Source organism: Xenopus laevis, chromosome 4L (assembly GCF_017654675.1).
Source record: "Xenopus laevis strain J_2021 chromosome 4L, Xenopus_laevis_v10.1, whole genome shotgun sequence".
NCBI classification, from domain to species: domain Eukaryota; kingdom Metazoa; phylum Chordata; class Amphibia; order Anura; family Pipidae; genus Xenopus; species Xenopus laevis.
In genome coordinates, this window is record NC_054377.1 from 149,698,285 (window position 1) to 149,820,180 (window position 121,896).

Consider the following 121,896-nt stretch of genomic DNA (forward strand, 5'->3'; position numbering starts at 1 on the left):
CTCACTGCTAGTTACAGTGTCTTTTCAGCCATCAGGCAAGGTGAGTACAACACTTCAGTGGAGCAGCGCAACGGAGCTCATGGGCATCATCTTCTGGCTCCTCAGTATTCTTCCTTAAAGGGGTTATTCACCTTTAAACAAACTATTAGTATGATGTACAGAGTGATTCTGAGACAATTTGCAATTGGTTTTCATTTTTTATTATTTGCATTTGTTGAGTTATTTAGCCGGCTGGTTGCTAGGGTCCAAATTACCCTAGCAACCTTGCATTGGTTTGAATAAGAAGAACAGGAGAGGCCTGAATAGAAAGATGGTTACTAAAAAGTAACAATAACAATACATTTGTAGCCTTACAGAGAATTTGCTTTCTTGATGGGGTCAGTGACCCCGTGTTTGAAAGCTCAGAAGAAAAAGGCAAATAATTGAAAAAAAGAAATAATCAAGATTGATTGAAAAGCTGCTTAGAATTCTATAACAATTTTATAACATACTAAAAGTTAACTTGAACCACCCCTTTAAGTGAATGGCGTGTTGGCGCATGCGCAGTTGGAGCAGTCTTCCAGTTCGTAGCAACTGCGCATTTGTGCCGTGAATTACCGAAGGGAAGGAAGAGGACCCGAAGATTACCAAAGATCCGAAAGATGGCGCCCATGAGCTCCGCTGCACTTACTCTGCACCGATATGTGAGTACTTTGTTAGGGGCACTTTCAGGGGTAATCAACTATCGGGGGGGAGGGGAACAGGGAAGGGGAACAATCTAGGGTAGTTTAGTTCTCCTTTAAGGCACATTTTATCAGTATTTATTTAACCTGCCTTTACAGGTACAGGATTTGCTATCCGTAATCCCGTTATCTAGAAAGCTCCGAATTACAGGAAAGTCATCTCCCATAGACTCCATTTTAATCAAATAATTAAAATTTATTTATGATGCATTCCTTTTTCTATGTAATAATAAAACAGTAGCTTGTACTTGACCACAACTAAGATACGATGAATCCTTCATTGAGGCAAAACAATCCTATTGGGTTTAATTATTGTTTAAATGATTTCTTGGTAGCCCACTGGGGCTGCCACATCAGGGGCCTGCAAACCCCCCAGGTGACCCGCCGGCCCAAGCCGAAATCCAAATTACAGAAAGATCCTTTATCCAGAAAACCACATGTCCAGAGCAGTCTGGATAACCTGTATGTTTTTGGGAGAAACTAAAGTACATAGAGAAAACCCACAGAGAGAACATAAAACATTTCTCAAATCTCAGGTCAGACTCTAACTCAAGAATTTAGCATTGCAAGGCAGCAGTTTATCTACCACACAGCCCAAAACAGAAACACTAGATAAAAGTTCTCGGTTTATATTGACATGAAATACTACTCCTAAGAGCTGTGAGCAAGAAGGTGCACTTTCCTTTAAGTGGAGACAGAGGGAGACAGATAATGAAATGGGAACATCGATGACTCACCTGTTTTTGTCACAGAAATGCGTTTTACTTGTCCGACGAGATTCCGCGCTGAAACTTCTCCCTGTAATAAATCAATTGTCATGAAAGAGACAACAAACACGAAGGGTTCAGCTCCAAATATGAGAAATACTACAGCTAGTAACTGCTTCTAAATAACAACATTTAGGGGCAGATTTATCAAGGGTCAAGTGAATTCAAGGTAATTTTCGAAAGTAAAAAAAAATTCGAAATTCGAAGTAATTTTTTGGATACTTCGACCATCGAATAGGATACTACGACTTAGAATTTACTTCGAATTAGATTTGAAGTAAAATAGTTCAAATATTCGATGATCGAAGTACTGTCTCTTTAAAAAAACTTCGACTTCAATAGTTCGCCAAATTAAACCTGCCGAAGTGCTATGTTAGCCTATGGGGACCTTCTAATGCATTTTTCTAAGTTTTTTGTAGTCGATGTAAAATCGTTCGATCAATCGCTGAAATCGTTCGAATCATTCTATTCGAACGATTTTAATTTGACCGCAAAGTGGTCAAATTCGGTAAAAAAAACTTTGACTTCGATATTTGAAGTCGAGATATAGCCATTCGATGGTTGAATTTCGAAGTATATTTCACTTCGAAATTCGACCTTTGATAAATCTGCCCCTTAACTTTACAGTTTTACATTCAAAACGTATCCGGTTTTGGTCATAATGCTAGAGAATATTTCGTGATAATGTGCAAAAAGTTCGAATTTCAAAGTAATTTATTGATTACTTCGACCATCGAATAGGATACTACGACTTCGATTTGAAGTAAAAATTGTTCGACTATTCGACCACTCGATAATCGAAGTACTGTCTCTTTAAAAAAACTTAGACTTCAATACTTCGCCAACTTAAACCTGCCGAAGTGCTATGTTAGCCTATGGGGACCTTCCAAAGCAATTTTCTAAGTTTTTTATATTCAAAGGAAAATCGTACGATCTTACGATAAAATCGTTCGAATCGTACGATTCGAAGTACGATCAGAGTATGATCGTACTACGATCGTACGATGAATAAAATCCTCCGACTTCGAATGTCGGAGGATTCTATTTGATGGTCGAATTTCGAAGTATATTCCTCCACGAAATTCGACCCTTGATAAATCTGCCCCTAAGTGTATATAACAGGCTAGGGGAAGCAATATTTTTGTGTACACTTGGTTTTCTGCCATGCTTCCCTGAAACAGCTAACCAGGAACTGATATAGAATTGCTTGCCCAAGGCTGCGTATATATATATATATATATATATATATATATATATATATATATATATATATATATATATATATATTATACTAACATAAAGATACTTTTATATCAATCAATACCAATATATTTTTACTGTTACAACCTGTACTTTTACATAAGAACAGTATGCATATTAGATTAAATTTCCATTTTAACATTTAGTTTGAGGTCATAGAGGCAGAGTAACTTCTGGGAGGAACAGTTTGTATCAGAGCCAAGAAACAAATTATTTATCATGTCAGGGCAAGCGGTGTTTCTCCTTCTAGAAGTTCTTTCAAAGTTTGCAAATACTTTCGGTCCCCAATGCCCATTCTTTTGCCATTAATATTCCATCGGTTCATGTTCAGCTGATGAGAAAGTTTTTGATTATCCATAAGTGATACACAGCCGCTAACATTTGTACTGTGACTTTCACACAAACCCGAATGCAATTTCCTTTTGAACTACTGGATTTTAATCTGAAACAGATTTAACTCCCACCCACCCCAGGATCTGGAAAAGCCAACTTTAATTACAAACTTTCTCAACGATTTGTTTCCCATCGGGCCCACACCTTGTAAAATTATATGTTAGTAGCAGCCATTAGCAAGTTCAAACGAGAAAAGCACCAGTTCATGCAGTGACAAAAATACACACACAACAATATACAGTGAGTTTGTGCTTAGATTTTGTTACTTTGTAACCTTAAAGGGATCCTGTCATCGGAAAACATGTTTTTTTCAAAATTCATTCTGCACTGAAATCCATTTCTCAAAAGAGCAAACAGATTTTTTTTTATATTCAATTTTGAAATCTGAAATGGGGCTAGACATTTTGTCAATTTCCCAGCTGCCCCTGGTCATGTGACTTGTGCCTGCACTCTAGGAGAGAAATGCTTTCTGGCAGGCTGCTGTTTTTCCTTCTCAATGTAACTGAATGTGTCTCAGTGAGACATGGGTTTTTACTATTGAGTGTTGTTCTTAGATCTACCAGGCAGCTGTTATCTTGTGTTAGGGAGCTGCTAACTGGTTACCTTCCCATTGTTCTTTTGTTAGGCTGCTGTGGGGGAAAAGGGAGGGGGTGATATCACTCCAACTTGCAGTACAGCAGTAAAGAGTGATTGAAGTTTATCAGAGCACAAGTCACATGACTTGGGGCAGCTGGGAAATTGACAATATGTCTAGCCCCATGTCAGATTTCAAAATTGAATATAAAAAAATCTGTTTGCTCTTTGAGAAATGGATTTCAGTGCAGAATTCTGCTGGAGCAGCACTATTAACTGATTCATTTTGAGAAAAATGTTTTTTCCATGACAGTATCCCTTTAACCATTTTCTTTATTGCATTTTCTATTCCATGCAGATGTATAGTAGGAGACTCTAATAAATTCGAATACACTTGAAATTCACTTGGGATGTTATTTAACAAAAAACATCCCAAACCGACTCAAAGACTCAAATAAAATTTTCTCCGAAAAAAACCCACGAATGTCAGGAAGGCTATTAACATTTTCAAATGGGTCACTGGACCTCTTCCATTGATTTAAGGTGGCCATACACGGGCCGATAAAAGCTGCCGACAGACCAAGTCGGAAGCTTATTGGCCCCGTGTATGGGGCCCCCCAGCCGCATCTGTTTGTTGATGCGGTCTCGCGATCCGACCGCCAGTTCCCAATCGTTAGGATCCGATCGTTGGGCCCTAGGGCCCACGATCGGATCAGCCCGATATTGCCCACCTCAGGGTGGGCATATCGGAGAGAGATGTCGCCAAACGAGCGGATCTCTCCGTGTATGGCCACCTTTATACATGAATTCTGCATGGTTTTAGGTGGTGAATAATAATAAATTCGATTTATTCCGGGGGTAAAGGTTTGATAAATCCCAAATTTATAATTCGGAATTATTCCCAATTAGAATTTGTGAGTTTTGACCAAAGAAACTATTTGAAAATTCAAATTTACTATTCAACCCTTGATAAATCTGTTGATATCTGTTTGAAAAAGGACATGTCAAATCCAATACATTTGTATAAATCTCAGATTTATTAGGAATTGTGAAAGGGAAAGCACACTTTGGTTGTAACATATATTTTCTTTTTTTTCTTTAACTAGCTTATCCAATACACAGAACATTGGATGTTTCTATTTATTCATGTAGAACCAAGCTTTGATCCTGTTTCCATTAGACCTCTGTTTCCTAAGCATGTGGCTGAACTACAAATCCCAGCATTCTTCCACACAATAATCAAAGGTTTAAGCATGATGGGATTTGTTCAACAAAGTCTGGAGACCCCAGTTTAAAAGACAGGGCTTTACACTGTACTGTATGAGGGAATAGTTATCACTTGGTTTTGTTTCAATGACCATCTCCCCTTAATGAAAATATATGCCACAAAAAGAAACATTTCACTGATGGCCGTACATTCCTAAAAAGTGGTGAGATGGGGTCAGTGTAGCTTCAGGAAGAGGTTGTGTAACTCTCAGTTCTGTAGTGTACATGACTATTGCGAGGAATAAAAAGATTCACTTAAACACAACAACATTCATTATTCCAGAACCCCTTTGGGTGTAAATTAGGAATCTTTATTATTATTAGCAAGGATACAGCATGTGGTTAAAGAATTCACTTCTGTAGCTCTTGGCCGCTGGCAACGATTACTTGGTTTTTCCTTTTGGTTTAACAGAGGTGGGAGCCCAAGGAGAGAAGCAGAGGAGTGATTCCATCCAGCCTGCCAGGTCTCAGTGTAAATGTTCTGCTGGCTTGGTACTCACTGTTTGGAGAAAGTGTTTCATCATCGACAGAGCCAGCCTGTAGCTCAGGTGACTTTCTCCATTCCACCAGCAGAGAAAAAAGTGGGGTCCTGGAGATGAAAATTAACAACCAATGATAAGCTGTAGGTTGGACAGCCATGATATAACTAAAAAAATATCTAATTGTTACATAATGAAGTCGTTTGCACATGAATAGGAAACTGGTTACAGGATCGGGTACAGAGGGTGGTTGTTAATGGGACATTCTCTACTTGGAGTAAGGTTCTCAGTGGGGTCCCTCAGGGCTCGGTATTGGGGCCACTTTTATTTAACTTGTTCATTAATGACTTAGGGGAGGGTGTTGTAAGTAATGTATCAGTGTTTGCAGATGACACAAAATTATCCAGCCCAATTAATTCCATCCAGGATGTGGCACTTGCAACAGGATCTTGACAAACTGGCAATCTGGGCAGCTAAGTGGCAAATGAGATTCAATCTTCTCCCACGCGCGTCTTCTTCCTGCTTTGAACGGCGTTTTGGCGCATGCGCAGTAGGAGCATTTCGCCTGCACGGATCTATTGCGCATGCGCCAAAAGTCACAACGTTTTCGTGACTTTTGGCGCATGCGCAGTAGATCCGTACCGGTAAATGTTCCTACTGCGTATGCGCCAGAAGACGCCGGTCAAAGCAGGAAGAAGACGCGCGTGGGAGAAGATGGCGACTGTGAACTCCGTGGACAGGACCTGCACAGAGGGGTGAGTAAAAAGTTAGGGGCATTTGCCCAGGGGGACAGGTAGGCCAGGGGGGAGGAGGGGGGGCAACACAGGGGAGGGGTATTGCGCCCAGGGGGTTTCCATCTCCTTTAAGGGTAGAATAGATCAATTTAGCAATGTTTTGGGGCCCTAAATTGAATTTGTAGGTTATCATAGAAAATAGAAAGAATCAGTGCAGCTTTTTAGGAGATTCCAAATGAATCTAATGGAGAGCCACAGAGAGCCTCCAGTGAAACAGCAATGCCTAAAGTCTTAAAGGGGTTGTTCGTCTTTGAGTTAACTGTTAGTATGATGTAGACTGCGAAATAAGCTGGCGCTATATAAATAAATGTTAATAATAATAATAATAATGTTCTGAGATAATTTGCAATTGGTTTTCATCTATTATTATTTGTGTTTTTTGAGCTATTTAGTTTATTAAGCAGCTCTCGAGTTTGCAATTTCAGCAATCTAGTTGCTAGGATCCAAATTCCCCTAGCAACCATGCATTGATTTGAATAAGAGACTGGCGTATGAATGGGAGAGGCCTGAATAGAAAGATGAGTAAGAAAAAATAGTAATAACAATACATTTGTAGCCTTACAAAGCATTTGGTTTTGGATGGGGTCAGTGACCCCCATTTAAAAGTTGGAAAGAGCGAGAAGGCAAATAATTTAAAAAAACTATAAAAAATGAAGACCAAATGAAAAGTTGCTTCAAATTTTCCATTCTATAACATACTAAAAGGTAACTTAAAGGTGAACCAGCCCTTTCATGACACGTTCAGAGACTATTTAGTTTAAATAAAATTAGCTAAGGGCTCTATTTACTTTTACTTTGGTTGTGCCAGTAATTGTGCCTGTTTGCCACGCAGTCACTGTGCACCCAGGATTGCAGGTGATTGCTGTTTAAATGAATAGAGAGTGATTCATGTTTTTGTCCTGCTCCAGAGCTATTAATCACCTGCTGTGACATAATACCCTGAATTGCAACACTATATAGCCCAAAGTGTCTGAACACTATCATTACATTACTTCTGTGGCAACACTCACTGCTAAGCTCCAAACTGTCTCAGCACAGGAACTATACACAGGGATCAGATGAAAACAAACCTAACATCACCGTGTGCAATGCCAAGCAACAGCTGGAGAGGTGTACAGGTCACCCCGCTGAATCCAGAATTTGTAAAGCTGGCCGAATCCACCAAAAAATTTTTTTCCTGAATCTGATCCCTAATTTGCATATGTAAATTAGCACAATCCAAAGGTTAAATTGCAGCACGTGAAAAATTGTCACCTCCAGTTGTCGTGTAGTCTGTTGTCATGTGATATTCACAGATCAGATCTAGTTTGTCCAGGACTAAAGAGTTGGTTGTATTCGGATTCTTGCAAAAAAAAAAAAAAAAAAAAAGACATGGTGGAAACTACTATGGATTTCATCATCTGATGGGAAAGTTTGGGTTTGGCAGATGCCAGGAGAACCCTACCTGCCTGAACGCATAATCCCAACGGTTAACTTTGGTAGAGGAGGAATAAAGGGTTGGGTCTGTTTTCCTAGTTTGAACTGGGGCCACTGGTTCCATTGAAAGCAAACCTAAAAGGAAAAGTATAATTACCCCAAAACGTTGCATACCGCCATAAAACTTTAGCAAGGGCTCCCCCTGCCAGCATTTACCTGTGTGCCTGTGATTTTCGTTTCTCCCAAGGGTGCCAAAATAGACCCAACCCTTTATTTCTCCTCTACCAAAGTTAACCGTTGGCATTATGCATTCAGGCAGGTAGTGTCCTTCTGGCAACTGCACCTAGCTGGGCTACTACTGTAGGAGCACAGTCTTCCTTTTCTTGATGGATCTTTTCTATTTCCTGGTCTGTATGCGCATGCATAGTACAATGAAAGGCTAAATTTGGAAGGAAAAAAAAAAGCTTATCATATGCACCTGTCCCTGGGTCGCAGAGAAGAAGTTGAAGATCATGACAAGTTGTTCCTGCAAATATACCCCTGGTTGGTGCCGTTTTCAGCAAACAAGAGCACCAGTAAGCAGTTATATTCATTGGGAAGTGCTTAACATTTGGCACCTCCCAATGATTATACCTTTCCTTCTCCTTTCAAGGAAAGCCTTTCTGACATGACTTATAGTACTAATAAAGGATGTGGAACTGTCCCTACTTCTTTATATAAAGTCCCTCCCTGGCTTACACTCACTTGTTACAGTATGCCGTCTTGAACCTGAATGATGTCTTCAATATGGCCGACAAGTGTCTGATTGGAGATGCGCTGCCGCGACCCTCCTCCTTGAACCCCACACTACGTTGGGTACCTGTTCTTTCAGTCGGGTCTGGGAGAGGGAAGATCAGGAAACAGCGTGGGCAGCAGTACAGGCAGCGAATGGGTGCAGGTCTCAGTCACTGGGGCCCATCGGGTTTTTACCCGGTGTCCCGCTGGCCCAGTCCGACCCTGTGGCCGACGAGCATTGTCTGCACATGCACCAAGATAATCTATCCCCTTCACTCTAAATCACTGTCTCTTGTGTGCTAATTATAAGTAATGTACATGTAATAATACAGCACACTCATGGAGAGTTCATCTTGCATCCTGCTCCTAATCCCAAAGCGATCTTCTGGCATGTGCCACCATACTGAAAGGATCTAATGCGCATCAACTTGGTCTTTCTCAGAGGACGCCGGATTATGGGTTTGGGTAATTCACAAAGAGAAGTCTCTTTTTTTTCCAGTGTACTGCTGCAGGCAAAGGACTGAGTGTGCAGTGGATTAGGCAGCTGTACTTAAGGTATTAAGTTAATGCTTTTATTAGAAGAATATACAGTAGTATCTTCCATACACTTTCCTTGTCCTTTAAGCATTGCTTTCAAGAATCATGGAAATAGCCCCAGCCCATTATTCCTCTTTCACCAAGGTTTAATGTTGGCAGTATGAATTCAATCAGGTGAATTCAATCCTGGCATCTGCCCGACCCAAACTGTTTCATCAGACTGCCAGATGGAGAAATAGCATTTATTTTTGCCCAAATTTCCACTCCTGACAATTCCGTGCTTTAGACTTTGTGGAACAGTTTGGGGAAGGACCTTTCCCAGGCCCAGATTTGTGGCAAGGCCACAACGGCCTGGGCCGAGGGCATCAAGACGGTAAGAGTGGCATGCTGCACAGCCGCACTCTAAGACGAGCTAATTGCCAGCGTTTTGGTGCGCGCTTTTGCAGGGAATTGCGCATGAAATTGACGGGCATAGACATTAGAGATGTGCTGGCCGACCCGAGGCCCGCGGGTTGGAGCCGACCCCTGGACAAAATGCGCGGGTCGAGCTCTTCTCCTGCTCTCCCCCCCACGACCTAGTACTGCCAGCTTCTGGCGCCGGGATTTATAGACTTCCGCCTGCCCCGCCCCTTTTGTGATGTCACTGCGGGTCTATAAATAAAGGGGAGCAGCGGGCCCGGGGGTTGGATGCGGGTAAGGAGCGAGCCGGTTAGGGTCGGGTTCGGATCGAGAAATTCTCGACCCGCACATCACTAATAGACATATCTCCCAACTGTCCCGTTTTTCACGGGACAGTCACGATTTTGACAGCTCAGCCCACAGTCGCAGATTGTTACTGAAATGTCCAGATTTTCTCTTTTATCTCCTGCACTGACACCAGAAAATACAAAGTTTCTAAAACTTCATCTGCTTTTTGGCAGAAAGCTGAGAACACTCAGCTCCTGAACTTAGATACATTTGTAACAATTTAAGATAAGCAAAGATACAATTGTAACTAAGATAAGCAGGTCTCTTGGCAGAACTGAGACTTTCAGCTTAAAGGAGAAGGAAACCCTGAAGAAAAAAAAAACCCTGTACCCCCACAACACTCTCAGTCCTACCTACTTACTTTCATTCATTTATTTATTTACCTCACAAAAGTAAATGAGAGAAGGAAGAACACTCGCAGTCCTACCTACTTACTTTCATTCATTTATTTACCTCACAAAAGTAAATGAGAGAAGGAAGAACACTCTCAGTCCTACTTACTTACCCTCATTCATTTATTTACCTCACAAAAGTAAATGAGAGAAGGAAGAACACTCTCAGTCCTACCTACTTACTTTCATTCATTTATTTACCTCACAAAAGTAAATGAGAGAAGGACGAACACCCTCAGCTCTAAGAAACCGCTCATATAAACCCCGCCCACTTACACGTCATTCTATTTGGGCTCACCCCACGGTATAAGTGAAGCAGTGAACTATAACAACACAATCCACAAATACATCTTCTCCGCATAAAGTCCACTTTGGGGATAGAGTGGTTTAATAAACACAGAGTAATATGAAGTCTCTCATGTAAAATGTAAGCGGACTTGCAGCCTGTAACCGATTTCATTGGGCGTCACCACACGGCACAGAAGCAACAAGCCAGGGGAGATGTTGTGAATGGGTTGCCCCAGGTGACCGGCACTCCCGGCGGAAGCGGGCGGAACCATCTCATAAACACCCCTCCCGCTAGGAATAAGGAGGTTTCTTTGACAGTTTAGAATGGGCGAGATAAAACGCTAGAAAGCTGCGGCAGCTGATTGGCTTTCACCGACGCCAGTCGAGTTCTGTCTCCTCCCCGTGCATGACGCTGTTGGCCGGCTGGTGTAGTGCTCTGCGGGGAGGTCGCTTGAATAGAGCATGGCGGCGCAGGAGGAAGGGGAGTGCGCCGGGGCCGTCATACACTAACGCCTTGGCCAGCTCGCTGTGACACCGGGGACTGCTGTTTGCGGACACCTCGGAAAGACCGCACCTCGCTTACACCGGATTAATTGCTTTGTTCTTCTGTAACCGCCGCTACCTGAGTGACTGACGGCCGGGCCCCGGTACTCTTGTGTCGGACACATCCCGGGGCCCCTCGGACTAAACCCTGTGATATTCAGGTGTCCGTTTGTTCTGGAGGATGAGAACCACTTGTGTATGTGATACCGGCGTCTCCCCGGGCTTCACTAACCGGCTATCCCAATAACCGGCTCTCCCAATAACCGGCTCCCCACCTGTCAGAGTTGCCAGTTCTGCTCACCTCTCTGCCCTCACTCTGACCACTTCCGCTTCCTTCTCCCACTCAAGCTTGGCCATCCCCGGGTCCTATCCACTCCCTGATCATTACACGAGTCTCCCCCAGTGTGTGAGTAACTGGCCCAGCCTGGGCTCCTCTAAATCACTGGCACCTTTACATCACTTCCGGCTGCTCAGCCGAGCTCTACAAGCAACTCCTTTGCACCAAGGCCTGGCCCCTTCCAAATTAGAGTTACTGCTTCTCCTCCCCAAGTTACACTTCTACCCGCCCCTCTCAATCCTAATTCTGGGTAATCTGTTTTATAGCCCTTCAGTGTTTGCCCAATCCTGTGAGACCCTTTAATCCCTAACTCCCTTTACTTACCTGCCTTAGCACCCAGGTCCCAATTATACACCCCCGGTGACACACACAAGTAAACTTTCCTTAACCCCCTCCCCAATCCGCGGTACCTCTCTCCTAGTTACAGAGAAACCTATTCTACCTGTGCAGCCACTGTGATAACCTGCACCTGCTTTCTGGCACCGCTGGGCCTTTCCTACTGAAATCTGCTCCTCTTCCTTTCTGCACAATCTCTGCCTCTCCAATTGCAACTGGCCCCTGTGATCCCGACCTCAACGTTTTGAAGCAACTCCAGTGTCTGCTGTTCCCAGTTGATCCTGACATCCTACATTAGTTCCATACTCAGAGCACTGTATAACTGTTGTTGGCAGTGTCGAGTCCTTGGAGGGGGGTTTGGACTTGCCATTTGCTTGGCACAGAGTGGTAGAGAATCCCAAGCAGACTGGCACTATTTGACTCTGGCAGAAAACAAGCTAACCTTTGGATTGTGCATGACTTGGAACCAGGCTGTTTTACATCTGGCATACTTGTTTTATCTGTGCAGTTCCTGATGATGGATTAAAAATAAATTGGAGGGCAGACTAAACCCCAAGGTGTTGCAAGTGCTAGTGGAGGCAGTCTTGCATGGGACCAGTATGGAGCATTGGCCGGAGAACTGGAAGGATTGTTTACAGACTGGCCCGCACTCCTTTTAGCCATAGTGTGTTATGACTAGGTGATACTGCTCCACAAAAATCTGGTGATCACAGGGCTGCCTGGACCAGGGAGTAGATATCCTTTGTTCCTGATTAGATTGACCCACTACCCAAGCTGTCTCAGATGCCTTCAGCCTTGGCAATCTTCACCTGCCGCCCCAACTCCCACCCTTTCCAAGAGCGCCATGTCTACTTGGACGAGCCCGTCAAGATTGGCCGCTCCGTGGCTCGCTGTCGCCCAGCACAGAACAATGCAACCTTTGACTGCAAGGTGCTGTCAAGAAACCATGCGCTTGTCTGGTTTGACCACAAGACTGGCAAGGTAATACTCGTTAGACTGAGCATGACTTTTACCTATTTTCTATGATCCCAAGGACAGAGAGTTGGGCAGCCTTTATGCCCGGCTTGTTCCAGCTGCAGGGCTGCTCTTCCCCTTCCTTGGTGTCTTACATGTAGTGATGAACAAAATCAATGTGGTTTCAGAGGGGGCAACAAGGCTTGTATTGCAAAGAATATTATTTTTTAGAAACAGATAAATACTTACTTTTGTTTATCCCTTACATATCAAGCTGACACTGTACAAAACCCAGTTTGCACCTATAGACTCACATGTGATTTCTGGGATTAAACCATGATAGTGTCAGTTATGTTGGGGAAAACATTTTGCCACTCACACTGACTTGCTCTGGGTTTCCTTATTTCTTACAAACCTGTGAAACAGGAATACAAGCCCATGCGCACCTCTCGGAGGCGTTCTTTGTGGCATCTGTTTTGCTTGTGGGTTTGTTTTTTGGTAAACACCCTTTAACCAACATATAAACTAGTGTTTGATCTGCCACAGTTTGGCCACTGGCTTCCTCAATGTTCCCTCTTGTCTCCATATGGCAAAGCCAAGTTGTATTCTCTCTGCTGTGTTCAATATGAAGGGCTAGGGATCTCCACTGGAATAAACGGTCTTGTGATGTAAGTGGGTTTGTTTATATCTGTTACAGATGGAACCACAGGCCCTTGCTATGAGTCACTATATGGCTCTTTCCCAGGCTCACGTTTTGATGCAATTTCTGTAGAGCGGCTGCTGCTGCTATTTGGATAAGAAGAACATGATGGGATTGACTGTGGGAGATACCCTTGAATTAAGGGGTAATCTAGGCTGATATTGCTACCCCTATTGAATAGCAGGACAGACTTTAAAGGCAAATGGTCATAAACATTCTTAATGCTCATAAAAACAAGAAACAGAAAACTACAAATATTTGGTGGTGTAGTGCATACAGATGTGTTGTTTTCTGCTCCTTTACGTTGTGTTTATGTGTATGAATACATGTCTTTTTTATCAAATGACGGGATCAAATGACAAATTGCAAATAGCAATGTGTTTGCATATTTCATAAATCAGCCATAGGGAGGTGTGGAGCCGCTTGCTGTGAAAGATCTGCAACTCCCAGCATGCCAAAGCCTGAGAGCCAAGTGACATTAAAGATAAATTTCTTTTTCTTTCAAATGGATTACATTTTTCTCAGGGCTCAGAATTGCACTGTTTTTGTTAATGATTAACTCTGCCCTCTCCCTGTGGTATGACCAGGCAGTTCTCTAGTTTGGGTCTTTGCTACTGGTGGGACTTGTAACAAGTAGGGGGCATAAATACCCAGATTTGGCATGGCTGTTTTATTTAAATCTTTTGCTGTCCCCCTGAGGGCATATGGCATAGTGAGTCAAAGCTGGTCTCTGTAAACTTAATCCATTCTCAGCTACTGGATGGGGCCCTGGCAGGAGATTTGCCCTCATGTTTGTGCCAGTTACTCACACTAATGGGTCAGTGTTATTTGGCCACCCTTGTGAATAACCAAATGGCACAACATGCAGTTGTTTAGCCTGTAGACCGAGAGCATTATCGTTAGCCTATGTATGGCAAATTTAACTCTTTTCCTTTTCGGTAGCAATGCTCTGAGACTGGCACATTGTCTAACAAAACTGTTTTGACTTAAAAACATAACCTGGAAATATGGATTCCTCATTACTGGCAGGCTTATAACCCCCTTACTAAAATTGTTAAGGTAATAACCAAGTGAACATTTTAGAGAGGTGCAGTTGAATTTAAAGATTTGCATAATTATGGAAAGACACTTTCACCTGTTTAGGGTTTGCTTCAGAAACACTTCTATAGTTCATATAAACAATCTGCTGTGTAGCCATGGGGACAGCCATTCAAGCACAGGATACACAGTAGATAACAGATAAGTACTACTATAGTTTATATAAACAAGCTGCTGTGTAGCCATGGGGGCAGCCATTCAAGCACAGGATACACAGTAGATAACAGATAAGTACTACTATAGTTCATATAAACAAGCTGCTGTGTAGCCATGGGGGCAGCCATTCAAGCACAGGATACACAGTAGATAACGGATAAGTACTACTATAGTTTATATAAACAAGCTGCTGTGTAGCAATGGTGGAAATTGTAAAAAGGCTATATGGCACAGGTTAAATTGTGGATAACAGATAACGCCATTATGTTCTACAGAGCTTATCTGCTGTGTAACCTGAGCCTTTTCTCCTTTGAATGACTGCCCCCATTGCTACACAGCAGCTTATTCATATAAACAATAATAGTATTTTTGCAGCAAACACAACAGTTTTACCAGTGCAGGGCAACTCTGCATTATATTTTTATTACTTTAAAACAATGACATTTTTTGATGTTACTGTTCCTTTAAACCGGGGCATTCATTTTCCTTTGGTGCTTAAATCATAGCAAGGGTTGCCGTATACTTGGCATGTATCACAGTACTGATTTCTACTCCCACCTTCAATATGCCCCCTTGTTGCAACTAACAGGACCAATGCTGGGAGCACAGACACCAGAGGAGGTAGGTATGTAGAAGCTCAGAGCTTAAAGGGATTGCTCACCTTTAATTGCCTTTTACTGTGATATGCAGAGTGATATTATGAGACAATCTGCATTTATTTTTCATTTGTTATTGAGTTATTTAGCTTTTTATTCAGCAGCTCTATTCATCAATTTCAGCCATCTGGTTGCTAGGATCCAAATTCCCCTATCAGCCATGCACTGATTTGAATAAGAGACTGGAATATGAATAGGAGAGGCCTGAATAGAAAGATGAATAATAAAAAGTAGATAGATGGGGTCAGTGACCCCCATTTGAAAACTGTAAAGAGTCAGAAGAAAAAGGCAAATAATGCTGAAAATATTAAAAAATAAAGGTCAATTGAAAAGTTGCTTAGAATTAGCCATCCTGTAACATATTAAAAGTTAACTTAAAGGCTCACCACCCCTTTAAGTTGCTTTATATGGAGACTCATCCAGTGGCCCTATGCAAAGACATGAGTTTCACCAATGCAGTATTGTGCACGTGTGTATAAAATACATGGGTTTAATAACAGGCACACCACAGTGTTCTTTGGATTCGGCACATTTCAGCCTATGCTTGTTACTTGCCGTGCTGCCAAAGAAGAAACCGCTAAAGATAATTATTAATGGCTTAATGCCATGTGCGTAACTGTATAATTTTTAACTTAAAACCCATTCGGATTGCCGCAGTGTTTTCTGTGCAATGTGCCATGAAACTGTGTTTAAGATTCACGGTGGGTGGCAGCTGAAATCCACCTCTTCTACGTCTCAGCAGATCGTTGTGATTTGTAGTCGCGCTGCTCATATTATTGCGTGTAGAAAAAGCGTAGAGATGATGACTAGTGTCCGCTTCTACCCCTACTGTTATGCTTGTCACGTCTGATGGATTGTGTGTTATTCACATGGAATCCACCGAGTAGGGTGCAATGAAACAGCCGGCAAACCCTCCAGATTCTGTGCGACTGGAACTCCCAGCATTAAAGTCCTATAGGAGCTCTAGTGCAGAAAACTGTGTCTTCAGCCTCAATATAATCCTTTAGTTACACAGTGCCAATACATTTACATCTCACTTTACAGATCTATGTTCATCCGTTACACCTGTACTGCCCCAGTGGAGCTTACAATCTAAGCACGCATGTCAAACTGGGGATTTTGTGACCCTGCCCATAATTTCAGTTGAATTTTGCCCCCCTCCCAAACTTTGAAAGTGGTTTATGTGAGACTTTTTATTTTCTTTAGAAATTATTAATTCTAACATAGTTTTTATGCTTCTGTAATTTGGTTAAAGGAGAACCAAACCTTTTTTATTAAAATCCCCTACCCTACATAGACTCCCCCCCCCAGCCTAGGTGTTACCCTGGGTAAATGCCCCCACGCCTTTACTTACCCCTCGTTGCAGATTTAGGTCATCGGCTTTCATGGGCGCCATCTTTTTCTCTTCTGTAATCTTTGGGTCTTCCGGTGCTTATGCGATTTCTGTGGATTTTAATAAAAAGGGTTTGGTTCTCCTTTAAAACAGCACACGTTAGAGCAACCTAAAATATAATTTTGGAGATTAATTTAAATGCAGTCAATAAGGAATAACATTTTAGATTTCCCTTTTATATACTGTAGCTTAGTTTCATTGCTATCCTTTTAAAGGTTGGTTCACTTTTAGTATGTCATAGAATGGCTAATTCTAAGCAACTTTTCAGTTGTCCTTCATTTTTTCTTTTTTTTATCATTTCGGGTTTATTTGTCTTGTTCTTCCGACTCTTTCCAGCTTTCAAATGGGGGTCACTTACCCCATCTAAAAAGAAATGCTCTGTAAGGCTTAGAAATGCACTATTTTGGATTTGGCCGAACCCCGGAATCCTCCGTGATAGATTTGTCAATTACCGAACCGAATCCTAATTTGAATATGCAAATTAGGGGTGGGAAGATGAAAACATTTTTTACTTCCTTTTTTTTTAATGACCACAAGTCACCTGATTTCCCTCCTGTTCTACTTTGCATATGTAAATTAGGATTCCGATTTGGTTCGGCCTGGCAGAAGGATTCAACCGAATCTGAATCCTGCTAAAAAAGGCAAAATCCTAGCCGAATCCTGGATTCGGTGCATCCCTAGTGAGGCTACACATTAATTGTTATTGCTGCTTTTTATTACTCCTCTTTCTATTCAGGCCTCTCCTATCCATGGTCTAGTCTCTTATTTTAATCAGTGCATGGTTGCTAGGGTAATTTGGACCCTAGCAACCACACTGCTGAAATTGCAAACTGGAGAGCTGCTGAATAAAAAGCTAAATAACTCAAAAACCACAAATAAGAAAAAATGAAAACCAATCGCAAATTGTCTCAGGATATCACTCTCGATATTATTAACATGTATTCTTAAAGCGCCAACATATTTCGCAGCGTTGATCATGCTTAAAGTTAGTTTAAAGGTAAACAAATCTTTTAAATTGCTCTGTCCCTTATTTGGTTTACCAACTTAGTTTGACCCTCCTTGTCATCTTATATGGAGTTTTATTGCCCTCATTATTCTGCCCCTATAGCCACCTCCACTCTCTTGAGCAATATATGTCCAATTACATGTATGTGTCACGCAGCTTTCTATACTGGCTTCTGTTTGGGCTTCTCTTTCCAGCGAGTATTGTATTTACTATTGTAGCTGGACAGGAGGAGTTAACATAGAAATATAATTGAACCTGCTAATGTTTAATGTGACAAGCCATGCATAGGCTTAGCTCGGGGCCCAACAGTTACTGAACTATAACAACCCGCATCGCAGACAGCCATCTTTTAGGAACCCGTCTAATCCATTATGCAGAAAAAAGGCTGACTTGGCGTGTATTCGGGATCAGTGTATTTACTGCACTTCAGAAAGCTGGGCCTAAAGAAATCCGAACAAAAGACTTGTCTCATTCTGGGGGGGAGCAGCCATCTGTCACCCAGGACTAGGGGGAGAGCAGCGAGGAGATTTGCAGCAGACCCTGTCCTTAAAGGACTCCCAAAGCTGAATTAGGTACTTAATGTTGCTCTTGTGTCGTCACAATGTTATTTATGTGTAAAGTGGAAATCTGCTTTTTCTCTAAGGTCTGGAATCTCCTTGTTTAGTCTGCCTGTTACTATAGCTCACATTTGTGTCTTTTAAATGGACTCGGGGGCTGCCCATTATACACACACGTTCTTAGCCATCTGCCTGCGTCTGAGACAATGAGGGGCTACCCCAGGGGGGAAGGGGGTGCCAGTTCCTATATCATTTCGGCTCCTTGTTCTCTTCTTACAATGAAGTTTGTCCGTTTTATGTCAAACACAGGATCTTACCATAAAGTGCCCTGGTGTCACATTTATAACCAAAGAGGATAAGGCGGACCTTTCCACTCGGAACTGAATTCCAAATCCGATGGATTGGTTCACCTTTAAATTAATATGATGTAGAGAATGAAATTCTGAGACAATTTGCAATTGGTTTTCATTGTTTAATATTTGTGGTTTTGAGATCTAGCTTTTTATTCTGCAGTTTCGCCAATCTGGTTGCTAGGGTCCAAATTCACCCAGCAACCATGCACTGATTTGACTTAGAGATTGGAATATGAATAGGAGAGGCCTGAATAGAAAGACGAGTAAACAAAAATAAATGTGTAGCCTTAGAGTATTTGTTTTAGATGGGGTCAGTGACCCCCAGTTGAAAACTGGAAAGAGTCAAAAGAAGAAAAAGGGTTCTTACTGCTGAATAATATTAGGATATCAGGTGTCTAAACTGCAATGTTTTATCCCCATCAGTACATTATGGTACCTATTATCTGTAAATCTAATATCCAGAAAGATTTTATATCCTATTGTCTTATTTAACCCAGCAAGACACTTTAACTATGGAACAGATAACTTTAGAATCTTATGTATGTATGTATGTTTATATGAATGTATGTATGTTTATATGCATGTATGTTTGTATGGATGTATGTAGCTCCTTTACACCCAGCACCACCCGTCCTCCTGGTTTCATTAGCACCCACACATCACTAGTAAGGAGCCGTTCCAATGCATTAGGAGAGGGGATTAGCACCTTAGATGATTTATGAAGGATGAAGTGGAAGAATTCCACATGCACCAAATGACTTTCAAATGAATCTGACCGCAGAGAATCCTGTGCTTAAACTCTAATTAAAGGGCTCGCTCACGGTCACTCCTGTGTTATTTCCAGCTATAAAGCTACTTTGCAGAAGGTAACATGTTGCTCACCTTGTTTGGTGCTAAAATCACAATTGCTGTGATCACAAGTGGCACAGGTTTTAATGTTGGTGCCTATCTGATGCATCCAAAGGGATTTTCTAATTTGGGGAAAGCTCTTGAGCTCTTTAAACATTTTTAAATACCCCACAAATACAGAGTTAAGGGCCTGAAACTGCCCAAATAGACCATCACTGAAATGACTTGACAGGCCTCTCTATACTCTGGCACAAGCATTTTGGCAGGTGATTTCACTAATAGTCTGATGGGGGCCTGTTCCCAAATAATACATTTCTGGGCTTACTTATAAAAACAACGATGGTAATGGACGACGATGGGACAAGAACCACATCAACTAGCCAATGCGGTCCTCGATCAAACCTGCCCGATCAATATATATATATATTTTTTTTTTGCCAGAAATCGATCGGGAAGGCCTGTCTAAATGCCATATACACTGGCAGATAAGCTGCCACATTGGTCATGATTTTAATAATGTTTTTATTTCTAAATTACACTGCAAATAATTCACTCTACAATATAAAATGTCATTTCTGAACCAGCAAGTGTATTTAGTTGTAATATTGGTGTGTAGGTGCATCTCAGGTCATTTTGCCTGGTCATTTGCTTTCAGAAAGAGCCAGCACTTTAGGATGGAACTGCTTTCTGGCAGGCTGTTGTTTCTCCTACTCAATGTAACTGAATGTGTCTCAGTGGGACCTGGATTTTACTATTGAGTGCTGTTCTTAGATCTACCAGGCAGCTGTTATCTTGTGTTAGGGAGCTGCTATCTGGTTACCTTCCCATTGTTCTGTTATTAGGCTGCTGGGGGGTGATATCACTCCACCTTGAAGAGAGACTGAAGTTTATCATAGCAAAAGTCACATGACTGGGGCACGCTGGGAAACTGACAATGTCTAGCCCCATGTCAGATTTAAATATAAAAAAAAATATTTTTGCTCTTTTGAGAAATGGATTGCAGTGCAGAAGTCTGCTGGAGCAGCACTATTAACTGATTAACTATTTGGCCAGCATGAGTATGTCCTCCACATAGTACCATTGGCATGTGTTATTTGGATAACACCTTTATAAGAATAAAGCATTTGGTTAGGTGTTTAAAGGAGAATTCAACCCCTTATTAAAAAAAAAACCCTACCCTCCTACATAGACCTTCCCCCCCCCGTCTAGCTGCTACCCCGCGTAAATGCCCCTAACTGTTTACTTACCCCTTAGTGCAGATTCAGGGCATCGGAGTTCATGTCAGCCATCTGGAGGGGGGTACGTTTTTTTTTTTTTTTAATAAGGGGTTGAATTCGCCTTTAAATACTTTGATTCCAAGTACTTCAGTATATTGTATTTTTGACACTGGTGACAATGGTATCTTTGTATGTAAGAGAGCACAAATATGTGGCGTTAGCATTACTTGGAATTTCTGCTGGCTTGTAGCCATGGGACCAGGGAGAAGTGTCCCAACCTGCCCCACACCCCATCTAACAATGTTACGCCACCCCCACTTGTGGCTTTCCATTGGTTGTAATCTGGCTACTAGTTTCACTATTCTCCTTTTAACCCTTAAAGTGATAGTGAACTACTTTCTTTCTCTATTCACCCTACTTTACTCCTTGTACCTACTCTAAATAGGTAAGTGTTACATTATTATATCAGCCTTACTCCTATCACTGTGATTGATAGTGATCTTTTTAATACATGGATGAGCTGGAATGGTCTTAACAGATCTTTTTAGGATTTTGGGGTTCCCAAGGATCACAGCTGGTTTGTTTAGACACAAATTCTGATCTTCTGATGGCTCCTGTTGGTGTGGGTTTGGTTATTGGCCAACCAGCAATTGTGTACCTGTCCCCCTTGAATTTACTATGTAATACGCACATTAGCGTTGAAATGAGATTCATATCAATTGAGTTATCTCCCCAGTGTTTACCCATCATTGGGGGTGCCATTATGAATGTGTTTTTACCTGTACAGGTATGGGACCTGTTATCCAGAATGCTCAGGACCTGGGATTTTCCGGATAATGGATTTTTCCGTAATTTTGGATCTTTGTACCTTAAAGGACCCCATACACGAGCCAATAAAAACTGCTGACACACTGAGTCGGCAGCTTATTGGCCTGTGTGTGGCCATCCGACGGGCTTCCCCGATCTATATGTGGCCGAAAGTTTGCCAGATCTCGATAAGGCAGGTTAAAAAATCCTGTTGAATCGTGGCCGCATCTGTGTGTGTATATGCGGTCCTGCAATTTGACCGGCCGTATCGGATCCACTGTGATCGGATCAGCCCGATATCGCCCACTTCAATGTTGGCATATCCGACCTCGCCAAACGAGCGGAGCTCTGCGTCTATGGCCACTTTAAGTCTACTAGAAAATCATTTAAACATGAAATAATCCCAATAGGCTGGTTTTGCTTCCAATAAGGATTAATTATATCTTAGTTGGGATCAAGTACAAGCTACTGTTTTATTATTACACAGAAAAAGGAAATTATTTAAAATTTTGGATAAAATGGAGTCTATGGGAGACATTTCCATAATTCTGAGCTTTCTGGTTTCCAGATAACGGATCCCATACCTCTTCTTTTTATTTCCTTCCAAGCTGCTTCTGTATTGAGTTAGTGGTTTCTGGAAGGAAAACAAATGAGAAGCAGGTCCAATCCATTTTCTAGACTAAATTCTATGTATAAGTGAGGGAGTTTCCATGTGTAACAAGTTTCTTGGGTTTAAATAGGCGACTAAGCCACTCATTTTGCTTCAGAATTAGGGATGCACCAAAACCATGATTTGCTGTTTTTCATCAGCATTCCCATTTGGCTGAATCAACCTGCTTGGCCAAACTCAATCCTTAAAACCATGTGATGTTTGATTAATTGAACAAGAATATTGTGTTTTTTTTTTCTGTTCGCACATTTCATTGTAACCCTTCACTGCATATGCAAGTTAAAGTGGACCCGTCACCCAGACACAAAAATCTGTATAATAAAAGTCCTTTTCAAATTAAACATGAAATCCAATTTCTATTTTTTATTAAAGCATTCATAGCTGTTGTAAGCTCATTTAAAAATCTCAGCTGTCAATCAAATATTGTCTGCCCCTCCTCTATGCCAATGGCATAGATGCGGGGCAGACAATTACTTTCACTTTCCATTCAGCACTTCCTACATGTCACTGCTCTCCACACATTCCCCCATTCTCTTTACCGTTTATTTGTGTAGCCAGGGCATGGGGATGGGCATCAGGTCCCCCATTCTGGTGCACAAACAAGATTCTGAGATGGATGATGCAAGACGTTCCTTAATAACAGTGTCCACAAAATGGCTCCTGCCTGTTTGTTATAATTATGAATTCCCAGACTGATGGAAACAAGATTCAAATAATATATGTAGTGTAATTAAAGTTCATTTTGCTTGACTAATGTGATAAAATAGGATTCTGAATAATTTTTTTGGGTGACGGGTCCCCTTTAAGGTTTGAATTCAGATCAGGATTTGGCTGACTCTTTCTTGAAAAAGAAACTCTACACAAAGTAGCTGCATTTAGGGCTGCTAGATAATCCCTTTAAGGATTTAAGCAGATCTGCATTTTAGCAGTGATTTTGATTTTCACTGCACAGCACGTTCTGCTGTCCGTTACTGAGCTTAGGGATCATGCAGCCCTGTAACATTTACGTGACAACTCATTTTCTGCTGGATAATTAGCGACAAACCCTAAGCTTAGCTTTTCCACAGCAGCTCAGAGCCCACTGAGCATGTGCAGTGCCACTGACACCAGTGTCAGACTGGGCCGGCGGGACACCGGGAAAAAACCCGGTGGGCCCCACCGCCGACCCAGATCCGCAATTTTTAAAGTTGCTTCCTGCTGCGCCTCTTGTCAAACTAGGTGCACCGGCGCATAAGCGCACACTGGGCGGCGGGGAGTGGTGTGCTCACGCAGTGGCGTGCACACTATCGGCGTTGCAGCAGTGGGGTCCGGAGGGGGGCCCTGGACAGCAGCCCTGGGCCCCCCAGTCCAACCCTGACTGACACTCTTAACAAAATCCAAGATGGGAAACTCCTGCAAAAATTTTGAAGGCCTGAATCATTACTACTACTATAGAAATGCTGAACCTTTAGGCTGGCTCAATAAATTCAATATATAAAGTTTCCTTTAAGGTTGCAATAAACTGTCTGATCCCAGTCTGAATGAACAAATGATAGAAACACGGCTACTCATACGGCATACAATACCGTTTCATTACGTATACATAGTGTAGCCGCATTTCTACTACGACCCAAATGAATCGGATCAGCAGGAAGCAATTATTCATCTTTATTTCCTTATCTACTGGTGCACTTGCTGACATTGCCAAATTAATATTTTTAACCTGATCAATGGACCAACTGATATCCGTATAACAAATTCATCTTTCAGAATTATCTCCCTACTGTACACATTCCAAATATCGGTTTTTCTGTACATTTCTATTGGCGCCAATATTATCAGCTTAAAGGAGAAACAAAACCCTTATTAAAAAAAAAAAAACCTACCCCACATAGACCCCCTCCCCAGGTCTAGCTGTTACCCCGTCAAATGCCCCTAACTTTTTACTTACCCACCGGTGCAGATTCAGGGATTGGAGTTCACGGACGCCATCTTCTGGGTCTTTGTGTCTTCTTCCTGCGGTGTCATTCTCCGATTACTCGAGACCCGGAAGATGGCTGCTGTGAACTCCAATCACTGAATCTGCACCGGTGGGTAAGTAAAAAGTTAGGGGCATTTGCCCGGGGGGCAGCTAGGCTAGGGGGAGGAGGGGTCTATGTGGGGTGGGGGGGTAGGGTTTTCCCCGATCCATATAGATCTTGATCGGGCAGTTTAAAAAATCCCTTCGGATCGCGGGCACATCTGTTCGTTTATGCGAACCGACCGCCCGTATCGGATGCATTATGAGCCGATCGTTGGGCCCTAGGGCCCACGATCGGATCAACCTAATATCACCCACCTCAATGCAGGCATATCAGGGAGAGATCCGCTTGTTTGGCAACATTGTGGATCTGTACGTTTATGGCCACCTTAACAAATAAACCATTGAAAATATACACTTGCAAGATAAATACAATTATAATAATTGAAATGATTAATTATTTCTGGAATTTAGAGGATTTTTTTACAATAGGTGCAGTTGCCCTTTCTCAAGTTATCTATTTTGATCTAAATGCTGGGAATATTTGCATGAAATGATCCTTAATAGTTTAATTAACGTTGTTCTCTGATTACGTAATCCTACGTGTTCCCATAAAAGGCCACTCTCTGTAGAACTGTTTTAATGCTCGTTTTTCTCTATTAAGAGATGTTTATGAGCTGTGGTTCCTGTTCTCCGATGTTGCACAAATATATTATATAATATATATATAATATAGGAATGTTTTATGGACTTTGTGCACCTGAGCTGATAATGGTGCAGTGGATTTAGTACAGATTTGTCCTGCTATGCTTACTGTAGATTTTCCGTACTACACATTAATTATAAATATTCCATTGCAGTCACCCAAGCCTGTCTAACAACATTCTCTGCTTCTGTCCTTAACACTTGCCCTGTGTTGTGAAATGGGATATTCCCGTGCGACTCTTGTTTCACTGCTGCTTCTTACAAATCCCAGACCCAAATCCGTCTTTCTCAGCTGTGCCTTTTTGTACACTGGCGGCTGTCATTAAAAGAGAGTTCTTTGCATTTAGCCTAGTAATTAGTCATGATCATTAGGTGGAAGTCTGTTAAACTTGTTTTTACTACAGGTTACATTCAATTGTACATGGCTGTTTGGCATGAAATAACATACAGGAGCCCCCTGTTAGTACAGAATCATTTTCTTACTGGTATTGGACCTATTATCCAGAATGCTGGGGTTTTCCTGATAATGAATCTTTCCATAATTTGGATCTTCACTAGAAAATCATGTAAACATTAAATAAACCTGTATAGGATTGTTTTGCCTCCAATAAGGATTAATTATATCTTAGTTGGGAACAAAGTACAGGTATGGGACCTGTTATCCAGAATGATCAGGACATGGGGTATTTTGTATAACGGATCTTTGGGATGGTTTTCCGGATAACTGATCCAATACCTGTGCCTTGTCAGTGTTACCCATTCCGTGAGACTGGAGGGCTCTGTCCCTTGAATGAGGTCAGAAGATTGAGTGTATTTATTGAATAAAGTACCCCCTGTTGAATAATATAAGGATATTATAAGTCACCAGGGCATTCCATGACCACATAAAAGCACTCGGCCAAAGGGGATAATTTATTTATAATATACAAGTTTCAGGGAGTCGTGTGACAGAAATGACATCACTAAACACCGATTATTAGAATATAATACACACAAGCCATGAATATCTTGTAAATTATATCCTTATAAACGGTGAGTTCTGATGTCATCAGTTATGTCATTTCTGTCACATAACTCACTGAAACGTACTCACTTTATTTATAATAAATAAAGGTCACCCGGTTCCATGACCTGTATAAGGCCTTTGGCCTCATACTTTTATATGGTCATGAAACTCCTCGGTAACTTATATCCTTATATTTTACAAGAGGGGGTACTTTATTCATGATATAATTTATGATTTTGATTTATGATGATATTCATGGCTCTTGTGTATTATATATGGATTAAAGGGGAGATAAATGTTTATTATAAGGCCGCTGTGAGTCCTGTTGAGGTCCGTGCCACACAGATGATAATTTACCCAGTAAGTCCAATTGCATAAGGGGCAAAGCAACACTGAGTTCAGCACTGAGTTGTGGCTGCTAGGGCACCTGCACTCCATGTAGGGTATATACCTGCTGGTGGGTTTCACCACTTCCTAACAAATATCAATAAAGGCTAAAGTTGGCCTAGACTCACCGATGACATGAAACTAATTTTGGTATAATATTCGGTTTGTCTATGGTGAGAGATGAACTGTTATCGGCAGAAGACTTGGGTGAGTGTTTATTTTTTATTACAGGTTGGATTCTCTTTTAAGCATCCAGTCCTGATGTGCCTATATATCCACAGGTCACTCTCCTGCTTGAACCATACCAGTAGTGATGTGCGGGTCAGGAAAAACCCCAACCTGCACCCAACCTTAACCCACAAGACCTTAACCTGTAAAATGTTGCCCTATTAGGAACCACAAACAACCATTACACACATTGGAGGTCATTTATCAACACTGGGCAAATCATTCATTGTTCTACTTGCAGCTTGCTTAAAAAAGCTAATCACTGATTGGTTGCTATAGGTAACTGCCCTTGGCCAAATCTGCCCAGTGTTGATAAACGAGCCCCATTATCTTGTTCTGTACATCCTTCTGGTTCCAAAACATGGAATCTTCAGCAGCCTTGGCGCAGTGGACTTCCCCAGTCTGACCATCACCCAACCATAACCCACAATGCTTGGCCAAATTTCAACCCAAACCCACCAACTGGTGGTCAACCCTAGAGTCACTGTGGGTTTCGGGTGAACCCGCACATCACTACTTCCCAGCTCTCAAGGCACTGAGTAGTCCTGCAGTGAGGCACTTAGGGGGTTATTTATCAAAGTCCGAATTTATCTCAATATTTTCTGCTGCAAACTTTGTTTAAATCCGCTCTGGTTTTTTGCGCTTATTTGTTATTACATTTTCCCGAAAATTTGCTTTGTGGGGAAAAAAAAAAAAATCTATTTTTTTCGGATTTTTTCACCCGGAAACCAGCGCACATCAAAAAATCATTGGGACTTCTCCCATTGACTTATATGCAACCTCGACAGGTCTGATATGCCGAATTTTCAGATTCTGACCTTTCCCATCCTCGGGGTTAAATAAATTCCGAAAAATTTGTAATTTTAGGGAATGCTGTTTGTTATACCTATTTTTTTTTTTAATCCAAATGGACTTTTTCTGGAAACAAAATGTTCGTTATACCATAAACCCACCTTTTCCACGAAGTTTTCAGCTGCCTTCGCTCAGCTCCCTAGGGATTGTGGGTGCGCACAAGTATAACTGCCTGTCATTAATAGATATTTATATCCTTCCTTCCTCCATCCTTCTTGCAGAGATTTGGGTTCAATCTCCTTGAAATATTTGCATCACAAAATCCAAATAATTTTAAAACTTCACACATGGCTTCTGGTTAGGGGCCAGCAGATTGTAAGTAGGTCGAGTGCAATGTTGGAAAAAAACACTCTTTATTTGGGAACATTTAGGAATACAGTAAAACAAAAGAACATTTAATAGTAGGGTGTTATAGACAAATATACAGCAATGGAGCATTTATCTTCTTTAAAGGAGGAGTAATATGGCACATTTCCATCAGGATTATATGCAATTTCAAAACTTATTGGGGTTCTTCCCCTTTGTTATTATTATGATTGTTATTATTATGTATTTTTAGAGCACCAACATATTGCTCAGAGCTGATTACTGTTCACCTTTGCAGTTGTTTTTTTTTTCATTATTTGTGGTTGTTATTTAGCTTTTTATTCAGCACCTCTCCAGTTTGCAATTTCAGCAATCTGGTTTCTATGGTCCAAACTCTCCTAGCAACCATGTACTGATTTTAGTAAGAGACTGGAATATGAATAGGAGAGGCCTGAATAGAAAGATGAGTAATAAAAATTAACAATACATTTGTAGCCTTACAGAACATTTGTTTTTTAGATGAGGTCAGTGACCCCCCCTTTGAAAACGGGAAAGTAGAAGGCAAATAATTAAAAAAAATATATATAAATAAATAGAATTAGCTATTCTATAACAATTTAAAAGTTAAAGGAAAACTATACCCCCAGAATGAATACTTGAGCAACAGATAGTTTATATCATATTAAGTGGCATATTAATTATTCTCAACAAACTGGAATATATATTTAAGTAAATATTGCCCTTTTACATCTCTTGCCTTGAACCCCCATTTTGTGATGGTCCGTGTGCTGCCTCAGAGATCACCTGACCAGAAATACTGCAGCTCTGGAACAGGAAGAAGCGTGGAAGCAAACGACACAACTCTGTCTGTTAATTGGCTCATGTGACCTAACATGTATGGGGTGTTTGTGTGCACCGTGTCACTAATTGAAAACTGTTTTTCTCCCATAGTGAAAGAAAATATAATGCTAACCAACATTACCACATACAGTCATATAAAAAAGTTTGGGAACCCCTTCTTAATTTTTTGGAGTTTTGTTTATCACTGGCTGAGCTTTCAAAGTAGCAACTTCCTTTTAATATATAACATGACCCTAAACACATTCCAAGTGTGTTTAGGGTCATTGTCTTGTTGGAATATCCGACCCCTGCAGCGGAACTTCAACTTTGTGACTGATGCTTGAACATTATCCTGAAGAATTTGATATTAGGTTGAATTCATTCGACCCTGGACTTGAACAAGGGCCCCAGTAGTCCCTGAACTAGCCACACAGCCCCTGAACTAGCCACACAGCCCCACAGCATGATGGGACCTCCACCAAATGTGACAGTCGGTAGCAGGTGTTTTTCTTGGAATGTGGTGTTCTTTTTCCACCATGCAAAGCGCTTTTTGTTATGACCAAATAACTCCATTTTTGTCTCATCAGTTCCAAAATGACTGTGACTGTGTCTAAATGAGCTTTTCCATACAACAAGCGACTGTGTTTGTGTGAGTGCAGAAAGGGCTTCTTTCTCATCCCCCTGCCATACACATGTTCTTTGTGCAAATTGTGCTGAATTGTAGAACGATGTACAGATACACCTGCATCTGCAGCAAGATGTTCTTGCAGGTCTTTGGAGATGATCTTTGGGTTGTCTGTAACATTCTCACAATCCTCCGCATATGTCGCTCCTGTATTTTTCTTGGCCTGTCAAGACCTGGGTTTTACAGCAACTGTGCCTGTGGCCTTCCATTTCCTGATTACATTCCTTACAGTAGAAACTGACAGTTTAAACCTCTGAGATAGCTTCTTGTAGCCTTCCCCTAAACCCTGATACTGAACAATCTTTGTTTTCAGATCTTTTGAGAGTTGCTTTGAGGATCCCATGCTGTCACTCTTCAGAGGAGAGTCAGACAGAAGCACAACTTGCAATTGGTCACCAATACCTCTTCTCATGATTGGACACACCTGCCTATGAAGTTCAAGGCTTAATGAGCTGATCCAACCAATTTGGTGTTGCCAGTAATCAGTATTGAGCAGTTACATGCATTCAAATTACCCACATTTTTGCATAGCCAGTTTTCACATTTGATTTAATTTCATACAAATGAATACTGCTTCACTAAAAAATCTTTGTTCAGAAAACACCCCAGTACTCAAATGTTCCTGGGAAATGAAAGACATACCACTTATCCTTTTTGTTGAAAGTGGATTCAATTATTATGCAGGCTGAGAGGGGTTCCCAAACTTTTTCATATGACTGTACATTATTTTAAGTGGTTTTAAAGTTGTTTCTAAATGTAATTTCGTTGGAAAACATCTGTTGGCACTGTAACAGAAGTCTGTTTTCCTCCAGGATTATTAATGAGCTAGCTTCTGCTACATTTTTTTAAATACTGCTTTCAATTGCAATTACGTTGGGCTGTTTCTTGTCCTTCATGAAACTGGTGCTGTTGGACTATGTTCAGACACACAGAGACAATATTGGGGGAGCAGAAATGCTTGAGTGTATTTTTACATCAAAATCCAATCTGTTTGTCTGCAGATAGATAGGAGCAGGCTGAGCAGATCAGTTGTTCCATACAGGCCAAGAAACAACCTTGTGAGATTGTAGCTTAAAGGGGAAGTAAAGTCTAAAATAGAATAAGGCTAGAAATGCTGTATTTTGTATACTAAACATAAACATGAACTTACTGCACCACAAGCCTAATCAAACAAATGATTTATGCTTTCAAAGTTGGCCACAGGGGTCACCATCTTGTAACTTTGTTAAACATCTTTGCAAGACCAAGACTGTGCACATGCTCAGTGTGGTCTGGGCTGCTTCGGGATCGTCATAAATGATCAAAACAGCACAAGTCAAATAATATCTGCCAGAAGCCGATACAGCAAGACTGATTAATAATCAGAATATACAGACTGCACTGGCTCCTGTGTTGTCATGTAATCTAATGTGGATTTTATAGTTTTTCTATAGTTTAATACAAACTTTCTCCAACTCTGCAGAACCAGTGGCTGCAGCAAAATAATCCTCCAAATAGAATCCCAGTTTATCTGTTTAAATCTGGCTCCATGATCTTTGTCCCTGCAGCTGGAGTTGGAAACAGTAAAGGCGATGTAAAGGCAAAAATAAAATCCAATACAAATCTCTACACAGTTGCCGATTGCTCTACAGGGAAACAAACAAAGCTGCTTGAGTTCTGCATGGCTGGGAAGTAAGGCGGGGGCTCCCCCTGCTGTTCATAAGTATGATTGTTTCCCTGCAGAGCAGTTAGGGACCGTCTGACAATTCCTATCCACAGCAGTAAATGAAGGGAGAATGTCACTGCATACAGTCTGGTTTCCTATAAAAACGGTACATATTTTTTAATTAAAGTATATTGGAGATAGGTTTCTTTTTCTTTAAAGAAAGTAAACATGGGATTTTATTTATTTGCCTTTACACGCCCTTCAATTGCAGTTAAAATCAGTATTTAAAACAATGTAGCAGAAGTTAGCTGATAAATAGCTAAAACCACATGTCGATTGGGCAAGTTTAGAGAACTGAATCAGTGGCCTGTATCCCCATCATTATGATCCAATTGCTTGGCCCTAGGGGGGGGGCACCTTAAGGTGGGCATATCTGTAAAGATTGCTAAATAAATTGACCTTTCCATGTATGGGAAGCGTTCTATATAATTGCCTTGTGGAGGACTGTAAATGTATAAGGTAGAGTCATTTTGCCATTGATTATTCTGAATACAATTCAGTGGTTAGGAAGTTTGCCCTAGAAAAATAAGGTTAGCGTCTTCTTTTCTTTTGGTTCTTGTAGTTTAATGAGGCATTATGTGCACTGACCTGTGCTAGGCCATATTCCGTTAGTGGTGAGCTCTAGCTGGGTTCAAACAAAGCCTAAGTTGCCCTTTAAATCCTCAGAGCAGATGTCTGAAAACCCAGCACCCTCGTTTTCTGATCACTCCATTTGGTGAGAACTTCAAGATTTGATATTTTGGCAGATGGTTTGTGCTTCTCTGGCCCCTGTGCTGTGGTCTCTCCTTTCTGTGTGACCTTTGTGATCTTGTATCTCCTCTTCTTTTATCATAATACTCAACATAAAAACGTGTCTTCAGTATTTTCCCACATAAAAGCCAGCAAGAAGCAAAATGCTGTAATTATTATCCTGCTAGAAACAATAGGGGCCAAGATCCCTCATATAATGGGGTTGTTCACCTTTATATGAGAACTATACCCCCAAACAATGTAGGTCTGTATAAAAAGTTTTTATTGCATAAAACTAGGGATGCACCGAATCCAGGATTCGGTTTAGGATTCGGCCAGGATTCTGCCTTTTTCAGCAGGATTCAAATTCAGACGAATCCTTCTGCCCGGCCGAATGGAATCCGAACCCTAATTTGCATATGCAAATTAGGGGTGGGAAAATCACGTGCCTTTTTGTCACAAAACAAGGAAGTAAAAAATGTTTTCACCTTCCCAACCCTAATTTGCATATGCAAATTAGGGTTTTGTTCGGTATTCGGCCAAATCTTTCACAAAGGATTTGGGGGTTCGGCCGAATCCAAAATAGTGGATTTGGTGCATCCCTACATAAAACAGTTTGTGTAAAAACCGGCTTCATGTAAATAAACCATTTTCATAATAATATACTTTTCTAGTAGTATGTGCCATTGGGTAATCATAAATAGAAAATTGGCATTTAAAAAAATAAGGGCCGCCCCCTGGGATCGTACGATTTACAGTGCACACAAACATACCAACAAACCATACTTCTTAGGTCACATGAGCCAATTAACAGAAAGAGTTGTGTCTTTTGCTTCCACACTACTTCCTGTTCCAGTTAGAGCTGCAGTATTTCTGGTGAGGTGATCTCTGAGACAGCACACAGACCATCATGAAATGGGGGTTCAAGGCAAGAGATGTAAAAGGGCAAGATTTACTTAAATAAATATTCCAGTTTGATAAGATTCTTTAATATGCCACTTAATATGATGTAAACTATCTGTTGCTTAAGTGTTCATTTTGGGGGTATAGTTTTCTTTTAAGTTAACTTTAAGTATGTTATAGAATGATTAGCTCAAAGAAACTTTTCAATTGGTTTATTTAATTTTTATAGTTTTTAAATTATTTGCCTTCTTCTTCTGACTCTTTCCAGTTTTCAAACGGGTGTAACTGACCCCATCTAAAAAACAAATGCTCTGTAAGGCTACACATTTATTGTTATTGATACTTTTTATTACTCTTCTTTCAATTCAGGCCTCTCCTATTCCAGTCTCTTATTCAAATGCATGGTTGTTATGGTAATCTGGACCCTAGCAACCAGATTGCTGAAATTGCAAACTGGAGAGCTGCTGAATAAAAAGCTAAAAAACTCAAAAACCACAAATAATAAAAAAATTAAAACCAATTGCAAATTGTCTCAGAATATCCCTCTCTACATCATACTAGCAGTTAATTTAAAGGAGAACATTCGCCTTAAAAAAAAATGTGTTCCTGCATATATTACGCTTGTATTTACCGAGATAACCCCCAATCACAATGGGGTTATGTCCTGCTGGATATTTGTTGCGTGACCTTTTAGCCTGTAAGCAATGGAATCTAACACAAATCTGAAATTAGAATCTCTTAACACTTTCATAACGTTTAAGGAAAACGAAACAAGGTGGGAATGATTATCCATTCACCTTTTCTTAATTCTACACCAATACATAAGAATGCAAACAATGTTTTTCATAATGACTCTAATTCTATGCAGCCTTTCATTATACGTTTGTTCACTTTTTCAGTTCAGTTGTTTTCAGATCGATTCCCAGAAATAGACTATTTTGCAATTACTTTACATTATTTATTTTTTTTACTGTTTTTCCAAAATCTAAGTTTAAAGTTTGTGTCTCTGACGTTTATCTGGCAGCTCAGTAATTCAGGCGCAGACTCTGAACTGTTACAATTTTACAACATTGAGTTGATCAGCAGCATCTCTGGAGTATTAGTAACTATTGTATCAAGTCTAACAGCTGCCTGTAATGAAACCCAGAGATTCTGCTCAGCAGGGACAAAGATAAGAAATGTATCAACTAAATGTATCCATTTAGAACAGTTTACAGGGTCGGCGACCCCCCTTCCCAGAGCTGATTTAGATGGTGAAAAATGACACTTTACACTTCAATATTAGAAAAACAGTGACACATAGAAAATGGAAAGTAATTGGAAAAAGTCGCTATTTGTGTTGATCTATCGGAAAACAACTAGTTGTGTGAAGGTGAACAACCCCTTTAATGAAAAGTTGGATTTCAAAGTGATTTTTGAGTATATTCACTATTGAAAGCAGCATTTGTTTATCGCTTCGTGTTCTTTGGTTCTGAAGGATACAATGTAGCAGAAGCTAGAGTCCTGCAGCGGGTCGGGTACCCTTGGGTTACCCATAAAAACCTTGGGTACCCTGCGGGTTGCATGTAGAAGTTCCAGGTGTGGGTATAGACGCTGGTCGGCGGGTTTGCGGGTTGGGCCGCGGGTCTTCTCAATATCGATATTTACTCCTTTTTTCTGGTCACGTCTACTTCCAATGATGTCACTTCCCGTTTACAATGACATCACTTCCTGATTCTTGATGGTCAGCGGGTTGCGGGTCCGGGTTGCAGATAAGGTACTTAAGGGTCGGGTAGCGGGTCCAAGCGGGTAAGAATGCAGGTCCGGGTTGCGGATTGCAGGTTGCAAGTACGGGTCGGGTTTGGGTCCCAAAAAATGGACCCGCGCAGGATCGGGTACCCTTGGGTTACCCGCAGTTGCAGGAAGAGGTTTCGGGAGCGGGTATAGACGCGGTCACCAGTTCTCCAGGTTTGTGGGTCTTCTCAATAGCGAGTTTTACTCCTTTTTTTCTGATCACGCCTACTTCTAATGATGTCACTTCCAGTTTACATTTTCCGCACTCCTGCCCTGTTTCAGATGAGCAGAAAAGAAAGTGTTTATTTTACTTGTGATATTATGGTGACTTACTCTGAACTTTTTATTTCCTCTGTTAGATCGTTTTGTTATCATGGAAACCGCACGGTTGCCAAACAAATGACATTAATCACATTTATTTTATTGGACTTGTTTTATCAACCCTTTTAATGTTAATTATAAGCAGATTTCTGTAGGTTTGTGTTTCATCTGTCAATCTAAGGGGATCTATCTGTTTTTGTAGCTGATTTTTTTTTTCTGATCACGCCTACTTCTAATGATGGCACTTCCGGTTTACGACGACTTGCGGGTCGTGTCTGGTAGCGAGTCCAATCGGTTAAGTATGCGGGTTGCGGGTCCGGTTTAAGAAATTGGTTCCGCGCAGGATTCTAGCAGAAGCCACATCTCCTCCAGGACTATTAGCCTGCTGGTTCCTGCTTAAAGGGGAACTAGTATGAAAATTTAATATAACCTTCATCATACTGAAATAGGAAACATTCTATATACAATCAATTAAATAAGCCTTGTTTCTGAAATAGCTCATCTTCACTATCTCTCTCAGTAGCGGTTTCTCTTCATTCTGTCTTCATGCAGCAGTTGGGTGTCAGATATTCACTGACAGTTAGATCCAATATATCTTATAGGGGGGCTTATTTTGCCTAGAAGATGTATTGGAGCTCACTCTATTAAAATCAACAGACATCATGTCTCTCTACATGCAGAATTTGTGCAAAAGCAGTTTTGTTTGTACTGGAATCAGTTATTTGAATGAGCTCTAATACAGGAAAGGATCCCCCTGCAAGATATATTGAATTATTTTCATCTGACCCCCAACTGCTGCATGAAGAGAGAATGAAGAGAAACAGATGCTGAAAGAGGGATAGTGAACATAAACTTGATTATTTTATAAATGATGCAGAATATTTTATTGATTGTATTTACAAAGTTTCAGTATAATGAAGCTTATATTAAATTTAGATTTTTTTTGATAGTTCACCTTTAATATCAGGAGTTCCAGGAGTTAAAACCAGTAAAATAGTGATTATTAACAGCCAGACAGATCCCCAGGCATTTTGGGTGGGAATTATCTTTGATTTAATGACAAACAAAATTGCTTTATGCCCTCAGTATGATCCTTTACATTTGAGTAGAACAGACAGAACTTGCTGTATCCCCCCCCAATAAAACGCTTTAGCCTCCCATACTCCCTTAAAGGAGAAGGAAAGGTTAAAAATAAGAAAGCCTTATCAGAAAGGTCCATCTAAATATACCAGTAAAACCCCCAAAGTAATGCTGCTTTGAGTCCCCTCTCAAAAGAAACACTCAATTTCTTTCCTTCTATTGTGTACTCATGGGCTTCTGTATCAGACTTCCTGCCTTCAGCTTAAACCTCATTGCCCTGGGCGTGAGCATGCTCAGTTTGCTCCTCTTTCCCCCCCCCCTCCCATTTTCTGCTGTAATCTGAGCCCAGAGCAGGGAGAGACTCGGGCAGGAAGTGATGTCACACCATGTTAATACTGCAGCTCCTATCCTAAACAAACAGAGAGTTACTACAGCTTTTTACTCAGGTATGGTAAAACATTCTACAGAATAAATATAGTGTTATAGCTTGTACTATTGCAGCTAATCTATTGGCAATAAAATGCCTCCGTAGCTTTCCTTCTCCTTTAACCAACAGACGGGATCAGCATTTGGAAAGGGGGGGACACTCCTGCCCTGTTTCAGATGAGCAGAAAAGAAAGTGTTTATTTATTTTACTTGTGATATTATGTTCTCTGAACTTCTTTTATTTCCTGTGTTAGATCGTTTTGTTATCGTGGAAACCGCACGGTTTGTTGACTCAACAACCGACATTAATCACATTTATTTTATTGGACTCATTTTATCAACCCTTTTAATGTTAAGTATAAGCAGATTTCTATAGGTTTATATTTCATCTGTCAGTCTAAGGGGATCTATCTGTTTTGTAGCTGATTAAAACAAAAGTTATGGTAGTTGCAAAATAGTTTTTTGTGTTTAAAGGCCTCTCCTTCCTTCAGTGTTGTACATAATACAGGACTATGTGTTTGGAATATGAGTCTGGTCAGTTAATGTATAGAAGAATGTTACTTTTGGTTACCCTGTATAGGGTACATTTCACTCCAGGCCTGGTAGTTCCAGTACTGCTGCATTTTAAAGGAGAACTAAACCCTTAAACATGAATATCACTAAAATGGCCTATTTTATATAGTGAACTTATTGCAGGAGGCTAAAGTTTCAGCCTGTCAATAGCAGCAATGATCCAGGACTTCAAACTTGTCACAGGGGGTCATCATCTTGGAAAGTGTCTGTGACACTCACATGCTCAGTGGGCTCTGATTGGCTGTTGAGAAGCTAAGCTTAGGGCTCGTCACTAATTATCCAGCAGAAAATGAGCTTCCCTGGCTGTAATATAAGCTGATGCTACAGGTTTGCTGATTATTCAATTCTGATGCTAATTGCACTGGTTTCTGTGCTGCCATGTAGTAATTATGTGTATTAATTACTAATCAGCCTTATATTGTGACATTTCTATTCTATGTGTACTGTATATTGTGAGTGGGTCCCTAAGCTCAGTAAGTGACAGCAGCACAGAGCATGTGCAGTGAATCAGCAGAAAAGAAGATGGGGAGCTACTGGGGCATCTTTGGAGACACAGATCTTTACTGCTAAAGGGCTGTGGTTGCCTTTGGCTGGTACAGAAGCACAAAACATCATGTACAACATTTCTAGCTTCTTCTTTAGTTAGGCTTTAGTTCTCCTTTAAAGGAGTGCTGATACCCACCTGAGTGCTCTTTATTTTGGCTGGTGAAAGGAGGAGGCGCTGCTTGCCCAGGGCCTCCATGAAAGAGGATAAAGCTGGCCATATACGCACAGATCCTATCGTACGAATCGAGGATTCGTACAAATTTCAGATCGTGTGTGGAGAGTGCGGACATTTTTCGTTCGGTGGAGATCGGTCGTTTGGTCGATCGGACAGGTTTGATTTTGACCCGACCGATCCCGCCGGAGCCCATTGCGCATCGTAATCGGATCGTTCGGCCGAACGTTCAGATTACCCCCGATATAGCCATGCTCATTAATGGCATATCATGGAGAGATCCGCTCGTTTGGCCATGTCACCAAATGAGCGGATCTTTGCGTCTATGGCCACCTTAAGTTCTGTGAAGGGATCTCATGTTTGTGTGCATAGTTGAGACTAAGGGGTACTTTATTTATTATAATACACAAGTTTCAATGAGTCATGTGACAAAACTGACATCACTAATCACTGTTTATAAGGATATAACTTAAAAAAAAGATATTCATGGCTTTTGTGTATTAAAATCAGATTTAAGAGCTTCTATGAAGGAGGATATGGCAGAAGCATTTCGGGTTTCTAAGAACAATATTTAAGTTAATGTTGGATTGTATTTAGCAGCTATTCTACAGTTATACGCCAGATTCAATTCATACATATATATATATATATATATATATATATATATATATATATATATATATATGACATATATAACAGATAAAACACCATTGTATACTACAGAGCGTATCTGTTATCTACTGTGTATCCTGTGCTTAAATGGCTGCCCCCATGGCTACACAGCAGCTTGTTTATATAAACTATAGTAGTCTTTCTGTTATCTACTGTGTATCCTGTGCTTGAATGGCTGTCCCCATGGCTACACAGCAGCTTGTTTATATAAACTATAGTAGTACTTATCTGTTATCTACTGTGTATCCTGTGCTTGAATGGCTGCCCCCATGACTACACAGCAGCTTGTTTATATAAACTATAGTAGTACTTATCTGTTATCTACTGTGTATCCTGTGCTTGAATGGCTGCCCCCATGGCTACACAGCAGCTTGTTTATATAAACTATAGTAGTACTTATCTGTTATCTACTGTGTATCCTGTGCTTGAATGGCTGCCCCCATGGCTACTCAGCAGCTTGTTTATATAAACTATAGTAGTACTTATCTGTTATCTACTGTGTATCCTGTGCTTGAATGGCTGCCCCCATGGCTACACAGCAGCTTGTTTATATAAACTATAGTAGTACTTATCTGTTATCTACTGTGTATCCTGTGCTTGAATGGCTGCCCCCATGGCTACACAGCAGCTTGTTTATATAAACTATAGTAGTACTTATCTGTTATCTACTGTGTATCCTGTGCTTGAATGGCTGCCCCCATGGCTACACAGCAGCTTGTTTATATAAACTATAGTAGTACTTATCTGTTATCTACTGTGTATCCTGGTTTTTTTTTCTGGATAATGGATCTTTCTGTAATTTGGATCTTCATACCTTAAATCTAATAAAAAATCATATAAACATTAAATAAAGCCAATAGGCTGGTTTTGCCTCCAATAAGGATTAATTATATCTTTGTTGGGATCAAGTACAAGCGACTGTTTTATTATTACACAGAAAAAGGAAATCATTTTTAAAAGTTTGGATTATTTGAATAAAATAAATTCTGTGCGAGACGGCCTTTCCATAATCCAGAGCTTTCTGGATAATGGGTTTCCGGATAACGGATCCCATACCTGTACTACTTCCCCAGCTGAGGAGTTTCTGCAGATATTGTGGATTGGGCTTGGGAAGAATCAATATGATGCCAGTGCAACTGGTCAGACGGTTAGTTCTGTGAGAACTGGTTAAACTGAAGCTGGTTGATGTGATGAGGTTGAATGTTGATATATTTGTCTCTGTAGAGTCAGATTTTTGGCTGCTGGTTCCATGGCCCAACCCCAGGTCCTGAGCATTCCAGATAAGGGGTCCCATACCCGTACAGGGGAGGCGTTTACACTCGTGTGTATGATCATCAGCTCTTCTTCTTCTAGCGTTTTCATTTGGTTCTTTACAATGGAGAACAATGGAAGTAGAACTTCACCTGCTGTCAAGTAATGCAGTTCAGATGCTTGTCCTTGGGAGACAACTGGAAAATGAGCGATACAAGTGAATTTCCAGGAATTCTGGTTATTATTAGAATGAGTAGTCATTTACGTCAGCGCATTCATTTGTTTTTGCTTTAAGATGTGAGATGTGTGAGGATGCACCGAATTCAGGATTCGGTTTGGGATTCGGCCTTTTTCAGGCTGAATCCTTCAGCCCAGCCAAATCAAATCCTAATATGCATATGCAAATTAGGGGCGGGGAGGTAAATCGCGTGACTTTTTGTCACAAAACAAGTAATAAAATGTTTTCCCCTTCCCACCCCTAATTTGCATATGCGGTTTGGTAATCGGCTGAATCTTTCACAAAGGATTCGGCCGAATCCAAAATAGTGGATTCGGTGCATCCCTACTTTAAAGATACAGTGGAAGGTTATTTATATTGGTACTTTTTATGCCTTTGTTTCAAAATTTCCTTTGTCACTAGAAAACCACAAGTTGTGTAAGTGGCTTGTGTCGGTTGTACAGTTGGGTTTATCTATCCACAGATAATCGACCGTAAAAGAGAAAACTTCTCCCTTTTTATGTTTCAAAGATCAGCGTCCAGTGTACATTCCAATGATCATTTAATAGGGGAAACTAGGGATGCACAGACTCCAGGATCGGCCTTTTTCAGCAAGATACGGATTCGGCCGAATCCTTCTTCCCGGCTGAACCGAACCGGAATCCTAATTTGCATATGCAAATTAGGGGTGGGGAGGTAAATCGTGTGACTATGTCCCACATCCCACCCCTAATTTGCATATGCAAATTAGGATTTGGGTTCGGTGTTCGGCCAAAGGATTTGGGGGTTCGGCCAAATCTAAAATAGTGGATTCGGTGCATCCATAGGGGAAAAGTTAATTTTCTGCCATTTACTGTATTTACAGGCAGTCCCTGGGTTACATACGAATAGCGTCTGTAGGTTTGTTCTGAAGTTGAATTTGTATGTAATTTACTTTAGCAACAATAGCAAAGATCTGATTGGTTGCTATGGGGAGTATCGTTAGTGATTGTCTCCAATGTTAATAAATACGCCCCTTATTATGCCTTATGTAATAAAGACAGATCCAATTTGCAGACAGTTACAGTTAAGTTGTTAGCACCAAGACCAAGAGAGATATTGTGTACTATAAATACTGTAACTGGCAATTTATATTGGCAAAACATGTTTAGGTATGGGATCTATTATCCGGAAACCCATTATCCAGAAAGCTCTGGATTACGGGGCGGCTGTCTTCCATAGAGCCAATTTTTAAGCAAATAATTATTTTTTATAAGAATTATTTTATTCCATGGTAATAATAAGAGAACCTTGTATTTGATACCCACTAAGCTGCAAAAATGGGACAGTTATGGTCACCGCTCAGTTTTAATCTATTAGTTAATTGTGACCATAAAGTTCATACAAAGTCAAGAGGTTCTCCCTGCGCTCACTCATTATCAGCAGACTAAGTATTACTAAACTGCATGAATCCTTATTCCTGGCTACAATCCTGTTGGGGTTACAAAGGCTGCCTCTGTTTGCTGGTAGATGTATGGTATCCTTTATTGGGAAACCTGTTATCCAGAAAGCTCCAATTTGAATCAAGACTCCTTTTTTAGCCAAATAATTTATATTTTTAAGAAGGATTTCCTGTTTTTTGTGTGATAATAAAACAGTAGCTTGTACTTGATCCCAACTAAGATATAATTAATCCTTATTGGAAGCAAATTATTTAGCTTTTTATTCAGCATCTCTCCAGTTTGCGAATTTCAGCAAAAAGGTTGCTAGGGTTCTAATTACCCTGGTAACCATGCATTTATTTGATTAGGAGAGACTTGAATAAAAAGATGAGTAATAACAAGTAGCAATTACAATACATGCGTAGCCTTACAGAGCATTTGTTTTTAGATGGGGTCAGTGACCCCCATTTGAAAGTTGGAAGGATTAATTAGAAGTTAACTTAAGGGTAAGGGCACAAGCGAAGATTCAGGGATATTTATAAATTGTCTCGTCTTCGGGCGACTAATCTACCCTAGAATTTAAATTCCCGTTGTGATTGCAGGCAGAGTGCTTCGTTTTCCGAAGTTGGCGCACAAGGAAACTTCAGGCGTCCGGAAAACGAAGCGCTCGGAGTGCCATTCCGCCGACGATTTAGATTCTAGTCAGCAGGAAGGCATTTCGGGGGGGGGGGGGTTTAGTCGCCCGAAGAAGAGCCGATTTGTCGCCGGGCAACTTACCCTCCCCGAATCTTCGCGTATGTCTCTGCCCTAAAGGTGAACCAGACCTTAGCCTGTGTCCGAACTAGGGATGCACCGAATCCAATTTTTGGGATTCGGCTGAATCCTTCGTAAAAGATTCAGCCGAATACTGAATCGAATCAGAACCCTTATTTGCATATGCAAATTAGGGTCTGGAAAGGAACAAGTGGAAAAAATATTTTACTTCCTTATTTTGTGACAAGAAGCCTAATCCTGCTGGAAAAGGCCGAATCCTGGATTCGGTGCATCCCTAGTCCGAATCTGTTCGGGTGTGTTTAGACTCCAGGCATTGTCACTGTTTTATATTTGTGGCACATAGGGTTGCCACCCGGTCGGTATTTTACCGGCACATGCCAGGGCCAGGGCCAGTATTACAAATTTACCGGCAATGTAGCTGCCGGTAATTTGTAATACCATTTACAAAATCCCTTGCCCACCAGTGAAAACATTTTCTTACTTCAGTCGATGTGTCGCCCCTTTTGCGGCACTACCCCGTGCCCTGCCCCTTTTTGCGTCACAGTCCGCCCCTTTTTGCGTCAGAGTCCGCCCCTTTAGTTCCCGCCCCCACCACTGGCCGCAATTTTTTTTTTTATTTTTAAAGGTAGCAACCAGATGTACTGCCAAACAGAGTCTCCTGTAGGCTGCCAGTCCACATAGGGGCTAACAATAGCCAATCACAGCCCTTATTTGGCACCACCCAGGAACATTTTTCATGCTTGTGTTGCTCCCCAACTCTTTTTAAATCTGAATGTTGCTTACAGGTGAAAAAGGTTGGGAACCCCTGATATAGAGGTACAAAGCTTCTCTAACTAGTGGTTGGGGCTCACTTGTCTTTTAAAAAGATCTTGTTTTAATCCCTAGTGTTGAGCCAGAATCTTTGAGACTTGAGCCAATTTGTTTGTAGCCCACTCCTTGTGTGGCCCCCAGGGAACATGTTTATGAGAAGTTCACACTGGAGCACGGCACTTTGTAAGTGGCACCTAACCCAAACATATGTCTGTACTCTATGGGGACTGCCTGTTATTCTTGGACATGTCTTAAGTCTAAGCCATTTTGGGAGGCGATGCCACAGGCCTTCGGAACGGTTCTGTGTGTTCTCAGATTTTTTTATTTCACATCCCCTGAGCCCCCTGCTGATATACTTCATAGTATTCTAGAGAAACCATAGATGATATTAACCTTAAAGGACATTTAAATTAGTTAAAACAGAACCCAAGTTAACAACAACAAAGTACTGCAGGCCATAGGTCTGAACAAATACAGTAATACAAGTATGGGACCTGTTATCCAGAATGTCCAGGATCTGCAGTGTTCCAGATAAGGGATCTTTCTGTAGCTCTTCATACCTGAAGTCTACTAGAAAGTCACATAAATATTAAATAAACCCAATAGGCTGGTTTTTGCTTCCAGTAAGAATTAATTATATCTTAGTTGGGATCAAGTACAAGTTACTGTTTTATGATTACAGTGAAAAGGGAAATAATTTAATTTTTTTTTTTGATTATTTGGATATATTGGAGTCAATGGGAAACGACCTTTCTATAATTCAGAGCTTTCCAGATATCTGGATAATTGAACCCATACCTGTCAAACATTTCTGTTTCAGAAAGACATTCACTATTTTACAAAACAGATTGTAAACAATTAGAAAAAAATTATAAATCAAAGTGAAAATAAGAAACTGGTTTGTTCACCTTTAAATTAACATTTAGTATGATGTAAAGAGGGATATTCTGAGACAATTTGCAATTGGTTTTCATTTTTTATTAGTTGTTTTTTTTTATTATTTCGCTTTTTATTCAGCAGCTGCTGAGGAGACGTTTGCAATTCCGTCAGTCTGGTTGCTAGGGTCCAAATTCCCCTAGCAACCATGCACTGATTTGAATAGGAGACTGGAATATAAATAGGAGAGGCCTGAATAGAAAGATGAGGAATAAAAAGTAGCAATAACAATACATTTGTAGCCTTACAGAACATTTGTTTTAGATGGGGTCAATGACCCCCATTTGAAAGCTGGAAAGAGTCAGAAGAAGGCAACTCAAAAACGATTAAAAACAAAAGGGGCCAATTGAAATGTTGCTCAGTTAGCCATTTTATAATATCCTAAATGTTAATGTGTAGGTGAACCACCACTTTATGTGCTGCAGTAGTTTTAGAACTTTTTGCAAATCACACTGTATCTATATCCAACAAACTTGAATGAAAAGACTTGTATAGAATTATGTTTTTAAAAAATGATTTGTATTATTTTAGCTTTGCCATAATTCCAGCAGGTCTCTGCACTCATTTCTGTGTCAGATTGGGGAGGCACATAGGTGTACCCTTCCCGCCCCCTGATTGGGTGTCATTCAGATGCGCCAGTTAGAGAGCGACTGCCTGCACCTTCAGATCTTAAATCTGCAATGAGGAGCCGAGTACAAATTGCCCCGGGGTAATTTTAATTAGGGAAGCACCAAATCCAGGATTTGGTTCGGGATTCAGCCTTTTTCAGCAGGATTCGGCCGAATCCTTCTATGCTGCTGAACCGAGCCCTAATTTGCATATGCAAATTAGGGTCAGGGAGGAGAATCACGTGATTTTTTGTTACTAAACAAGGAAGTAAAAAATGGTTTCCCTTCCCACCCCTAATTTACATAGGCAAATTCGGTTTGGTATTAGGCCGAATTGTTTGAAAAGGAATCGGGGGTTTTGTCCGAATCCAAAATAGTGGATTCGGTGCATCCCTAATTGCAGTGTCCACTTTTGAGTCCTTTACAGGATTTCTTGCAGCTACAATTGTAAAGTTTTATTTAGCCTTTGTGCATAAAGCTCCCACCCTGCTGTGAAATGATTTTACAGCTAATCCCTTGAGTTTATTGTGAATGAATCCCCAGTTTTACACAACATTTCCCTGGCACACACACACACACACACTGTATTATACTATATCTCATGGACTCTGTCCCATCCCGGGCTCCCAGTCTCCACTCAATGAGTCTAATTAATGCTGAGAAGTCATTGTGCATTCCTATCACATGCCTTAGTGTCAATTCCAGCGCAGGAGCCAATGAACCTTTCACTGGGTAATAGGAAACGGCACTTGTGTCCTGACTGATTGATCTCTGTGTGCGTGCGCCTGCCTGGGGTCTGCTTTATTGCCCAAAAAACACTGAACTTAGGTTAAACTCACCCAAACAATAAATAAAAAATACATTTGCCTTTTGGCAGAAGCTCCAATACTATACAACTTTTCCATATACAATAATCATGTTAATATAATTACTTTCCCTTACTAGTCCCTCCATTGCTTGTTCTCTGTATATGTACCATTGTACTTTGTAGCCATACTGGGACCTCCTCCAGTCAAAACTACAATTCCCACAATGCCCTGTGAACACAAGTATCACTAGTGTAATATAATTTACAGTAAGAGTAAATTATCCTTTATAAGGATATTAGACGTCACTGAGGGGTTGTTCTGTGACCATATAAAGGCACAAGGCTGCAGGCTGAGTTATACAGGGAACTCTGAGTATCACTCATGTATTATAAGGGATAATGTACCCCCTACTGTAAATGATAAGGATATTAGAAGTCACTGAGGGGTTGTTCTGTGACCATATAAAGGCACAAGGCTGCAGGCTGAGTTATACAGGGAACTCTGAGTATCACTCATGTATTATAAGGGATAATGTACCCCCTACTGTAAATGATAAGGATATTAGACGTCACTGAGGGGTTGTTCTGTGACCATATAAAGGCACAAGGCTACAGGCTGAGTTATACAGGGAACTCTGAGTATCACTCATGTATTATAAGGGATAATGTACCCCCTACTGTAAATGATAAGGATATTAGAAGTCACTGAGGGGTTGTTCTGTGACCATATAAAGGCACAAGGCTGCAGGCTGAGTTATACAGGGAACTCTGAGTATCACTCATGTATTATAAGGGATAATGTACCCCCTACTGTAAATGATAAGGATATTAGAAGTCACTGAGGGTTTGTTCTGTGACCATATAATGGCACAAGGCTGCAGGCTGATTTATATCCGTGAAAGATCTCTATTTTTTATTGTTTGTAATTTCAAAAATATGTATTTTGTTTTTCCTTGAAATTCATTTGCTATATATTTACCTTTGTAGAAACAACATATTTTGTAGTTCTCCTGCATCATTTTAGTCTTACACCACTTGGTGGACTGTTTTTCAGATTTAATAGATGTGATCCCCATTCACTACACCCAGTTCTTAGCCTGAACCCCCACCCAGTGCTTTGAGAACCAGAGAATTAAACAAATACTGGCTTCAAAGATTCAACATCTGCTCAAACACAACATCCAGTTGTTCTAAGTAGTGTAGAAAAGTAGTTTTCTTTCATTTTAAATGTTTTCTGCATTCAAGTCTCTGTTAGTCCTGTGACAGTCTGTTTCCTTCCTGGGAAAAACAGCAATTGTGTCACGCTTTATGGCAGAGATTCTGATGTGCCGGGGTCATGGCAAAGCAACTTCTGGAATAATGTCCGGCATATTCCTGCTAACTTAATGACGGGTTTTCTTTGTTGTTAGTCGCACGTGGCAGAATTCTGGGAGATTGTTTTGCACAATGGCTTCCTTAGCTTTAATTAATTAGTCTTTGCTGGAATATTTAATAACTGCACCCAGAATGACTCCGGGATTGAGGCCATCAGGCTAAAGCACATTAGGAGTCGTGAGTCATTGAAATAGAACTCTAATACTGGCCCAGCCCGAGCACTGGCCTAAATATATCTTTGGCCTAACTCCCAAGTTGATTCAGTCCCATGTATAACATGATAACATTCAGAATTAGTGCCGCCATATATACGTAGTAACCTCAATATTTATTTTTATCAAGTCACAGTGGCAAGATATGGATTAAAAACCAAGGTGAGATACTTAAAGGGGTGGTTCACCTTTAAGTTAACTTTTAGTACATTATAGAATGGCTAATTCTAAGCAACTTTTTAACTTGTCGTCATATATTTATTAATTTTTTTAAATTTTTTTTATAGTTTTTCAATTCCGACACTTTCCAGCTTTCAAATAGGGGTCACTGACCCCATCTAAAAAACAAATGCTCTGTAATAGTGATTTCCCCACAGCCACCCAACCTTCCACCACCCACGCCCGCCCGAGCACGACTTCCGGGTTCCAATTATAGACCTGCGCTGACCCACCGATGATGTCACAAAAGGGGTGGGCGGGGCAGCGTCCATAAATGAAGAAGCCGGCATTTGACGGTGGCGACAGGGAGATCAGGAGAAGAGCTCAACCCGCAGAGAAGAGTGCGAGGTCGGCCCAAACCCACCCGACCCATGTGTCCCGCGGGTATCGGCCGGCCTGCACATCACTGCTCTGTAAGGCTACAAATGTATTGTTATTGTTACTTTTTATTCCTCATCTTTCTAATCAGGCCTCTCCTATTCATATTCCAGTCTCTTCAAATCTTCAAATCAGTGCATGGTTGCTACAGTAATTAAAATCCTAGCAACCAGATTGGTGAAACTGCAAACTGTAGAGCTGCTGAATAAAAAGCTAAATAACTCAAACTACAATTAAGTTTAAGTTTGCAGTTGCAAACTCTCCCAGGACATCGCTCTACATCATCATAAAAGTTGTGTTTCACCTTGGTTTTTAATCCATGTCATTTAAAGGGGCACTGTGACTTCTTAAAACGAAATATATTGGGGTTAAAGGGGTAGTATTCCTTTACAAAACATTTTTCTTATGTTGTAATGAAGATAATGGCTTATTTCAATTGTTTCTATTTGTTCTAAAATGAAGGTTTTATAAAGGGATTTGGCAAGGCCAGATATGGCGTTTTTACGTTGCGTTTTTAAAAAAAGCTCTGTCGGGTGTAAATACGCCACTGAAACCACACTTGGCCGTCAACATGCGTTTTTTCATGCGTTTTTCTGCGCATAGATTTCTTTTCCCAGCATGCACCTCTCATTGTTCTCGTTCCCCATAATTCCGCTGGCTGGAAATAGAAAATAGAAAAGCGATTTAGAAATGGAAAACTATTCACATGCAAAATGGAGCAGGAATGATTGTCAATACGCAACGTAATTACATCACTAGCCGTAAAAACGTATATATGCGTCATTTATCTTGCGAGAATTTGGATGCCATATTTAAAATACATAAAGTGTGGTTTCAAACATGCAGATCCCATAGAGTCTTATCGATTTGGTAGTTTCGTGACGTATTCGCGTTTCTGCTAAAAAAACGCCAATACTGTCGTCCCGTGACGGATTTCGTCTTGCAAGCGCCCTGTGAGAATTGCCATAGTACGTTTCCATTAGTTCCAGTGGTAGTGCAGTTAATGCGCATTTACGCCGGACGGGGCTTTTTTAAAAACACAACGTAATAACGCCACGTTTGGCCTTGCCCTTAATATAGTTAAGGCAGAATCTGCAAAATCTCAGCCACAAATGTATCTGGTCACACTGGGTTTGCTTAAAGGGGTTGTTCAAATTTGAGATAACTTTTAGTATGATCTAGAGAGAGATATTCTGAGACAATTGGCTTTCATTTTTTATTATTGAAGGTTTTTAAGTTATTTAGCTTTTTATTCAGCGGCTCTTCAAGTTGAATTTTAATCTGGTAACTAGGGCCCAAATTCCCCTAGCAACCATGCACTGATTTGAATAAGAGACTGGAATATGAATAGGAGAGGCTTGAATAGAAGATTCAGTAATAAAAAGTAGCAATAACAATACATGTGTAGCCTTACAGAGCATTTGTTTTTTTTAGAAGGGGGACAGCGAAGCCCATTTAAAAGCTGCAAAGAATCAGAAGAAAAAGACAAATAACTAAAACTATAAAAAATTAATAATGAAAACCAATTGAAAAGTTGCTTAGAATTGGCCGTTATATAACATACTAAAAGTTACCTTAAAGGTGAACCACCCCTTTAACTCACAGGCTGCTGAGTTTCAAAAGAAATAGTACATGGCCACTCTGATTCAGACTTCTAAACAGAAATAACAGAAGCAATAATCTCTACATATAGTAAAGTATTCCCTCAAGTTTACTTTTTGGAAAATGATCGTTACTTGTAAATGGGTCGTTTTCACTCTTATTTGGAATTTCCTTTTATTCCATCTCCCTCCCAACCTTGTGATGGAAAGTAAATATAATATGTGTCATTCACAGCGAGCACCTCTATGTCTGAGCTATGAAAGCAGGAAGACTCTATATTTCCATTCTGTGGTAACCCTTGTGTACTGACACTTCTGAGTATTTGCTGAGCTACAACTGAACCTCATTTGCCCAAAGAAAAACAAATTCACTGATTTTCAGGCTTGAAAGTGTTAGTACTGTGTTTGTAATCAGGAATCTCCTTAGCTCATAACAAGGTTACAGATATATAGAAACATTGGGGTAACAGTCACCCTGCTATAGTTCCAGGGGTACCCAGGGTACAAATAAACACTCACCCCAAATCTCCCCCTAACTGACCTTCAGACTGGGCCCCCTTAGCTCATAACAAGGTTACAGATATATAGAAACATTGGGGTGTCACCCTGCTATAGTTCCAGGGGTACCCAGGGTACAAATAAACACCCCCCAAATCTCCCCCTAACTGGCCTTCAGACTGGGCCCCTTAGCTCATAACAAGGTTACAGATATATAGAAACATTGGGGTGTCACCCTGCTATAGTTCCAGGGGTACCCAGGGTACAAATAAGCACTCACCCCAAATCTCCCCCTAACTGACCTTCAGACTGGGCCCCTTAGCTCATAACAAGGTTACAGATATATAGAAACATTGGGGTGTCACCCTGCTATAGTTCCAGGGGTACCCAGGGTACAGATAAGCACTCACCCCAAATCTCCCCCTAACTGACCTTCAGACTGGGCCCCCTTAGCTCATAACAAGGTTACAGATATATAGAAACATTGGGGTGTCACCCTGCTATAGTTCCAGGGGTACCCAGGGTACAAATAAGCACTCACCCCAAATCTCCCCCTAACTGGCCTTCAGACTGGGCTCCCTTAGCTCATAACAAGGTTACAGATATATAGAAACATTGGGGTAACAGTCACCCTGCTATAGTTCCAGGGGTACCCAGGGTACAAATAACACTCACCCCAAATCTCCCCCTAACTGGCCTTCAGACTGGGCCCCTTAGCTCATAACAAGGTTACAGATATATAGAAACATTGGGGTGTCACCCTGCTATAGTTCCAGGGGTACCCAGGGTACAAATAAACACTCACCCCAAATCTCCCCCTAACTCGCCTTCAGGCTGGGCCCCCTTAGCTCATAACAAGGTTACAGATATATAGAAACATTGGGGTGTCACCCTGCTATAGTTCCAGGGGTACCCAGGGTACAAATAAACACTCACCCCAAATCTCCCCCTAACTCGCCTTCAGGCTGGGCCCCCTTAGCTCATAACAAGGTTACAGATATATAGAAACATTGGGGTGTCACCCTGCTATAGTTCCAGGGGTACCCAGGGTACAAATAAGCACTCACCCCAAATCATAATCATTTATTTATATAGCGCTGTCAAGATACGCAGTGCTTTCTCGTCCTAACTGTCTTTCAAGCTGGGCTGTAAAGTTATAAAGTTATGTCAGGCTATGGTGTAATTTGCAGATGTAAATAGATTCTTATGTGAATTTGTCTATAATCACAATGAGTTTAACTTTCTAATCCCCCAAGGAATATTCCCAGTCCATGTTGGGATAATGTAAAACATGTATGTAGAGAGACACAGGCAGGTACATGTCTGTAACAATAGCTTCATACAATAAACATGAATGAGGCTACACGCGTGACTGCAGTGCTGAGCAGCTATTCGCCCGTATCAGAGCCGTTCCCACATCAAGTGCCCGTTAATATTAATGACGGGATTTGTTTAGATGTCAGATCTAATGGACTGTTTGTTATGAAAGGAATTACAATTAAACAAGATGCTGCAGCTCCAGATGAAAGAATATGTAGACATGGGGAACTGAGCATGCATACAACTAGATAGTTTATTGGGGGTTACTCATTCCCCTCTTTCAGATACACATGCAGGATCTATTCTATGTGCAGGATCTATTCTATGTGCAGGATCTATTCTATGTGCAGGATCTATTCTATGTGCAGGGTCTATTTTATGTGCAGGATCTATTTTATGTGCCGGATCTATTTTATGTGCCGGATCTATTTTATGTGCAGGATCTATTCTATATGCACCAGTACATATACCAGTCCCAAGGCCAAAATAGGTTGTGGAGCGCTGCTCTATATGATGTTTAACATTTAGGTTTTGTAAGAAAAGAGCTGATTGGTTGCTTTGACAGAACTGGAACAAACTTTAGTGTCTGTGATTTTACATTCCCCTCTTAATCCTATTTAATTAAAGGGGTTGCCCATCTTTAAATTAACTTTTAGTATGACTTAGAGACTTTATTTGTGGGGGTTTTTTTTAAATTGTTTTTATTAGTTTCCAAAGCATATTATACATTTCTTGGACATTTTGTATGTCCAATTAATGGTGCGTAATAATTGTTGATGTCAAAATAACATGTATTTAGTAATGAAAGTGAAGGATAGAAAAAGGAAGAAAGTTAAATATAACTAAAGAAACATAACATTACTTTTGAGTTTTTTATTCAGCAGCTCTCCAGTTTGCAGTTTTTCTGGTTGCTGGGGTCCAAATTACCCTAGCAACCATGAATTTTTTTAAATAAGAGACTGGAATATGAATAGGAGAGGCCTGAATAGAAAGATGAGTAATAAAAAGTAGCAATAACAATACATTTGTAGCCTTAATGAGCATTCATTTTTTAGATGGGGGTCAGTGACCCCCATTTAAAATCTGGAAAGAGTCCGAAGAAGATGAAGGCAAATAATTCAAATACTATAAAAAAGAAAAGAAAAAATGAAGGTAAAGTCTTGCCAACTTTTCAATTGGCCATTCTATAACACACTTAAAGGTGAACCACCCCTTTAATTCCGAAGCTGCAATTGGAAGCTAAACTCTGGTTCCTTCCCAAATTTTAGAATGAGTATGAATATTAGGGTTTGCTGAAGACTTGATGCAGATTTACCCTGCAGACAGAGCAGTTGTGTATAACAATATGTAATGCACAGAACAAGCCAATGGCTCACCTGTATGTATATACTGGGACTGTTCCCCTTCTCACCAGCCATTTTGTTTCCATTTACAGTTCTACCTTCAAGACACTAAGAGTAGTAACGGTACCTTCATAAACAGCCAGAGGCTGAGCCGAGGTTCTGAAGAAAGTCCACCATGTGAGATCCTTTCAGGGGACATCATTCAGTTTGGGGTAGACGTAACAGAAAACACCAGGAAAGGTAAGTCATGGGGTAAGGTTGGTCGGCATAATGATTGGTTCCCCTCGTATAGATTTTGTTTTGGGAGAGGGTACCCTCTTTGTTAGTGACCCTAATCTGAGAGCAGTTAAATTCATGCATATATGTAGACAGGCAACATTCTTTGCAATAACACAATATGGCACCTCCCTCCCATATGTATAAATACAAATATACAGAGAAGGAATGTTCTGGGCACACAATAAGCTATACCCTCATACTGTACTGTCTAAGGGAATCAATATGGCACCTCCTCCTCCCATATGTATAAATACAAATATACAGAGAAGGAATGTTCTGGGCACACAATAAGCTATACCCTCATACTGTACTGTCTAAGGGAATCAATATGGCACCTCCTCCTCCCATATGTATAAATACAAATATACAGAGAAGGAATGTTCTGGGCACACAATAAGCTATACCCTCATACTGTACTGTCTAAGGGAATCAATATGGCACCTCCTCCTCCCATATGTATAAATACAAATATACAGAGAAGGAATGTTCTGGGCACACAATAAGCTATACCCTCATACTGTACTGTCTAAGGGAATCAATATGGCACCTCCTCCTCCCATATGTATAAATACAAATATACAGAGAAGGAATGTTCTGGGCACACAATAAGCTATACCCTCATACTGTACTGTCTAAGGGAATCAATATGGCACCTCCTCCTCCCATATGTATAAATACAAATATACAGAGAAGGAATGATCTGGGCACACAATAAGCTATACCCTCATACTGTACTGTCCAAGGGAATCAATATGGCACCTCCTCCTCCCATATGTATAAATACAAATATACAGAGAAGGAATGTTCTGGGCACACAATAAGCTATACCCTCATACTGTACTGTCTAAGGGAATCAATATGGCACCTCCTCCTCCCATATGTATAAATACAAATATACAGAGAAGGAATGTTCTGGGCACACAATAAGCTATACCCTCATACTGTACTGTCTAAGGGAATCAATATGGCACCTCCCTCCTCCCATATGTATAAATACAAATATACAGAGAAGGAATGTTCTGGGCACACAATAAGCTATACCCTCATACTGTACTTTCTAATGGAATCAATATGGCACCTCCTCCCATATGTATAAATACAAATATACAGAGAAGGTATTTTCTGGGCACACAATAAGCTATACCCTCATACTGTACTGTCTAAGGGAATCAATATGGCACCTCCTCCTCCCATATGTATAAATACGAATATACAGAGAAGGAATGTTCTGGGCACACAATAAGCTATACCCTCATACTGTACTGTCTAAGGGAATCAATATGGCACCTCCCTCCTCCCATATGTATAAATACAAATATACAGAGAAGGAATGTTCTGGGCACACAATAAGCTATACCCTCATACTGTACTTTCTAATGGAATCAATATGGCACCTCCTCCCATATGTATAAATACAAATATACAGAGAAGGTATTTTCTGGGCACACAATAAGCTATACCTTCATACTGTACTGTCTAAGGGAATCAATATGGCACCTCCTCCTCCCATATGTATAAATACGAATATACAGAGAAGGAATGTTCTGGGCACACAATAAGCTATACCCTCATACTGTACTGTCTAAGGGAATCAATATGGCACCTCCCTCCTCCCATATGTATAAATACAAATACGTATACAGAGAAGGAAAGTTCTGGGCACACAATAAGCTATACCCTCATACTGTACTGTCTAAGGGAATCAATATGGCACCTCCCTCCTCCCATATGTATAAATACAAATATACAGAGAAGGAATGTTCTGGGCACACAATAAGCTATACCCTCATACTGTACTGTCTAAGGGAATCAATATGGCACCTCCCTCCTCCCATATGTATAAATACAAATATACAGAGAAGGAATGTTCTGGGCACACAATAAGCTATACCCTCATACTGTACTGTCTAAGGGAATCAATATGGCACCTCCCTCCTCCCATATGTATAAATACAAATATACAGAGAAGGAATGTTCTGGGCACACAATAAGCTATACCCTCATACTGTACTGTCTAAGGGAATCAATATGGCACCTCCTCCTCCCATATGTATAAATACAAATATACAGAGAAGGAATGTTCTGGGCACACAATAAGCTATACCCTCATACTGTACTGTCTAAGGGAATCAATATGGCACCTCCTCCTCCCATATGTATAAATACAAATATACAGAGAAGGAATGTTCTGGGCACACAATAAGCTATACCCTCATACTGTACTGTCTAAGGGAATCAATATGGCACCTCCTCCTCCCATATGTATAAATACAAATATACAGAGAAGGAATGTTCTGGGCACACAATAAGCTATACCCTCATACTGTACTGTCTAAGGGAATCAATATGGCACCTCCTCCTCCCATATGTATAAATACAAATATACAGAGAAGGAATGTTCTGGGCACACAATAAGCTATACCCTCATACTGTACTGTCTAAGGGAATCAATATGGCACCTCCTCCTCCCATATGTATAAATACGAATATACAGAGAAGGAATGTTCTGGGCACACAATAAGCTATACCCTCATACTGTACTGTCTAAGGGAATCAATATGGCACCTCCCTCCTCCCATATGTATAAATACAAATACGTATACAGAGAAGGAAAGTTCTGGGCACACAATAAGCTATACCCTCATACTGTACTGTCTAAGGGAATCAATATGGCACCTCCCTCCTCCCATATGTATAAATACAAATATACAGAGAAGGAATGTTCTGGGCACACAATAAGCTATACCCTCATACTGTACTGTCTAAGGGAATCAATATGGCACCTCCTCCTCCCATATGTATAAATACAAATATACAGAGAAGGAATGTTCTGGGCACACAATAAGCTATACCCTCATACTGTACTGTCTAAGGGAATCAATATGGCACCTCCCTCCTCCCATATGTATAAATACAAATATACAGAGAAGGAATGTTCTGGGCACACAATAAGCTATACCCTCATACTGTACTGTCTAAGGGAATCAATATGGCACCTCCTCCTCCCATATGTATAAATACAAATATACAGAGAAGGAATGTTCTGGGCACACAATAAGCTATACCCTCATACTGTACTGTCTAAGGGAATCAATATGGCACCTCCTCCTCCCATATGTATAAATACAAATATACAGAGAAGGAATGTTCTGGGCACACAATAAGCTATACCCTCATACTGTACTGTCTAAGGGAATCAATATGGCACCTCCTCCTCCCATATGTATAAATACAAATATACAGAGAAGGAATGTTCTGGGCACACAATAAGCTATACCCTCATACTGTACTGTCTAAGGGAATCAATATGGCACCTCCTCCTCCCATATGTATAAATACAAATATACAGAGAAGGAATGTTCTGGGCACACAATAAGCTAAATAATGGACAATATTCAATATTCAGCTAATGTGGAACTTGATTGTACCACAGATATTTCCAAGTTATTTATGACCTCCGTGTGGGAAGCTATAAAGAGCCCAGTGTTCTAAATGTCCTGTATCTCCCTCAAGGTTTTGTTCTTTTTCAGTGGAAAGGAGAGGGGACGGTCACACATCCCTGTAGTACTCAGCACAGTAACTGGAGATCCCACTTGTACTACTGTAACCCAATCTGGGCCCAAGTGCCTTCCAAACACTTCAGTGCCCTGCACCTGCCTCCCCTGCTCTGGCGCCTCTGTGCTCATGTGACTCAATAGCAAGAGGTGACGGCCGTACGTTTTATATTTGGCCTCATACCAACATTTATTAGAAGCTTTATTGCAGAGTGTCAGGGCACAATATATCAGCCACACGCTACCATGTGATATTCGTGGCATTTATGGTGGGAGACGAGCTAACTGATATCGGCAGAAGACTTGGATAGCGGTCGGCTCATCGATCGGGCTGGATGGAAAATTTGATCTGGTGCCTTTGAAGTCACCCAAACATCGGCCATTGTTAGTGCTGAATCGTCAAATACAGGTCAAATTCTATTGTTTCTATATCTGACGATTCAGCTCTTTTTATTGAAACAAACAATCTTTCCTGGAAATATCTATTCCAGGAAAGATTATAATTGTAAAGTCTATGGCCACATTAAAGTAGACATTGATAGACATCCGTTACTTGCACACCTATAAAGTGCTAGACTTTCCCATTCTTGATCACGTTTGGGCCACATATATCAAACATGCTTCGTGCTTTTTCTTAAAATGAATTTTATTAGTTGCTGGTCCTGTATACCATTGTTTTCTTATTTGCCAAACTCTCAACCTGGTCGTCAATAAGTAAACCAACAAAGACCTAATAGTATTTCTTTAAAGGGATACTGTCATGGGAAAAAACATTTTTTTTCAAAATGAATCAGTTAATAGTGCTGCTCCAGCAGAATTCTGCACTGAAATCCATTTCTCAAAAGAGCAAACAGATTTTTTTTATATTCAATTTTGAAATCTGACATGGGGCTGGACATATTGTCAATTTCCCAGCTGCCCCAAGTCATGTGATTTGTGCTTTGATAAACTTCAATCACTCTTTACTGCTGTACTGCAAGCTGGAGTGATATCACCCCCCCCCCAGCAGCCAAACAAAAGAACAATGGGAAGGTAACCAGATAGCAGCTCCCTAACACAAGATAACAGCTGCCTGGTAGATCTAAGAACAACACTCAATAGTAAAATCCCATGTCCCACTGAGACACATTCAGTTACATTGAGAAGGAAAAACAGCAGCCTGCCAGAAAGCATTTCTCTCCTAAAGTGCAGGCACAAGTCACATGACCAGGGGCAGCTGGGAAATTAACAAAATGTCTAGCCCCATGTCAGATTTCAAAATTGAATATAAAAAAATCTGTTTGCTCTTTTGAGAAATGGATTTCAGTGCAGAATTCTGCTGCAGTAGCACTATTAACTGATGCGTTTTGAAAAAAACATGTTTTCCGATGACAGGATCCCTTTAACTTTTCACCCAACCCATAAAGTAGTTGTTCAACATAAGTTCAATGAACAGAACTTGCATGGGGTCCTTTATCTGGAAAGCTCCAAAATAAGAAAGGCCATCATTTTATCCAATCCAAATTTAAAAAAAAAAAACGATTTTCTTTTTCTGTGTAATAATAAAACAGTAACTTGTACTTGATCCCAACTAAGATATAATTAATCCTTATTGGAGGCAAAACCAGCCTATTGGGTTTATATGATTTTCTAGAAGACATGGGAGTAATTGGGAAGCAGACCCTGCAGCTGCAGGGGCCCCCCAAGAGTCATAGGGGCCCCATGAGGGCCTTGTACATATACAATTTCAATAACTATTGGTAAAACAGAACAACCGCTAGACATTTTGGGGGTCTGAAAAATAATTTGCTGTGGGACCCAGTGATGTCTAGTTATGCCACTGCTAGTAGACTTAAAGGTATGAAGATCCAAATTATGGAAAGGTCCATTATCCAGGTAACCCCAGCTCCCGAGCATCCTAAATAATAGGCCCAATACCTGTATATCTATTTGCCTATAGAAATAAAATAGAAACATGGAAACCAAAAGCTAACGGAAATCTTAACGTCTTGAGAGGAGGAGGAGGTAGTAAATCTGCTTTCCATAACATTGATCTCCCAGTCCTCTGATTAAACAGTTACATTGAAACGGGCTGTTTATACAGGGCTTATTATTACCCCTATTTCAGCTCATTACAAGGGGCAGTGGGGTAATAAAGTCCAAAAATTAGGGATGCACCAAATCACCTATTTTGGATTCGACCGAATCCGTGCATATCAGGGGTGGGAAGGGGAAAACAATTTTTACTTCCTTGTTTTGTGACAAAAAGTCACGTGATTTCCCTCCCGTCCCTAATTTGCATATGCAAATTCGGATTTGCTTTGGCCGGGTAGAATGATTCGGCCGAATCCTGCTGAAAAAGGCCGAATCCCGAACAGAATCCCGGTTTCGGTGCATCCCTAGTAAAAACAAAGCCATAACCCCTAAGTGCTTTATAAAAAAAAAAACAAAGATGGATTTTAAATCTGTTATTTTCATATTGCTTATGTTGAAAAAAGGTGCTTACACTGCAGGTAGAAAAATTGCACAGTTTTTGGATGTGAATAATGTTTTTGTTTGGATTCTAGTATCTCTTAGATTTTCAGATGAGTAGATAAATAAGTAGTAGTAAATATGTAGTAGCCTAAAATAATAATAGATATTTATCTTTCTAATTAAGAAGATGACTCTAGATTGCAGATTGTGCATGGAGTGCTTAGCGGGTGTCCTGAGCAAGGGGTGTGAGATTTGGGGGTGCTGAGCTATGCTGCTCTGACTCTATCACAAAGAACTGTGACTTGTGCCGCCTGTATGTCGAGCTTTCTACTTACTGGCTGCTGTAAGTGCATCTAAAATAACCGTATTCATGTGCTGCCCGTCATCCTCAGCTAAAAATACTGTGCCAAGGACACCGGAGGAGGCTGTAAAAATGTCTCCCTGCACTCCCTCTGTGTTAAACTGCAACTCTCAACTACTTCTGGGAGATGTAGTTTAAAGGGGAACTATTGTGAAAATGAAAATGTTGTATAAGCTTCATCACACTGAAATAAGAAACTTTCTAAATACAATCCTTTAAATATTCTGTACTGATTCTGAAATAATCAAGTTTATCTTCACTATCCCTCTCTCAGCATCTGTTTCTCTTCATTCTCTCTTTATGCAGCAGTTGGGTGTCAGATAATCATTGACAGTTAGATCCAATATATCTTATAGGGGGGCTCCTTTCCTAGCAGATGTATTAGAGCTCACTCAAATAACTTGATCCAGTACAAACAAAATCTAACAAAATAACTGCCTTTTGCACAAATCCTGCATGTAGAGAGACAAAGGGGCAAACGCCAGTGACGGTTTCGCCAGGCGTAGTTTCGCCAGGGCTGCTCAAATTCATCTACTCTATTGCAATTCGCCTGGTCTGAACTGGCAAAGTCAAGTCTGGCGCAAGAGTTACGTTCAGTAAAATCCGCAAGTTAGTGAATTAGTGTAGTTACGTCCCTTCACGAGCGCCTGCGAAGTAGCACTAGAGTATGTCTACTTCGCTAGCGAATTTACGCCAGCACCCATTAGTAAATCGACGAAGTGCCAAAATTACGTCACGCTGGCGAATTTACACTAGCGTTAGCCGCTTTGCCCTTTAGTAAATTTCCCCCATAAAGTCTGGTGATTGAAGAGTGAGCTCTAATACATCTTCTAGGCAAAAGGAGACCCTATAAGATATATTGGATCTAACTGTCAGTGATTATCTGACACCCAACTGCTGAATGAAGACAGAATGAAGAGAAACAGAAGCTGAGAGAAGAATAGTGAAGATAAACTTGATTATTTCAGAAACTGTATAGAATTTTTAATTGATTGTATTTAGAAAGTTTCTTACATCAGTATGCTTAAGCTTATATTAAATTTTCACTTTCGTGATCGTTTCCCTCTACAGTTTGTTTGCCAATTATATATATTTTTTCTGTATTTGAAAAAGTATGAGAAGGGCCAGTGCCAAGATAGAAGCTATGGGTAAGACTGGTTATTGCTAGGAATGCTGGGACATGTAGTTCAGCAGGAGCTAGTACACAGTACATGAGTGCTGCAGTATATGCTATAAATACACCCCAGAAGGAGGGGTAAGTGCTCTGCATGGCATCTTGATATTTCCGCTGCCTGGCACCCATCACATGCACTTGCGATTCATTATAATTAATCCGCTCTTTAAATTCATTTATATTGAATCCTGGCAGAGAAAGCCGAGGATGAGTCATTTTTTAACGTTCTTTCACATGTGATAAATGTGTCAGCTCTGTTCAACCCCCCCCCCCAAATTAAATCTGCTGCCAAATCATTTGGGTTGCACTCGTCTCTTACCTGAAAGGTGTCTGTTTTTTTTTTAAACTTTCCATATATTATTTTACCTACTGAAAACAAACATTATCTGTGCTAGGCTTCCAGTTATATTTCACATTGAAATCCCATACGCTATCAGAGTACAGCTTTATACTTGGTAGAGTCCTGCGCGGAACCAATTTCTAAGACCCGAACCCGCAGCCCACGACCCGAACTGCAACCCGCATATTTACCCACTTTGATCAGCTTCCCGACCTGGACCCGCAACAGCCTTATCCACAACCCGCCGACCACCATCAAACAACAAGTGATATTGCTGCAAAATGGAAGTGACATCATCAAAAGTGGCCCAGGGACATGTTTTGTTAAACTTTAAAAGGAGTAAAATATAGACAATATTACATAAGATAAGAAATTTAGATGAGACCCGAAACCCAACCCGCGACCCACAGACCCGCATCTATACCCGCAACTGAAAATCCTCCCCTCATTCCGTAGGGTGCCCGCTTTTTTTTCTGGTTAACCCCGCGGGTGCCCGACCCGCTGCAGGACTCTAGTATATGGCCCAGCTTATGACTTCCTTACATTTCCATTGTCTGAATTGTGTTTTTATTTTCCCCAACAGTGACCCACGGCTGTGTAGTGTCCACTATAAAACTCTTCTTGCCAGATGGGCTCGAGACGCGGCGACGATCAGAGTAAGTGGAGCCATATTTGACCCTTTTTATCAGCTGTTGGTGCAAACTTGACATGTTGCTTTTAGAGATGAGCATTCGGCCTTTTTCAGCAGCATTCGGTTGAATCCTTGTGCCTGGCCGAACTGAATCCAAATCTTTAAAATCATGTGACTTTTCTTGATAAAGCAAGTAAGTGAAAAAAGTGTTTCTCTCCCCCACCCTTATTTGCATATGCTAATTAGGGTTCGGTATTCGCCCGAATCTTTCATGAAGGATTTGGGGGTTCGGCAGAATCCAAAACAGTGGATTCCGGGCATCATTAGTTGCTTTACCAGGTACTAAAAAATGTAGGGATGCACCAAATCCACTATTTTGGATTCGGCCTTCACCTTCGCGAAAGATTCAGCCGAATACCGAACCAAATCCTAATTTGCATACTGGGGAGGGGAAAACATTTTTTACTTCCTTGTTTTGTGACAAAAAGTCACATGCTTTCCGTCCCCACCCCTAATTTGCATATGCAAATTCAGATTCGATTCGGCCGGGCAGAAGTTGATGCACCAAATCCGGGATTCAACAAGGATTTGGTCTTTTCCAGCAGGATTCGGATTAGGTCAAATCCTTCTGCCCCGCTGAACCAAATCCTAATTTGCATAGGATTCGGATTAGGTTCGACTGGGCAGAAGGATTCGGCCGAATCCTGCTGAAAAAGGACAAATCCTGGCTAAATCCCAAACCGAATCCTGGATTTGGTGCATCCCAACTAAAATGTCTCTCTTGCATCATAATAAAGTTAGTTCAAGCGCAGGCAGCCGGTGATCCTCCCCATATTAAGTGACGTATATCTGAATGCTCTTGCAGAGGGGAGGCATTTAGACATCTACAGGTTTCTCATGTGCTGTACTTAGAAGAACAGGCGATTCTCAGGAATGGACCCAATGGGATGTGTGCAGAGTTACTATGTGTATAAAATACAAAGAGGGTGGAAAGTAAGATTTATAAGCAACACGCCATGTTCTTTTGCTTTTGAAACAAAAGCCTGACTATTAAAACTTATATGTAATAGTCATAGTGCTGGCAAGGAAGATGTGTCTGTGTACATTGTGCCGGTGCAGTAGGTTTGCAGAGCGGTTCTGTTACAGACAGAGAGGCTTTGTCTGATCACTTGTATAGGGTTTTGGGCTTTAAGCATCTGCCGCATTCTCCTGTTTTATACAAAACCTCTGCTTTGGTTTTGTTGTGTGATGCCACAAAAGGCTCTGGTTCTGCTTGTTCTGCTTTAGGAATATGAGAATTGGAGTCTGTTGTTGCTTCAGATACAGTGAGAGACATGGATGGGGCATCGCTTGGCCAACAGTAAACTGTGCAGTCTGATCACATTGTTTGTGAGTCTTCCACAGCATTTGTTCTGCCACATGGAATAGTATGTGCCCAAACCTGTCCATACACACTAAACAATGGTTGTCCTAATTGGCATTCAGTGTTTTGTGTCTGTAGTAATCCTCTAATTAGTGCAATTTATAGGGTACACATTCATTATTGACTATTTACAACACCAATAGGTGGGTGTATACATCAAACATTCATACAAACAAACAGTGCCAGATACAGGAGGTGTTGCAGGAATTTGGTGAAAGGCAAATGGCAGGAATCACAGCTCCATCCAACACTTCTAGTCATTTAACCAACTGGACAGATCCATGGCATTGCTCACAATCAGGAGGGAGCTCCAGGTGCGAGCAGCCATGTCCAGTCACTCACATGCGCATAACGATCATGTGGATGTCGCGCAAAATGAGCAATTCTGGGCAGCTTTTCATTATGCGCATACGAGTGACCGGACATGGCTGCTTGCACCTGGAGCTCCCTCATTGTGCGGGTAGCGTAGTGATGCCGGGGGGCATTTTTTAAATAAAATGTTATCCCCAACCGGAATGCGGGCTCTATTGGCCCTCACCTTTCGTTGGGGATAACATTTTTACCCAACAGGTGCCCTTTAACTCAGAGTTAAAGAGCTGAAAAGCAGGAAGTAGTGTTCTGGCTATTATGTTACACATCCACTCACTCCAGCCTTTATACATTACATTTTTGCCTAACTAACTATATTAGATACATTTTTTATTTTGCACAGCCTATTTATTTACCCAGTTTTTATTTTTATTCTGAACTGTTCCTTTAAGCTCGTGGTTTAGATCAGTGCAGTCCAGCTGTTTCCATATAGCGCAGAGTCCTGCGCGGAACTAATTTCTAAGACCGGAACCCGCAACCCACATATTTACCCACTTTAGTTCGCTACCTGACCCGGACCCATAACTGCCTTATCCACAACCCGCCAACCACCATCAAACAGGAAGTAATGTCATTAATAGTGGGCGGGGACAGAAACAGGTTTTGTATAACTTTAAAAGGAGTAAAATATAGACAATATTACATAAGATAAGAAATTTAGATGAGAACCGCAGACCCGCAGCTACACCCGCACCTGAAAATCCTCCCTTCATTCCACACGTTACCTGTTTTTGTAACGCAACGTACCCGCTGGTACCCGAGCCGCTGCAGGACTCTAGCGGGCACTGCTCCTGTGTGTGCGACTTCCCTGTCCAGGTACCACTTTTTCCGCAGTATTGTGTTGGTGTGTGACTTGTCTGTAGGTAAATATTACACCGCATTACAAGGTTGGGCGAAGAATCATCAGAAATCACTGAAAAGCCCTGGAGCCTAACTGGTAACATGGAGGAATTTTTCTTCTGCATTCTTTTGAAACGGTGTAAAGTTCTAAGTCTGTTTGAGGCACCCTTGGCAACGATGTTCCTTATAGAGATATGTCCTCCAGCAAACTGGCTGCTGAGGCCCCTTCTGCTTTTGTAGAGAGGGAAGTGTAATGTTCTCTTCATCTTCTAACCATACTACACTAAGATCTTGGATCAGGCTCCCAAGTTAGATTCTCTTGTGGCGCACACTGTAATTAAGACCTACCAATTTTTGGGCTAGCATCTGTTTCTCACTGACTTTCTTGTCCTCCTTTGACCTACTGGTGAAATCCCCAGCATATAAAATCTGTATGGATAAATGCCTTTGCAGTAGAAGAGCTTTTGATGGTGAAAAGCTCTTCAGTTCTTCTCAATTAGAACATGAAGAAACTTCATTCAGGACAAGAGACCTTCCAATGCTTTTTGTTGGCTCAAATCATTGTATGTGTTCCACAAGAATTTGAGGACTCTTCTAAAAGCATAGGCCTTATATTGATTTAAAGTCTGGATGGAAGCTTTTGGAACTCTTCTAGGGACTGTCCTTGTTGATCACTTGTTCAACATGGCTTTTTTTTTTTATAACTTCTATCAAGTTTTTGGGCATTGATAATCTTAGTTGGTCCTTGAAAAGAACCTCGCTGTTTCTTACCATCACATTTTGAGTGCTGGTTGAGTATCCTTGGATACAGATGCATGAAGCCATGCTTACGGCTGATCCAACATTCACACCTAAGTGAGTCTCAAGCAGATTACATTTTTTGAGTTATTTTACGAAATCCGAAGAGTAGCAATAAAAGGGATCTTTATTTTCTGTCTGCTAATGTACGCTAGGAAAGGCGCATCCTTCAAAATCTTCAAAAAATATCTTTACCTTCTTGGGAGATTGAAACCACAAATTGTAAGATGTTCATGTTGTGATATCTCCATTGTTTAGGCTGGAGACAGACCTGTTCCTAAATGTCCATGTCTTACTCCTGGGAACCCAAGACTGATGTTTCTATGGACCAGCTCATATAATCCAGACAGTGGTGCCCCAAAAATTTTCATCTGCACTTGACATTTTCAGTGCCAGCTGAATACCAAAGATAACCAGAAGTTAAAGGTTTACTTTTAAGTTATATTTTAGTATGTCATACAATGGCTAATTCTAAGCAACTTTTCAATTGGCCTTCATTTTTTTTCTTTTTTATAGTTTTTGAATTATTTGTCATCTTCAGACTCTTGCCAGCTTTCAAATGAGGGTCACTGACCCCATCTAAAAACATATGCTCTGTAAGGCTTTGAGTTTATGGTTATTGCTACTTTTTATTACTCATCTTTCTATTCATATTCCAGTTTCTTACTCAAAACAGTGCATGGTTGCTAGGGGAAAAGCTAAATAACTCACCTGGGGGTCTTTTCAGATCTTTTCCGTTATACTTTGTCTACTAGAAAATCATGTAAATATTAAATAAATCCAATAGGCTGGTTTTGCTTCCAATAAGGATTAATTATATCTTAGTTGGGATCAAGTACAAGTTACTGTTTTATTATTACACAGAAAAAGGAAATTGGTTTTAAAAATGTGGATTATTTGGATAAAACGGAGTCTATGGGAGATGACCTTTCCATAATTTGGAGCTTTCTGGATAATGGGTTTCCGGATAATGGATCCCATACCTGTATTTAAAATAGGGATGCTCCGAATCCAGGATTCAGCCTTTTTCAGCAGGATTTGGATTCAGCCGCATCCTTCTCCCTTGCTGAACCGAAATCTGCATATGCAAATTAGGGGCAGGGAGGGAAATCACATGACTTTTTGTCATAAAACAAGGAAGTTACAAATGTTTTCACCTTCCCAACCCTAATTTGCATTTTGCATATGCAAATTAGGATTTGGTTCGGTATTCAGCCGAATCTTTTTGCTGAAAATGCTTTATAAATTGATGTGGCCAATTAAAAAGGCTATCTAAAATCAAGGCAATTTATTATTATTATTAACATGTATTTATATAGCGCCAACATATTTCGTAGCGCTGTATGTAAAATTTCGGTTGGACTGTATTCCAGCAGTAGGTTACAATATATATAAATAGCTCCACCTTCTGTTCACACGTTTAATGAATACTTCATTTTCACTGCTTTTAACGCTCAAATGTATTTTTTGCTTGGGCTTTATTTTTAATTAAAGCGGAATTAAATTTTACAGCCTTTTTTGTCCAGCTCTAGACTCACTTGGTGGTATTTTAAATTAAAAACACAGGGGATATAAAAATAAATCCTGTAAGTGTGAATGTTCTGTGGAACAGGTCTTGGCGAAACATGGAAAGTTAATAACAAAAACCTAGTTCAGCAGTTGTAGCAGTTGGCAGGGATTGTGCTAAACTCAGGCCTCTAAGATTTGTCACTACACAACTGAGATTAAAATTACAGTGTGAGACAATAAATCTCATGCAGTAGCTAAAGTGTGTAACGTTTATTTGGGGGGTGGATTTAAAATACAGGTATGGACCTGTTATCCAGAATGCTGGGGACCTGGGGTTTTCCGGATAATGGATCTTTCTGTAATTTGCATCTTCATTCCTTAAGTCTACAAAAAAATAAATATTAAATAAACCCAATTGCCTTCTTTAAGGATTATCTTAGTAACTGTATTATTATTACAGAGAAAAAGAAAATCAATAAAAAAAAATAATTTGATTAAAATGGAATCTATGGGAGAAGGCCTTACGGTAATTCGGAGCTTTCTGGATAACGGGTTTCCGGGTGACTGATCCCATACCTGTACTACTGCTTCTTGGTATTCGAAGAAGGAGTGAGCACTCAGCAACGGAAACTTACTGCAAAAGGGGTGCACGTCACAGATATCCATCTCCACCCGAACATCAAACTCAATTTTCCTAGATAGACGGCACCACACGTTCAGAAAAATTCCTTAAAAAGCCTTTCTTGGCAAAAGGGCTTGTATAGGACAGAAATACAGCAATGTTTCACGCCTACATCAGCCTTTCCTCAAGCTACTGCTTCTTGGTAGCAGGTGGGTGCTGGCATGGTTTAATTTACACCCGTAAAAATTTTCTTTAGTAATGTGACAGATGAAACTTGTTGAGGGCAGACTGTCCTCACTTCCCGTTAATCACAATACTGCGCAGTCTCACGCCTCCTTTCACTTCCTATTAATCACATGACTGTGCAGTCTCACGCCTCCTCTCGTTTGTTAGTGTCACATGATCGCACAGTCTCATGCCTCCTTTTGCTTCCTGTTAATCACATGACTGCACAGTCTCACACCTCTTCTTGCTTCTTAGTGTCACATGACCGCACAGTCTCACGCCTCCTCTCGCATTACAGTGTCATATGACGTGCAGTCTCACGCCTCCTCTCACTTCCCGTTAATCACATGGCTGCGCAGTTTCACGCCTCCTCTCACTTCACAGTGTCACATGAAGCGCAGTTTCCCTTGCAGCCATTGGCGACTCAATCTAAAGTTATCGCCATTTTGGAAACAGGCCCGGACTGGCAATCTGTGGGTTCTGGCACATGCCAGAGGGGCTGCTATAAGGTGCCATAGAAAGTCAGTATTTAGTGGGCTGGTGGGAGCTGTTTGGGCCTCTGTGTACCTGAAATACCAGGGCCTATTTTAATTCTCAGCCCGGACCTGTTTGGGAATACCCATTACTGGGGGGTTTCATTGAGATTGGAATTTTAATGACTTAGAGATGGGTACAGTAAAAACCTCTTTGCAGTTAGAATATTTGAAGTGTTAATATATATTGTTTTGTTTAATTAGTAACAGAAAACTTGCAAATTCTCTATCTGAAGGCAAACAGTTGGCTATATCTGAAAATGACCTTCAGTCTTATCTGTAGGTTGTCGCTTTGTTCTCCATGCGGCTGAAGAATAATTCAGTGGTTACAAGCAGAATGATTTTTTTTTTTTTTAACCATTGCATTTATCCTAGAGGGGAACACTTCACTTAAATGAAAAGACCATAATAAAATTCCTTAATGTTTTGCTCCCGTATGTGATGTACATTCATGCACAAAAGTCTATGTGCTTTATGGGCTTTAGGGAGTCAATTGCTTGATGCTCTGCACCCTCCCACAAAACATTATGGCTCAGACTGCACCCAAAACTCCTTGAACTTTTGCCTGGAATTCTCAAATAGCTTCACTGATAGGGACTTGTGACTGCACAGGAGCTTTTACAGCAGAGCCTGGGAGTAGCCTAGATGGACCGTAGTTTAGCTGCATCTCGTTGGGTAACAGGTAAAGCCTATGATTTATTTGTTAATACATTGATGGTGTTTTCAAAGGTGGGACCAATTGGGCAGTTAATAAGTCAGGGAGATCAGGAATAGGATGGACTGCGGAAGGAAATTCCTCTTCTTTGGATCATTACTGGAGTCACACGTCAACTTCTGGGGAGAGATTGTTTCTAGAGGCAAAAGCCATAATGTCGGTGGAGACTTGTTGTAATTACACATGATGGCAGGAGCCATGGAAGTTATTGGACACCATTACTGGAATGTCAGGATGAGCGGAGGTATGGAATTTGGCATAGACCTCTAGTGGAATGACGTGTGGTGGCAGGAGTTATGGAATTTGGTGGAGACCATTGCTGGAATGGCACATGGGGCACATTTATTGAGGATCGAGTTGTTTTCCACAGAAATTTTAGTTTTCCAGTTGATTTTTTTGGTCAAAAATCTAAACTTTTTCGAGATTTATTCTATATACCCCAACACTGGAAATAGCTCAAATCTGAAAATACACCATCTAAAGCCTGTTGAGGTCATGTAGGAGTCCATGGCAGAGGTCTCTCGAACTATTTGAAGATGTTACTAGCCTTTATGATGTTCAAGATTTAGGTTAAAAATAAACTTTTTTTGAAATTTATCCTATATACCCCGACAAATAGCTGAAATCTGAGTTGTGAATTCATCCAAGTTCATTCGAGGTATAAAAAAACCCAAAAAACCTACAATTCGACCTTTGATAAATACGGTAACCCCCATGATGTCAGGAGCCATGGAATTTGGAGACTGGAGGCCATTACTATACTGACACATGATGGCAGGAGTTATGGAATTTGGTGGAGACCATTACTGGAATGACACGTGGGGCAGATTTATTAAGAATCGAGTTGTCTTCCACAAAAATTTGAGTTTTCCATTTTATTTTTTGTCAAAAATTTTCAGGTTAAAAAAAACAAAAAAAAAACCTAACCTTTTTCTAGATTTATTCTATATACCCTGACCTTGGAAATAGCTCAAATCTGAAAATACACCATCTAAAGCCTGTTGAGGTCATGAAGCAGACAATGGCAGAGGTCCCTCAAACCATTTGAAGATGTCAATATCCTTCATGATGTTTGAGTTTTTTCCTGAGGGTTTTGCCCAAAAACTCCATCAATTCAAGCAATTCGAGTTTTTTTTCCCACGGAAAACTCGTTCAATTCAAATTTTTCTTGCTGGTTCAAGTTTTTTTTTCTTCTTACATTAAAAAACAATCCAGTTGTGAGTTCATTCAAGTTCATTCGAGGTATTGAAAAAAAACAAAACGCTAAAATTCAACCTTTGACAAATGACCCCCATGATGTCAGGGGCCATGGAATTCTGAGGAGAATGGAGGGCAATACTGTACTGACACATGATGGCAGGAGTTATGGCATTTTTTGGAGACCATTGGTTACTGTGGGCACTTTTATTTATTGAAATGTTTCGGCCTCCTGCGCCCTGATCTCCTGCGCCCTGATCCCCAAACATTATAGGCATAACACAAGCACCCCAAAGTTAGGTCAAATATTTAGCGTGGTACATGACTTTATAGTTTTCCAGATTTGCAGGGAATAAGTTTAGATAAAACTAGGGATGCACCGAATCCACTATTTTGGATTCAGCTGAACCCCCGTATCCTTTTCGAGAGATTCGGCCGAATATTGAACCAAATCCGAACCCTAGATGATCAGATTGGAAATAGTTGTTACTATTAGGGATGCACCGAATCTGCTATTTTGGATTTGGCCGAATCCTTCGCGAAAGATTCGGAAAACATTTTTTACTTTTCTTGTTTTGTGACAAAAATTCACGTGATATTCCTCCCCGCCGCTAATTTGTAGGGATGCACCGAATCCACAATTTTGTATTCAGCCGAACCTCAGAATTCTTCTCGAAAGATTTGGCCGAATACCAAACCGAATCCGAATCCTAATTTACATATACAAATTAGGGGTGGGAAGGGGGAAAACATTTTTTACTTCCTTGTTTTGTGACAAAAAGTCATATGCAAATTAGGGTTCGGATTCGGCCGGGCAGAAGGATTCAGCCGAATCCCAAACCGAATCCTGGATTCGGTGCGGAATCTGAATCCTGCTGAAAAAGGCAGAACCCTGGCCGAATCCCAAACAAAATCCTGGCAGAGTCCCGAACTGAATCCTGAACCAAATTCTGTCCGAATCCCGAACCAAATCCTGTATTTGATGCATCACTAGTTACTATGATGTAGATATTAAAGATGTTTTTGCATTAACTTAAGGATCGTCTATCATAGGTTCCTGTGTAATGGGGCTGCTGTTTGCTGAGGATCATGGGATGTGGTGTAGCACCAGCCTGAAGTCTCTAATGTATAAAGGGATTTATATAACCAGGGCCAGAGCCACATCCCTGAGCTGCGCCGTCAGTTTATAACAAACAATGGGAATATTTCTGCTGACACACCAGATATAGATCGTTTCCAATTTCACTTTTCATTTGACACCACTGTAATGTTGTGCAGTATGTGAGACTATTACAGCTGCAAGGAGGTGTCGCCGCTGCCTGCAATGGAACTCTCGTCTCATTCTGCCCTGTTAGTTATGAGAGCCGTGGGCTAAATTCTGCTGGGGCTGCTGCCCTAGGAAACATCTCAATTTATCTGGTGGGAAGATTAAGTGCTGCAATCTCCGCCTTTTCTATGTTCCCTGGCCATAGTGTACAGCCCTCCTGCATATCTCCCAACTGTTCTGTTTTTAGAGGGACAGTCCCTCTTTTGACAGCTCAACCCGCAGTCCCTCATTTGTACCCGCAGTCCCTCATTTGTACCCGCAGTCCCTCATTTGTACCCGCAGTCCCTCATTTGTACCCGCAGTCCCTCATTTGTACCCGCAGTCCCTCATTTGTACCCGCAGTCCCTCATTTGTACCCGCAGTCCCTCATTTGTACCCGCAGTCCCTCATTTGTACCCGCAGTCCCTCATTTGTACCCGCAGTCCCTCATTTGTACCCGCAGCCCCTCATTTGTACCCGCAGCCCCTCATTTGTACCCGCAGCCCCTCATTTGTACCCGCAGCCCCTCATTTGTACCCGCAGTCCCTCATTTGTACCTGCAGTCCCTCATTTGTACCCGCAGTCCCTCATTTGTACCTGCAGTCCCTCATTTGTACCTGCAGTCCCTCATTTGTACCCGCAGTCCCTCATTTGTACCCCTGCAGGTGCTCATTTGTACCCCTGCAGGTGCTCATTTGTACCCGCAGTCCCTCATTTGTACCCCTGCAGGTGCTCATTTGTACCCGCAGTCCCTCATTTGTACCCCTGCAGGTGCTCATTTGTACCCGCAGTCCCTCATTTGTACCCCTGCAGGTGCTCATTTGTACCCGCAGTCCCTCATTTGTAGTGAAACAGTCCAGTTTTTCTCTGCACTGAAAAGCCAGAAAAAGAAACAATGTTTCTAACTTAATTGGCTTTTGGCAGAGAGCCCAGAACAACCACAGCTGCAGATAAGATACTTTTGTAACAATTTCTAGATAAGCAAATAAGTAATTGTAACAATATAAGATAACCCGGTCCCTTGCAAGAAATTAGACTCACTGCTTAAAGGGCAATTCACCTTCATTAGCAAAACTGTAATAACTGGGAAAAAAAAAAAAAACCACAGCAATATGTTCAAACTTTTATAACCTGTAAAATGAACATGGTAGGGGGCAGCACCATCATAGTCTAGATCAGTGTATGAGCCACCAGCAGGGCAGATACAGGTATGGGACCTGTTATCCACAATGCTCGGGACCTGGGCTTTTCCGGATATGGGACCTTTCCTTAATTTGGATCTTCATACTTTAAGTCTACTAGAAAATCATGTAAACATTAAAGGGGTGGTTCACCTTTAAGTTCACTTTTAGAACATTATAGAATGGCTATTTCTATTTCTTCACCTTTTAAATTGGTCTTCGTTGTTTATTTTGTATAGTTTTTGAATTCTTTGTCTTCTTCTTCTGACTCTTTCCAGCTTTCAAATGAGGGTCACTGACCCCATCTAAAAACAAATGCTCTGTAAGGCTACAAATGTATTGTTATTGCTACTTTTTATTCCTCATCTTTCTATTCAGGCCTCTCCTATTCATATTCCAGTCTCTTATTCAAATCAGTGCATGGTTGCTAGGGGAATTTGGACCCTAGCAACCAGATGGCTGAAATTGAAAACTGGAGAGCTGCTGAATAAAAAGAACGCAAAAACTAGAAATAAAAAAAAAAATTGCATATTGTCTCAGAATATCCCTCTCTACATCATACTAACAGTTAATTTAAAGTTGAAGGTCCCCTTTAAATAAACCAAATAGGTTGGTTTTGCCTCCAATAAGGATTATTTATATCTTAGTTGAGATTAAGTACAAGTTACTGTTTTATTATTACACAGAAAAAGAAAATCATTTTTTAAAACTTATTTGGATAAAATGGAGTCTATGGGAGAGGGCCTTGCTTTAATTCAGTATCTTCCTGGATAACAGATCCCGTACATGTAATTGCTATATTATACTAATATGTACAGGTATGGGACCTGTTATCCAGAATGCTCTGGACCTGGGTTTTCCAGATAACGGATATTTCTGTAATTTGGATCTTCATACCTTAAGTCTACTAGAAAATCATATAAACATTAAATAAACCCAATAGGCTGGTTTTGCCTCCAATAAGGATTAATTATATCTTAGTTGGGATCAAGTACAAGTTACTGTTTTAGTATTACACAGAATTTTTTTAAAAAAAATTTGTTGTTTTTTTTTGATTATAATGGAATCTATGGGATCTTTCTGGATAACAGGTTTCTGGATAATGGATCCCATACCGGTACATGTTTTGTCAACAAGCAAAAGTTCTTCGCCTGGAGCTGAGCGCACAGTTGCAGTTGTACACCATCTCTGTTCCATAGGGGGCCTGCTTGTTCCTATTGGCTGACTGTAGGACATATAGAGACTTGTTTAGGGTACCTGCCATCGTTTCTCAGGCGGGCTTGTAGTCGTGACAACAGAAGTGCTGGCTGTTATACAGATAAACAAGAAGACTATGTGCAACTCCATTATATAACAATGGCCGAGTGAAATCGTGAGAAGTTCTCCTTTAAACTCACTGCAATGAAAATCCACACCTTTAACCCTTTCAGTCACTGCACAGAATGACAGACCCCGCCGGGCTCATCCCCTACTGCTGTCCCTCCCCCCGATGCTAAACAACCTCCTATTAATTACAGGGGGGACCTGGTACCTCTGCTGTCCCTGCTCCCCCCGGTGTATCCGTGCAAGACGGGAGCCGGATATTCCCAGTGCAAGTCACGGTTAATTCCTCGCCGCTCCCTTTCTGAATCAATGTGAAAGTCTCCAGTTAAACATTTACTGAGAGTTTCTGAACTATTGCTCCTTGTCATTTCTATTTACATTCCTGCTCTCTCCAGCCTCCCCTTTCTGATCAAACTCTTCTCTCTTTTTTACTTTTAGTGTCATCCCAGCTGCGTTACCCAGTCCCATTGACAAGGTAAGTTCATTAATTTTATTTTTTTTTTGGAACAATTAAGTATTAATGAATTTGTATTGTCAGTGACGTCACAATGGGGATGCGTCTGCCTGAATGACTCGGGATTCCCTTTAGTTTGGGGGAAGAGGCAGGACATTATATTCCTATCAAGATCACTTGGAACTGCCCTTGTGAAAATCGGGTAATAAAATTCATATATGAAGAGGAAATTTAAAGGAGAACTAAACCCTAAAAATGAATGGCTAAAAATCCCATGTTTTATATAGTGAACTTATTGCACGAGGCTAAAGTTTCAGCTTGTCAATAGCAGCAATGATCCAGGACTTCAAACTTGTCACAGGGGGTCACCATCTTGGAAAGTGTCTGTGACACTCACATGCTCAGTGGGCTCTGATTGGCTGTTGAGAAGCTAAGCTTAGGGCTCGTCACTAATTATCCAGCAGAAAATGAGCTTCCCTGGCTGTAATATAAGCTGATGCTACAGGTTTGCTGATTATTCAATTCTGATGCTAATTGCACTGGTTTCTGTGCTGCCATGTAGTAATTATGTGTATTAATTACTAATCAGCCTTATATTGTGACATTTCTATTCTATGTGTACTGTATATTGTGAGTGGCTCCCTAAGCTCAGTAAGTGACAGCAGCACAGAGCATGTGCAGTGAATCAGCAGAAAAGAAGATGGGGAGCTACTGGGGCATCTTTGAAGACACAGATCTTTACTGCTAAAGGGCTGTCGTTGCCTTGGGCTGGTACAGAAGCACAAAACCTCATGTACAATATGGTATTTCTACCTACTTCTTCTTTAGTAAGGCTTTATTTCTTCTTTAAAGGGGAACTATAGCTGAATTGCATTAGGAAAAGCAGATACACTTTTAGTCCTTTAGCTTCTAGTCCTCTGTTGTAGAGTCAATGTTTAAAATTTAACAGAAGGCAGTTTTCAAATACATAACCAGCCCTGTTAGTATAAAGGGGAACTATAATATAAATATGTCTCCTTTCAAGGAAATTAAACTTTCGAAATAAAATCTCTTAAAAGTTCTGAACTGAAATAATCAGGCTACTTTGTCTGTTTCCATGCAGCTTTGGGTCAGTCAGGGAGCCAATGAGTAAGAAACATGTTAGACTACACATGTCCTAATAAACACTTTAAATTTCACTACTTCTCTTGCCACTGCATTTACTATTAGTAGGCCTCTTCACCTCTGTGTTTTTTTTCAGTCCGGGATCCCTCACATACATTGTCTTGGAAAAAGAGTGCAGAATTAAGTTAGAAAGTTTCATATTTGTGGTTCACCTTTAAGTTAACTTTTAGTATGTTACAGACTGGTCAATTCTAAGCAACTTTTCAATTGGTCTTCCTTGTTTATTTTTTATAGTTTAATTATTTACATGAACATTCTTCTGTCTCTTTCCAGCTCTCCAATGGGGGTCCCTGACCCCATGTAAAAAACAGGGTAGGGTTTTTTTTTAATAAGGGGTTTACTTCTCCTTTGGTCCAGATATTTGCTCCCCCCATGTATTGCCACGCTATTGCCCCGTGTGTATATTTAGCTATAGGGCAGTTCTATACAGTTTGTCACATGGGTAAATCTGTTTTCACCTGACAGGTTGCTGCTCACACTCCCAGTATGTACTCTCAGGAACTCTTCCAGCTTTCCCAGTATCTACAGGTAATGTCATTATTTATCAGAAACTTGCACTTTTGTATTTTGTTTTTTTTTTGTTGGTTTTATCCCTCCTGAGGTGTAACCCCCGTAACATTCCTGATTGCTGCTTCCCTCTCATCTTAACGCTATCTCCTTGTGCTTTCTCATTTGGCCTCTGTCTGTTTTGCTCTTTCATTGTATTTGTTGTTGTTCTTCTCTGTGGGTGATCACCATTTGCCCTGACTCTCTTTTGCCTTTTTTATTTTCACTTTATTAAAGGATAAGTAAACTTATAAAATAAGTTTAAAAATGATGAGAGTGCTATTCTAAGAACTTTTGCAATTTACATTCATTATTTATTTTCTTTTTATTCCAAGATATTAAGGGATACATGTACTGTTAATATGAATGAATTGTGTTACAACAGCGCCACCTGCTGGTCAGTTTCCCACCAGTCTGACCACCAAGTAGTCAAGGAAGTTGTCAGGAGAAAGAAAGAGGCTGATGTTCTTCTGCTTAGTAATAAAATTAGAAACCTTTCTCACATCTTTCCTAAGCAGAAGAACACCAGCCTTTTTCTTTCTCCTGACAACTTCCTTGTCAGTTTCCCACCAGTCTGACCAGCAAGTAGTCAAGGAAGTTGTCAGGAGAAAGAAAGAGACTGATGTTCTTCTGCTTAGTAATAAAATTAGAAACCTTTCTCACATCTTTCCTAAGCAGAAGAACACCAGCCTTTTTCTTTCTCCTGACAACTTCCTTGTCAGTTTCCCACCAGTCTGACCAGCAAGTAGTCAAGGAAGTTGTCAGGAGAAAGAAAGAGGCTGATGTTCTTCTGCTTAGTAATAAAATTAGAAACCTTTCTCACATCTTTCCTAAGCAGAAGAACATCAGCCTCTTTCTTTCTCCTGACAACTTCCTTGACTACTTGGTGGTCAGACTGGTGGGAAACTGACCAGCAGGTGGCGCTGTTGAAACACAATTCATTCATATTAACAGTACATGTATCCCATAATATCTTGTGGAAAAAAGAAAATAAATAATGAACGTACATTACAAAAATTCTTACAATAGCACTTTCATCAATTTTACGTTTTACGTTTACTTATCCTTTAATTTATCCATCAGGGAGATCTTCATTTTGTCAGAGCTTGTTTGTTTGTTTGTCTCTTTGTGAATTGGCAGATGTAGCCATAACAGGGGTAGATAGTATGTACTGGTCTAGTGGCCCTAGAACTGAATTCTTGGGTCACATGGATGTGGCTGGTTCCCTGGCCAAACAAATGGATCTTTGTGCAAGTGGCCAGCTGTAGTAACTTATCCCAACTGCCACTGTCCTACTGCCTGTTCAGACCATGGAGTTCTACCTCACTCTAAAGGGACGGCATATGTGACCAGAAACCCCATGGACATGATTTAGGCCAATACATTGAGTGGCTAATGGAGGGGCCTGCGGGTTCTGCAGCAGGACTGTAAGAGGAATGGGAAAGTGAGGCTCACCAATGAGCAAATAACATCCACTTCTTTCCCTCTTATCTACTGAACATCAGAACATTTTGTTGTGTATTTCATATGCGGAGCTTTCTGTTTGCAGGAGGCCTTACACCGGGAACAGATGTTGGAACAGAAGCTGGCCACTCTTCAGAGACTATTAGCCAATACACAGGAAGCCTCAGATACAAGTTGGCAGGTATCAATATATAATACACAAAAGCTACGAATATATTTTAATTTATATGCTTATAAACGGTGACTAGTGATGTCATCAGTAGTCATGTAATTTTTGTCACATGACTCACTAAAACTTGTGTATAATAAAAAAAATTAAAAAAAAGTACCCCAGGATATCAGAAGTCACATCGTAGTTTCATGACCTGTATAAAAGCCTTCAGCCGTGTGCTCTTATATGGTTATGGAACTCCTTGGTGACTTCTATATCCTTATATTTTACAATAGGGGGTACTTTATTCACTGTATAATCTGCCCATTCTCCTCATTGCTGTGTAAGGATTTCCCACCTCTCATACACCTGTTGTTCTTCCCTGAGCTCCACTGAATGCAACACTGTGTGTTATCTTAGCCAGTGCTTTGTATAAAAACATGTTAAAGATGGATATGCCGCAACCTCCATCTTTTTTTAATAGACTAATAAGTTATTGAGGAACTGAACTCCTAAGGGTAAGGTCACACTGGGACTAATCTCCTCGAACTGCTTCCGCCTGCTAGAATGAAAAATCGCCTGCGGCATGGCACTCTCGGTGCTTTGTTTTCCGAAGCTTCCTCTTGAGGCAACTTTGGGCGACTTCGGAAAACGAAGCGTCGCGAGTGCCATGCCGCAGGCGATTTTTCATTGCGGCATGGCACTTGCAGTGCTTCGTTTTCCGAAGTTTCCTCTTGATTTTTCATTCTAGCAGGCGGAAGACAGGGAAAACAGTTCACGGAGATTAGTCGCCCCAAAGAAGTGGCGATTAGTCGCCGGGCAACTTAATCTCCCCGAATCTCCCAGTGTGACCTTACCCTAAAGTTAAACTGTTTCAGAAAGGTTGAAAGGTGACAGACGCTGAGCCGTATTTATTTATATTTGCGATAAATGTCCCCACGGTTCATTCAGTTGCACTTTGTGTCGTTGTTGACAAACAACAGGGCACATATTTTGTTGTTTAAGGTGTGTCAGTAGATAAAAAACATGATGGAGGTTGAGTGGAGCAGGTGCTTGTGTATTGTATTAACATATCTAATCTCCTTTGTGTGTCCTTGTACTGCATTATGGGTATATGTTTGTGTATTAATACAGTTTCTTTATTATCACAGGCTCTTATAGATGAAGACCGGCTGCTATCAAGATTAGAAGTGATGGGGAACCAGCTGCAGGCTTATTCCAAGGCAAGAAGCTTCCTTGATTGATCGGCCTTTATCTGATACGGGTCACCCTGTAACATTCAGTGGCAAATACATTACATTTTAATAAATCCGTGACATCCAACCTATTGCCCTCTAGCTATGTATTCTTATCTACTAACACTGCACAAATATTACATATCTGAGCAAAAACCTATATATAGATTCTTTTAGGTTAAAACATATCCTTTTATTTGTTTGCTTATTGATGTATGTATGTAGTGATATCTCATGTGCCAGTTATTGGCTGGAGGCAGGAGGGCATCAAGCCATGTTCACCAGTCAATTTTAAAGGAAAGCAACTCATATAATAATGTAAAATTGCTCCCAGTGCTCTTCTGAACACTTTTGCCATTTACAATTTTTTTTTGTTAGATGTCATGATATTAGCAGTTTTTCACTGTCAGTAGCATAAATGCGCTACTGTAGTGTCCGGACAGGGGCCAGGCTGATGCTGGAAGCATCTTCGGAGGCTTCCCAGTTCTGTCGCTCAATGAGACAATCATATGATTTGTCTCTGTTTCCTCACACTGTCTCATCAGTTTATAGACATTCTTACATTTATAAACTGCATTGTGGAATTATCAGAAGCTCTTCCTGCTGTACGGATGCACCAAGTACCTTTTATTTAGAGTTTCTGTTCTCTTCCTATTTCGTGTAAAGGCACATGGGCAGATTCGAGGGAGATTAGTCGCCCCAGCGACAAATCTCCTCTACTTCGGCGCGTCAATCTCCCCGAACTGCCTTCCCGCCGGCGCTTTGTTTTCTGAAGTCGCTCGAAGTTGCCTCACGAGGAAACTTCGGTGGACTTCCGAAAACAAAATGCCGCTAGTGCCACCCCATTGGGGATTTTTTTCATTCTAGCCGGCGGAAAGGCAGTTCAGGGAGATTAGTTGCCCCGAAGAAGAGGAAATTTGTCGCCGGGGCAACTAATCTCCCCGAATCTGCCCCTGTGTATACCCTAAATGTTAATTTCCTGGGCAGATATGAATCCAGTACTGAAGTCCTATCCTCCAAAAATAAGAGAATTCTGATACATTTTGTTGCATGATCTCCAAGGCCTCATCTCTGTAATCTGCATTTCACCCCATGTATCAATTTTTTACCTTGGTTATTGCTCTTTCTTTAACTGGGTTTGGCTCAGTGTAGACTTCATTTGATAAAGGTGTTCCTCGTTCTGCAGAGAAATTACAAGTTGCCTGACTGCCAGGAAGCTTTCTACAAATCTAAATAGAGTGATAATCTGTTTAAAGCCATAGATCATTAAAGGGATACTGTCATGGGAAAAAAAATGTTTACAAAATGAATCAGTTAATAGTGCTGCTCCAGCAGAATTCTGCACTGAAATCCATTTCTCAAAAGAAAAAAACAGATTTTTTTATATTCAATTTTGAAATCTGACATGGGGCTAGACATATTGTCAATTTCCCAGCTGCCCCAAGTCATGTGACTTATGCTCTGATAAACTTCAGTCACTCTTTACTGCTGTACTGCAAGTTGGAGTGATATCACCCCCTCCCTTTCCCCCCAGCAGCCAAACAAAAGAACAATGGGAAGGTAACCAGATAGCAGCTCCCTAACACAAGATAACAGCTGCCTGGTAGATCTAAGAACAACACTCAATGGTAAAAACCCATGTCCCACTGAGACACATTCAGTTACATTGAGAAGGAAAAACAGCAGCCTGCCAGAAAGCATTTCTCTCCTAAAGTGCAGGCACAAGTCACATGACCAGGGGCAGCTGGGAAATTGACAATATGTCTAGCCCCATGTCAGATTTCAAAATTGAATATAAAAAAATCTGTTTGCTCTTTTGAGAAATGGATTTCAGTGCAGAATTCTGCTGGAGTAGCACTATTAACTGAGCCCTTTAATTTTTATAATTTTTAACCCTATGCTAGATTTAATATTTCCCAATTTTGCTGAGTATCTCCAAGACTTTCCTTAGCAGAAAAGTCAGTCTCTTCAGTTTCGCTTTTAACCATATTGATAACTATACATTCCTGTGGTGTGTTAAAAGTAGAGTGATATGTGAAGTTGTCTGTCATTCATCGTGTTGGTAGAAAAGCTGAAACAAGAATCCATAAAATAACAGGCGACTTATTGTTGCAGAGTCAAACGGATGATGGAATAAGAAAGGAGCTGATCTCTTTGCAAGAAGACAAACACAACTACGAGACAACAGCCAAAGAGTCCCTGAGGCGGGTCCTTCAGGAGAAGATAGAGGTGGTGCGGAAGCTGTCTGAAGTAGAGGTAACCTGATTTACTGACTGTACAGGTGTAGGATCTATTATCTGGAATGCTTGAGACCTGGGGTTCCATAATGAGGATCACACCTTAGGGCTAATAAAATAATTTCAAGGATTCTTTCACCATCAATATGGAATTATGCTGCTTAGTTATGGTCAGCTATAAAGCTCTTCTGCATTCAGCAAAATAGATTGGGTACCAGAGATACAGTTTATGGCAATGTCTTCATTCATTCAGTCTAAGTCTTGCTTATGGCTCTGAGTCACAATTCTGTGCAGAAACTCACGTGTGCCTTTATCTTTCTTGCAATCCCAGCGGAGTCTGAGTAACACAGAAGATGAATGTACCCACCTGAAGGAAATGAATGAACGGACTCAAGAAGAATTGCGAGAACTGGCCAACAAGTACAATGGAGCTGTGAATGAGATGAAAGATCTTGCAGACAAACTCAAGGTCAGTTCCTGGTGTGTGGCGTGGTTGTGTTGTGGCACAGACATCTGTTATTGCTACTTGCCATGGGTCGATTCCTGCAGCATGGCATAGATTTTTAGAATCGAGGCCAGTCCCTTCTTTAGTCCACTTGACTTAAGAATTTGTACCTGGCATGGTTAGTCTTTGGCATGGTAGTGTGGGTTGGCATCAGAATAAAACCGATTACTGTATATTCTTAAAGGTTCTAGTGAGCATTCCACTTGACTTAAGAATTTGTACCTAACTTTGCCTTCGGCATGCTTTCTGGCAATGTATGCTATCTACATAATATCAAAGCGCTAATTAAAAAATAAACAGTTTGTTTTGTATAAAATAGTCTGCCTTTCTATTCATATTTAAGAGGGAGGGTTGTATGGCATTGTGATGTCTTGGTGTAAAGGCCCATTCCTGCTCTTTGGCATGGTTGGTCTCTGGCATGGTTGTGTGGGTTGGCATCGGAAAAAAACCTATTATAGTCTTTAAGGTTCTAGTGAACATTATGGAAATGGAAAACAATGCTATTTGGAGAATTTTGTCTCCCTAGAGCAGTGATCCCCAACCAGTGGCTTGTGAGTAACATGTTGCTCTCCACTCCCATTGATGTTGCTCCCAGTGGCCTCATATTAAGTGCCCACTTTGAAATTCCTGGCTTAAATTAAGTTTTGGAGGCATGAAGACGCAGGTTTACCCCAACAGATCCTCCTGCAGTCCACAGTCCACTAATAAGCCAATCACAGCCCTTATTTGGCATCCCAAAGGAATTTTTTCGGCTCCCCAACAGTTCTTGCATTTGAACGTGGCTCACGGGTATAAAAAAAAAAAATATTGGGGATCCTTGCTCTAGAATTTTGCACTCTACCACTTTGGGCAATTCTGGATAAAATGGCATTACCTTTAAAACAGAGAATCGCGATCGCAGTAAAAGAACCCGTTACAAAGCAACACGGCATACTTCTAAAGCTTTGATTATTGCTCCTTTTTTTTAGGCGGCAGAAAGTCGGCAGGAGGAAATCCAACAGAAAGCTCTAGCTGAGAAAAAAGAACTGCAGAATAAAATTGATGAAATGGAAGAAAAGGAACAGGAACTACAAGCTAAAATCGAGGCCTTGCAAGCAGACAATGACTTCACCAACGAACGACTTACCGCCTTACAAGGTTAGTTCCCCACGTTCTTTGTAGTGTCCGTCACGGTTTGCTCAGCATGGCTTTTTTATTTTTGGAATTCTGCTTGCAGTACGATTAGAGCATCTTCAGGAGAAAACACTTAAGGAACACAACAGCTTAGGTAAGTGATGGAGTTAGGTAGACGCAGTAGCCGACGGCAGTGGGAAGATCTAGATCTCTGAAGAGCTGAATAAATGTGTGCCCAATCCATCCTGACATCTGCTTGTCTGCTGAACGTGCCAAGTCAATATTCCCAGGCTCTGCCCAGTTCTTGTGCCCAAGGACAAATACATATTATCTCATATATATATATACATACAGCATGGTTCTCAATCCAGCTGCCGCCAAAAGGAAACTCCCAGCATTCCCTGGCAGAGGGGCAGTTTATTCTGCTAGAGTCAGAATACATTTATAATACACAAAAGCCATGAATATCTTGTAAATTATATCCTTATAAACTGTGACTAGTGATGTCATCAGTGAGTGACTAGTGATGTCATTTCTGTCACATGACTCATTGAAGCTTGTGTATTATAATAAATAAAGTACCCTTGTTGCAAAATATGAGGAACTGAGGAGTCCCATGACCTGTATAAAAGCACCTAAGTCCTGTCGCTCATCTGTAGGTTTAACAGAAGCAGAGAGCATCATACAAAATACATTTTTTACATTTGGGGGGGATGGCACCCCCTCCCCATTGTGCTTTAGGCACATACCTCTATTATCTACATCCAAACCGTTTCCCTTATGCAGCAGAGTATGAGAGAATAGATTATTGTGTACCCTTCAGACTGTTTTTATAGCTTTATGTTAGAACATAATATAACATAATAACAGGCTCACCTATATATACTGAAAAAGAATGTTCAGCATGCAGAATATTCCATAGCCTCGTTCTCTACCCTAATGGAAACAATGGCAGCTTCCACCCATACATACATACATACATACATACATACACAAATAAACAGAGATTAAGTGTTCTGTATAAACAATGTAAATACCCTTAAAATTTGCTCCGTGTCTTGTATTGAGCATTATTTTCTGCCTATTTTCTCTGTGGATATTGCTGTGAGCCTGTGATACCAGCAGGTGGCGCTGTCTTACTGCAGTTTGTTACAAATAATGCTAATTGGGTCACGTTCAGCAGACAGTGTGATGGGAAAAATATTACATTTCTTAGCATTTAAGATTATTCAGAATTTTTTGTTTTTGATGGCGCATAATGATCATGTGTAATCTTAGGCATCCAAGTTGGTGACTTCCTACCCAAAATCAACGGCAATGCAGATAAAGGTAAGTGTGTCTGAACCTCGCGTGGCCATTGCTTTCTACCTTTCTGGACCTGTTATCCAGGACATTCGGGACCTGGGGTTTTCCACATAATGGATCCTTTTGGAATTAGGATCTTCATATCTTAAGTCTACTGGAAAATCATGTAAACATTAAACCCAATATGCTGGTTTTGCTTCCAATAAGGATTAATTAAATCTTAGTTGGGATCAAGTGCAAGGTACAGGTATGGGATCTGTTATCTGGAAACCCGTTATCCAGAAAGCTCAGAATAACAGAAAGGCCGTCTCCCATAGACTCCATTTTAGCAAAATAATCCAAATTTTTACAAATGATTTCCTTTTTCTGTGTAATAATAAAACACTAACTTGTACTTGATCCCAACTAAGATATAATTAAAGGATAAGTAAACCTTTAAAATAAGTAAATGTAAAACTGATTAGGGGGCTATTTTTAGCACTTTTGTAATTTACATTCATTATTTATTTTCTTTTTATTCCAAGATATTAAAGGATACATGTACTGTTAATATGAATGGATTTTGTTACAACAGCGCCACCTGCTGGTCAGTTTCCCACCAGTCTGACCAGCAAGTTGTCAAGGAAGTTGTCAGGAGAAAGAAAGAGGCTGCTCTGATGATCTTCTTAGGAAAACAATTAGAAACCTTTCTCGGATCTTTCCTAAGCAGAAGAACATCAGAGCAGCCTCTTTCTTTCGCCTGACAACTTCCTTGACTACTTGCTGGTCAGACTGGTGGGAAACTGACCAGCAGGTGGCGCTGCTGTAACAAAATTCATTCATATTAACAGTACATGTATCCCTTAATATCTTGGAATAAAAAGAAAATATATAATAAATGTAAATGACAAAAGTGCTTAGAATAGCCCCCTCATTCATTTTACATTTACTTATTTTAAAGGTTTACTTATCTTTTAATCCTTATTGGAGGCAAAACCAGCCTATTGGGTTTTACATGTTTATGTGATTTTCCAGTATGAAGATCCCCAGGTCCCACGCATTCTGGATAACAGGTCCTATACCTGTACAGTTTTATTATAACAGAGAAAAAGGAAATAATGTTTAAACATTTGCAGAAAATGGAGTGTATGGGAGTCGGCCTTTCTGTAATTTGGAGCTTTCTGCATGACTGGTTTCCAGATAATGGATCTCATACCTGTACAAATTTGGATCTCCAATGGTGTTCCAATTCTTGCTCATGTCTCTGTCAGAGTCTTTAGTTTTTAAGGTGTTAATATTTATTAGGGGTTTCCCTGGCTGAGTTTTTTTTTGCACTTCTTACAGGTAGGGGATCTGTACGGGATCCACAAAGCAAAAATACAGCCGTTTCCCATAGAGTCCTATTTAAACAAACAAGACTTCATTGTTGATGGATAGGCTTTTTCTCTGTAATGTTGATGGATATGCTTTTTATAACCATAAGACCTGGGCCAGGAGCCTGGGTGTAAGAAGCCTGAGAGCAGTTGTATTAGGGAAATTGATATTTTGATCAGTATGTTCCCCCTGCCAAGCTCAAGCAAGGAGCAATAATAAGTGCAGCCCCGCAGCTGACAGCTGAGAGCAGGAGCAGATGGCTTTACGCTGTGCCAGGCATTTTGGCTGGAAGTCCTGACCCAATATACAGAGTGTTAACCTGAAAGATCCATAACTCAGCGTGAGCACCGGGAGGCTTCTATTACTCCTGCAGTCCGGCTTCTATTACCTCTCCCAGCTCTTCTATGTGATTTATTGCCTCCACCTATCAATTGGTCTCTGTACAAACTGCCGTGTGATTGGGAACCAATATATAAACTGGATGTTACCTGGATTGTGCAACAAAACACACACTGTGCTTCCCTATACTGTGAGTTATATACAGTACACACCATTCTTATATTTGTTGTATTTCTTCTGCCAAATAACCAGACATTGATATTCCACAATCACCGCCTTTTAGTTAGAAAACCATTTTAAATTTTACTTAAGCTTTAAAGGGGTTGTTCACCTCTGGAATAACTATTTAGTATGATGTAGAGAGGGATATTCTGAGACAATTTGCAGTTGGTTTTCATTTTTTATTATTTGTGGTTTTTGAGTTATTTAGCATTTTATTCAGCAGCTCTCCGGTTTGTAATGTCAACTATCTGGTTGCTAGGATCATATTACTCTAGCAACCATGCATTGATTTGAATAAGAGACTGGAATATAAATAGGAGAGGCCTGAATAGAAAGATGAGTAATAAAAAGTAGCAATTACAATACATTTGTAGCCTTACAGAGCATTTGTATTTAGATGGGGTCAGCGACCCCTATTTGAAAGCTGGAAAGAGTCAGAAGAAGAAGGCAAATATTTAAAAAACTATAATAAGGAAAAATGAAGGCCAAATGAAACATTGCGTCCCACCCCTTTAATAGTGACAAGGTTTAATTAAAGGACCAGTAACCTCAATTTTTTTTTAAATTCGTTAGTATGCAACGAAAAAAAACCACAAAGACAAATGAAACTGGGAAATCGTTATTTATTAAAAATAACTTACCGAAACTCCTCTTCAGAAAAGGCGACAGGGCGACTATCCATCGTGCGGTGCTCTATTTCTCTTCCCTGGCTATCTCCTATCAGGAAGGCAGGGAGGAGAAATCGAGTGCCGCATGATGGATCACCTTTTCTGAAGAGGAGTTTCAGTAAGTTATTTCTTGATAAAAACTTTTGATTTCAAAGTTTTATTTGTCTTGGTGGTTTTTTTTTTTTTATACTAATGAATTTTTTTTTAAAAAAAATGTAATATTACTGGTCCTTTAATATAAGATTATATTATAGAATATATCGGTTTGTAATGTTTATTGGCTTTTGTTTCCTTTCAGATTATTAAATCCCCCATTTGCCAGGCAGTGAGCTTCCTTCAGATATTTTAAATGCAGCTGTTTGTAGTGTAAATTGTACGCTGTATTGTAACCCATAATTATACATTTAATTATACATTTAATAGCCAGCTCGTTATATAGAGGCCTCAGTGGCCTGACTCCAGTGATAATTGGGAGCCAGAGGTCAGGCCTATTTATACGTTGCTGTAAAGTCTCTGGTTTAGAGTTTCACATTCTCTAGTTCTTCATCGACAGATTTACTGATTTTCCCACTTTGTTCCAAGCATTTGCTGGCAGTGTCGGGGGCTTGAGGAAGGCCTGGTTATTCCTATACTTTGTGCTGGGGAGCAGATGTTTCATATGGGAAGGGTGAGATGGAGGTTTTTATTAATAGATACACTGGGAGCTGCTGGGGGTATTGGGTATCATCACTGTGGAAGGAGAGGGCTTCCCTAGAGAGAGCAGCTGATGGGATCCATGAATTGCTGGAAGCTTCTATAATGACTGCACTTGGAGCATTTAGTAATGAGGAGAGATCCGCCAAATATTTCCCCTGTACAGTGACAGGAGTTGGGGAGTGTAACCCATGAGATGTTCCTAATACTGTCAGTCTGTCCATATGTCTTGGCTCATGTCAGGTAACTGCCTGTGGGGCATCAACTGAAGTTATAAATCTGGTAGAGCTTCTCAGGTGATCGTTGGCTGCCAATGGCGACTGTCAGCTTCCAGGTCAATGGAAGAGCCCACGGGTGTCAACAGCAGAAGTCTGTGGGAGGGACTATTTCAGGCAATTTTGTGCCGTGTTTTTTAGGGTTGCCGCAAAAATACTTCTCCGATACATTGGGGCAGAGAATAAAACTATTTGCAAAACAAAACTCATTTTAGGAAATCCTTACAAAGTTCAGGAGTGCCCCTAACTGGAGATTTCTTTCTTCCCGGAATGTATGGGACTTCTTCCTCCCAATATCCGACACATTTCTAAACTAAATGGAACGTACACGACATCTGGGGCAAGTGCTGTCTCTATCCCAATACATGTGAGCCAGGAAACATGGAGAGTAACGATTCTGATGGATTAACTTTTTTGATGGACTTGAGATGAGAGTTTCCCTTCTTCACTTTTCATGCAATGATAGTAATTAATAAGGTTTGGAAAAGGAAAACCACCACACATGTGTATATGAAATATATATATATATATAATGTATGTATGTATGTATGTATGTATACAGTAAGAATATACTTCAGCCCTAGTGTAAGACTTGGAAGCAGTGCCAGGCTCTGGTTGGCTAGAGAATACCATTCCTCCTGTACCAGCCATTCAGGTGATGGATGCCTGGCAATGCCTAATGTCCATTTCCGGATCAATGGTTCCAGGTCAATGGAAGTGCCCTCGGGCATTAACAGCGGAAGTCCATGGGAGGAACTATTTGAGGCACTTTGGTGCTGTGTTTTTTGGGTTGCCCCAAAAATACTGGAGCAAAAGTGCCTTGTGTGCCTTTAAAGGAATAGTTCAGTGTGAAAATAAAAACTGTGTAAATAGATAGGCTGTGCAAAATAAAAAATGTTTCTAATATAGTTAGTTAGGCAAAAATGTAATGTATAAAGGCTGGAGTGACTGAATGTGTAACATAATAGCCAGAACACTACTTCCTGCTTTTCAGCTCTATAACTCTGAGTTAGTCAGTGACTATAAGGGGGCCACATGGGACATAACTGTTCAGTGAGTTTGTAATTGATCCTCCGCATTCAGCTCAGATTCAAAAGCAACAGATATGACCCATGTGCCCCCCTCAAGTTTCTGATTGGTTACTGCCTGGTAACCAATCAGTGAAAACCAAGAGAGCTGAAAAGCAGGAAGTAGTGTTCTGGCTATTATGTTACACATCCACTCACTCCAGCCTTTATACATTACATTTTTGGCTAACTAACTATATCAGAAACATTTTTTATTTTGCACAGCCTATCTATTTAAACAGTTTTTATTTTTACACTGAACAATCCCTTTAACCTAAGTGTCATATTTAACATTTAAAGTTAATTGTCATGAGTTTGATTGTATCCTGAAAGCATTGCACTGAAGCTGAATACACTGCCCCCGTGCCACTTCTAACAGCTGTTATTTCTATTCACATTGTGAGGAGTGATGGGCGAGTGAGAGGGAATGAGGAGTGTGAGGGTGTCAGTGTTTATTCTCAGGGTGATACATTCCCCACGTGTGATTCGTTTCTGCTGATACACACGTCCTGCTCAGAGAATATTTAGGATCTGTCCCCGGATACAAATCCCATGTAAAGTGAGAATTTATTTTACATAAGCCACTTATATTGCTTCATATTTACTTGTCAGGCCTCATACACCCTGGGACCTGACAAGAGACCTACATATTGCTTTTACCCAATGTGAAGTCTATTAGAGTTCCAACAGCCTTCACTAATGGCCATATAATCAAGTCTCACCACTGACACCTCTCTGTCAGTATCACCCGGCCCTTCACCCTGACCCTCACCGGCCCCTTACCTGGCCCTCGCCTGGGAAACACCTCTGTCTGTGCTTTGTGGCCATTAGAGAGGAGCCTTTCCATAGAGTTGTAGCGCGTCTTTCACCTGAGCCGGTTACATGAGATGAGACCACTAATGGCCACATAATCAAGTCTCACCACTGACACCTCTCTGTCAGTATCACCCGGCCCCTCACCCTGACCCTCACCCGGCCCGTCACCCTGACCCTCACCCGGCCCGTCACCCTGACCCTCACCCGGCTCCTCACCCTGACCCTCACCCGGCCCCTCATCCGGCTCCTCACCCTGACACTCACCCGTCCCTTCACCCTTACCCTCACCCGGCCCTTCATCCTCACCCTACCCTTTACCATGACCCTCACCCGGCCCCTCACCCTGACCCTCACCCGACCCCTCATCCTCACCCTGCCCTTCACCATGACCCTCATCCGGCTCCTCGTCCTGACCCTCGTCCTGACCCTCACCTGGCCCCTCACCCTGACCCTCGTCCTGACCCTCACCCGGCCCCTCAACCGGCTCCTCACCCTGACCCTTGTCCTGATCCTCACCCGGCCCTGCCTCTCGCCCCTGCCCTTCGCCCTGACCCTCGCCCTGCCCCTCGCCTGGGACACACCTCTGTCTGTGCTTTGTGGCCATTAGAGAGGAGCCTTCCCATAGGGTTGTAGCGCGTCTTTCACCTGAGCCGGTTACATGAGATGAGACCATGCTGGGTGACCTATGTGCCCTCGTGCCTCTCTACAAGAGGATCCTACTTGGTGGCTGATAAAAGAGAATCTGGTGGGTTCCCGGACCCTATTGCACCATTTGGTATTTCTCATTTACTGCCTGAAGCCTTGTCCCAGTTATAGAAATCACTTGCCTTCATGATATTGTACTACTGGCAAATAGAAGCTGCATGATTACACATGTATATATCATTTATTCAACTAAATTCTACAGCAGCTGGTTACCCTTTTTTTTTTTATATAATTTTTGCTTCCAAAAACGTACAAAATCTTGATACAAAAGATATTACAAACAAAGACAAAATGACCACACTCCATTGCAAAGGTCGGCGTTACATTACTGAATATTTCTTCTGTTAATTAAGCCAACGTTTCAAATAACATTATTCACAGGGATTATTCAGTAAGGCATTTCAATACATTAGTTTTCCCATATTGCATAAAGCATGCGTGGCTGACCGTTTCCCCTTGTATAACAGTAATGCCCTTTCCACCATCATAATCCAATGTGGTACATTTAAAGGTGCTGCTTGCATCCTATTCATCACCAGATACTTGTCCCTAGAATTGGCTACAGGCTGGATTTAGCCCTGCCTTCTTCAAGTTTGTTTGAAAAGTGATTACAACAGGCCAAAGTAAAGTAAAATACCGGTATAGAACCTGTTATCCAGAATGCTTCAGACCTGGGTTTTTCCAGGTAAGGGATCTTTCCCTAATTTGGATCTTCACACCTTAAGTCTACTAGAAAATCATATAAACATTAAATAAACCCAATAGGCTGGTTTTGCTTCCAATAAGGATTAATTACATCTTAGTTGGGATCAAGTACAAGCGACTGTTTTATTATTACAAAGAAAAAGGAAATCATTTTTACAAATTCAGATTTGATTATAATGGAGTCTATGGGAGACTGGATAATGGGTTTCCGGATAACAGATTCCATATCTGTAGTAGAAATTATATAACCAACATGTCGATCAAAGGGGCGGTTCACCTTTATTTGGTATATTATAGAATCAATTGTTTGTTTTCTACAAATGTATTGTTATTGCTACTTTTTATTACTCATCTTTCTATTCAGGCCTTTCCTATTCATATTCCAGTCTCTTATTCAAATCAGTGCATGGTTGCTAGGGGAATTTGGGCCCTAGAAACCAGATGGATTAAATTGCAATCTGGAGAGCTGCTGAATAAAAAGCTAAATAACACAAATATTAAAAAATGAAAACCAATTGCAAATTGTCTCAGAATATCCCTCTCTACATCATACTAACAGTTAACTCAAAGGTGAACAACCCTTTAAAAGTCTTGTAGTTTTGAGAAAGAAGTCGTAAGGCTTTTTTTGGGCATTCTGCTCAGATAAGTACAATGTATGTTGCCCCAGAGGAGAACAGACTGCCATTCACTTGTGAGGAACATTTTCCTGATTTAGTTCCATAAAAACTGATCCTTTCTGTAGTGATCTTTCCGTATTCCAAGTTGGTGCATTTTGGGTTTGGGTGCAATTACAGAGAAATGACGCATGAAATGCGACACAGAGAAGTGCATTTGCGGTGTGAATGGTTCCGTGTGTCCCATTGTTATAAATAGCTTCATTACTAAGCATGCAGCCTAATTCCTGCCTGTAGCCCCGCAGGACATGATATGGGGTGGGCCCTCCTCCTGCTGCTGTTAATAAGGGCATGGAATGTGAGATGAACTAGATTCTTCTTCTACCAGCGCTCACTAACGTTTCCTCTATTTGTCAGACTCGCTCATAGACCAACAACACCTGACAAGAGGAGACCAGGAGCAGCAGCGCTTTAAAGGTAAATGGGCTTCTCTGCTTTAGAGACTGACACCAGAAATTAAACCTTTTTCTTTTACATCTATCATAATATTGCCTTTGCATTCTATCTATAGTTTTACCATCAAAGTATGTACAGATGTTTTTACATTACCCATCTGATCCCCTCATGTTCCTCTCTGAGGGGCTGCCATATTTGAGATTCAGCAGTCCGTTGGCATTAGAAAATCTGACAGTTTGGCAAAACAGTCAGGTTTAGGAACTTCAAGTGACAATTACTTACAAAAGCAGCTTTATCAGTGAAAAACAATCAACGTGAGCTATAGGTAACTTATGATGTACAATAATATTTTGAAGAATAATTTTTTAGTGTCAGTGTCACTTTAAATTCTCTGTCAGTTACTGAATCAGCAAAGAGGCAATGAGACTGTCAGTCTGATACACTAATATATCTTCCCAGGGGACTCAGGTCTCCACAGCAACATCATTTTGGGCAATATTGTTTATTTAATGGGCATATAAACCAAACATTTGCCTTAATTCAAAGCAACTTTCCAATATATATATTTGTTCATTGTAAATAAAAGCATTGTCTGTCTGTCTGTCCCTATTCTGCACTGCTGGTTCTGTCTTGTTAAGGGGAAATGAAAATTTAATATAAGCTTCATCATACTGAAATAAGAAACTTTCTAAATACAATCAATTACGTTTTCTGTACTGCATCTGTTTCTCTTCATTCTCTCTTCATGCAGCAGTTGAGTGTCTGATTTTGAATGACAGTTGGATCCAATATATCTTATAGGGGGGCTCCTTTTGCCTAGAAGATGTATTAGAGGTCACTCTATTAAAATCTCCAGACATCATGTCTCTCTACATGCAGAATTTGTGCAAAGGCAGTTATTTTGTTAGATTTTGTTTCTACTAGGGATGCACCGAATCCACTATTCGAGATTTGGCCGAATTTGCATATGCAAATTAGTGGCAGGAAAGGAAAAAGTGGAAAAAGTTCTTCTTTTGTGATGAATTCGGATGCAAATTAGTATTCAGTTCGGCCAGGCACAAGGATTCAGCCAAATCAGAATCCTGCTGAAAAAGGCCGAATCCTGGATTTGGTGAATCCCTAGTTTGTACTTGAATCAGTTAATAGAGTGAGCTCTAATACATCTGCTAGGAAAGGAGCCCCCCTATAAGATATATTGGATCTAACTGTCAGTGAATATCTGACACCCAACTGCTGCATGAAGAGAAACAGATGCTGAGAGAGGAACAGTGAAGATAAACTTGATTATTTCAGAAACAATGCAGAGTATTTAATTGATTGTGTTTAGAAGGTTTCTAATTTCAGTATGAAGCTTATGTCAAATGTTAATTTTGGCAATAGTTCCCCTTTAACACAATGTAGCAGGAGTCAGCCTTGCAGGCTTCTTCACAGGGTTGTTAACAGCTGCTACAGGTCACGGGATAGAAAGGGACAACATTTAAACATGTGAAGATGTGGGATTGCTTAGAATTAATTCCATCATTTATAGGGATGTCCCTCCTGCAATCCTCAACGTACAGACGCACTGCAGCTCCTTTCAGCTCTTGGTGGCTGTTGGGAATTGTAGTTCTGCTGAAGCTGTGAGCCCTAATCTTTCATAGCTAATGTAATAGCACACAGTGCTTTATAAGTACTATACAGATTCTGGGCCCGGCCAGACCCTCTGTCATCGTTTATTTGACTGTGATTGGCGTTAAAGGGTTAATCCTTTCTCAGATGCCAACTGCCGCCTTGTGGGATTTTGGGATTGTGGGCGACTCCTCCTCAGCACAGACCTGTTCCAGAGGGGTCCGAGCAGCTGTCATTTTGCCCATACATGGTCCTGCTGGAGCCGGCGCTTCTGTATGGAACTGATAATATTAGAAAATGTTTCTTCTGCTCCAGCCAAAGCCCAGGGAGGGATCAGTTCACAAAGTAGAGAATGGTAGTTCCACTGCATTTTTTCTCTGCTCCGTCATCCAAATCAGCAGAGAGGCTTTATAAATACCCCAGTTAAGGGGGGGGGGGGGCTTCCCTCTGCTTATATGAAATACCCATAAAATACCCATTGAGATTCATCGTTTTTGGGTCAGTACCATTTTATCATGTATGGTCTCCACTCTCTGTCACCAGTTACAGAAAGGCTAATTCTAAGCAACTTTTCAACTGGCCTTCGTTATTTATTTTTTTTTATAATTTTTTAATTATTTGCCTTTTTTTTATTTTATTTTATTTTTACTCTTTCCAGCTTTCAAAAGGGGGTCACTGACCCCATCTAAAAAACAAGTGCTCTGTAAGGCTACAGATCTATTGTTATTTCTTCTTTGTATTACTTGTCTTTCTATTCAGGCCTCTCCTATTCATATTCCAGACTCTCTTATTCAGATCAGTGCATGGTTGCTAGGGGAATGTGGAACACAGCAACCAGACTGCTGAAATTGCAAACTGGAGAGCTGCTGGAAAAAAAAAAAGTCAAAAACCACAAATAATAAAACATGAAAACCAATTGCAAATTGTCTCCGAATATCCCTCTCTATATCATACTAACAGTTAATTTTTTAGGGGGCCTCATGAAGCCCAACCACACCCACATTGATTCAGAAGCTCTGGGGCTGCTCATGAGATGAGATGTTTTTTAAATTTAACATGTGCCAATTCTCAGTGCTCCCGATCTAACTAAATTTGTGCATGAGCAGGCCCGGATTTGTGGCGAGGCCACATGGGCCTAGGGCGGCACAGTTTTGGGGGCGGCATGCCGCCCAGCCGCTCTGTGGGGAGCCTGTGCTCCGGCGCTCACACGCTGGCGCCTTTGCGCCAGAGTGTGGTAGTGCGGGCAGGCGCTAGGACCGAGTGGAGCACACGGCCTAGGGGCGCCTGCCCAGCAAATCCGGCGCTGTGCATGAGCACGAGTGAAGGGGAGGGGACAGTTGTGACGAATGGCATTGGGCCTAGGGCGCCCGTTATGTAAATCCGGCCCTTTTTCTGTGTAATAATAAAACAGTAACTTGTACTTGATCCCAACTAAGATATAATTAATCCTTATTGGAAGCAAAACCAGCCTATTGGCTTTATTTAATGTTTACATGATTTTCTAGTAGACTTAAGGTATGAAGATCCAAATTACAGAAAGATCTGTTATCTGGAGGACCCCGAGCATTCTGGATAACAGATCCCATTCCTGTACTTGTCATGGAGACATAGCAGCTGAGGCTGAAAAAGTTATTGTTTTGCGTTGTTACCTCCCCACGTCTGCCATTGATGGAGGGCAGGAGAGAAGAACAGTATTTTTTGTTTTGTTTTTAATCCAAATAGTTTGGAGTGTGTGGAGACAGATCCAGTGTGTGTGTGTGTTTGTTACATTGTGTGCAAGTGCTGTCAAGACAATAAGACCGTATTTGGGAAAGAATGTCGATAATACGAGACTAATCTTCCCCGTGTTACATCTCAGATTTAGAATGTGTGTCAGTGCATTCCCTTCCAGTTAATAAAAGCCGAGCGTGAGTCTGTGTCTTTATAAATAGTCTGTTTTGCACCGTCACACCTCACATTCACATCTCTCCTGTGTGTGTAACAACAACACCCGGAATAAAGCGACCGTACAGCAAGACTACATTAGTATCAGAAAAGTTGCTGTGCTCTCTACAGGTATGGGACCTGTTATCCAGAATGCTCTGGTGTTTTCCGGATAACAGATATTTATAGAATTTGGACCTTCATACCTTAAGTCTACTAGAAAATCATATAAATATTAAATAAAGCCAATAGGCTGGTTTTGCCTCCAATAAGGATTAATTATATCTTAGTTGGGATCAAGTACAAGCTGCTGTTTTATTATTACACAGAAAAAGGAAATCATTTGGAGAAATTGATAAAATGGAGTATGGGAGACAGCCTTGCTTTAATTTGAAGCTTCCTGGATAATGGATCCCATACCTGTAATAACTATATTATACCATTGAAGGGCTTAGTACAGGTATAGGACCTGTTATCTAGAATGCTCGAGACCTGGGGTTTTCCGGATAACAGATCTTTCCATAATTTGGATCTTCATACCTTAAAGGAGTTGTCCACCTTTAAATGAACTTTTAGTATGATATTCTGAGACAATTTGCAATTGGTTTTCATTTTTAATTATCTGAGTTATTTAGCTTTTTATTCAGCAGCTCTCCAGTTTGTAATTTCAGCCATCTGGTTGCTAGGGTCCAAATTCCCCTAGCAACCATGCATTGATTTGAATAAGAGACTGGAATATGAATAGGAGAGGCCTGAATAGAAAGATGAGGAATAAAAAGTAACAATAACAATATATTTGTAGCATTTACAGGGCATTTGTTTTTAGATGGGGTCAGTGACCCCTATTTGAAAGCTGGAAATAATCCGAAGAAAAAGTCAAATAATTTAAAAACTATAAAAAATATATAACAACGACCAATTAAAAAGTTGCTTAGAATTGGTCAGTCTATAACATACTAAAAGATGAACCAACCCTTTAAGTCTACTAGAAAATCATGTTAATAAAATAGACCCAATAGGCTGGTTTTGCCTCCAATAAGGATTAATTATATCTTAGTTGGGATCAAGTACAAGCGACTGTTTTATTATTACACAGAAAAGGGAAATCATTTTTAATGATTTGGATTATTTTCATAAAACAGAGTCTATGGGAGACAGAGCTTTGTGGATATCTGGTTTCTGGATAATAGATCCTTTTATCACAGTGCTACGCAATATGTTGGCGCTATATAAATACATGTTAATAATATCTGTACTATATAAAAAAAAGAAAAATGAAGGCCAGTTAAACATATATTGAACGTACTAAAATTTAACTTAAAGGGGAACACATCTATTTTGTGTGTTACACAGCAGAATGATATAGTTGGACCCCTGCGGAGCTGCATTTGATTCCCAGCCAAGAGTGTAAAGCAAATCCTATTAGGGATGGGTTAATTTTTTCGCCTTGTTTCGCCGTGGAAATGACACCCATAGACTCGCATCAAAAAAATGTTGACGCCCATAGACTTTAATGGGCGTCGGCGACATATTTTTGACGAAACGGGTCAAATTCGCCCATTCCTAAATCCTATACATTAAATGAAAATACACAGCTAAATAAGAACATGTTCTGTATCCATATGTCATGCTCAATAGTTAGAATTAAAATGAAATTCTGCTTATTGAGAAAATACAAATCTTTTTGCACCAATTCCAGTCCAGTTTATCACAATCCTATAACGGATATAACATTTTGGTTTCAGTGCAGTGGAGCTGCCAGATCGCTTGACAATTGCTTCTTCCCCCACTGCTGATACAGAGTTTATATTCAAGCTCCTGTGCTTAATCCGTCTGTGTATCAAAATGGAAAATGCTCTTTGTGCTAATAATCCATCTAGAACATTTGGGATTGTTGTAGGGTTGTTATTCTGGTTTCCAGCAATACAAGACCAACTGGCAACAGCACAGGAATTTTTATTTCTCTGGCACTGACGAGGCGCCGTCTCCCTGGTTATATGCTGGGCCTTTGTGTCCATCTCTACATATACACCTTGGGGCACTTTTATCGAGGGTCGAATTGAAAATTTTAATTTCTAATTTTTTCATGGTCAAAACTAGGCAGTTATTCAAATTTGAACATTCGGATTCGATTTATCATACTCTGGCCCTTTAAGAATTGGAATTCAACTTTTCGCCACCTAAAACCTGCCGAATTGCTGTTTGAGTCAATGGGAGAGGTCCAGGAATCAATTTGGAGCTGTTTGCAGCCTTCCTGAAGTTCCAGGTTTTTTTCGAATCGAGTTTTTTTACATTCAAATCAAATTAGATTCAATTCATCCGAGTGTTAAATATTTGATTTTATTAACACATTTCGAATTCGGTTGAATTTCAAATTTGTGGGAGTTTAGGTTTTTTGTTTTTTTTTAAAAAAACTCGCATAAATTCGACCTTTGGTAAATGTGCCTTCTTGTGTCGTCACTGAGAGAAAACTGGTTCTTATGGGTTTTCTGTTCTTTGTCTTGTAGAGAGTCCCCCGGAAGCCAAGGAGTCCGATCTCTCCGACACACTCAGCCCGTCCAAAGAGAAAAGCAGTGACGACACTACAGGTAACTTGCTTCTGGCGACGGCTCCATTGTGTCGTCACCACTGAGAATTGGCTGAACACACTGGGGCTCATTTATAAACAGTTGGCAAATCTGCACCTCGGCAGTAACCCATAGACAACAATCGGCGATTGCAGGTTGAGCACTGAAAACAATCTGGTTGCTATGGGTTACTGCCCAGGTGCAAATTTGCCCACTTGAGCCCCACTGTGTGTTTATGCTGTACTGAGGGATGTCACAGTGGGGACCCTGCTTGTCAGTATACACCAGATGTGCATGTAATTATTATATATGTATTTATGTCTAATTGCTTTTTTTATTTTATGCAGACGGCCAAATGGACGAACAAGAGCTTAATTCCCCTAACAAAGTAACTCTATTAAAAGGTAAATATCCTACCATTATTGTCCCTATGGTCATAGGAAAGTCTAAAGAGGCAGTCGGAAAGATTCCACAAGGGCCGCCAAAATTATAGTTAAAACCATAATATTTATTGTAGATTCATTAAAAAAAGGAACAGCCTCTCCGTTGGCCCTACGAGTTTCATGGCCCCAAAGGCAACAAATCATGGGCTCCGAAATGTGCAAGTCCAATGGAGAGGCTTTTTTTAATGAATCTACAATAAATCTTATATTTCTAACTATAATATTATTACTATAACTTTTTGAGTGCCTGATACCCCTCTTTTTGCTGGGGGTGGTGCACCTGGACCACCTGTTCTACGTGGTGAGTGATCAACATATTCTGTGTCTCTTTTTTTTCGGTGGTTTAATATTCATAGGAAAGTCTGTCAGAGGTTTAGAGGCAGAAATTCATCCAAGTTGCAGGAAGAGATAATATTGTGAGGATCACTGGGGCTCATTTATCAACACTGGGCGTATTTGCCCATTGGCCGTAACCCATGGCAACCAGATTGCTGGTTTCAAAAAGCTAATCACTGATTGGTTGCTATAAGTAACTGCCCATGGGCAAATTTGCCCAGTGTTCATAAATGAGCCCCATTAACTGCCTTTCTTCAGAAACACACGGGTCTCTCTAAGCAGATTAGTGAGAGAAGGAATAAATCTGTTTTTCACATGTAATAAAGTCTGAACCTAAACTGGCATATGGTTGATCTGTCTGCTGAATAAGATTGTATCTGAATAAGATAGACAATAGGAATTGGCTTTGCTAAGACATTATGTGCGTTTTAGCAGAGGAAATTCTGATTGTCTATTGCCATAGACAGTACTGAGAATTATTTTGTAACTACTACAGTTATGGGATCCATTATCCAGAAACCCATTATTCAGAATGCTCCAAATTACGTAAAGGCCGTCTCCCATAGACTCATTATCCAAAAAAAGTTTTTAAAACTGATTTCCCTTTTTCTGTGTAATAATAAAACAGTCGCTTGTACTTGATCCCAACTAAGATATAATTAATCCTTATTGGAAGCAAAACCAGCCTATTGGCTTTATTTACTGTTTATATGATTTTCTAGTAGACTTAAGGTTTCTTGGCTTTTTTTGAGAGTTATATTATGACAAATGGCTGCGGCCTCTGGATTTGTTAATATTATGGAACATGACGTCTGTAAGGATTGTATAGAGCCCAAGGGGCAGCTTATCTGAAACATCAGGGTTCCTGTCCTGCCAAATAGTATCTTTGTTTGGGGGGTGCAAAAAGGGGTGAGGGCCCTGCAGAGGAGGTTTTGGGTAGGATCAGGCCTGGACTGGGAGTCAAAATAGGCCCTGCCATTCCAAGTACAAAGAGGCCCAAACAGCCCCCTACCAGCCCACTATATGGGAACTTTCTATGGAACCATACAGCAGCCCCTCTGACATTTGCCAGAACCCACAGATTGCCAGTCCAGGCCTGGGTAGGATGAATGGGACATAGTAGGTTTAGGAAAAAAATGGATCAGTGCCTTTGGCAACGGAGTCGACCTCACCAGAAACAAAGAAAGGGGGAAAAAAGAATCGTCATATAGTGTAGTATTTTTAGAAATAGTAATTTCACACCAAGTGATTGTGTACAGCGTTTCTATTTTGTTATATTAGTTCCCCTTTTCCAACTCCTCTTTATTTTAGTCCTCCATTTCGGGGGCTGAGTTTATAATTACTTTTCAACATGCATGTGAGTCTTCCACCAACAAATGGCTAAAGTGCCTACTTACAAGACTTTTGTTTTTTCAACCACATATGATAGTGTTTTCCTTTCCCTTTACGACAAACTTCTGTGCCTTCCACCAAGAAATGGCTAAAATGCCTACTTACAAGACCTTAATATTTGGCTCGCATGTAATATTGCTTTACGTCCCTTTCTTCTTTTCAATCACTCCCACATGGAATAGAGACATATATTGTGTAGTACGTTTTAATAAATGTTAAAAAATATAAAAAGATTTTGCACTCACATTTTAATCGGATTTTACAAACATTTCTATAAAATCAGCTGTCCTTTGCAGGTTGCCCAGATCTTTCCGGGGTAGGAATAAAAGCCGGCTTTTCCTATCCCTCGTGGTTGCTTTCCTGCTTGTCAGCGTCTTGTCCCCCAACAGACTTAGTTTTTATGGAAATTCACTCTGCTCTGCTCTAGGCTACTGTTCAAAGAGCAGAGTGAATGCACATGAGCATTAGGTCCCCCATTCTGGTGCATACACAAGATGTTGGGGTGATACAATTTATCTTAATAAAAGTGTCCACACAATGGCTCCTTCCTGATTGCAGTGATAGTGTAATTCCAAGACAGAAGGAAACAACATTTTAATAATAAATGAAGTGCAAGTAAAGTTTATTTTACTAAACTAACATGATAGAAAAGAGTTTGGAATAATTTCTTAGGGTGACAGGTCCCCTTTAATTTGTCATTCACTAGATGAGCTGCATCATGCTGGGGCGAATGAGACAAAACCAGAAATCCAACCGCTGCGCAAGGAGCTTCTAGAGGCACAAGAGGTGGTCAAATCAAGTAAACAAAAATGCTTAGAACTTCAAGGTAAGTTTTTTTCCCACCTGTCTGTCTGTCTGTCTGTGAGAGATGGTGATGCTGTTGTTGCTGGTCCCAGAAAATAAACACATTAACATGGTGGTCTCATTATTACGAGGAATTCACCAAAATACACAGTTTCCAGATTCAGCCAAATACTGAATATTCCACAAAGGATTTGGCTGAAATGAATCCTAATTTGCACATGCAAAATGTCTGGGTTGGGAAATCCGCAATTTCGTAGTTTCATGACCTAAAGTCCCGTGATTATGGGTTTGGTTTCTCTATGGACACTCACATGGATTTATCCAATTCTTGTATGTAAAAGGCACAGATTCAACCGAATCCCCATCCTAATTCAGTGCATTCCTAATTACACTATATGCATATATAGAAGTGTGCCTGGCATTTTAGCTTGTGTTCCTAAATCCTGTGTGATATTAAGGGAAAGCAGGGGACATTTCATTTTGTGTCTGTCCTTTGCAGCTCTGTTGGAAGAGGAAAGGAGAGACAGCAGACTGCAAGCTGAGGAATCCACTAAGCAAATTCAGCATCTCCAAGGTAAATCATTCAGTTAGGCTGACTAACTCAGAGTTAGAGAGCTGAAAAGCAGGAAGTTGGATTCTGGCTGTTTTATTAAACATCTGTTCACTCCAGCCTTTATATATTAAATTTTTGGCTAACTAAATATATTAGAAACATTTTTTATTTTGCACAGGCTGTCTATTTACCCAGTTTTATTTTTTCACTGAACTCTTCCTTTAAACTTTACCCCTTTGTCATTACTGTATTTCTTTGGATATCCGTGAAGGCAACAGCTCATTTAAACTACTTGTATTGTGTGTTTGGCACACTAACTTGGTTTAAGGATGGCACCTTTATGGTTATAAGATAATATAATAAAAGGAGTCCGGGCACCAGATGATTGGAATATCCTGTGCAGTAGTGGAATTTATTTCTATTGGCTGTAGTCTATGAGCCAGTGGCTTCCTTGGCTTACTCTCTTCTGTATGTTCAGCCCAGCTGCAGAGGTTACAAAAAGAAATCGAGCTCTTGCGTGAGCAGAAGGAGAGTGAGATCGGCAGAACTCGGGAGGCACTGACCAACGCTCAGGAAGAGATCGAGATCCTGAAACGTGTGTCGGAACAGGTCGCCTCGGAGCGGGAAGAGGACATATCTGAACTGCAGGGAGAATTGCAGGAGGTGCGCTTTGAGCTGGAACACTGGCGCAAGAAAGCCTCGCAGTATGAAAAGGAGATCGAGAACCTGCAGGCCAGCTTCCAAGCGCAGAGCCAGGAGCGAGAGCAGCAACAGAAGAAAGAGTCTGCCCAGTGGCAGGGTCAGTATAGAACAGGGGGCCAATGTAATAACAGCACTACTGTCTTGCTTTTATTAAATATGCACTTTGAGGATCACAGGATCAAGGTTCATTTTTCATCCTCAAAACTCCTTTGCTGGAGATGCCAGTAACAGAGACATCTAGGAGAGTGAGGGTAAAAATGTGGTGAAGGCCAGATAAATGCAACCATTAAACTTGTAAAATAAATGTATGAGCTCCAAACTAACCCGATCAGTGCCTATATAACAAATGAATGACAGGGTTTATCCTAAAATTAAGTGAGCAAAAGACTACTGTTTCCAAAGTTTATTTGCAAGTGGTCTTTTTTTTTTTTTTTTGGTATTGTGACTTTTTTATGTAGTTGCTAGGGTCTCACTTATCTTAGCAACCAAGCACTTGTTTGACTTACAGACCGGAAGATGAATAGGGGAGGGGAATGAATGTCAATGAATAATTTGTATTTTATAGGAAATGTTCGCAGGGGCGATCCGCATTTTGGAGGGTCAGTGCTTTAAACCCCTTTCCTATCAATGTTGCTAAAACTCAAGTTAAAGAGCACCATGTGACATAGATTTCATGCCTGTTCTATGAGCCCAATGTGATCACATGCGTGGCCAGCAGTTAAAGGGTTAATCCGTTCTGTAGAATTCAGTTGTTCTGTCTCTTTCCAGCTGAACTGGAGGGGTTAAGACAGAATGTGAGTTCCCTGGAAGGTGAATGCCGTGACCTGCAGAAGGACAATACTCTGCTGAGTGATCAGTGCCAGAGGATTGAGAGAGAACTTCAGAGGTAATGTTACCCCCATACCTATTGCTATATACCCACCTAACCTCTTCTCCAGCCATTTCAAGGCCTGAATTTGGACTTTGTTTATTCTTGTGCCTTAGTCCCCTTTACTGCTAACCACCTATGGAAATGTTTTGGGCAGCATTTCTACCACCCTGAATCATACTGGGGCACATGATCATTCATGGCTTAAAGGAGAAGGAAAGGCTAAAAGTAAGTAGACCTTATCAGAAAGGTCTATATAAATACACCAGTAAACCCTCAAAGTAATGCTGCTCTGAGTCCTCTGTCAAAAGAAACAGCACATTTCTTTCCTTCTATTGTGTACTCATGGGCTTCTGTATCAGACTTCCTGTTTTCAGCTTAAACCTCCAGGGCTAGGGCTTGAGCATGCTCAGTTTGCGCCTCTCTCCCTCCTCCCATCTCTGCTGTAATCTGAGCTCAGAGCTGTAAGTGAGCAGGGAGAGACTCAGGCAGGAAGTGATGTCACAGAAAGCTAATATGGCAGCTTCTATTCTAAACAAACAGAGACAGTGTCTAGAGCTTTTTACTCAGGTATGGTAAAGCATTCTGCAGAATAAATATAGCGATCTAGCTTGCACTATTGTGGCTAATCTGTTGACAATAAACCGTCTTGGAGCTTTCCTTCTCCTTTAAAGTTTATCTTCTTTTTTTTTATATTGATATCATATTGTTGATGTTTTATTGAAATTTCAATGCACATTTCTTTCTCAAGTTTTATTATTAACCCTCCTAGCACAATATACGATTATATTACATTATAGTAAATCAATCAACCCTGAATGTATGACATGCTACTGGATTGAACGGTATCATTTTATTTTACTGTGAACTGCCATAACAAGTTTTGCTAATGTTAACTTGTACTTTCAGATGTGTAAAAAAAAAATACTGTTATATTTATGACTGAAAAACTGTACGAATAAAAATATTTAAAACTAAAAAAAATCTGCTTGGGCAGAAGACACATTAGCACGTTGGTGCAGGCCTCTCCCAAGGGACCAGCATTGCAATCTCTTATGATCAGTCGATTGGATCTTCCCGATTTGGCCCAGAGTGTAGGTGGTCAGGTCAGGCAGAGATTCGCGTGTTTGGAAACTTTGCTTCTCTATATCGTCATCAAAGGTCACAAAGGTGTTTTCATGGGCTTATACTGTGGAGCAGAATAGACATGATAATGTTCTACTGTGCATTTTATTTTAGCCATGTGAATGATCTACTATTCTAAATACTCATTTAGATTGCAAGCCTTGTAACCATTTCCTTCCATGAGCGCTGCCACAATGAAATGAAAGAGTTAACGCAGCCCTTTCTCTATATCCACGTGATCTACCACCAGTAATACAGTGTATATGTGTATTTCTCGTTTTGACACTGATTTTACTTTGTGTTTCAGCTCTCAGAAACAATCCCAAGATCTCACCAATGACCTCAGTGTCCTTCAACTTAGTCGAAAAGAACTTGAAAACCAGATGGGCTCCTTGAAGGACCAGAATCAGAGAGAGGCGGCCAACTTGAAGATTCAGCTTAAAGAGGCAGAAAAGAGAGTCGTTGGAGTTCAGCAAGACGTAAGCTGCCGCTATCATTGCTCACCTGTTCCCTCTCTTCCATGGGGTATATTTATCAAAGACTGATCACCACAGTCCTGTAGAGTGAAATTCCGCCACTCTCGATAATTTCTATGCGATTTGTAAGAGTGCCTATCATCCTTTGATAAATACACCTTTCAAAATCCCATAGAAATGAATGGAGAGAGGCGGAATTTCACTCTACACTAGAGGACTGGTGTGATCGCTAACTTCACTCTTTGATAAATATGCCCCATGTCTTGCAGCTGAGTTGGACCCACATAGGTCTCTGTTCCATGATCCTCCTCTCATGCTGACCTGTACTTTCTATTCTCTACATTTGTTTTGGGTGTGAGGCATTTGTGCCGTTTATATTGAACTATCAAGTGGCTGGGGCAAGACTAGAGGTCTTCAACCTGTGGCGCTGCAGCTGAACTACAGCTTTGATTCATTAAGTTGTAGTTGGAGCCACAGGTTGAAGTTCACCGGATACAACATTCCCTTACCAAGAACAACACCAGATGTAATTTGTACTCCCAACATCAGATCCTGTCAATATTGTTTATTTTCTGGATGCATTCATCTTTTATGAGCCGCATTCATCATCCTTCTCTTCTAGTTTGACAACACCCAGTTGAAGCTCTCCGAGCTCAGAGACACCTTTGAAAAGGCTGAACAGGAGAAGCAGTTGGTGGTGGAGGAGCTGAAACAGTGTAAAGAGAATCTGAAGCTGCTGCAGGATAAAGCAACAAATGTAAGTCAGGCTTCAGTTAGTGCCAAGGATAAAGAAATATAGATAAATGGAGGGCACACTAATAGAAACATTTTTGGCAATATATGTTGAGAGGTGCAAAAAACCTAAAGTTACCCCTACGTAGAGTAACCAAACACTCACAATATCAGGTTTGCAGACTGAAAAAAACTTTTGTATTAGACTCAGATGGTATCACAAAAACTCCTTTTACTGTTTAAAAGAATCAATTTGGCAATTAGAACAATGTTTACAAAGACAGTCCAGCATATATATATATATATATCCGTGATATACATACCACCCAATGGTGCTTACACAGCAGAAAGAAAGCAACAAGGAACGGATACACCTGCCAAAAAATCCCCTTGACAAAGGCTGTTGTGCCGAAACGTTTGGGTTATTCTCATTTGTGCCAAACGTTGGGGATATTCATTTTTTGTCAGGTGTATCCGCTCCTTGTTGCTTTCTCTCTGCTGTGTACGCACCATTGGGTGGTATGTATATCACGGTTATATATATATATATATATATATGCTGGACTGTCTTTGTAAACCTTGTTCTAATTGCCAAATTGATTCTTTTAAACAGTAAAAGGAGTTTTTGTGATACCACAAGTCTAATACAAAAGTTTTTTTTCAGTTAGTGCCAAGCCCAGGCCCAGTCTCATGGCAGAGACTTGGTGTAAATGCAACCGTCGGAGCAGTTTGTACCCCACTGTGACGTTAAACAGGGGGTCTCTGGAACCTCCCTCATCTCATCACTTGTGTCCTGTATAATCAAATAGATCCCCAGTATCCCACGGCCTGGCTATAATGAAAAGTGCTTCTAAATTCAATGTAAGTCATTCAGTCCTATTAACTGAATATATGTGGTTTGTTACCATGCACTGGTGTGTCACACATAGGGGTATATTTATCAAAGAGTGAAGTTAATAGTGAAGTTCCACCACTAGAGTGAAATTCCGCCACTTCCCATTCATTTCTATGGGATTTTTATAGGCGTATTTATCAAAGGGTGAATTTTCACTTTCACCCATTGATAAATACGCCTTTCAAAATCTCATAGAAATGAATTGAGAGCTGCGGAATTTCACTCTAGTGGCGGAACTTCACTCTTTGATAAATTTACCCCATAGTATTCCCCTTCATACCTGTGCTGCTGCCCCTACACTCTCTGTCGCCCCCTAGTGGCCAACATACCCCCGACACAACTGCCATGTATTATTCACTGGGAGAAAAGCTCAGGTACCCTCTTTCCCTCTTACTTTTGGGTTAAAGCAGGTACAGCATTTGGCATGTTGAGAAAACAATTAATACATTTTGAATTCTGAATTCTGCAGTACTGTTATTGGACTCAACAGAACGTCAGCCCTATGGGAAAGAAATGCTTCATTTTGCAGCTTGGGTTTTTATGTCTGCCCCTGCGTGTGCTCCCAGCTTTCATTTGTGTGCAGCCTGTGCTTTCATAGGGCCTGTCCCTGGCATGAATTAGTCACGCGTGTATCTCGTGTGCACAGGAAAGAGTGCCTGCAAGTACCCGTGTGTCCTATGATCTGCTTATTTCTGTCTGTATAAATCATTACAAGTTGAGCAGCAGTGCAGGATTAATATAAATCATTGAATGTGTTAATAAAGCGCAGTAGTGCAGCGTTATATGCGCCGGCATTACTCGGCTTATTGGAGAGCGGGTGCGTGGGTGGTTCCGTTGCTGGGGTCCATATTTGATAGAACCTACAGCGGTTGGTGCTGCCCGTTTGCCAATGAATGTGCTTATTTTTCTGTTATTCCAGGCTGTGTTTGCCGTCACTCAAGTTATTGTTTTTCTAAACAGTACACCATAAATAACCTTTTTTTGCTTTCTACCATTATTAACATTTAAAGGGGAACTCCATACAAAATCTGTTATTTTGTCCATTGAAAAAACATATATAATTCTAAGCACCATCCCAATATGCATGAATCTAAAGCTTTCCGTGCTTTCATCGTTATTTGGAAATGTAATTATTAATGAATACAGTGTCCCGTCTGGCTGCTCTTATTCTTTGCACTGCTTTTACGGACTCCTGAAACAATGTAGGAGAAACAAACAGATGAACAGACCTGAAGGAGAACGGGAATCTGCTACAATCTGTTTTGAAGAGAATAGGGTGAAACAAATAAACTGTAGCTGCTTTCAAGGTTAAAGCCCACTGAGAATGAGGAATAAATGGATTTTGGGAAGGTGCTTAAAATGACATGTTCTTTCATTAGTCAAAAACAGTTTTAATTGGAGTTTCCCTTTACGTTTAAAGATTGAATTTCTTTCATTTGCCCTTATCTTGTGTTCCCCAGTTTCAGCTCAGTCAGTCAGTGGCTCGCTGTTCCAGTCTGATACATTTGTTGCTGGTGTTTCTATGAGCAGCAGTGCAATTAATAGATGAACCTGGAACAGATATTACCTGGGGAATAACTATCATTATAATCTGTCAATTTGAGGAAAATAGTTAAAGGGATACTGTCATGGGAAAAAAAATTAATAGTGCTGCTCCAGCAAACAGATTTTTTGATATGCAATTTTGAAATCTGACATGGGGCTAGACATATTGTCAATTTCCCAGCTGCCCCAAGTCATGTGACTTGTGCCTGCACTTTAGGAGAGAAATGCTTTCTGGCAGGCTGCTGTTTTTCCTTTGCTCTTTTGAGAAATGGATTTCAGTGCAGAATTCAGCTGGAGCAGCTCTATTAACTGATGTGTTTTGAAAAAAACATGTTTTCCCATGACAGGATCCCTTTAAAGCAGCGATCCCCAACCAGTAGCTCGTGAGCAACATGTTGCTCTCCAACCCCTTGGATGTTGCTCCCAGTGGCTTCAAAGCAGGTGATTATTTTTGAATTCCTGACTTTGAGGCAAGTTTTGGTTGTATAAAAACCAGGTGTACTGCCAAACAGAGCCTCAATGTAGGTTGACCATCCACATAGGGGCTACCAAATGTTCAATCACAGCACTTATTTGCCACCCCAAGAACATTTTTCAAGCTTGTGTTGCTCCCCAACTACCTTTTCTTCTGAATGTTGCTCACTGGTTCAAAAGGTTGGGGATCCCTGCTTTAAAGCAATAGGAACACCAGAGTTTATTAAAGTAATTAAAATATAATGTATTTTTTCCCTGCACTGGTAAAACTGTTGTGTTTGCTTCAGAAACACAACTATAGTTTATATAAACAAGCTGCTGTGTAGCCATGGGGGCAGCCATTCAAGCACAGGATACACAGTAGATAACAGATAAGTACTACTATAGTTTATATAAACAAGCTGCTGTGTAGCCATGGGGGCAGCCATTCAAGCACAGGATACACAGTAGATAACAGATATGTACTACTATAGTTTATATAAACAAGCTGCTGTGTAGCCATGGGGGCAGCCATTCAAGCACAGGATACACAGTAGATAACAGATAAGTACTACTATAGTTTATATAAACAAGCTGCTGTGTAGCCACGGGGGCAGCTATTCAAGGCTTAGGTTACAAAGCAGATAACAGATGCACTCTGCACAATACCACTGTATTCCTTTATAGAACTTATTTATTATCTGCTAAGTAGACTGAGCCTTTTCTCCTTTTTCAGCTTAAATAGCTGCCCCCATGGCTACAAAGCAGCCTAATCCTATAAACTATAGTAGTTTTTCCTAAAGCAAACACAAAACTTTTACCAATGCGGGGCAACAGTACATTGTATTTTAATTGGTTTAAAATGCATTTATTTTTAGGGGTTGCTGTTCCTATAAAAGGAAAGATTTTGGGCGTACTATGTAAAACCAGCATATAAGGGTGAGGTCACACTGGGAGATTCGGGGAGATTTAGTCGCCCGGCGACTCATAACCTCTTCTTTGGAGCGACTAATCTCCCCGAACTGCTTTACCCCTGCCTGCGGCATGGCATTCGCAGCGCTTCATTTTCTGAAGTTGCCTCATGAGGAAACTTCGGGCGACTTCGGAAAACGAAGCGCCGCGAGTGCCATTCCGCAACCAATTTCTCAGGCAGGGGAAAGCTGTTCGAGCGACTAAATCTCCCCGAATCTCCCAGTGTGACCTTACCCTTAACACTATCATGATCATACCATGTGCAAAATATTAAACATGATTCTGCCTGGTTCTCTTATAAATCCAGAGTAAAGGAAGTTGTGCCCCCCTCAAACGTATGGACTAACCTTGGTATGGGGTCTGATCATTGATCATGTTTGGGCAGAATCAAGAAACATCTAACACAGTATTGAGAGATCCATTACAGGCTTTGTACTGACTCCTCCATATTATTACCCACAAGACTGTGCGGTATCTGGAACCTATAGAGACCTTCGGCTGCCATAAAGACTGAGCAGCTGAGGATGCTGGGAGATATCATTCCTGCTCTGCAAAGACTCCATTTATTCATAGACTTCATGCCAGAGCTGCTCCCTGAGATATTATCCATGTTATAATACTGTATTAGATGTTTCATCTCAAAATTGCCTCCTCTTCATGTTGCTTAATGGGATCAACTCCCCCCCCCCATAGGCAATGAAAGCTGTGACTTAAAGGGAAAGTAAAATATAGACATCTTGCAGTTGGTTTATTTTTTGTTTTTGGTCTCTGGGAATTTAAACTGTTTATTTTCTAAGTTCAGTATCCATAGCAACCACCCATTTGTATGATTGTCTAAATGAAGGTGGAATAAGCTCCCTTGATACTGGAGTCACTGACCCTAGCAACCAGAGAGCCTATATATCACCATTATGTTTTATAATAAAAATCATCCAAAGTTGAGCCAATTGCAGAGATGTCACGTTGCTTAGCTTTCCCTTTAAAGCACTTAGTGACGTATCCGCTTGAGAATCTTGTGCCTGTTGATTTGTAGCACATGAATGATTTCTGCTGTCCCTTCCCTCCTCCAGCCTTCCGTGTTACTTCCCGTCCCCGCCATTTACATGGGACTAGTCCTGGCCTTCCTCTACTGGTGTTACGGCCTGTTGTGCTAGAGAAAGGTACAAACACTGCTACTCGTCTGTCTCATGTCTGTCACTGCTCACATACATGTGCTATCCGTGTCACACGCATGCCTGCTAATATAACCCCACGCTAACCCCCCACAGACTTGCACTCTACTTACACCCCAGGGTCAATATAATAATCACCTGCATCTGTCTCTGTCTCACACTGCCCTCTGCTGGCAGAACTCACTCACTTCCCCATTATTATTATTAACATGTATTTATATATTATTATTATTATTAACATGTATTTAATTATTATTATTAACATGCATTTATATATTATTATGTATTTATATATTAACATGCATTTATTTATTATTATTGTTATTTTTATTATTAATAACATGTATTTATAGAACTACAGAGCATTTCCCAGGGTTACTTTAGCAGTGAAATGAAGGGACTGCAGAGGATGCTGGGTCATGAATAGTCTCTTTAATGCCGAACTAAAGCTCAACAAAAAACTTGGCTAGAAATGCTGCACATTATCCTTCGTGTTCCTGTGTACGACCCCAACGGCCTGTTAGCAGGGAAGATCGATGCCCCAGTAGCTCCCCATCTTCTTTTCTGCTGATTCACTGATTCACATGCTCTGTGCTGCTGTCACTTACTGAGCTTAGGGAGCCACTCACAATATACAGTACACATAGAATAGAAATGTCACAATATACATTATACAGTTACGCCCATAAATCTTTGGACAGAGACAACTTTATTTCTAATTTTGGTTCTGTACATCACCACAATGAATTATAAACTCAGATGCAGTTGAACTGCAGACTTTCAGCTTTAATACAGTGGGTTGAACAAAACGATTGCATAAAAATGTGAGGAACTAAAGCCTTTTTTAACACAATCAATTAATTTCAGGGGCTCAAAAGTAATTGGACAAATTAAAAAAACTGAAAATAAAATGTTTATTTCTAATAGTTGGTTGAAAAGCCTTTGCTGCAATGACAGGCTGAAGTGTTGAACTCATGGACATCAGCAGATTCTGGGTTTGCTCCTGTTTAATGCTCTGCCAGGCCTTTACTGCAGCCGCTTCTTTCACTTGCTGTTTGTTTGTGGCCTTTCTGTCCCAAGTTTAGTCTTCAACAAGTGAAATGCAGCTCAATTTGCTTCAGATCAGGTGAATATTCCACTTCTTTGCTTTAATAAACTCCTGGGTTTTGGCTCATTAGGAAACACCTCCCAATCAATGTGAGTGAATTTAGCTGGTATAGCAGTGGTCCCCAACCAGTAGCTCACAAGCAACATGTTGCTCTCTGACCACTTGGATGTTGCTCCCAGTGGCCTCAAAGCAGGTGATTATTTTTGAATTCCAAGTTTTGGTTGTATAAAGACCAGATGTACTGTCAAACAGATTCTCCTGTAGGCTGTCAGTCCATATAGGGGCTACCAAACAGCCAATTACATCCCTTATTTGACATCCCCATGGACTTTTTCATGCTTGTGTTGCTCTCCAACTCTTTTTTATATTTTAATGTGGCTCACGAGTAAAAAAGGTTGGGGACCCCTGTAGTATAGTATAGAGAGGATCAGCACTCACATCATTGTAGATGAAGAAAACAGTATTTATTCAAAGTGACTTCACATCTTAATCCAACGTTTCGGTCCCACCTTTGGACCTTTTTCACGGTGGGACCGAAACGTTGGATTAAGATGTGAAGTCACTTTGAATAAATACTATTTTCTTCATCTACAATGATGTGAGTGCTGATCCTCTCTATACTATTAATGCAACTTTGATCGTGCACCACCTGCTATATATTGATCTGAGTGCTGGTGCTATGGGATAACATATATATATATATATATATATATATATATATATATATATATATATATATATATATATATATATATATATATATATATATATATATATATATATATATATATACACAAAAGATGTTGGTAACATCCCAAGTAAAACCACACAACATAAATACATCCATAAATGAAGTTCTGTGTAATAAAGTGGAATGAGTATTGAACACAAAGAAAAGGAGGTGCAAAAAGTCATGGAAAGCCACGAAACCTGCTGAAATGTGTCCGTATTTAGAAAGCAATCGTGCAAGTGAATATCAGCTGGTTTAGTCCTAATTGATGGCCTATAAATAGGTTTTTCGTTAGCAAGGATCACACCAGAAGCATCTTATGATGGATTAAAGTAAAGTGCTCTCTTTGCAGCCTCATTGTTGCACAACATACTGATGCCATTGGTTACAGACTGAAGGAATGTTCCATTCATCATCATCATCATCATCATCATTTTATATATAGCGCTGTCAAGATACGCAGTGCTTTACTGCAGTTATAGCAAACAGGGAATAAATGGTGGATAACAGACAAGGATTACAGATACAATAGGGTTAGAAGGACCTAGAGATTAGAGTTTACAAACTAAAAGGTTAGGGTACAATTGAGACATTAGGATTATATAAACACTTTGTCATTTTTGATACAGCAATGATTAATTAAGGTACATCGAATAGGCCTCTTTAAACAGATGGGTCTTTAAGGAGCACTTGAAAGTTTGGAAGGAAGGAGAAAGTCTGACAGCTGGAGGCAGAGAGTTCCAGAGAAGTCTTGTAGGTGAGAATGGGCAGAAGTGATCAGAGGAGAAGTGAGGGAAGATCAGAAGCAGAGCGTAGGTTTCGTGAAGGAGAGTATTTGGAGATTAGAGATGAAATATAGGGAGGGGTTTCATTATTAAGGGCCTTGAATGTGAGTGTAAGTAATTTGAATTTGATTCTAGAAGAGATTGGGAGCCAGTGAAGGGACATACATATGGGAGCAGCTGATGTTGAGCGGCGAGATAGATGAATGAGTCTAGCGGCCGCGTTTAGAACAGATTGGAGTTGTGAAAGGTGACTTGTTGGAATACCTGTGAGGAGTAAGTTGCAGTAATCAAGGCGGGAGATGATGAGAGACTGAATCAGTGTTTTAGTTGATTCTGAACTGAGATAGGGTCGTATTCGAGCAATGTTGCGCAGTTGAATATGGCAAGATTTTGCAAGTGTTTGAATGTCTGGTGAAAAAGACAGATGTGAGTCTAAGATGACTCCTAGGCAGCCTGTGTGGTGGAATGAAAGGTGGTGGTGTTTACTGTGAGTGATATCTGAGGGACAGGGGAAGATCTTGGAGGAAATATGATGAGTTCTGTTTTAGAAAGGTTCAGTTTGAGGTGGCGCTGTGACATCCAGGAGGAGACAGCAGAGAGACAGTCTGTTATATTCTGAATGATTTTGGGAAGGTGCTTAAAATGACATGTTCTTTCATTAGTCAAAAACAGTTTTAATTGGAGTTTCCCTTTACGTTTAAAGATTGAATTTCTTTCATTTGCCCTTATCTTGTGTTCCCCAGTTTCAGCTCAGTCAGTCAGTGGCTCGCTGTTCCAGTCTGATACATTTGTTGCTGGTGTTTCTATGAGCAGCAGTGCAATTAATAGATGAACCTGGAACAGATATTACCTGGGGAATAACTATCATTATAATCTGTCAATTTGAGGAAAATAGTTAAAGGGATACTGTCATGGGAAAAAAAATTAATAGTGCTGCTCCAGCAAACATATTTTTTGATATGCAATTTTGAAATCTGACATGGGGCTAGACATATTGTCAATTTCCCAGCTGCCCCAAGTCATGTGACTTGTGCCTGCACTTTAGGAGAGAAATGCTTTCTGGCAGGCTGCTGTTTTTCCTTTGCTCTTTTGAGAAATGGATTTCAGTGCAGAATTCAGCTGGAGCAGCTCTATTAACTGATGTGTTTTGAAAAAAACATGTTTTCCCATGACAGGATCCCTTTAAAGCAATAGGAACACCAGAGTTTATTAAAGTAATTAAAATATAATGTATTTTTTCCCTGCACTGGTAAAACTGTTGTGTTTGCTTCAGAAACACAACTATAGTTTATATAAACAAGCTGCTGTGTAGCCATGGGGGCAGCCATTCAAGCACAGGATACACAGTAGATAACAGATAAGTACTACTATAGTTTATATAAACAAGCTGCTGTGTAGCCATGGGGGCAGCCATTCAAGCACAGGATACACAGAAGATAACAGATAAGTACTACTATAGTTTATATAAACAAGCTGCTGTGTAGCCATGGGGGTAGCCATTCAAGCACAGGATACACAGTAGATAACAGATAAGTACTACTATAGTTTATATAAACAAGCTGCTGTGTAGCCATGGGGACAGCCATTCAAGCACAGGATACACAGTAGATAACAGATAAGTACTACTATAGTTTATATAAACAAGCTGCTGTGTAGCCATGGGGACAGCCATTCAAGCACAGGATACACAGTAGATAACAGATAAGTACTACTATAGTTTATATAAACAAGCTGCTGTGTAGCCATGGGGGCAGCCATTCAAGCACAGGATACACAGTAGATAACAGATAAGTACTACTATAGTTTATATATAAGATCAGAAGCAGAGCGTAGGTTTCGTGAAGGAGAGTATTTGGAGATTAGAGATGAAATATAGGGAGGGGTTTCATTATTAAGGGCCTTGAATGTGAGTGTAAGTAATTTGAATTTGATTCTAGAAGAGATTGGGAGCCAGTGAAGGGACATACATATGGGAGCAGCTGATGTTGAGCGGTGAGATTGATGAATGAGTCTAGCGGCCGCGTTTAGAATAGATTGGAGTTGTGAAAGGTGACTTGTTGGAATACCTGTGAGGAGTAAGTTGCAGTAATCAAGGCGGGAGATGATGAGAGACTGAATCAGTGTTTTAGTTGATTCTGAACTGAGATAGGGTCGTATTCGAGCAATGTTGCGCAGTTGAATATGGCAAGATTTTGCAAGTGTTTGAATGTCTGGTGAAAAAGACAGATGTGAGTCTAAGATGACTCCTAGGCAGCCTGTGTGGTGGAATGAAAGGTGGTGGTGTTTACGGTGAGTGATATCTGAGGGACAGGGGAAGATCTTGGAGGAAATATAATGAGTTCTGTTTTAGAAAGGTTCAGTTTCAGGTGGCGCTGTGACATCCAGGAGGAGACAGCAGAGAGACAGTCTGTGACTTGGGAAAGGACAGAATTAGAAAGATCAGGAGTAGACAAGTAGAGCTGGGTGTCATCAGCATAAAGGTGATACTGAAGTCCAAATGACTGAATGAGTTTCCCTAGTGAAGTTGTATAGAGCGAGAACAGCAGGGGGCCAAGAACAGAGCCTTGAGGAACTCCAACAGAGAGTGGGAAAGTAGTAGAAGTAGAGTTAGAGAAGGAAACTTTAAAGGAACGGTCAGACAGATAAGATGTAAACCATGAAAGAGCAGTGTCCCGAATGTCAAGGAGGAGTGTGTGGTCAACTGTGTCAAAGGCTGCACTGTTGGGGAAAAACTCGGAAGTGCAACATCATTTCACCCTTAAACCGCCACAACCTGGTGCTCCTCACAAGATTTCTGACAGAGGAATGAAATGTAATCAGAAGAGTTGTCCAAGAGCCAAGGATCACTCTCTGAGACCTTCAGAAAGACCTTGAATTGGCAGGTACAGTAAATGTCTCTAGACACACTCACCCACAACACTCCACTGCTGAAGAAAAAACAAAGTTTGCTGCACAACATTTTGACAATTCACTGAAATTCCGGGAGAATATAGTCTGGTCAGAACTCTGAATGTCCCTGCACCACCATGATTGGAGGAGAAATGGCACTGCCCATCACCCCAAAAACACCACCATAGCAACAGTGAAGTTTGGAGGTGGGAACATCATGATGTGGGGCTTTTATTCAACGTATGTTACTGGCAGACTTCATATAATCAAAGGAAGGAGAAATGGACCAGGATTCTGAAGATGAAACGAGGGGGGACATTCCAGCAAGACTCCCAAACACACAGACAAGGAAACTCTCAGTTGGTTTCAGAAAAACAAAATAAAGCTGCAAGAATGTCCCAGTCAATCACCGACTTGTGTCCAATCTATGGGAAGAACTAAAGATCAGAGTTCATAGAAGAGGCCCCAGAACCTTTAAGATCTGAAAACAATTGGTGTGGACGAATGGGGCCAAATCCCTCCTGAGCAATTTATGTGACTAGTTTCTCCATACACTAATAAATTGCTGTAATCGTATACTTACAGCTTATTCCCTGTGTCATTCCATTTTATTACACAGAACTTAATTTATTGACTTATTTGTTTCTCTGTATTGTATTAATTGGGTTGTTACCGACATCAGCATAGAAATCAGTGCAGTCTGCATCAGAATTGATTCATAATCAGCCCTGTAGCATCAGCTTATATGACCACTTTCTGCTTGATGATTTCCCCCGACCCCTAAGCTTAGCTCCTCCCCAGCAGCCCAGAGCCCACTGAGCATGTGCAGTGCCACTGACTCACAAGAGATGCCTAACAAGATCAGGAGATGGGGAGCTGCTGGGGAAATGCTGGATCATTACTGTTATAGGGCGGCTGGATCTCTGGGCTGGTACAGTAAGTTCTATATATAATGTGCAGCATTTCTACCCGCATTAATTTTAGTTTTAGTTCTCCTTTAAAGGGGTTCACCTTCCAAACGCTTTTTACAGTTCACTTGTTTTCAGATTGTTCAGCAGAAATGAAGACAGTTTTCAATTACTTTCCATTTTTTACTGTTTTTCCAAAATGAAAGTTGAACGTTTGTGTCTGTGGTGTTTGAGTCTGGCAGCTCAGTGATCCAGCTGCAGATTCTGAACAGTTACATTTAATTGTTCCAATTTGCTGATCCAGTAGTTGATCCATTTCTCAGTAGGATCTATGGGGAATAGAAGTGCAACTATTGTATCAAGTCTAACAGCTGCGTGCAATGACAATCGAGGATTCTGCTCAGCAGGGAAAAACACAAGAAATGGATCAGTTTCGTTACAGGGTCGCCGACCCCCCTCCCAGAGCTGCTTCACAAACACATAAGAAGAGGAAACATGACACTTTAGAAAGAAAAAGAATAGAAACTAACTGAAAAAATATCTTTATTTCTGGTGAAAAATTTGAAAACAACTTAACTGGAAAAAGTGTTGGAAGGTGAACAAGCCCTTTAATAAAGCTGATAAAGAAATCCCCCCATCAATTCTCATGGGGTGTTAGTGCCCAGTGCAACTCAGCATATACATTGTATGTTTGGTGTATCTTTGTAGTGGCAAACTGACTTGCCATGATCCTGTCTAACACGCATGTTCTTCCTATCACGTGACTCTAACACACACACAAAATGTCTTTTAATATTGGCCAGAAAGGCATTGGCTCTTCCCATTCTGAGTCTGTGTGCTGTGTTCCTATTGGCCTGTTCAACATTAGATTGGCACATGCCAGAGCCAAATGGGTGGCTTTAAAAACACCTGTATTTGGAGTCTATGCTTGTCTATGGAGAATGCCTTTGCTGCTGCAGATACAGGTATGGGACCTGTTATCCAGAATGCTCAGGACCTGAGGTTTTCCGGATAACGGATGTTTCCATAATTCGGATCTTCATACCTTGTCTACTAGAAAATCATATAAACATTAAATAAACCCAATAGGCTGGTTTTGCCTCCAATAAGGATTAATTATATCTTAGTTGGGATCAAGTACAAGCGACTGTTTTATTATTACACAGAAAAAGGAAATTATTTGTTCACCTTCACGTCGACTTTTAGTATGTTAAAGAGTTGCTACTTCTACCTAACTTTTTAATTGGTCTTCATTATTTATTTTTTATAGATTTTGAATTATTTGCTGTTTTTCTTCTGACTTTTTTGAGCTTTTAAATGGGGGTCACTGACCCCATTTAAAAAACAAATGCTCTGTAAGGCTACAAATGTATTGTTATTGCTACTTGTAATTACTCCTCTTTCTATTCAGGCCTCTCCTATTCATATTCCAGTCTCTTATTCAAATCAGTGCATGGTTGCTAGGGGAATTTGGCCCCTAGCAACCACATTGCTGAAATTGCAAACTGGAGAGCTGCTGAATAAAAAGCTAAAACCATAAATAATAAAAAATGAAAACCAATTGCAAATTATCTCAGAATATCACTCTCTACATCATACTAACAGTTAATTTAAAGGTGAACAACCCCTTTAAACATTTTGATTATTTGGATAAAATGGAGTCTATGGGAGATGTTCTGTAATTCAGAGCTTTCTGGATAAAGGGTTTCCGGATAACGGATCCTATACCTGTATATGGCAGCTGGGGATTGCCTATGATTAAGTGCTAGGTAAGCATGAAACGCATTAGGCTCTATGTGGGGTTGTTTTGGATGTTTTAATCGGATGGAATAAAAAAAGAGCATCTTATAAAAGTCTTTTGAGAAGTATGGCAGCTCCCGGCCCTATTAGAAATACAAATACTCAGAGAAGGGCTGTTGTATGTTATGGGCTCAATAATCTCGTCCTTTTTCTCTCCCACAGAGACAGTGGCCTTGGATCACCGTGGTGGCCGCAGCCTTGTTTGCCGTGACTGCCGTAATGTTGTATCCCGGGCTCACCAAAGGCACCCCATGAATCTGCTCATGACCCCCCGCTATTGCCGACCCTCTGGAGGTCCAGACAGATCCCTAATCTTTTTAGGGCCTCTGCTTTCAGCTGTCATATATATACGGCAGCCAGGGGGCGACGTCTCACCTGCAGACTTTTTTTCCCCTTTAGGATCGGAAATTCTGCTCCTGCGGCCAGGGGATGGGGGAGGGGGTGGATCTTCAGCACCAAATTATTTATGATGTTTGGGTTTGTGGCTCTTTTACTCTGATTGTGAAGAATTAAAATGATAAAACTTGTTAAACGATTGGATACGACTGCCCTGGTGCCGCTCAGCTTCTGACTCACGACACAATTTCCGCTCTTATTGGTCACAACTGATGGGCATCTATTAATTATTATTATTATTATTATTATATCTTCCATTTGTGGCTGTTTAGCAACTCCACACCCTGTAGCCTCTGCCAGAAGAGGATGCTGGGAGTTGTAGTTGAGCGGAGACTGATGAGTTTAATGCACCTGATTTTGGTAAGTTTTGTCCCCTTTCAGTTCATATCTCTGTGTATAATCGTGTCTTGTGCCCATGGAATCCATTCGCTCACTCCTTCTTCCCGTTCTCAATGGAATAAATCGGGGGGACGCTTCTCTTTTATCTGAGATGTGGGTGAAATTTGTATATTCAGCGGAGGAGAATGAATTGTTTCTGTACTGAAGCTTTAATGGACAGTTGATAGTGGCCCCGGGGCCCCAGCACAGGATCTATATATATATCTGTATAGTTCTGTATAGTTCTAGTGGCACAGGGATGGGGCTTGACCACCCAATGTTATAGGGACTGTAGTGGCTACAAATGGGTTCCGTGGGGTCAATCCTTTTTTATGGGGGGCAGGACATCTGCAGGTGTTTGGGGGGGGGATTGACCCTCAGTCTCATGATTTCTCTCAACATTTATAGTGAATTCAGTGTGTAGAGGGGTCTTAATCCTGGGGGGATGATGATGATAAAGGCCAAGCGTTGGGGCCCCAGTCCCTTATAGTTGAGGGGCCCATGTTAGTAACTGTCAGTTTTATGTGTCGGCATTTTCAGAGGTTGTTGTGTTGGGGCCAATGTCTTGGGAGCAGAGGAATTGGAAAGACTTATAACCCAGGAGCTGATGTTGTACTGTCAGGGCTACTGGGAGTTGTAGTTTAACAGCAGCAGCTCCAATACTAAAGATCTCTGTTATTACACAAGGTTATTTGCTAATAAGGTTTCACGGCCAACGAGTCCAATTTAAGGTCCCGGTGTCATGAGCTTCATTGTGGCCCCTCAGCCAATCAAGGGCCCAACCCTGCAGGGAACACGTAGGTTCTGTTGTGTATTTTGCTCCTGGAAACCCTTTATATGAGAACTCTGGTTCCCCGGGTTATTGGAGGCGACTAAATACCTTGTGTTTGGACTTTAGGGGCAATTTCTGGTTGGCTGTAAAGACACATAATTGGCTATTTACCCACGACCCAGAAACAGAATTCAGCAGCCTATAGACATGTGTGAGACGTTATAGGGGCCCCCGTATTATATGTACTTGAGATATACTTGGTGTGGCCCCTTGACCATTTAGGAGCCGTGTAGATTGGGCATCCGTGTTGGTGATTGTTATTGGCCAATGCCGTTATGTTCACCGCCCCTGTTTTACTGCTGAGCTCCTCCCATACTGCAGCACTACAGCTTATTGGAGCCACGCCCACGAGGAGCTTTCAGACCTATTAATTTGTGCATTCGGGGGGTTATGTTGTGCTTAGAGATCGGGGTGGGGGGGGAGTTAACCCAATAATGACTGTACTGGTTTTAGGGAGCAAAGTCTGTGCTCTTGGTGCACTTTCACCATTGGCCCACCCCGCCAAGACCAACTGCAGGTTGGATAAGAATGATGTCTACATCCTGCTGGAATTTAAAGGGGAAGTTATTCCTCAATTGTCTTTATGGGAAAGTGCAGGAAGGTTCCAGGATCTGATTGTAAGAGATAATCATCCTGTGGCCCTTCAGTTGTCTTTATACAACTCCCAGCAAGCCTTGGGCAAGATGGTGGGCAAGAGCTGGAGGGCTTCTGTACACTTCTCTTTTCTGCACACGCTTCCAGCAGCCCCCCACTCTGAGGCACATCATGTTCCTGTGTCTTTTTATTCAACACGTAGAATCAACTTGCGGCCCCAAACCTGGTGCTTAGGGGGGACGTGTGCCGTACGTGTGTCTGACGTGTGACGTTGTGAGATCAATTGTGTCTGTAATAGGGAGAAGTTACGGACTTTAGACTCACACCGATCTATAGGGGAATTTGCAGGGGACGGGGGGCCCCCCAGATATAGGGTATTGGCTCCTGTATAAGGAGAGGCCTGGAGTTAACCCCTCGGATCCCAGGAGTTGCGCTTTGTTTTTGTGCTTGTGGGGGGGATATTTAATATTGGGGGAGAGATTTCGGAGGTTCCACGTCTCGCTCAGCTGCAGCCGCTCCCCATGAGACGCCCGTGGGTGCCCCGCACCTCTTGTATATACTGTAGGTTCTTGCAAATATTCTTCTGCTAAAGTTCACAAGGACATTTTTTTAAGTAAATCATTGTTTTAAATCTATTTTGTAAAGATACAATAAATAAAAAGGTTCCATAGAATTTCTGGAGCACAGATGAAACTATTTGCACTAACAAATGTGACGTGCATGATTTAATAAATAACTTTACTCTCACGCCTGCCCCCCGACTTTCATTTTGGGGTCCCGCCGGGCCGCTTTGTGTTCAGTTTTGTAGCGTCATAACCACTCCTCATCCCTGATTGGCTCACGTCAAAGGGGTGGGCCTTAACCTGAAATTGGGCAGCAACTGATTTTATAGGGGCAGAATGGCACTGGCTGAGCATGCTGGGAATTGTAGTCAATGGTTGTTCTGTTTAGCTTGTTCCTATGATCTCCAGCCTGGGAATAACTGGGCCACACAATCTGCCTCTATAGCAGGGAAATCCCTTCACAACTGACCTGATATATTGTAACACTGAGCGATAAGTTAGAGCTCTAAATAGAAATATATATAATGTTAATAATAAAATCTCGCCCTCGTTTCAGCACAGTGACACCTAGTGGCTCATTCTGATACGACTTTCTGCACAAATGAACCTTTCCCATTGTCACGTTATTACAGTTATATCTGACATTACTGTGGGCACAGGGAGCTTCGTATACTGACAGTTGTTATATTTAAGTGTCAGTGCTTTAAAGTCTCATTGTTAAAGGGGTTGTTCATCTTTAAAGGGATACTGGGAAAACATTTTTTTTTTTCAAAACAGATCAGTTAATAGTGCTGCTCCAGCAGAATTCAGCACTGAAATCCATTTCTCAAAAGAGCAAACTGATTTTTTTTTTATTTCATTTTGAAATATGACATGGGGCTAGACATTGTCAGTTTCCCAGCTGCCCCAAGTCATGTGACTTTTGCTATGATAAACTTCAGCTTGCAGCTCCCTAACACAAGATAACAGCTGCCTGGTAGATCTAAGAACAACACTCAATAGTAAAATCCAGGTCCCACTGAGACACATTCAGTTACATTGAGTAGGAGAAACAACAGGCTGCCAGAAAGCAGTTCCATCCTAAATGGAACTGCTTTCTGGCTTCAGATGTTTTTTTTGCCTTCCTCTGGATCAACTGGCAGATAGGTAGTTAATAAAAAAATAAAAAAAAGGTTGAACTCGATGGACATGTCTTTTTTCAACCTTACTTGCTATGTTACTATGTAAAGTGCTGGCTCTTTCTGAAAGCACATGACCAGGCAAAATGACCTGAGATGCAGCTACACACCAATATTACAACTAAATACACTTGCTGGTTCAGGAATGACATTTTATATTGTAGAGCGAATTATTTGCAGTGGAAACAGTCATTTAGAAATAAAAACATTATAAAAATCATGACAGAATCACTTTAACTTAACTGTTAGTATGGTATAGAGAGGGATATTTTGAGACAATTTGAGATTGGTTTTTTTATTTGTGGTTTTTGAGTTATTTAGCTTTTTATTCAGCAGCTCTCCAGTTTGTAATTTCAGCCATCTGGTTGCTAGGGTCCACATTATCGTAGCAACCATGCTCTGATTTGAATAAGAGACTGGAATATGAATAGGAGAGGCCTGAATAGAAAGATGAGTAATAAAAAGTAACAGTAAATGTGTAGCCTTACGGAGAATTTGTTTTTTAGATGGGGTCAGTGACCCCCATTCGA

At 40.7% G+C, this 121,896-nt stretch overlaps 1 protein-coding gene across 4 annotated transcripts; it reads left to right on the forward strand.

The window, feature by feature from the left end:
• The first annotated feature begins 10,304 nt into the window (after positions 1-10,304).
• Positions 10,305-120,372, forward strand: slmap.L (sarcolemma associated protein L homeolog). 4 transcript variants are annotated; one of them, XM_018241903.2, is made up of 23 exons: positions 10,305-12,605; positions 51,811-51,958; positions 60,464-60,536; positions 72,991-73,027; positions 74,636-74,698; positions 76,266-76,361; positions 77,483-77,554; positions 79,682-79,822; positions 80,135-80,272; positions 81,277-81,445; positions 81,525-81,575; positions 82,700-82,750; positions 90,601-90,660; positions 96,678-96,758; positions 97,085-97,141; positions 99,615-99,734; positions 100,212-100,286; positions 100,744-101,064; positions 101,736-101,853; positions 103,268-103,439; positions 104,059-104,193; positions 109,104-109,193; positions 117,588-120,372. In XM_018241903.2, exons 1-22 carry the CDS (start codon positions 12,408-12,410, stop codon positions 109,185-109,187), a joined length of 2,460 nt encoding a protein of 819 aa, XP_018097392.1. In that variant the 5' UTR covers positions 10,305-12,407; the 3' UTR covers positions 109,188-109,193; positions 117,588-120,372. The 4 variants fall into 4 exon arrangements, with proteins under 4 accessions (XP_018097392.1, XP_018097391.1, XP_041446880.1 ...); XM_018241902.1 differs by lacking the exon at positions 109,104-109,193; XM_041590946.1 differs by lacking the exon at positions 81,525-81,575.
• The last annotated feature ends 1,524 nt before the right edge of the window (positions 120,373-121,896 follow it).

Excerpts from the sequence above, each read along its gene's own strand:
- slmap.L (XM_018241902.1), top strand. The coding sequence starts at position 12,408 with ATGCCTTCAGCCTTGGCAATCTTCACCTGCCGCCCCAACTCCCACCCT. Across the intron at positions 60,537-72,990 it reads GAGACGCGGCGACGATCAGA|TGTCATCCCAGCTGCGTTAC; the intron begins GTAAGTGGAGCC and ends TTTTACTTTTAG. Across the intron at positions 76,362-77,482 it reads CCTCAGATACAAGTTGGCAG|GCTCTTATAGATGAAGACCG; the intron begins GTATCAATATAT and ends TTATTATCACAG.